This window comes from Archocentrus centrarchus, chromosome 21 (genome assembly GCF_007364275.1).
Source record: "Archocentrus centrarchus isolate MPI-CPG fArcCen1 chromosome 21, fArcCen1, whole genome shotgun sequence".
Classification (NCBI taxonomy): domain Eukaryota; kingdom Metazoa; phylum Chordata; class Actinopteri; order Cichliformes; family Cichlidae; genus Archocentrus; species Archocentrus centrarchus.
The window spans coordinates 29,972,099-30,112,574 of NC_044366.1; the positions used below are offsets into that span (position 1 = coordinate 29,972,099).

Consider the following 140,476-nt stretch of genomic DNA (forward strand, 5'->3'; position numbering starts at 1 on the left):
TCAGCTGTTTTGGTGTTAATGAACAACAGGTGCACTAGAGGGGAAACAATGAGACAACCCCATCCATCCATCCATCCATCCATCCATCCATCCATCCATCCATCCATTCTCTTCTGCTTATCCTTTTCAGGATTGGAGGGGGGGCTGGAGCCTATCCCAGCCGTCATAGGGTGAGAGGCAGGGTACACCCTGTGCAGTTCGCCAGCCTGTCGCAGGGCCAACATGAAGGGACCGATGACCATTCTCACTCACATTCGCACCTATTGTTTGAACATGGTGTTCTATATGGGCAAACTGTGGTTTGTAAAGAAGCCCAATAACAGAATACCACTCGGGTTCAGGTCAGACAGGCCATGCCTCCCAGCCGTGCCCCTCCAGGTCTCACTGTCATTGTCCACCTAAGCATTGAAATCTCTCAGTCACCAGATGGAGCACTCTTGAGCACCCCATCCAACTACTCCAAGAAGGCTAGGTACACTAAACTCAGTGACATGCAGTCCGGGGAGGCAGGTGAGGAAGTGATAAGAGAAAATACATTTGACCACTTTAATGTTCCATAAAACTGTTTTCTGAATTATTTCAATCATTTAATCGTCAAAATCTCTGAATTTACACATCGCCTGTTCAGACACATGGAAGAAATGCAGGGTGAGGCAGTGCAGTGCTGTGCCTCACCTCTGGTGGCGCTGTGTCACATACAATAAATGAAGCAGGCAGTTGGCCATGCCCGTTGCTGTCTCTCAACATATTGCCAATATACATGTTTGATTACACATGTGCTACACATGCTGATGTTCCACAGTCTGTCTAATAGATTGACTGAATGTGTGCGACATGTTTATTCTTTGTGATCATAAATGCATGGTGAAAATACACAGGGTGAGGCAGAGAGTACCATGCCACACCGATAGGGGGCAGTGCTGTTCCAGCAGCAGGATAGGCACATGGACTTCACCTTCACATGAAGGTAAGATAATAAATGTTGTTTTTTTTTTTATTTAATAATAGAAAGTGCACAGCACTCATAAACCTCATAGTGCCTTCCAGAAAATGGGACATTTGAAGACTACCAATAAAATGGCATCTAGATTACTCATGGCTGAACTCTACAGACTCCCGCAGAACCTTAAACTCTTTGTGGAGGATTTCCATTTGGGTCAGGCGTGGGTCAGGGCTGGACAGTTTTTATTTACAGACTCCAAAATGTCCACCACATTGCTGGTTTGTGGAGAGGCCAGTTCTGGGGAGTCTTCAGGGTGGCTTCTTTTAGTAGACGGAGCTCCTTTGCTGCTGGAGGGACTTGGTATCCTGTCTGTTTTACCCATGACAACTCACTCAAAACACTCATCGATATAAATCTGTAAACTGTCTAGATCTTCTTTGCTCATTCTAGAGATCAGATGTTATTGAAAAAATGCCTAGAAATGATTCATTACCTTTGGAGCTGTCTAAATGTAAGCTGGTGGACAATACTAATCACTGAAATTTTTGCAGTCGGTGGCACACCATACGTTCCTGCATCACTAAAGCATATCTCCTCTCACTACAGCAGCAAGGACAGGCTTGAGGACATCTGATGGGTGCTCAGCCTGAGCATGAGAGTTCAAAGTCAGTGAATCCTGCTCTGTCTGTACCTGAACCTGAGTGCGAGTGTCCCAAGCTGCCAGAGTGTCCGGAGTCAGGGCCAGAGCATCCCGCTCCTTCAGAGAGTCCAGAGTGTCTGGAGCCCGAGCTCCTCCAGCATCTGAAGTTGAGGCCAAGGGTCTCAAGCATCCAGCATCTGAACCTGAGCCCAAGGGTTCTGAGCCTCCCATGTCTGAACCTGATCCAGAAGGTCCGGAGCTGCCTGAGTCTGAACCCTAGTGTGAGGGTCCCAAGCCACCTGAGCATCCGGAGCCTGAGCCACCAGATCCCACTCCACCTGAGCATCTGAAGCCACCAGAATTGTATGTCAAATGTCGAGGCTTCAGAACTGATGCTACATTGTCCATGTATGCTTACAAAAAGTCTTAATTTTAAAGATTGTGTTTTGGATAAGATCAAATCAGTCTGAGGCTTGAACACAAATCATTTAGGAAATAATGTGAAAAAGTAATCAACAATACACTACAATTGCATATTATTTTAGCCTGCAAATGCATTACAAAATAGGTAAGGTAAAAATGTATGTTTCACAGTTAGGTTAAACTGAGATTATATTATACCATACCACTAAATATTCCCTTCAATAATTTCAATTTAGGCCATATGTCCTGTGGTGTGTAGCAAAGGTCCATTCTACATTTGCATCCCATGACCCAAACCATTAGTGGTTTGAGTCAAAACTACCACATCATTCAGGTTAAGGCACTTTGATCATCTTATTCATGCATGGAAACAGGAAAATAAAAGGCCTCTTTTGTTTCTTTAGCTTTTTTCATCCACTCTGATGAATTTTTGCTAAGCTTATAAGACCTCTATGGATAAAAAAAACGTATGGGGAAACACAATAAAGGACAAGATATAAATACGAAGTTTGCTGAAGTTGTTTACATGTTAGTGGAGACCTTAATGAGATCCATAGAGGATGGAGGATTTTCTGATAAAATGAAGCCACAGAGTCAGTCATTCACCTTTGTACTCCAGTGCAGGAAATATATAACAACAATATTCTAAGACTTATCTTTTCATTTGTTATTCATGAATACCTGTTATGTGATCTAATTCCATCACTGATAAAAATTTGGTTCATCCAATGGATGTTGAATTAAACGTAACATTAATAACTCTTGGTGGATTTGCAGAATTGCACAGATACAGATATCTTTATTTTGTTGTCATATTCACACTTTATATTCTGATACTCTGCTGTAATTCCACTATAGTGTGCATTATCTGGACTCACACAAGCCTTCGTGAGCCAATGTACATTTTCATTGCAGCTTTGTTAATCAACACCTGAATCGAATGGCTGAATTACCAAATTACAGTATCCAGTTAAGTTCTCCAGAGTCCTGCTAATGACTTCTATATTTGACTCAGGTGTGTTGAAACAGAAACAAATCTAAAAGTTGCAGGACACCATCCCTTGAGGCCTGGATTTGAGGATCCCTGTCTTAGATCAATAAACAAGAAAATCATATTTACTTTTCCTCAATTGTGATGACATAAGTATTATATCAAATCTAACACTAAGGTAAATTATGGAGTTCCACAGGGTTCTGTCCTGGGACCAGTTTTATTTACATTACATATGCTTCCCTTAGGCAGCATTATCAGAAAGCATTGCATACATTTTCATTGTTATGCAGATGATACTTAGCTTTATCTATCCATGAAGTCAGATGACACACATCAATTAGTTAAACTGCAGTCTTAAAGACACAAAGGACTGGATGACCTCTAATTTCTTGCTTCTTTGCTCTCAGACTGCTGGTTTACTTGTGGTTCCTGGGATACTTAGGAGTAGAATGGGAGGCAGAGCCTTCAGCTTTCAGGCCCCTCTTCTGTGGAACCAGCTCCCAGCTTGGATTCGGGAGACAGACACCCTCTGTATTTTTAAAATTAGGTTTAAACTTTCCTTTTTGATCAAGCTTATATATAAGCTTGATCAAAAAGCTTGATCAAATGACCCTGAACCATCCCTTAGTTATGCTGCTATAGGCTTAGGCTGCTGGCGGGTTCCCATAATGCACTGTTTCTTTTTTTTCCCCACCTTTTTTACTCTGTTTATACTTCACTCTGTATTTAATCATTAGTTATTATTAATCACTGTCTCTCTTCCACAGCATGTCTTTTGTCCTTTCTCTCTCCCCTCAGCCCCAGCTTTTCGCAGCATATGACTGCACCTCCGTGAGCCTGGTTCTGCTGGAGGTTTCTTCCTGTTAAAAGGGAGTTTCTCCTTCCCACTGTCACCAAGTGCTTGCTCATAGGGGGTTGTTTTGACTCTTGGGTTTTCTCTGTATTATTGTAGGGTCTTTACCTAAAATACAAAGTGCCTTGACGCAAGTGTTTGTTGTGATTTGGTGCTATACAAATAAAACTGAATTGAATTGAATTGAACTACATTGTTTATTTTTAATCATTTAGTGTACAACACTTTGTATCTACTGTGGCTCTTTTAACCTTATAACACCAAATGTGTGAAATGTGACACAGCGTACTACAAAAGTGCTGCTCTTCATGGACTTCCAGCAGCAATTACTATAAAGACCCTATATTGTGCATGAAGTGCAATTTCTAATTTGAATTTTTCTGACAGGGCAAATGGTTGTGGAATTACAGTAATTCAAAGTTCCTTTGATCAGCCGACTCAGCAGTGATCAAATGGCTTAATGGTTAGAGGTTTACTAAGATGTCCTTGGGGAAGTTTCTTAAATCTTTTCAGATGACTTTTGAAGTTCTGTTAAAATAAGTTCTTGGTCACCTCCCTGACAAAGGTCCCTACTGATGCCTTCCTCTGTTGGTTACAGTTTTTTTCATAACCTTTCACAGATCTAAAGCCAGTGTTATCCATTTAAAAAGAATTCTACTTCTAAAAGTGAAGGGATATTAATACTTTCTGAATTTTGGAATGGCTTTCTACAAGTTTTGGGAGTGTGTTTAAGGGATTTTTTTTATTTTTTGACCATTCTTCCAGAAGGACATTTTTGAGGTCAGACATTGGATGTTGGATGAGAAGGCCTGGCTTGGAGGGTTTGGTCTAATTTATCCAAAAGATGTTCTGTCAAGTTGAGGTCAGGACTCTGTGCAGGCATCCATGTCTTTATGGACCTTGCTTTTTGCACTGGTTCATAGTCATGTTGGAACAGGAAGGGGCCCTCAACAAACTATTCCCACAATGTTGGGAGCTTGAAATTCTCCAAAATGTTTTGGTATCCTCCCAATAGTCTTGTGTTTTATTTCAACACTGAAATTTGGCGCAGTGGTTAGCACTGTTGCCTCACAGATAGAATACCATCTGGAAGGCCTGGGTTCGATTCCACCTTGGCCCAGGCCTCTCCCTCTCTCTGTGTGGAGTTTGCATGTTCTCCCCGTGCTTGCGTGGGTTTCCTCCGGGTACTCCGGTTTCCTCCCACATTCCAAAGACATGCACTTACTGGGGTTAGGTTAATTGGCTAATCTAAATTGCCCATAGGTGTGAATGTGAGTGTGAAAGGTTGTTCGTCTCTCTGTGTTGGCCCTGTGACAGGCTGGCGACCTGTTCAGGGTGTACCCTGCCTCTCGCCCTATGACAGCTGGGATAGGCTCCAGCCCCCCCGCGACCCTGACCAGGATAAGCGGAAGTGAATGGATGGATGGATGGTTTTGGTATCCTGAAGCATTAAGAGTTCCTTTCACAACAGAGGGCCAAAAATGTTTACACTTGGCACAATGCATTCACACAAGTACTGTTATTCTGGCAACCACTAAACCCAGACTTGTCCATCAGATTGCCAGACAGAGAACTTGAATTGTCACTCCAGACAATCAGGCATTGCAAGCAAGTGAGGGACCTCTTGGCTGGTTGTAGTGATAATTCTGCCTTCACTTGGGGCAGAATGGGCTGATCCAGTAACCGAAGAACTGAAGAACACAATGGCTTTTGGATTAATTGGACACTCTTAAACAAGATGGACATTGGTTAAGTGGCCAACTCAGGAACAGGATGGATAGCGCCTTCAAAGCACAGCTGAGAAGAAGTTGAGCCAGTTAGCACCTTGTCAGGATCTAACTTGTTGCTGGCTGGAAGCCTACCACTGCAACAAACTGGACTCAGTATACAGTGGGGTATCAGCCACTGAAGAGTCAACTTGAGTGGGGTGTCATTTGGTAGATTCAGTTCAGGATCCATCAGGGTATTGACTGGATTCGTTGTGGAACAGCCATGGAGGTGAAATAGTTGTCAACAGGGCTGGTAGAGACAAGTTTCAGGTGAGACACGTGAAAATAGTAAATGGACGGGTTCTTAACCCTATAACCCTGAAAGCATTGGCTGTGGCACGACGTACTGGCAATAAATACTATAATATGCCTATATGGCTGTGAAGTACAGTTTATGGGCTTTCAGGAACCGTTCAAATTTTTCCAAAAAGACAAACAGTCGCAGAGTTACGGTAAAAACGTCTTAACCAGCTGTTCACGGCTTGTAAGGGCAGGAAACTGGTGCTTCAGTGCCCAGAGTTAAAGGGTTAAATAGCATTATTCTGCACTACTTGAGCACTCAAAGCACTTTATATAACATTGCCTCATTCACCTATTCACACAAGCACTTTTTCCTATGCCTAAGTGCTTTCTAACATTCAGTCTGGGCTACTGAAATTTCAGTGTTGAAATAAAACACAAGACTATTGGGAGTGTTCACACTAAACAGAGAGGACACATTAGTTATGGCTGCTGAATCCTCAAGTAAAAAGGCTGAACAAGGGTGTGACAGACCTTCACAGTTCAGCTCCCTGATGTATGAAGCAAACTGATAAAAACCTTCCACAGACTCAGATGATTCACTGTGTGCATTTGATTGATGAATGTACTCCAAGATTGATTTCAACTGCAGATATTTTGGTTTTGCTGTAAATAGGTTTTATAATTAAAAAAAAAATTTTTTTCAAAACAATAATGAATGAGGAGTTAAATGTTACCTATATAACTATGGATGGGTATGTTGAAGTCAACGAGTACAGATATGTTTGTTTTTTTATTTTGTTTCTATTATATATTCTAATAATCAGCAGTAATTCTAATATTGTGAATCTCATTTGGATTCATAAAAACCTTCATGAGCCTATGTACATTTTCATTGCAGCTTTACTACTGAACTGTGTTCTTTACAGAACAAGTATTTATCTCAAACTTCTGATTGACTTTTTATCTGAAAAACAAATCACATAATATTCAGCCTGTCTCTTTCAGTTTTTTTCATGTTTTACACTCAAGGCACGTCAGAGTTCTTTCTCTTAGCAGCCATGGCCTATGGCAGATATGTGGCTATATGCAAACCTCTGCAATATCCAACCATCATAAGAAAAAAGTATATTGTTGAGTATTTTCCTCATTGTATCTTGGCCTGCTCCTTCTTGCCATAATGTTGTCCTAGTAACAGTGAGTGCTGAAGCTTAACTGTGTGACTTTAATGTAAAAGGAATATTTTGTAACAATGCACTTTACACACTTCAGTGTGCAAGACTAAGATTAATTACTGCATTTGGAGTGGTTTGGTTATTAAATCTTGTAATACTTCCTATGCTCTTCATTTTCACATACATGAACATTTTTATAGTCTCTTATCAAAGTTGTAAAAAAAAATTAGGAAGAAAGCTGCAGAGACCTGTTTACCCCACCTGTTAGTTTTAATCAGCTTCTTCTGTTTAGGTATCTATGATGTCAGTATAGCTCGCGTGGAATCAGATTTTCCAAAAACTGCACGTTTAATAATGACTTTACAAATAGTGCTCTATCATCCTTTGTTTAATCCATTTATTGATGGGCTCAAAATGAAGGAAATTTCTAAACACCTAAAGAGATTGCTTTCTCAGGCCAAAATCATTTCATGCATTAACACTGAATGCTAAGGTGCAGTACATTGTTCTATAATCAGTTTGCTACACTCATTGAAAAATATTTCATTTAACATTCATGCAAGTATCCTTGATCTCTGCAAGTTTAAAGAAAGTAAAACATAAAAATGTAATCTTCATTTTTTTTTAAGCAAACTGTAACTTGATTTGTAAGAAAAATAAACTGATATATATTGCTGTGGGTTTATTAATAAACTGCATTTTGATAAGGCAAACATTCTAAGTTTATGTTGGAGTTAAACTGCTGTAAAATGAGAGTGGACTGAATTTTTCTGTTATTTACAATAATTCCAACTCTAATTGAGTAATTTGTCCTTTCAAAGAAAATATATTTCAGCAATATGTGATATTAAGGTAGTTAATGTTCATTCCTGTCTTCCATGCAATTTCTTTTTTTTTTTCTTTTTTTGCATGGAGCGCAGCTGTCTCCTCCTCCGACTGGGACTGCTTTGCAGGGCACACAGCCGACAGGTCAGATGACTGGGGTTGCTTGGCAGGCTGCTCAAAAGGCTGCAGACTGAAGAAGGGATGCTGAAGACTCTTGCGACTGACAAAGCTGGGACCCCCACCCTAAACTGTTTCACTTCCATGGTGACCCTCAGTCCCTGGGTCTGGTTCCTTGGCCTGGGCGGCCCCCTGAACTGTGTTGCCTCTTGTGTGGTTTCCCAGGGTAACCCCCTGTACTGCTTATTTTGGACTCTGTTGTTCTTTTGTTTTGTTTTTTTGGTTTTTCTCAAGTCTGTGTTTCTGTCTCCTCGTTTTCACACTTCCAGTTTTATTTTGCCAGTCTCCTGTTATGTGTGTGTTGTGTTTAGTTTTGTTTCCTTTGTTTCATCAGCGTAATTCTGTCCAGCTGTTCTCCACAGATGTTTCCAATTTCCTCACGTTAACTCCTGTGTATATATTGTCTGTGTCTTGTTCAGTTCTTTGTTGCGACATAATTCTAGGTATCTGTAAGCTGTGTGCATCCCTGTTTTGAGTTTCCCTTTTGAGATCCCAGGTTTTGTGTTATGAGCTTCATGCCTGCCCTGGAATTTGATATTTTGGATTTTGTGTTTTTGGCCTGTTTTTAAGATTCAGGATTAAAGCTTTTTTAAGTTCAGCTCTGTTCTCTCATGTCCTGCATTTGGGTCCAACTCTGCCTGCCACAAAGCCACACTGTGACACACGCAAAAAAAGAGGATGAGACAAACTGGCCTGAGTCTGAGACAAGCTACTCCCAACCCACCCATACTATCCCACAACTGTGGACAGCTACTCCCTCACCTGACAGCCCTGTCCCTGCAAGAGGCCAGTGGGCACCTGGAATCCCTGGAGCACATACTGGATGTCCCACAGTGGGCCAACCCACACCACCCAGGGGAGTGGCCAAGGGGGAACGGACCACTTCCACACAGGAAGGGACATAACCAGGAAATGGGTGACTCTGGACACCACGGCCCCAGAACCTGCACCCGGAGAACAGGCAGGCCACCCACCCCAGGGCCAGCACTTGCCACTGCAAGCACCCCAGGTCCACACCCCAAAATCGCAAGACAACACCCACCCAAGTCCCCCCACCACCAGCACCACCACCACCAACCAGGGCAAACCTACAGATACGACAAACCTACTCACACCCCCAGAGTCCACCTACCTATAAGACACACAGGGACCGAGACCACAGCTGACCACCCCCACTATGTAATGGAAATGATTAGTGGGAACCAGAGAGAACCAATTTCACCTAATTGTTTTTTTAAGGAGGCAGACATTCTCTCCACACTATTGTGATCTAGAAATACATCTCTATAATGTGTAACACATAAATCATTTGATGATTTCCAATTCATAAGGATAGTTTTCTTAGTGATGGATAAGGTGGTAAGAACAATATGTGATATATTTGCTTCTATATGTAATTCACTTACATTATCTAAAATACATAGCGTGGGTGAGGTTGGGATACAGCAACTAAACCATGTGGACAGGTCTTCACATTTTGTCTGACAGAACTTATGGACAGGTATACAAGACCATAAAGCATGCATATAGGTCTTAGCAGAGTTCCCTGTACAGTGGGTGAATATGTTTAAGTGTGTAAGGCCCATTTGGAACGTCTTTAGTCGTGTATACTGTGTTGAATGGAGAGTTTTGTGCTAGTTTTATATAACTTTTCTGATTTGCTTGCTTATGATATGGTTATGGTGAATGGAATCGGAGTTTCCAAAAACTGCATGTTTTTCGTGACATTGCAATTTGTAATATTCTGGGGAGGACGCACACCACTGGCCTCTGCCAGTGTGATCGCTGGCCAGTGGTAGCAGCCCCAACCTGCCACAGTTTGTCATGGTTGCTGTGGCAGGCAGGAAAGTCAGACCCCAAAAGCAGGACTCATAAAGGAAGTGAGAAAATGAACTTAAAGGTTTTTGTTGAGTACAAGGACTGTATGAACTAAATAAACTGGGCTGGTCTGAGGCCAGAACTAAAACTAGGGGGAACAAGGAACGGAGACGCACACAGCTGGAACATAGACAACGGCACGACAAAGGACAGATGAAAACTGAGGGCTTAGATACACAATAGGTAATCAGGGCAAGAGGAAAAAGCAGGGCATAGCAGGTGAAGTAAATGAAACTAATAACAGGGGAAGCAAAACTAAACACAAAGCACAGGGAACACAAGACTGGAAAAATAAAACAGGAAGCGACTAACCAAGGTACATGCAGACTAAATACGGGGGACTGGCACACAGACATGGGACAGAGGGACAGACTAGACTAGTCACAACACTAGGAATAAAACTCTATATGAAAACACAGGAGATCAGGGTCAAGACAAAATGACAAAACAGACAAGACCATGGATGCAGGGGAGACAGGGACAAAGGGAACAAGAACATCAAAACAAACTGGGAAATAACAAAACTCAGGGAAAATAAAGCTAAACACAAAACGCTGGGCAGACGGCCCAGGACCATGACACAGTTGTTGGTAGACCCTCCAAAAACTGCTCCAGCATGATCATCCCCCTCAGCTACTGCTCCCCCTCTAGCTGCCCTGGCTGCAATCACCTCACGGCCACTTTCCCATGCAAAGGCAAATGGCCAATTGTCTGGTCCAAGCCTCAAGCCACGGAAACAATGGAGATGGTCCCCTGGCGACAGCCCTAGCCAGTCCAACACTGCCTGACATGGTCAAAGTAGCTCTTCGACATCAGCAGAAGGAGGCTCAGAGCTGCCGTTTGGGCTTCCCCGGACAGCAGGGACAGCAGGGACATTACTCATTCATGCTCCAGGAATTGGCACACCTCTGCCTTCGCCTGGAACATGCCCAAAGATTTAAGGTCATCCCTCTCCCCCATCTTATAAAGCACTCTGTCCGGGGGGAGCAGATGGCAGTGGTCAGGTTGCGGGCTCACACTGAGCCACCAGGACTTCCATCACACACATCCTGCTTGGCCTGAGCCTGCAGCGACTCGAACTAAAATTAACAACAGGTGCACTAGAGGGGCAACAATGAGATTAGCCCTAAAACAGGAATGGTTTCACAGGTGAAGGCCATGGACATTTTCCCTCCTCAACTGTTTTTTGCATTTGGCTAGGGTCAGTGTCACTACTGGTAGCATGAGGCAATGCCTGGATCATACAGAGGTTGCACAAGTAGTCCAAGTCCTCCAGGACGGCACATCAATACGTGCCATTGCCAGAAGGTTTGCTGTGTCTCCTGGCACAGTCTCAAGAGCATGGAGGAAATTCAAGGAGACAGGCAGTTAATCTAGGAGACCTGGACAAGTCTGTAGAAGGTCCTTAACCCATTGGCCAGAACGTTATCTACTCCTTTGCGCAAGGAGGAATAGGATGAGAGAGCCTCACAAAATCTCCAGCAGGCCAACTGGTGAGAATGTCTCTGAACAAAAATTCAGAATCGGACTTCACGATGGTAGCCTGAGACCCCAACATCCTCTAATGGGTCCTGTGCACACTGCCTGGCACTGTGGAGCCGGACTGGCATTTGCCATAGAATAACAGAATTGGCAGGTCCACCACTGATGCCCTGTGCTTTTCACAGATGAGAGCAGGTTCACCCTGAGCACATGCAATGAACATGACAGGGTCTGAAGAAGCCATGCATAACATGCTGCCTGCAACATCATTCAGCATGACAGGTTTGGTGGTAGGTCAGTGATGGTCTGGGGAGACGGCAGAACACATAGACCTCTACAGGCTGGGTAACAGCACCCTGACTGCCATTAGGTATTGGGAATGAAATCCCTGGACCCGCCGTTGAACCCTATGCGTATGCAGTAGGTCCTGGGTTACTCCTGGTGCACAACAATGTCCGGCCTCATGTAGCGAGAGTATGCAGGCAGTTCCTGGAGGATGAAGGAATTGTTACTATTGACTGTGTCATGACTCACAGGTAGGACTCAGGTGCAGGACACTAAGAAATGCAGCAGAACAGATTTTATTTCAGGATGTGCGCAAAAGAGAACATAAAGAGCTGGGGGAGTCGGTGGCCGCTTAAACTTCGGGGTTCACGTGGCTTCGCATGTTTGCATAATCCAATGTATCCTATGGAAGTCAGTCTATGGCAAAAAGTCTGTGTAGGAAAAAAATGGTTAATCCAATTATTTAGGAGAGAAAAGTTGTCAAATGAGAGTCACTCTGGGTACCTTGCTGAGGCAACGACCTGGCGTCGACTGAGAGTCCTCCACCGGCTTATAACGCCACTCCATTAGGGAAATGAACAGGTGTGTCAGATCAGCCACAAGGTGAGCCTAGGAACTATGGGTGGAGTCCAAAGGACCCCCCCCCCCCCCCCCCCCCCCCCCTGCCGCCGGCACACCTCCCCACAAAACCCACAACCCGAAAAAAAAAACACAAGCAAAGAAAACAAAAACAAAGACTGGCCCCCATTGACATTGTCGGGCATGCTTACAAGCACATGAGGACTATACAAACTACTGAGTACCATTTTGAGTTGCTGCAGTGAAGTTTCAGCAAAATGGATTAGCATAGTTATGACTTTCTTGTATGGAGAAGATCTGTCTATTTGGTCAGGTTTTACTATTTTTGTACTGGTTGGCACCTTGAGTTTTCTTTGAGACTACTTTTAGCTAGAGGCTTTGATGACCACCCAGGCTTCTGGGCTGAGTATGATCTCATTTGAGAGCTAGTGCAGAACCTTACTCTGTTGCCTTATTCTACAACAAAGAGTTGACATAGGCTTAACTGAAATTACATGATACCATACCACTACATATTCCCTTCAACAATTCCAACTAAGGCTATAAATCCTGTGGTGTGTGGCATAGGTCCATTCTACATACTCATCCCATGACTCAAACCATTAGTGGTATAAATTGAAATCACCCAACATTGCTGAAGTTGTTTACATGATAGTGGAGACCTTAATGAGATCCATAGAGGATGGATGGTTTTCTGATAAGATGAAGCCACAAAGTCACTCACCCTTTGTACTCCAGTGCAGGAAATATATTATTACAATACTCTAAGTCTTGTCTATTCATTTGTTATTCATTAGTACCTCTTATGTGATCTGATTCTACAGCTGACAACATTTTGGTTCATTCAATGGATGTTGAATTAAATGTAACATTAATAACTCTTGGTGGGTTTGTAGAATTGCACAGATACAGATATCTTTATTTTGTCATCATATTCACACTTTATATTCTGATACTCTGCTGTAATTCCACTATAGTGTGCATTATCTGGACTCATACAAACCTTCATGAGCCAATGTACATTTTCATTGCAGCTTTATTAATTAACTCTGTTCTTTACAGCACAACTATTTATCCAAAGCTTTTATCTGATGTTTTGTCTGAAAAACAGGTTATATCATATCCACTCTGTCTCTTCCAAGCTTTTTCATATTACATCTTGGATGGTTCAGAGATTTTACTGTTGGCAGCCATGGCCTATGACAGGTATGTGTCTATATGCAAACCCCTGCAATATCCAGTTATCATGAATAAAATAACTGTACATGTCTGTCTGGTTTCAGCTTGGGTTATGCCTGCTTTTGAGATTGTGGTGTTAGCTGTGTTGTATTCTAATGTAAAACTCTGTACGTTTACCCTGACAGGAATTTTTTGTAACAATTCATGTTACAAGCTTCAGTGTGTGCCCTCAGTAGCAATATCTATATATGGTGTGGTCCTGTTAATAAATATTGCTTTTGTGCCTCTGCTTTTCATACTTTTTTCATACATCAGGATTCTTAGGATATCTTACCAAAGTTGTAGAGAAGTGAGGAAAAAAGCTGCAAAGACTTGTTTACCCCACTTGCTGGTGTTAATCAACTTTTCCTGTTTTATTGTTTTTGATGTAATTATAGTTAGACAGGAATCTGATCTATCAAAAACTCTTCGTTTGATATTAACTTTTCAGTCGATTTTATTTCATCCTCTTTTGAATCCAATTATATATGGACTCAAAATGAGTGAAATTTCTAAACATCTCAAGATATTGATGTGCCTAGTTAAAAAACAGTGATATTACTTCACTATTAGTCAAAGTATGATCATTTCATTTGTAATTGTACTGCAAATGAGACATGAAGTATCATCATCATCATATACTATGACATTTTTATAAGGTAATGTTAATGTCTGTTGTTCTACTGATCAAGTGTGTACTGGCCATGAAGGAAAAATAAACAACTTCTTAAACTGCTGCTGGTAATGTTTGAAGTCTAATCAGCTTGTATGCCTGCATTTAACATTTTTCTTTCTTTTTCCATTTGACACAGATTGGATTTTTAAACACATAAAATCAATTTAGTGAAATGAATCAAAAGCCACTGGACTGCTGTGTGTGTGTCTGTATGAAGCAAGTGACTTCTTTGATAGGGAACAATATTTTGCATTCTGTTACTAACAAATTCTAAACATGACATATTTTCTAATAATATGCATTGGTTTATATGAAAAGTGTAATCACTTCACTTCAAGTCAACTGAATTTTATTTAAACAGCACCAAATCACAACAAACAATTGCCTCAAGCTGCTTTATATTGTAAGTTGTTTCTGTTGTTATTGTTATTGTACCCTACAATGATACAGACAAAACCCCATCAATCGAGCAACCCCCCCTATGAGCAAGCATTTGGCAACAGTGGGAAGGAAAAGCTCTCTGAGAGGGAGTGCAGGGAGATAGGACAGAAGAGATGCTGTGGAAGAGAACCAGAGATTAATAATAACTAATGATTAAATGCAGAGTGGTGTATAAACACACAGTGAAAAGAGTTGAGTGAAGAAAAAAAACACACAGTGCATCATGGGAACCCCCCAGCAGTCTAGGCCTATTGCAACATAACTAAGGGAGGGTTCAGGGTCACCTGATCCAGCCCTAACTACGTATAAGCTTGATCAAAAAGGAAAGTTTTAAGACTAATCTTAAAAACAGAGAGGTTGTCTGTCTCCCAAATTTAAATTGGGAGCTGGTTCCACAAAAGAGGGGCCTGAAAGCTTCAGGCTCTGCTTCCCATTCTACATTAAATACCTTAGTAACCCCAAGTAAGCTTGCAGTCTGAGAGCGAAGTGCTCTGAGGTCTTTGAGATAAGATGGGGCCTGATTATTCAAGACTTTGTATGGGAGAAGGAGGATTTTAAATTCAATTATTTATTTAACAGGGAGCCAACTTCTTTGAGCAGTCTTGTAGGAACAGGGTCAAATAGACATGTTGATGGCTTGGAGGAAGTAACTAGTGACGTTAACTCAGAAAGATCAATTGGAGAGAACGAGTCTAAATAAATATCAGTAGAATTCAAAGTATTTGTACATAAAGATACGTCTCGGATGATGGTTGTGAATATTTTTTTCCATTATGGTTAAAATTTTCTTTGCGAAAAATGTCACAGCTGTGCATTTGTGAGTTATACCAGGGATTCAATCACTTCTGATTTAAGACTCTCTTTATCAGAGGAGCCACAGTATCCAGAGTCATATACAGTGAAGATGTAAAACTGCTGACAAGATAATTGACCTGGGAGTAGTGACAGTAGAGTAGCTGCTCTGGACTGTGGTGGCACCTGGTACTGAAGATAATGGAGGAATTATATCCTTAAACTTCAGAAAGACATCTACTGTAATGATGTGTATTCCCCACTGCTGTGAAATCCATTTTGTAAATTTAGACATTATTAAGAAATGATCAGACAGAAGAGTGTTTTCAGGGAATATAGATAATATCATAAAGTGGTGAAGCAGGCAGGGTTGGACCCAAATGCAGGACTCTAAACAGGACTCAGGAGACTCACGTGAACTCAGATAAACTCACATTTTTTGCTGGTTATACGTGCTGGACTTTATTGCTGGTTCAAGATGTAGTGCAGGGAATCAGGTAACTCACAGAATAGGAATCTCAGAAAAAACAAGAGAACTCACTGCAACTATAATTTAGAGGTAACAAGGAAAGAGTAGAAACAGCTTGGGGAGAACAGGTGAACAGATACACGCTAACGAGACCGTGGGAAGCAAAATTGAATACTGAACATATGATACAAGGACTGCCAAAGTAAACCTGGAAACAGAAACACAGACTAGACAACACAGGGAGGCAAGCACATGGAAAAAATAACAGACACATGAACAAAAAAATGGGGGAACAAGACACATACGAGGACACAGAGGGAGAAATTAAACTAAGCACTAGAAACTGAGAACATGATTAGATATACTTAAACATAAAATAGACAAGGAACCAAAACCAAACAGAACAAAGGAAGCCAGGAGCACCAGAGTCCAAACAAAAAACATTCAGGAGTCTTGCCAAGCCATGGATCCACACAGGGCAGAGAAAACAGTCCTGGAGACTTCCCAGGCCATGGGACAAGGCATAAGGGCAGAGGACAGTGGCAGACAAGACCAAGCAAATCCGGGAGTGGACCAGTTGGCCAGCTGCAGAGACAAAGACATTAAGGGGGGCCAGCCAGAGAACCCACTAAAGGGAAAACATACACTGCTCAAAAAAAATAATAAAGGGAACACTTAAACAACACATTATAACTCCAAGTAAATCAAACTTCTGTGAAATCAAACTGTCCACTTAGGAAGCAACACTGATTGACAATCAATTTCACATGCTGTTGTGCAAATGGAATAGACAACAGGTGGAAATTATTGGCAATTAGCAAGACACACTCAATAAAGGAATGGTTCTGCAGGTGGGGACCACAGACCACTTCCCAGTACCTATGCTTTCTGGCTGATGTTTTGATCACTTTTGAATGTTGGTGACGGACTCTACAACCCACACAAGTGGCTCAGGTAGTGCAGCTCATCCAGGATGGCACATCAATGCGAGCTGTGGCAAGAAGGTTTGCTGTGTCTGTCAGCGTAGTGTCCAGAGGCTGGAGGCGCTACCAGGAGACTGGCCAGTACACCAGGAGACGTGGAGGAGGCTGTAGGAGGGCAACAACCCAGCAGCAGGACCACTACCTCCGCCTTTGTGCAAGGAGGAACAGGAGGAGCACTGCCAGAGCCCTGCAAAATGACCTCCAGCAGGCCACCAATGTGCATGTGTCTGCACAAACGGTTAGAATCTGACTCCATGTGAATGGTGTGAGGGCCCGACGTTCACAGATGGGGGTTGTGCTCACAGCCCAACACTGTGCAGGATGTTTGGCATTTGCCAGAGAACACCAGGATTGGCAAATTCGCCACCGGCACCCTGTGCTCTTCACAGATGAAAGCAGGTTCACTCTGAGCACATGTAACAGACGTCTGGAGACACCGTGGAGAGCAATCTGCTGCCTGCAACATCCTTCAGCATGACCGGTTTGGCAGTGGGTCAGTAATGGTGTGGGGTGGCATTTCTCTGGGGGGCCGCACAGCCCTCCATGTGCTCGCCAGAGGTAGCATGACTGCCATTAGGTACAGAGATGAGATCCTCAGACCCCTTGTGAGACCATATGCTGGTCCGGTTCGCCCTGGGTTCCTCCTAATGCAGGACAATGCTAGACCTCATGTGGCTGGAGTGTGTCAGCAGTTCCTGCAAGATGAAGGCATTGAAGCTATGGACTGGCCCGCCCGTTCCCCAGACCTGAAGCCGACTGAGCACATCTGGGACATCATGTCTCGCTCCATCCACCAACGTCACGTTGCACCACAGACTGTCCAGGAGTTAGCAGATGCTTTAGTCCAGGTCTGGGAGGAGATCCCTCAGGAGACCATCCGCCACCTCATCAGGAGCATGCCCAGGCATTGTAGGGAGGTCATACAGGCATGTGGAGGCCACACACAATACTGAGCCTCATTTTGACTTGTTTTAAGGACATTACATCCAAGTTGGATCAGCCTGTAGTGTGTTTTTCCATTTTAAGTTTGTGTGTGACTCCAAATCCAGGCCTCCATGGGTTAATAAATTTGATTTCCATTGATGATTTTTGTGTGATTTTGTTGTCAGCACATTCAACTTTGTACAGAACAAAGTATTCAATGAGAATATTTCATTCATTCAGATCTAGGATGTGTTATTTGAATGTTCCCTTTATTTTTTTGAGCAGTGTATTTCAGGGTGCTGGTCGCCTATCCAGCTGCAGAAACAAAGAAATTCAAGGATACGGCCGGGACTATGACCACAGATACTAAGTACTGTAGTTTGTATGACCCCCATATGCTTGTATGCATGCCTGACAATTTTGGGGCATGTTCCTAATGAGACAACTGATGGCGTCCTGAGGGAACTCCTCCCAGATCTGGACCAGGGCCTCACTAAGCTCCTGGACAGTCTGAGGTGCAACCTGGTGGCTGAAACATGATGTCCCAGAGGTGTCTACTGGATTTAGGTCAGGCGAGTGTGGGGGCCTGTCATTGATATCAATTACTTGATCCTCCAGAAACTACCTTCATACTATCTACCTTAGGCCAGGCATTGTCATGCACGAGAAGGAACCCTGGACCCACTGCACCAGTGTAGAGTCTGAGAATGGGTCCAAGGATTACATCCTGATACGTAATGGCAGTCAGGGTGCCATTGCATAGCCTTTAGAGGTCTGTGTGCCCGTCCATGGATATGCCTCCCCAGACCATCACTGACCCACCACCAAACCGGTAATGCTGAATGATGTCACGGACATCATAATGTTCTCCATGGCTTCTCCTGACCCTTTCACATCTGTCACATGTGGTCAGGGGGAACCTGTGCAAAGCACAGGGCACCATTGGTGGACCTGCCAATTCTGGCAGCCTCACAGCTGACAATCACTCTATCTTCATTAACACAGAGATAGCTTGGGATTTAATAGTTAAACAATTTTGTATGTTCTTCTACACATAGTACAGATCAGCTGTTACACAGATTTCAGGTTCAGCCAGTGAAATAGCTTGTAATAATGCAGCTCTCCTCTGAATAAATCATGCGCTCCAGCTGAGATGCAGTCCACAAGACCACACACAGTCTCCCTCAATTTGTAACAGAACAGTTTGTCATAACAAAAACGTGTTCATTCAGTTTCAGTCTTCTTTCATTGATCTGAATTACCACTGTTTTTAGAGAGAAACACCCACATAAAACCATCATTTACACTATTTTTGTTTTAATAATTCAATTTATTAATGCTTTAATGATTGAAAGAATAAGACTGCAGACACAAGCAGCAGTAATGAGCTTCCTCTGAAGGGTGCCTGACCTCTCCCTTAGAAATGGGGTTAGGAGTGTAGTCATTTGGGAGGGGCTCAGAGTAGAGCCTCTGCTCCTCCACATCGAAAGGAGCCAATTGAGGTGGTTCGGGCATCTTACTAGGATGCCTCTTGGGCGCCTCTTGGGTGAAAAGTTCCGGGCATGTTCTATTGGGTGGAGGCCCCAGGGCAGACCCAGGACATGCTGGAGAGATTATACCTCTCAGCTGGCCTGGCAATGCTTTTGAGCTGGTGGAGGCTGCTGGGGAGAGAGAGAACTGGGCTTCTCTGCTTAGGCTGCTGCCCCCAAAGGCCAGCCCCAGAAAAGCAGAAGGAGATGGATGGATGGATGGATGGATGGGTGAATGCTTCAATTTAATTCAATTCACTTTTATTTATATAGCACCAAATCACAGCAATTGCCTCAAAGTGCTGTATGTTGAAAGGCAAATACCCTGCAATAATAAGAGAAAGCCCCAACAAACAAACTACTTGAAATGCTACTAAACGTACCTCACACTCTCACACTGAGCCAATTTTGACTCACTTATTTGCGCTGCTTTTGGAAAAATGCTGGTCTTTACCAAAATGAAATGAACTCATTATTAATAGATCCCATGCCAAATCTTCCTCTCCCATCTTCGCATTTTTGTAATTGTGGCATCTTCCTAATCTAGTGGTTAGCAAAACAGGTCCAAAGAATCCAAACATACAAAGTGAGGGATTAAGTGAATTTAATACACATAACATTACTCTTCACATTTAATGCTATAGAGGCATGCAGGTAAAATTGTGCTTTTTAATAAAAAGCAAAAAATTAGAAGTTACAGGTGAATATCTGATGGGATAAACACATTATCCAACTTTTATTTCAAGGATTACCACCAACTCATCACTTTTTTCCATATCACTTTACTTGGCAGAACAACCTCTTGACTTGTTTTGAAATTTCTTTCATTTTTAGTCCATATATGATTGGATTAAATAGTGGAGGATACAAAACGACTTGTAAAGTCAGTATTAAACGTACAGTCTTTGAAATATCAGATTCCAGTCGAAGTATAAAAACCTCACATGTACAGAACAATGAATAGTTGAATAAAACCAGCAGGTGAGGTAAACAGGTCTGTGCAGCTTTTTTCCTGACTTCTCCACACCTTTGATAGGATATTATAAGAATCTTTGTGTAAGTGAAAACTATGTAGAGCATAGGAAAAAATACAATATTGAGCAAAAGAATCACACCATAAACAGACAGAAGTCTTGAACTCACACAGTGAAGTTTGTAAACTGCATTATTGCAAAATATTCCTTGCAGAGTAAAGGTACACACTCTTGTAGTAGCACTTAGTACTGATGATCCTGCAACCTGACAAGCAGGCACAATCCAAGCTAAGACCAAAAACACACAAACTGTAGTTTTTCTCATGATAGCTGGATATTGCAAAGGTTTGCATATAGACACATATCTGTCATAGGCCATGGCTGCCAACAGTAAAAATTCTGACCCCCCTGAAGCATAAAATAAAAAAAACTGAAGGTGGCACATTGTGTGTGATATGATCTGTTTTTCAGATAAAACATCAAGCAAAAGCTTTGGGTAGATAGTTGTGCTGTAAAAAGTAGAATTAATCAGCAAAGCTGCAATGAAAATATACATGGGCTCATGAAGGCTTTGATGAATCACAATCAGACAAACAATGATGGCATTAAAGCAAATTATTAGAGTATATAGTGTAAAAATACTCACAAAATAAACATATCTGTACTTTTCCACCTCTACATACCCATCAAGAGTTATGTAAGTTAAATTAATTTTATCGTCCATTAAAATAGTCAGAAATGTGAGTTACGCAGCAGACATTCTACATACCTAAAATACTGAGTGAAGTCTTTTTGTATCAGCAATGTGTATTGTAATATTATCTATATTTGAAACGATCCAGTTACCTGGCTTTGAGTGGCATGTGTGAGATCTTGTTCACAGTTCTGAGTTTGTCATGTGTTTTTATAACACAGTTCCACCCTCCATGGATTTCATTTGAACTCTCTACCAAAAGAGGCATTTGCATCACCTTTGTCAACCTCTGGCGAGTTGTTTTGCAGGGCTGCAAGGCAATTTTGCAATTTTGCAGCCCAAACATCCAGTGCCTAAACAAGAGTTATGCAGTTCCCTACTTTTATTGCTGGACAGAATTTTGCTACATTGACTCTGTTATCAGGCCCAGCAATGAAAACTTTGAGAGCTGCATGAGAGCTTGGCCTTTACTATCCCATCTACTTTGTTAAGAGTTCTTAGTGTATTGCTTAAAACAATCTTAATGAATCTGACCTCTCTTGTATAAGCCAAAGTTGGGAGGCTCAGATCCACTAAAATGAAAATCATGTGGGGTAATGGGTAACGACAGGTGAACAACCTGGGAGAAAAGTCATGCGGAAAAAATGTTTAACATTGTAATAATTTTCAAAGCGGAACAAGAAATTTAGGAAAGGAAATTACCTCGCTTCCTCCCGGACCTCCCAAATGGGTAAATGTGTCAAAAACTTTTGACTTGTAGTCTACATTTTCATTGAAGCTTTGCTACTAAACTGTGTTCTTTACAGTATAATTATTTACCACAAACTTCTGATTGACTTTTTATCTGAAAAACAAGTCACGTCATATTCAGCCTGTCTCTTTCAGTTTTTATGTTTTATACTCTAGGCAGTTCAGAGTTCTTTCTCTTGGCAGGCATGGTCTATATCAGATATGTGGCTATATATAAACTATGCTACTATGTGTGTGTATGTGTGTATATATATATATATATATATATATATATATATATATATATATATATATATATACACACACACATATGTATGCATCTATGTATATGTAACTTTAACTTAAAAGGAATATTTTGTAATAATGCAATTTACACTTTTCAGTGTGTAAGGTCAAGATTAATTGCTATATTTGGAGTTGTTGCGTTATTCTATATTGTAATATATCCTGTGCTCTTCATCGTTCACATACAAAAACATCTTTATAGTCTCATCAAAGTTGTAAAGAAATTAGGAAGAAAGCTGCATAGACCTGTTTACCCCACCCGTTAGTCTTAATCAGCTTCTCCTGTTTAAGTATCGATGATGTCAGTATAGCTCGAGTGGATTCTCGAGTGCTCTATCATTCTTTGCTTAATCCAGTCACATTTCTAAACACCTAATGAAATTGTTTCTCAGGCCAAAATCATTTCATGCATTAACACTGAATGCTAAGGTGCAGTAATTTGTTCTGTATAAGCTTTCTGCAGTTACTGAAAACTCCTTTCATTTAACAAAATCAAGTCATTCCAAATATCATTCAGATCATTTTGATTTAAGTATCCTGGATCTGTAAGTGCATAAAAAGTCAAACAGTTATTTATTTATTTTAGCAAATTTTAACTTAATTTATAAGAAAATTAAACTGAAATATTTGGTGTGGGTTCATTAATAAAGTGCATATTGATAAGGCAAACATTCCAAGTTTATGTTCTAGTTAAACTGCTGTATAATGAGAGTGAATTGTTTTGCAATTTGTAATAATTCAAAATCTAAACCTTTTAAAAAAACACAATTCATTAATATAAATTATATTAATATGTTCTCATTCCTGTCTTCCACACAGTTTTGTCAGTTCACTTTTTGAAACTGTATGTTGTTATGCTCAGTAAAGCAAAAATTTATACCCGTCCCTTTCTCTTAACATAAACATATCAGTTGCACTTTAGGTAAAAGCATAGGTAATTGAACACATTCTCATATTAATGTTGTCAAGCTTTTTTGTTGTTGAATTTTCACATTTTTTGGTGATTTTTATTTACAGTATGCTAAGTATATGTATAAGTACAGCATAGAGCAGTGTTGGTCTTAAGTCTCAAGACCACTTTTTGATGGTCTCACTCTTGTCATGGTCTCGACTCCATTTGCACTCGGTCTTGCCATGGACTCGGACATTGAGGATTTTCAACACCAGTCGAGACCACAACTGTGGAAATATCACTAAATTGCTAGAATATTGTCCAATTTATTTGTTAACATCCTTGCTTTCATTGGCTGCAAAACATACTGATTTAAATCCAAAAAAGATGGCGCTCCTCTGCCCTCTCCCAGGAGCGCAACCCGCAGACTCCGCCTCAGCTAGGTCGCTGCTATGGTCGCTGCTTGTGCCTCTATCATTTCACTGCAATTTGCAATCTACCAAAGAGCACGGGCAGTTTCATTTACAATGTGCACATTTCATCTCGCTACGGTCAGGCCTTGTGATTGAATTCACGGGCTACAGAAATCGAAATGACAACCGGCATGAATGGGAGGAGAAGTAGGAAAAATGGAGATTGAATGAAAATTTCAGGCTTCCAATTCAACAAAAAAATCCTAGTGTGAAAGGCAAATACCAACCTTCATGTATTCTGATACACAAATTGAAATTTTAATGCAAATTTTAGGGCTGTGTGTGTTTGTGTGCACGTGTGTTGTGTTGTGTCAGCTGTTAATTTTTCTTTTCTTCAGCTGTAGCCACCAAAATTTGCTAGTGGGGGCTGCCATTAGCTCTAGCGATCGTTCAGTGCTGGAAGCCCCCCCCCCTTCAGTACCGAGAGGCTCCATCAAAATGTTTTTTATGCTTTAATCCCTGATTTTATCAACTAAAAGTAGACGTGCAGTAGAAAAGTTTGCTGTTCTATGCTTGTGAATAAAAAGCATTACAGCATTAAGCTCATGCAGCCCCCAGTTTTTCAACAAAAACACAACAGCAGCTGTTTTACGTGCAGTCTGTCTACACACGAGCAGCAAGAGCAAAGACTTTACTGAGACGGTGAGCTCAGGTGGAGTGAAAGGAGACGTTTTTCTAGCTTCCAAAGTAGCAGCGCTTAAAACTTTTACTGGGAAACAGCTGTAGGTCCTTCATCAACCACCTGATCAGCAACAATAGTAGCTCAGCGAGGAGGTGGCGGAGCGCCATTTTTTCACAGATTATCTGTCTCATACTGTCTCAACATGGTGACGGTTTTAACAAATATGTAAATCCAGACTTTTTATCAAAGTTACATACTGCAGCTTTAATCTGTATAAGAGAGAAACTTGTGGCTTTAATTCTTCGATGAGGGCTTGCCATTTTTTCAGTTTTACACATTTAGCTATGTGGTTTTGAAATAGGATATATTTTTGCAAAGATTGTTTTTGGTTTAAAAACAACATAACTTTATGTATTGTTTATGAAAGGCAGAGAAAAGTAAAGACTATTGTGATGAACTCTGAATAATTGTTTTACATTCTGTGATAAATGATGGAAGTCACCCAGGAGTATTAAATAAAGATGGTTAAATTTATTTCAGCGCTGACTGTTTAATATCTAGGTGTTTTTACGGGAATGTGGATCTTTCAGATCAAGTTGAGAAGTGATTTTGATCATGTTTCTCATTTTATTGTATCATGTAGCGTGGGGCACTGGTCTTGGTCTCGACTCGGTCTTGGACCCTAAAAGTCTTGGTCTTGTCTTGGGTTAGGTGGTCTTGACTACAGTACTGGCATAGAGTCTCCACTGAAAGAGTAAGTGGTAATACTTTATAAAAACATGGTTGGTATGACAGAGGAGGATGCTGAGGATAGGGTAAGTGGAGGCAGATGATCTGATGTGGCGACCCCTAAAGGGAGCAGCTGAAAGAAGAAAAAAAAGACAATTAAAGAAATTAATGTATTATCCCTAGAACACTAACGTTAAAATTAGTAAAACCATCACTAACGCTGGGTATATTTTACCCGGTATAAAATTCCAGATAAAATATAGTTTTCATGAATTTATTTTAACCCCTTAACTGGCAGCAAATAAAATCACCTGAAACAACTACATAACACCCTCTGGTTATTATTGGCTCTGAACAACCCATTTCATAGCCTATTAATCGGCTGCGTCTGGTCCGCGGGCCGAATGAAGTGCATTTATATGGCAGGCTAGACCCGCCCATTTTGACTGACACCTCATTCGGCCAATCATGTTAAGAAATGGGTTTCCCAGAGCCAATAATACTCAGAGGGCGTCACGTAGCTTTGTCAGGTGATTTGGTGCAGCCAGTTACATGATTGGCCGAATGACGTGTCAATAAAAATGGGAGGGTCTAGCCTGCCATATAAAAGGGACTACAAACGGCCCGTCACCGGGCCCTTGCCAGTTAAGGGGCTACAAGTACAACAATGTATGACAGGTTTTGGAACCCTTCTTTAATTTTACAACATAAAACATTACATAAAATTTTAAAAAGGTACCATGGATGACCCTATAAAAAAGCAGAAAAATTGTTGGAAAATCAGGTAATCCTCAACAGGTAATGTCCTAACAAAAAAAATAATGCTGCTGGGAACTTGGTCTTTGGTCCACCCATTCCTGGGACATGTGTCTGTCTGGTAAAGGCACAGTCTTCCTGCATCACTGATAACTGTGGGAGAGCTAGACAAAAAATTGCATTTTTTGAGAAGGGGAAAAATGACCAAATTCTTTTTATTATATGAACTTTCTTGGAAATTACCATTAAGTGATATTTATTCACTGCCATTATACTAATTAAGAATTATATGCAAATTCTGGGACCACTCTGACTTACTGTATGCCTTACATGCAGTCAGTACAGGCAGGGTAGTAATGGCGAGGGCACACTGGTCGACGGCAGACATGACACTTGTGTTGTGTCTTCCTGTCCGAACCTGTGGGGCAGTCAGCACACCTCACTGAGGGACCTCCGCTTTCTGCTGCCACTGGTCCAACCTTGCTAGCAGTAGTGTCAGGTTTAGGGATGTTGCACACACTGCAGATGAGGATTCTGAGTTAACGGGACAGACTTGAAGAGGGGAGCCTCTGCTCTGCCCATGGCTTGATGAGTGCCATTGCCAAAGCCTGCATATACTTCCTCCTCTTCATTGGTGTGTCACCTCTCTTCCATGAGTTTATCACACCAGCGTTCATCATGCCATATAGCACACACAGTGGCCACACAATGTGGCCAACCTGAATGTTGTTTCCCTTGAAAAGTGCAAAGAGCGCCTGATTTAAACACACAAACACTAACATTGGGTAAATTCCACCCATAAAATATGTTATTCTCTATCACTAACGCCGGGTGAAAATCACCCGAAAGCATGCCTATTGAAAAAACCATAGATGGGAGGAGGGAATCAACCATACCATTAATGACATCAATGAGCACCCTGAAGCTATCCAAAGTCCCATGCAACTCAGACAGCAGCAACACAATGAAAATCAGATGACAAAAATTGTGTGGCTGAAAATTACCCGGCGTTACCGTTCTAGGGTTAATCCAAATATGGAAACTGCCAGTAATACCAAATCTGTTTGGGCCAGATGCAGGGAGGGTGTTGGAGCACAGAACCCAATCAAGCCAGGCTTTGGATGGCTGGGGCCAATGGTGTAAGGGCATGTGATCCCCTGCTCACTGCCCAAAGAGACATATGCCGGGTTTCAATTAGTACCTACTCAGCACAGGTCGACTCAACTCAGCAGGACTCACCAAGTCTTGTTTTGTTTCCATTCCAATTCAGTACCACATCGATGTGGGTGGAGTCGATATAGCTTGACATAATTTGTATGCAGCTCAAAACACAGCACAACAATGGATGAGATAGAGGCAAGCTAAAATAGCTAATGGACTGAGTGTATTTGCGTACTTTAACAATCACCGTAATAACCCTATGTTGGTTGTGAAATGCAGTTTCTCAGTTTTCAAAAACCATTTGAATTTTTCCAATAGGACAAACTGTCACGTAATTCAAAATTCCTGTGATCAGCCATGTTAACCAGCTGTTCATGATTAGTAGGGACAGGTAAAGGGTGCTTCAGCGGCAATCGCCTGGCAGTACAGGGTTATAATATGTATGCTGTGTGCGCGTTTCAGATGGCTCTCATGTTGCAAAACTACCACCAGTCACCATGGGCCTCTTGGCTGCATCTCTGATCAGTGCTCTCCTTGTTGGGCCTCTAAGTTTAGGTGGACGGCCTTGTCTTGGTAGGTTTACAGTTGTGCCATACTCTTTCCATTTCTGGATAATGGATTGAACAGTGCTCCATGAGATGTTCAAAGCTTGGGAAATCTTTTTATAGCCTAAGCCTGCTTTAAACTTCTCCACAACCTTATTCCTGACCTGTCTGCTGTGTTCTTTGGACTTCACAAAGCTGTTTACTCCCCAATATTCTCTTAACCAACCTCTGAGGCCGTCACGGAGCAGCTGTATTTGTACTGAGATTAGATTAAAAAGACCATTACAATAAACCAAACAAGAAGAGATAAAACCATAAATAATCATCTAAAGTTTAATCTTTGACACAGTAATCTGAGTTTTGAAATATTCCTTAAATGATAAAAACAAATATTGTAGAGAGGTCCAGTGTTCCGCAACCAGGATGCAAACTGCATTGTTCCTCTTGGATTTGAGGTTTGACTAATGGATGGACCCTCCTTTCTAGCACCCTGGCATAACAAATTCAACTTAGGCTATAAATCTTGTGGTGTGTGGCATAGGTCCATTCTGTCATGAGTCGGGGCGGGCCATGTTGTTGGGAGTGTTTTCTGTCTTCCAGGTGGTTCATTGGGGAAGGCAGCTGTTCCCGGTTGCTCATCAAGGTTAGGAGTATATAGAAGGGGCTGAGACGCTGACTCATCGCCAGATTGTTGTTCTGCTCTTCGTGGTAGTAATCCGGCTACACAAGATAAAACTAGTTAAAGTTGTGTTCTTGTACTTACCAGCCTTGCCTTCTTCCCGTTTAGTGATCCTCCCGAGTGAACCAGCCCTCGCTTCCCGGCTCTGGATTCCTACCTGTGATCGGCGTTTTCACCACCACACCGGAACCCCTTCACCCGGTCCAGCTCCTCCTGTCTTCCCCTGCCTGCCTGCCCCTCGGACCCCCTCGCCCTGACTCACTCGCCAGCCTCATCCCCGACCTGACCGTTAAGGTTGAGAGCCCAATTCTCCGTACTTGCCAGAAAGCCCTCACTAACCCCTCTTGTCCCTGTCAGTATTATTTTCTATTAAAGACTCTGTACCGTTCACTGTTGCCTCTGCGTCTGAGTCCGTTTTCTGCCGGCCATCATGACAGAACAATCTGGCCAAACCGTGGACCCAGCAGACGTAACAGTCCTCCACACAGCGATCACGCGCCAGGGTGCGATCCTAGGTGAACATGATCAGGCTCTATCAGTTTTGGTACAACAGACCGGGCAAGTTTCTCGTCACCTACAGCAATTAGATATGTCTCTACAAAACATCCTGGCACGGCTTTCACTCACACCTGAAACCCCTTTAGCAGCCGGGGCTGCGCCACCGGTTGCTCCACCCCCATCTCCCGCATCTTCGGTAGCAGTGGCGGCTGAGGCGGTTCGCGACTTCTCCTCTCCCAACCCAGAGCCTTTCCGGGGAGAGTTAGGTCGCTGTCAGGATTTCCTTTTGCAATGTTCTCTTCTGTTTAAAGGCGCTCCGGGGCGGTTTGCCAATGACTACGGTAAGATTTTGCATCTTGTGAGTTTGTTGCGTGATCGCGCTTTAACCTGGGCACGTGCGTATCTCTCTGCTAATCCTGTTGAATCTATTTCATTTGATAACTTCATCAGTGCCTTTAAGGCAGTTTTTGATCATCCTCTTCGGGAGGATGAGATTGCTCGTCGGCTTTTTGCACTCCGCCAGGGAGATAAGTCTGTGGCGGAGTTTTCCATTGACTTCCGCGTTTTGGCCGCTGAGTCCGGGTGGGACACAAGACCCCTAAAGGGAGCGTTTTACCAAGCCTTGGCTAGTCCCATTAAGGATGAATTGGCTACTCGCGATGAGCCCGCCACATTAGAGGAGCTAATCGCACTTGCGATAAGAATAGACAACCGCTTGCGGGAACGCGCGCGGGAACGCGGCTACAAGACACGATCACCACGCTCCCGGGTTTCCCTGTCGGATTCGCCCCGCGTTACCGCCTCCTGTTCCGCGGTGGAGGGGATGCCACTCCTCCCGGAGGAACCGGCTGGGGAACCCATGCAGCTAGGCCGGGCTAAATTAACCCCAGAGGAACGGCAACGCAGGCTGTCAGCGCGGCTCTGTATTTATTGTGGTTCACCGGGTCATTTTGTGGCAACCTGTCCTGTGCGGCCAAAAGACAGGGCCCGCCAATAGTCACGGGGATATTGGCGGGTGGTGTGCAGTCCATGACGACGTTCCCCCGCATGCAGCTTAAGGCCACCCTTAGTTTCAACCATGCGGATCTGCCTTTGTTAGCGTTGTTAGACACCGGTGCTGAGCAAAATCTGTTGGACTCTCAAGTAGTTAAGCAGCTAGATATCCCCACAGTTCTCCTCGATCAGCCTGTATCGGTCATTGCTTTAAACGGTCTTAAGCTCTCCTCCATTGCTCGCCAAACTGTCCCCATTCCTCTCACGCTTTCTGGCAACCACAGAGAATCTATCCAGTTTTTTGTTTTTGACTCCCCCCAAAACCCTCTAATCTTAGGTTACCCCTGGTTCGCTTCCCACAATCCCCATATTGATTGGCAACAGCGAAGAGTCTTGAGTTGGAGCCCCTTTTGTTCCTCTCATTGTTTAGGGTCAGCCATTTTCCCCGACTCTCCCATTCAACCTACTCAGGAGACCACTGTACCAGATTTAGCCTCAGTGCCCCCGGTTTATCACGATCTCGCCCCTGTGTTTAGCAAGGCCCGTGCACTGTCGCTCCCCCCTCACCGTCCTTACGACTGTGCTATTGACCTTCTCCCTGGAGCACCTCTTCCTTCCAGTCGGCTTTATCAGCTCTCCGGGCCTGAGCGGCAGGCCATGGAAAGTTACATTAAAGACTCCCTAAGTGCTGGTATCAGCCGTCCCTCCTCGTCCCCTCTTGGGGCGGGGTTTTTCTTTGTGGACAAGAAGGATAAGACACTAAGACCTTGCATAGATTATAGGGGCCTGAATCTCATCACCATAAAGAACAAGTATCCTCTCCCACTATTGAACTCGGCCTTTGACCCTCTTCATCATGCTACAGTGTTTACTAAGTTGGACCTGCGTAATGCATACCATTTAGTCCGAATTAGGGAGGGGGATGAATGGAAGACCGCATTTAACACTCCACTAGGACACTTCGAATATTTAGTAATGCCTTTTGGACTGACAAATGCACCAGCAGTGTTCCAGGCGTTGGTTAATGATGTGCTGCGGGATTTCTTGAACAAGTTTGTTTTTGTTTATTTGGATGACATCCTGATTTTCTCCAGGAACCTCGAGGAACACCGCGGGCATGTGCGGCAGGTGCTTCAGCGCCTCCTTGAAAACAAACTATTCGTCAAGGCAGAGAAATGTGAGTTTGACACTAACAGCATAGCCTTTCTGGGCTACATCATTGAGGAGGGACAAATAAAGACAGATCCAACCAAGGTCAAAGCTGTAGTAGAGTGGCCTACACCCACCTCTAGAAAGGAGTTGCAACGCTTTCTGGGCTTTGCTAACTTCTATCGACGGTTCATCCGCAATTACAGCCAGACTGCGCTGCCTCTAACTTCTCTCACCTCTGTTTCCAGGCCCTTTGTGTGGACTCATGAGGCTGACCGGGCCTTTCAGTGTTTGAAGGAGAGATTTTGCTCTGCACCAGTGCTTGTTCACCCTGACCCCGACAAACAGTTCATCGTTGAGGTGGACGCATCTGAATCAGGAGTGGGTGCTGTCCTCTCTCAACGTGCAGACCCTGGGGGTAAGCTGCACCCTTGTGCCTTTTTCTCCAAATGCTTAACTCCAGCTGAGAGAAACTACGACGTTGGCAACCGTGAGTTACTGGCTATTAAGTTGGCACTGGAACAGTGGAGACACCTATTGGAAGGAGCTGTGCACCCTTTTATAATTTGGACGGATCACCAAAATCTAACTTACCTCCGAACTGCAAAAAGACTGAATGCTAGACAGGCCCGGTGGCAGTTGTTTTTAGGGAGGTTCAATTTCTTGCTCTCATACCGTCCTGGTTCTCGCAATGCTAAACCTGACGCTCTCTCCCGTCAATTTTCCACAGACTCCAGCCCTTCGGTGCCCGAGCCCATTCTACCCCCCTCATGTGTGGTCGGGACACTCACCTGGGAGATCGAGAACCTTATCCACCAGGCACAAGAAGGGGAACCGGATCCAGGAACTGGGCCTCCGGGCCGGCTCTATGTGCCACAGTCTGCCCGTTCTAAGGTAATACACTGGGTCCACACCGCCCGGTTTTCTTGCCATCCTGGTGTAAGTCGTACCATCTCTCAGCTTAGGAGACTGTTTTGGTGGCCCTCTCTTGAAAGAGATGCTCGGGCATATGTGTTGTCTTGCTCCATCTGTGCCAGCAGTAAGTCGAGAACTCAACCCTCGTCTGGTTACCTTCATCCTCTCCCCGTTCCGGGCCGGCCCTGGTCCCATATTGCACTAGACTTTGTCACCGGGCTTCCACCCTCAGCAGGCAACACAGTGATTCTCACTGTCATTGACCGGTTCTCAAAAGCGGCCCATTTTATTCCCTTGCCTAAACTACCTACAGCACTGGAGACAGCGCAGTTAGTTGTCAACCATGTTTTTCGTCTACACGGCATACCAGTAGATATTGTGTCAGACCGAGGGCCACAGTTCTCTTCCCAAGTGTGGAAGGCATTTTGTAAGGCACTAGGAGCTTCAGCCAGCCTTTCCTCCGGCCATCACCCACAGACAAATGGCCAAACTGAGCGCGTTAATCAGGAGCTGGAGACAGCGCTTCGTTGCGTCACTGCCTCTGAGCCTACATCCTGGAGCACTCATCTTCCCTGGATTGAATACGCACACAACACCCACACCTCCTCTGCCACGGGATTTTCTCCATTTGAGGCATCATTAGGCTACCAACCCCCTCTGTTCCCCTCACAGGAGAGCGAGCTCAGTGTGCCTTCTGTCCAACTCCACCTCCGCCGCTGTCATCGGGTGTGGCGGAAGGCTAGAACGGCCCTCCTCCGTACGGCTGACCAAAACCGCCGCATTGCGGACCGCCGGCGCGCCCCGGCGCCCAGGTATCAAGTGGGTCAGAAGGTTTGGCTGTCTTCGCGGGACATTCCTTTAAAGGCCGCTACTCGGAAACTGGCACCCCGATTTCTCGGCCCCTTTAAGGTGGACAGGGTCATCAACCGGTCTGCAGTTCGCCTCCAGCTGCCCCCCTCCTTGCGGGTGCACCCGACATTCCACGTGTCCCAAGTGCGGCCGGTGTCCTCTAGTCCTCTGTGCCCTCCTGCCGATCCCCCGCCTCCCGCCCGGTTTGTGGATGGGGACCCAGTCTTCACGGTCCGGCGGGTGCTGGATGTGCGTCGCCGGGGGCGGGGCTTCCAGTATTTGGTGGACTGGGCCGGTTATGGCCCGGAGGAGCGGTCCTGGATTCCCCGCTCGTTCATTCTGGATCCATCTCTCCTCGCTGACTTCTACCGGCGTCGTCCTGGGGGGCCCGGGCGGCCGCCGAGTGGCGTCCGTTGAGGGGGGGGTGCTGTCATGAGTCGGGGCAGGCCATGTTGTTGGGAGTGTTTTCTGTCTTCCAGGTGGTTCATTGGGGAAGGCAGCTGTTCCCGGTTGCTCATCAAGGTTAGGAGTATATAGGAGGGGCTGAGACGCTGACTCATCGCCAGATTGTTGTTCTGCTCTTCGTGGTAGTAATCCGGCTACACAAGATAAAACTAGTTAAAGTTGTGTTCTTGTACTTACCAGCCTTGCCTTCTTCCCGTTTAGTGATCCTCCCGAGTGAACCAGCCCTCGCTTCCCGGCTCTGGATTCCTACCTGTGATCGGCGTTTTCACCACCACACCGGAACCCCTTCACCCGGTCCAGCTCCTCCTGTCTTCCCCTGCCTGCCTGCCCCTCGGACCACCTCGCCCTGACTCACTCGCCAGCCTCATCCCCGACCTGACCGTTAAGGTTGAGAGCCCAATTCTCCGTACTTGCCAGAAAGCCCTCACTAACCCCTCTTGTCCCTGTCAGTATTATTTTCTATTAAAGACTCTGTACCGTTCACTGTTGCCTCTGCGTCTGGGTCCGTTTTCTGCCGGCCATCATGACACATTCTACATACTCATCCAGTGACCTAAACCATTAGTGTTTTGCATCAAAACAACCACATCATTCAGGTTAAGGCACTTTGATCATCCTTATTCACATATGGAAACAGGAAAGCAAAAGGCCTCCTTTGTTTAAAATATTTCTTTCACTTTCTTCATCCACCCTGATAAATTTTTGCCTATAGTACTAAGCTTATACTAACTTCATAGATTAAAAAGTATATGTGGAAAAACGATGAAGAACATAGGACTGTAAATGTCAACTGGTCAAGTTTGCTGAAGTTGTTTACATGTTAGTGGAGACCTTAATGAGATCCATAGAGGATGGAAGGCTTTCTGATAAGATGAAGCCACAGAGTCAGTCACTCACCTTTGTACTCCAGTGCAGGAAATATATTACTACAGTACTATAAGACTTGTCTATTATTTGTTATTCATTAGTACCTGTTACGTGATCTAATTCTACAGCTGATAACATTTTAGTTCATTCAATGGATGTTGAATTAAATGTAACATTATTAACTCTTGGTGGGTTTGTAGAATTGCACAGATACAGATATCTTTATTTTGTTGTCATATTCACACTTTATATTCTGATACTCTGCTGTAATTCCACTATAGTGTGCATTATCTGGACTCATACAAACCTTCATGAGCCAATGTACATTTTCATTGCAGCTTTGTTAATCAACTCTGTTCTTTACAGCACAACTATTTACCCAAAGCTTTTATCTGATGTTTTGTCTGAAAAACAGGTTATATCGTATCCACTCTGTGTCTTCCAAGCTTTTTTATATTACACTTTGGATGGTTCAGAGATTTTACTGTTGGCAGCCATGGCCTATGACAGGTATGTGTCTATATGCAAACCCCTACAATATCCAGTTATCATGAATAAAATAACTGTACATGTCTATCTGGTTTTAGCTTGGCTTATACCTGCTTTTGAAACTGCAGTGTTAGCTGTGTTGTATTCTAATGTAAAACTCTGTAGGTTTACTCTGACAGGAATTTTTTGTAACAATTCATTTTACAAGCTTCAGTGTGTTCCCTCAGTAGCAATATCTATATATGGTGTGGTCCTGTTGATAAATATTGCCCTTCTGCCTCTGCTTTTCATACTTTTTTCATACATCAGGATTCTTAGGATATCTTACCAAAGTTGTAGAGAAGTGAGGAAAAAAGCTGCAAAGACTTGTTTACCCCACTTGCTGGTGTTAATCAACTTTTCCTGTTTTATTGTTTTTGATGTAATTATAGTTAGACTGGAATCCGATTTATCAACATCTCTTTGTTTGATATTAACTTTTCAGTCGATTTTATTTCATCCTCTTTTAAATCCAATTATATATGGACTCAAAATGAGTGAAATTTCTAAACATCTCAAGATATTGATGTGCCTAGTTAAAAAACAGTGATATTACTGCACTATTAGTCAATGTATGATCATTTCATTTGTAATTGTACTGCAAATGAGACATGAAGTATCATCTGATATCATATACTATGACATTTATATAAGGTAATGTTAATGTCTGTTCTTCTATTGATCAAGTGTGTACTGGCCATAAAACAAAGATAAACAACTTTGTAAACTTTTTTCTTTAATTTTCCATTTGGCACAGATTATTTTTTACGACTGTAGATTTTTAAACACAAAAAATGAATTTAGTAAAATGAATCAAAAGCCACTGGCCTGTTGTGTGTGTATGAAGCAAGTGGCTTTGATGGGGAACAGTATTGTGTATTCTGTTACTGAAAAATTCTATACATTATTACATATTTTATAATAATAAAATATCCCCTACACTCAGAAAAGTTTGACCACCATCTACGTAAAAAAATTATGGCAACAAAGTGACACTTAATATAACTGAGTAGATTTTAAGAGCTCCAACTTTAAGTAAAAACTATTGATTTAATTAAGTAAATTTAAGTAAAACTATTAAATAGGAAATAATGAAATCATCAGTTAAAATATGTTGGATTTACTAATAGTTTCACAAATTTTGAGTAAATCCAAACCAATTTTATTGCAAAAACTGATAAATATTTACTAAATATCTAAAAGAATTTAATTTAGATATACCAAATATCTGTAAAAAATGATTTGGATTTACTAATTGATTAGGTTGAATTAATTTATATTTACTAATTATCTGTATTAAATTAATTCATATTTATTAATTTTGCTGGGTAAAATTGATGCTATATTTCTAACATTCTGAATAAGATTTATTTGAATTGAATAAATAAATCAAGTTTCATAAACTTATAACTTGTATCAGTGTCACTTAATTCAGCACATTTTAACTGCAACTGTTGGTTATGTTTACTTAATTGTTCAAATTCTCTTTGAACTAGTACCACGTCTTAAAATCTATTTATTCTTATATATCACTTTGCCAAAACCTTTCTCTGTTGAATCTAATATCATACCTTCTTTTTTGCAAGAATTCATTGAAAGTCAGTTAAGAAATTATCACATATACAAAACCAGCAAGTATACATTTATTTATGTAATTTTGCTAACATACAAATTTTTATCCTTTTCTTAAACCATTTTTGTGTAAAATTTAAAAGTACAAAGTGAATAATTTATTTGTGCCAATTCAAAATTCCTCTATTAAAAACATGCAACAATTATGTATCCCTGGTGTACACAGCAGAGTCACAAAAGCAAGCTCCTCAATAAATATGAAAAACTGACTTTTTACGAAATGCAGCACTGAAACAGACATGTGACAGTGAACAAAAAACACTACATCAGAAAAAAAGATTTGTTTTCAAATGGTTTTCAAGAATGGCAAGAACTTTGAGGCCCACAAGCAGAGTGATAAAGTATTTCTGTAGGCAAACAAAGACACTTGGTATTTGAGGCAGAACAATTGCACAGGTTGACTTCTTAGTGTCAGATCTGTACAGCAAGTGCTTACAATTAAGAGTTGCACAAAACAGATGAAGGTCAAACAATTTTGTCCATCTTCATATTGGAACTGTGAGGTGGTTTAAAGTGAAAGTGGACTGTATTCTGTCACTGATATCCATAGATCCTAAGCTGGTGGCAAAGTCCTCATAGTCAAATCAAGAAGCTCTGCATTTTCAAAACATTTCTCATTGTCAAAAGCATTACATCATATCCTTCAAATCAATGTCAATAACATTTCTTTTTCTGAACAAGTCTTGAAGACTTAAATGCAGCACAAAATTCTGTGCCCTCAAGTAGCCAGTAACTTGCTCTTGGGGTTGTGTACTTTTGGGGAAGGCTTTGACCCATCCAGCTCGAGGAAGAGTTTCTGAAAGGCTTCAAAAGTGTACCTGACCTCCTTGGGGTACACAAGAGTCAATGCATGAGTCACAACCTTGAGCATGGCACAAGCCCTTAGAAAGTTGCCCAGGTTAGCTAGGACCTTTGTTCCATCTATCGCAATACCAAAGTCCTCTTTATCCTCTGATGAATGAGTTTTGATGCTGTAGATCTTCATTGCTTGTCCAGAAAGGTTCTGTGCCACATGGTCTTCATCTGCATCCTACAATAGGAAAAAACATATATTTTAGACTCTAAAGCTAAAGATGATGGTCAAAAAACAGAGATAGAAGAATATATGCATTTTAACTTACACAATACTCTGTAAAGAGCAGAACAGCAGATTCCCCAAAGTACAACATCAAACACTGGATGGCAAGGTCTCAGGTCAAGCTGACAGTAGGATTGCTAGGAGCCTAAAATGACAAATTAATATTACTGAAGATCATAGTTCAGTTTTTAACAGGACACTTAGATTTAGAGAAACCACTGTTAATAATGCAGTGCAAAAGCAGCAAGTCTTTTGAATCACTTACTGTCTAAACTTCGGTTTCAGCAGACCAGCAATCACTCCAGAAAGTAACTAGTCCTTCCATAAAACCAATACATTTCTAATGTCATATTTATCACTGAACATATGATAGACTTGTAGTTGAGTTTTGTCACCTTTGGACAAACTACAAACTAGTCTCAATGTTTACAAGAGGTGCTGATGATTGTGCCTTCAAATTTAAAATAGAGGGGCTTCAAAAGAAGACCTACATTTGTAATGAAACTGGTATGAAAAGATCAGTGTAAAACACACTATACCCCCAAAGCTGTTATAGAAGGTTTAAGTAAGGACTCTGCAGGACAGTCAAGCTGGAAGTGAATGGAGTACTTAAAATCATTGATTTTGTGGTATCACCCAATACTTTTGGCAATATAGTGTATATAGGGCACAGTATTTAATTTCTGTATATAAAGATGAAAATATTTTGCATGAGCCAATTAAATGGTCACATTTTTGAAAAGGTGTGATGAACAATGTCTAATTTGGTGACTATTAAGTGCATACAAACTGCTGGAATTACAAAAGTATCCACTTATTTAACATTTTATAGACACCACAGGCTAACATTTTCTCTTACAGATTTGATGCAAACATAAATAAAACATTATATGGCCAAACTTATGGTTACCTTCAGTAGGACAGTCCACAACCTTAATCCGATGGCCCCACCCTTTGAGTGGAAAAGGTTCAGAAGCCTAGGAGAGTATTCGTCCAGCCTGGACATGAACTTTGATTCCAGATGCACTGTTGTAATGATGAACCTGTAAATATTTGTTATTCAAAACACCTGAAGCATGCTTTATGAGATGGCAGTAGGGATGCAAGTTATCGATTAATGTTACCGTACTTTCCAGACTATAAGTCGCGGTTGTTTTCATAGTTTGGCTAGTCCTGCGTCTTATAGTCCACAGCAACTTGCATATGTTTTTTTTCCTTTTAATGACACATTTTTTGACTCCAGAGCGACATACAGTCCAGAAAATACGGTAAAAGTTTACTGATCTTATCAATTGACTAACAATTAATTGATAAGTGGCCATTTTCTTAAAAATTATTATCTTGTATCAAGAGAGTCAGTCTTTTCATAACATGAAGAGAAAAATTTTCATAATATTTGGTTGTAGACTTTCCTTAGCTGCATTGTATCTGGATAAATGTGTGCGAAGTGCACTCTGCGTTCTGAATGTGCAAGGGCAATCACCATAGAGACACGGCTGATTCTGCCCATGACCAAGTGTTGCGTGCTGTAGTCTGTAATGCTTTAGGTGGTTTCCTTTTGTAGCAGACCAAGAGTTGCAGATCTTACATTTCCAAGACCTAAAGTATTGAGAAAAAAGGTCCTATGAATTTATATATACAGTATAACTGTATACACAGCAACATACCTCAGTAATTGTATAATGTACAGTGACAGAATTTGAGGAGCTTTAATTTTAGCCTTGGTTGTGTTTTAATATTGTATACTTAAATAGTTTTTGTCTGCTATCTAAAGACTGTACACAACAAATGGTACCAACCAAATGCCATCATAATTAACTGTATATCTATGAAAAACATGCTCTATATTTTATGCTGCTTTCATTTCAAATTCAGGTTAGTCAACAACACAACGCCATGCAGTTGCTACATGCTCGTCCAGGAGGAGTGAATGCTGCAAGTTAATTACTCAATGCTCTGCTGTGTTTCCTTAGAAACTTTTTTAACTACTTTGAATAATTAATTGAGCTTACTGTACTGTTTGATAACTAGGATCAGTTGGAATGTATGTATGATTGAACTGATTTTTTTTTTTTTTTGGAAAGTGCCTTGAGACAACATTTGTTGTGAATTGGCTCTATATAAACTGAATTGAATTGAAATGAACATAAGGTTAAACTGCATCAAATTACCTTAACCATTAAAAGGTGCATAAAAAATATTATAACATGGAGAAATAAATGCATAGTTTAAAGTCATTTGAAAAAGTAATGTTTTGAGCACAAACTCAGCAAATATGGTGGTCAACTGAATAAAATAAATAAAAGTTTACACATACCTTTGTATGTACAACGAGGTCCTTAATTATTTTAGAGGTTATGACGTTTGCTTTTTGTTCCTCAGGATCTGGAAAGAAACCAAAAATGTATTTATGTCTCCCTGTGATGAACTGTCACACAGTTATCACCTGCTTGAATAAACAACATGATAATGTATTACATGTGTAACAGGATAATCCTACAATGTTATCAAATTGTAACCAGAATTTTTTATGCCAAATAATTAAACACAAAAACGTAAAAACGTCTGATACAGGTTGAATTTGGACAAACAAGCAGATTTAGGTCGCATTTGCCTTCTGTGGTAGCCTAAAGCTAGGTTTATTTGACACATTGAACCGAGCGCTCCGTTCCCGCCCCTGCGCATTTGCCTTGCGCCTGGTCATGAACCTCGGGACCACAGGAAGAAGAGCTTGATTTATTCACAGATTGGCTATCTCATACTATACTGTCACGAAATAGTAACAGTTTTAACAAACATATTAAAAAAACATTTTTTTCTTTTAATAAAAGTGACATACTGCAGCCTTAAGGCTCCCACATACCTGAGTGTACGTGAATCTGGCAGCTACTTTACAAAAAGCTCAATTTTACCATGACAGAATAAACTGCTCAACAGGAAGGAGTCCTCATATCTAACTGTTTTATATGCAACACCGAGCTGATACAAAGCTGTCCGTGCGTCCTTGCGACTGTCCGCCATGCAACTTCCCCGCACTGACATGTGTGTGAGCTAGGTGCCCTGGTGGAGTAGAAAGGTACCAAGAGCCCAATTAGGGCGCCCTGGGCCCACTCTCCTTCTCCAAACTGACACAAAGTGTGGGAATTTGCTGGGGGAAAAGTAGACAATTCGACTATGATCTCTATATTTCAAATGACCGTGAACAGCAGAGTCTGCGCGGTTTATTATAATGCGCACAATTCGCCGGACTCAGTAGGAGCCTAGTTACTAACCTCTCACATTAACGGCGTTAGTGTGATAAAATTTCACCACAACCAATCATCAAGAGTTTGATAACATGGAATAAATAGGGATTGAGGACATTTCTTGCGTTCCTTCGCGCTCAATTTTTAGCTAGCTTGTTGAGGTGGGGAGGGATGGAAGCTACAACTTATTACTCTGAATTACGATAAACTGGATTAAATAGAACATACTGCCAGTAAACTTGTTAGGTTACTCACGGTAAAGTAATACAATATGTCTATGTTGTTCAAGCAGTTGGATAAAGTGTTACTTTTGAAGCCTCTTACCTTGAATAAAATTGCATTCCACGGGCAGTAACAATACTTCAACCAACGGTCGTGTGGAGCAGTTCCTGGCTGGGGCGGAAGTGTACGGCAGTTAAAAGCAAAGAGTTCCCATTGGGTAGAATTTACTAATTATTTGACGTTGTTGAACTTACTGATAAAATGTAATTAAATTCTACTCAATAATTTTGAGCTGAAAGTATTTTTTGAGGGCAGCACGGTGGTGTAGTGGTTAGCACTGCTGCCTCACAGTTAGAATACCATCTGGAAGGCCTGGGTTCGATTCCACCTTGGCCCAGGTCTCTCCCTCTCTCTGTGTGGAGTTTGCATGTTCTCCCCGTGCTTGCGTGGGTTTCCTCCGGGTACTCCGGTTTCCTCCCACATTCCAAAGACATGCACTTACTGGGGTTAGGTTAATTGGCTACTCTAAATTGCCCATAGGTGTGAATGAGAGCATGAATGTGAGTGTGAAAGGTCGTCTGTCCCTCTGTGTTGGCCCTGCAGCAGGCTGGCGACCTGTTCAGGGTGTACCCTGCCTCTCGCCCTATGACAGCTGGGATAGGCTCCAGCCCCCCCGCGACCCTTAACAGGGTGTGCGGAAGCGGATGGATGGATGGATGGATGGATGGATGGATGGATGGAAGTATTTTTTGAATAATAAGTAAAATGCAATTAATAAATAATTAAAAGATCATTAAATCAACATAATAATATACCAAACTACACACAGTCATTTTTTTATGAAAAAACTACTAATATTTATTTTGTAAATATTAATTTAGCCCAGTCACACTTTTTAGAGTGTATGAGCAAGCATTTGTGGGAAGCAAAAGCTCCCTTTTTACAGGAAGACACCCCCCACCCCTACCCCCCCGCAGAACCAACCTCAGGGAGGGGCAGTCATCTGTCGTGACCAGTTGGGGGTGAGGAGAGGGAGAAAAGACGAAAGACATGCTGTGGAAGAGAGCAAGAGATTAATAACAGCTAACACTTAAATGCAGAGTGGTTTATAAACACAAAGTGAAAAGAGGTGAGTGAAGAAGAGACACAGTGCATCATGGGAACCCCCCTAGTAACCTAGGCCTATCACAGCACAACTACAGTAAGGGAGTGTTCGGGGTCACCTGATCCAGCCCTAACTATAAGCTTTATCATAAAGGAAAGTTTTAAGCCTAATCTTAAAAATAGAGAGAGTGTCTGTCTCCTGAATCCAAGTTAGGAGCTGGTTCCACAGAAGAGGGGCCTGAAAGCTGAAGGCTCTGCCTCCCATTCTACTCTTAAGTATGCTAGGAACCACAAGTAAGCCAGCAGTCTGAGAGCAAAGTGCTCTATTGGGGTGATATGGGACTATAAGGTCTTTGAGATAAGATGGGGCCTGATTATTCAAGACCTTGTATGTGAGGAGAAGGAATTTAAATTCTATTCTAGATTTAACAGGGAGCCAATGAAGAGAAGCCAATATGGGAGAAATCTGCTCTCTCTTTCTAGTCCCTGTCAGTACTCTAGCTGCAGCATTTTGGATCAGCTGAAGGCTTTTCAGGGAGCTTTTAGGGTGGCCTGATAATAATGAATTAGCTTTTCAGCATCACTCTGCAAAAGGATGTTTCTAATTTTAGAAATATTGCGCATATGCAAAAAAAGCACTCCTACATATTTGTTTAACTTTGTTTTTTGGTGTGATTTTGAATCCAGCCCTTAGAAGGTCAATGAATTTGGTTTCCACTGACCATTTTCACATTTTTTTGTTCTCAACAGTGACATAATGTAAGTCAGTAAAGATTTCAATCTGAAGATTCATCAGTTTTCCATAACATAGTCTTGTAAACATTGCACAGTAAAACCCTTGTTGAGAAATATTAAATGGACTGGTGCTAGTATAGCACCCTTCTACTCAGTTGAGCACTTGAAGTGCTTCCTATTACAAGTCTCATTCACACGGTCACACATCATACAACACTATGCCTAAGTGCTATCTAACATTCACACACACACACACACACACACACACACACACACACACACACACACACACACACACACACCTATCTATCTATTTATCTATCTATGCATGCTCTTTCTTCGTCACCTGACGATTCAAGAGCCAGATTCATGAAGGTATAGCTAAGGTGGAGAGTCTGGAAAGAGAAAAGAAGATAAGATAAGATAAGATAAGATAAGATAAGATAAGATAAGATAAGATAAGATAAAACTTTAATGATCCCACGACGGGGAAATTTGCGTGTTACAGCAGCTCAGTACAGAAAACTAAAAATAGAATAGAATAAAATAAAATAGAAAAACACTATACACATATACATAAGCATATACAAAAAATATATAGTCAATACACACATGTACATATACACACATATACACACACACATCAAAACACTATATACAGATATCAAAATATTATATACATTTGTAGCCGGTAAGGTACACAGCATACACGGTATGCATTATATGGGTGAGTGTAATAAAGAAGGGCAAAGAACAGTGCGTGTGGTCTTCTGGAGGATCTCAGGGGGAAACAGCTGATAAATGAAGAGCTGAAAGAGAGGCTCCATTTATAAAACAAAAATATTTGAACCAAAGTGTGCAATGCTTTCCCATCTTTGTTGTTTCAAGAGTACTTGCTAATTAACCTGTTCTAATTGAATTTTCAGGTCTGTCAAAACAGAGGCATGAATACACTAATGACCACTCACATGGTCTGAAAGTCTACGCCTATCTAAGGGAGTCTCTCCATATTAACCTCCCACATCCACATCCATTGCAGTGGTATTGCTCAAAAGATTTGTAGTAATTTTTTCTATGAAAGCTGTGCATATTATTTTATCTGGTTATGACTGCTCAAAGTTAAAAGCAGACATTATGCCTATCATTATTATCATTACCATCAATAAATAATGATAAACAATAAATTAACAAATGTTTTCCACTCAGCTTGTTTTCCTCCTTTGATTTCCTTTGATCCTACAACTAGACCAAGGGAATCAAATTAAACAAACTAGACATAAACATTAAATGTATTCACTTTCTTCAGGCTTTACTGTGTGTGTGTGTGTGTGTGTGTGTGTGTGTGTGTGTGTGTGTGTGTGTGTGTGTGTGTGTGTGTGTGTGTGTGTGTGTGTGTGTGTGTGTGTGTGTTTAGTTTTTTTAGGGGGCTAGGAAAACAACATTTCAGCAGGCCAGTTGCGGTCTAACGGTGCGGTGTGGTGTGTTATCCATCACACTGGGAAAAGTGGCAGCACAGAATGACTCTGTGTCCCTTTCTCCAGCTGCAGAAAAAACGTAATAGTGTCCGTCACCTTTTGCCAGCATTCCTGTTGTACAGTATATGGACATGGCTACCTACAGTACAACCCACTTTTGTGGCCCTGTGGACAATGCGGTGTCATGGCCCTAACCTAATAGACCCACAAAACAACCAGGATCAGATGCTCAGGGTTTTTATTAATACAAATCTGGGAGCAGAAGAATTGCTGAGGGCGGAGGAAAACCGGTCTGATCAAGCACTGGGAACAGGAGCAATGTCTGTGAAGAGAAAGAATGACTGTAACTGCGGAGCCAGGTGAGATAACTGGGAACTAATAATGAAAACTTGGATCTTTACATTACGTGCAGATGAGCTATGAGCTATGAGCTGTGAGCTACAAGTCCAAAAACAGGAAACAGATCCAGGAAAATACTCATAGTGGTTTTTGTCATGATGGTGGGATATTGCAGAGGTTTGCATATAGCCATTTATGATATGTATGCTTGTTTATTTTATTAATTTTCTGATCCTTTTGTTGGCACATAATATGTAATTATTAATGTACATGTTCACTGTTTATTCATTGGTCAAAAAAAAGTATTTTAAAGTCACCACTGGTGGGTTAAAGATGAGTTCTTCCTAATTAGAATTGTTTTATTGAGGAATAGTTATGATATGATCATATTGCCATGCATTTTTTGTTTGTTATCTACATTTATATGTATTTTTAAGAATTTTAAAAAGTTATGAGATGTGTTACGATAGTACACACCTAACCAGTCGGGTGGAGGTGCTGCTGAGGAGAGGTGTGCATGTGGAAACTTGATGTCAAGAAGTCACTGTACTGTTTTTTTTGTTTATTCAAACAGAAATCTGGGAGAATACCCCCCCCCCTCAGTTGGCAAAGAAAAACTCGACTCCTCCAGTTCTTTTACACAACACAGCGCAGAGAGGTTGTTGCTGCCTAAAGTCGAGAGGCAGAGCGGGAACGGTTACACAGGACCCTTCAAACCTGAGACAGCTGGAGCACTTTTCACGCAAGGAGTGGGTCAAAATACATGTTGATAGTTGCAGAAGTCTCACTGAAAGTTACAGATATCACTGTCAAAGTAATAGAAGTCACTTGGACCCCCCCCCCCCCCCCAAAAAAAAAAAAAAGTGGGAGCTGGTGGTGAAACTGAAGCCTGTAACCCAGAGACATTTTTTGAATGGTCTCCCCAGTACTCAGGTTGCTGTTGTGAAAATCTACCCACCGATGGCTGAACACACTCAGTCTGCACCAAGAGGATGCTGGTTGAATCCCTGTGGTCCCTGGATATGACAGGGTGGAAGCTGTTCCCCTCTAGGATGACACCAACCTCCTCTTGCACCCTTTATCAGAATCAGAATCAGAATCAGAATCAGAAGGTTTTTATTGCCATATGGGTGAACAGGTTCACAGCATTAGGAAATTGCTGCGGTACTTCGTGCTTACAGAAAAAAACAAATAAGTATAAAAACTATAAGACAATATACAAGTATACAAATTGCAAATATACAGAGATATTAGAGCTATAACTATAGCACAATATTACAAAATTACAAAATATACAGTGCAGAGACTAATTAAAAGATAAAAGAATGTAGACTATATTCCACTAATATGTACATCAGTGCAATCAGACAGGTGCATAGACATAGGGTCATCAGCGTTTGTGGAGGGTGGTGGTAACAGTCTTAGGGTAATTGTTCATGAGTCCAACAGCAGAGGGGAAGAAACTGTTCTTATGGCGGGAGGTTCTGGTCCGTATGGAACGTAGCCTCCTGCCTGAGGGGAGAGGGTCAAAAAGTCTGTGCCCAGGGTGAGAGTGGTCGGCTGTGATCCGACCTGCACGCCCCAGTGTCCTGGAGGTGTACAGGTCCTGGAGAGATGGGAGGTTACAGCCAATCACCTTCTCAGCAGAGTGCACAACGCGCTTTAGTCTCTGTTTGTCCCTAGTGGTGGCTCCAGCGTACCACACAGTGATGGAGGAGGTAAGGATGGACTCAATGATGGCAGTATAGAACTGCACCATGGTCCTTGCTGGCAAGTTGAATTTCTTCAACTGCCGCAGGAAGTACATCCTCTGCTGGGCATTTTTGACGACAGAGGTGATGGTGGGCTCCCACTTGAGGTCCTGGGTGATGGTAGTTCCCAGGAAGCGAAAAGAGTCCACTGTGGTGATGGGGGTGTCAGTCAGGATGATGGAGGGTAGAGGGGCTGTGTGCTTCCTAAAGTCCACTATAATCTCCACTGTCTTCTGGGCGTTCAGTACCAGGTTATTGTGGCTGCACCAGGACACCAGACGTTTGACCTCCATCCTGTAGGCCGACTCGTCCCCGTCTGAGATGAGTCCGATGAGAGTCATGTCGTCTGCAAACTTAATAAGCTTGACAGACTGGTGGTCAGAGGTGCAGCAGTTGGTATACAGGGAGAAGAGCAGAGGAGAGAGGACACAGCCCTGAGGAGTGCCAGTGCTGATGGTCCGGGAGTCCGAGACATTCTTCCCCAGCCTCACGTGCTGCTTCCTGTTCATCAGGAAGTCAATGATCCACCTGCAGATGGGATCTGGCACGTTCATCTGGGACAGCTTGTCTTGGAGGAGATCAGGGATGATGGTGTTGAAGGCAGAGCTGAAGTCCACAAACAGGATCCTGGCGTAGGTTCCCTGGGAGTCCAGATGCTGTAGGATGAAGTGCAGAGTCAGGTTGATGGCGTCGTCCACAGACCTGTTGGCTCTGTAGGCAAACTGCAGGGGGTCCAGAAGGGGGGCTGTGAGGGACTTGAGGTGGGACAGCACCAGACGCTCAAATGACTTCATGACCACAGAAGTCAGTGCCACAGGTCTGTAGTCATTTAGTCCAGTGATCCTTGGCTTCTTGGGGACAGGAACAATGGTAGCGGTTTTAAAGCAGACAGGCACGTGGCAAGCCTCCAGTGAGGAGTTGAAGATGTTCGTGAACAATGGGGCAAGCTCGTTAGCACAGTGTCTCAGTGTGGCAGGTGAGACACCATCTGGACCTGGAGCTTTGCGAGCTTTGACACTCCTGAACTGCTTTAGCACCTGGTCCTCCTGAATACAAAAGACTGTGGGGGTGGGGGAGGAGGGGGACTCTGGGGTGGGAGTCCTTGATGATGTGGGCTTCTCTGAGGTGTGGGGAGTGGGGGAGGTTGGGGGGTGAATATTTGTGTTGGCTGTATTGTAGTTGGGACTGGTGGAGGTGTGAAGGCTGCTGAACTGACCATCAAAATGACAATAGAACTTGTTCAGTCTATTTGCAGTTTGTAGGTCGTCTGTGGAGTGGGGGGTTTTAGGCTTGTAGTTGGTAATCTGCCTAAAACTTTTCCATACAGAGGCCGCGTCGTTCTCTGAGATCTGCTGCTGTATATTCTCAGAGTGATGTGATCTAGCAGTGGCCACTTCCTTGCTAAACCTGTACTTGGCCTCTTTGTAGCAGTCTTTGTCCCCACTTTTAAAAGCCTCCCTCTTCTCTATCCACAGCTGCTTCAGTTTGGGAGTAAACCAGGGTTTGTCACTGTTATAACACACCCTGGTGCGTGATGGCACAATGCTGTCCTCGCAGAAGTGGATATACGAGGTTACAGTGTCCGTGTAGTCATCCAGACTGTCACAGGCAGCCCTCATTGAGTCCCAGTCTGTAGTTTCGAAGCATGTGCGGAGCTCCTCCACAGCCTCACGGGTCCACTGCTTTGTTGTCCTCACCACAGGTTTTGAGAGCTTCAGCCTCTGTCTGTACGCGGGGATCAGGTGGATCATGTCGTGGTCAGAGAGGCCGAGTGCAGCGCGGGGCACTGCGTGATAAGCCCCGCTTATCGTGCTGTAGCAGTGGTCTAGTGTCTTCTCCTCTCTGGTCGGACATGTGATATATTGTTTATATTTGGGAAGTTCCTGTCTCAGGCTGGCTTTATTAAAGTCCCCAAGTACGATGATAAGAGAGTCCGGGTATGTCCGCTCCATGCACAGAATCTGCTCTGTGAGCGCGCACTGGGCCTCGTGCACGTCCGCGTCCGGCGGGATGTAAACAGCAGCCAGTATGAATGAAGCGAACTCCCGCGGAGAGTAGAACGGTTTACAGTGAATGAAAAGATATTCCAGTGAGGGAGAGCAGTGCTTAGCAATCTCTGTCACATCCGTACACCAGCCACTGTTTATGTAGAAGCAGACTCCTCCACCTGTAGCCTTGCCGGAAAGCGCAGCTTGCCGGTCTGCGCGGAGGAGATGAAATCCCTCCAACTGGAGCGCGCAGTCCGGTATCTCCTCACACAGCCATGACTCCGTGAAGCATAACACACAGGATATGGAAAAGTCTCTATTCATGCTCCTCATCAGTGTCAGTTCGTCCATTTTGTTCCTAAGTGAACGCACGTTGGAGAGGAAAATCCCAGGTAAGGCTGTGCGTAATCCACGTCTCCTTAGCCTCACAAGGACGCCAGCGCGCTTCCCTCTCTTTCGGCGTCTCACTTTCTGGGCCAGAGTGTGTAATAAATCCGCCGCAGATGCGACAAAAACAGGAAATAAATCCGAAGGTGTTGTGGACCTAATGTTGAAAAGCTCTTCTCTGGTGTAAGAATACCCAGAAGAGTGTCCAGACACAGAAATAACGCACAAAAACAAACAAAACAGAGCGCACCGAAGTACCAGGGCATCCATTCGCGGCACCATCTTGGAAGTTTATCTATCTGAAACAGGCTCATCTGCACCTCCTCCCAGCAGAGCTGTCTTTGAGCAGTTTGAGCCTGTCAGACTCTCCACACTAAAGGAGGCGATTCAAAATATGAGACCTGTAAACTCTCCCACAGACTGTGTTCCCTCTAGCCTTTTTAGCGAGGCTTTTGATTCAGTGGGACCAACTATCCTCGCTCTGATTAACAGTTCTCTTGCATCTGGTTGTGTTCCAGCTGCCTTTAAACATGCAGTTGTACAGCCTCTAATCAAGAAGAAGAACCTTGACCCTGATGTTCTTTCGAACTACAGACCAATAAATTACCATTTTTTTATTCAAGGTTCTTGAAAAAGTTGTTTTTAAGCAACTTCAGGCATTTTTAAGTGGACATGGAATGTGGGAAAAGTTTCAGTCAGGTTTTAGAATGCGTCACAGCACAGAGGCGGCTCTTTTAAGAGTTTTTAACGATCTGCTTTTAACTGTGGACTCTGGTAGTCCTGCAGTTTTAGTACTTCTAGACCTGTCAGCTGCCTTTGACACTGTGGACCACGAGGTCCTTCAATCCCACCTAGAACATGAAATCGGCATTAAAGGCACGGTTCTGACTTGGTTCAGATCTTACCTTACTGATAGAAGTTTCTTTGTCAATCTAGGAGACTGTTTTTTCTACTGCAGCAAAGATTTCTTGTGGAGTACCTCAAGGGTCCATTCTGGGCCCAATTCTTTTCTCATTGTATATGTTGCCTCTAAGGTCGATTTTTAGGAAACACAGTATTTCTTTTCACTGTTTTGCTGATGACATCCAGGTGTATATGCCCATCAAACTGAACAGCAGAGATCCATGGGAATCCCTGCTGAACTGTCTAAGTGACATTAAGTCCTGGATGAGAAATAATTTCCTAAATGTTAATGAAAGCAAAACCGAGGTTATATGCTTTGGTAAATTTGACCCCTCAAGCAACTCCTCTGGCACTCCGAGTCATCTGGCTCCTCACTGTCATGATGCTGTGAAATATCTGGGTGTCATTTTAGATAGCAGTTTTAAAATGGAGAAGCAAATAAGTACTGTTACCAAAATCAGTTTTTATCAACTCAGAGTCATTGCCAAGGTAAAACCTTATCTCCCACAGCAGGACCTGGAAAAAGTTATTCATGCTTTTATTACTTCCCGCCTGGACTACTGTAATTCCCTGTACTTTGGCATAGATCAATCATCTGTGCGCCACCTGCAGGTAGTCCAGCAGCTCGTCTTTTAACTGGTATAAAAACCATGAACACATTAATCCAGTCCTGTCGTCCCTTCACTGGCTCCAGGTCCGTTTAAGAATCGATTTTAAGATTTTATTGCTTACTTTTAAAGCCTTAAATGTGCTGGCACCTTTCTATCTGTCTGAGCTGCTTCACAGTCACACCCCTGTAAGAGCTTTGAGGTCATCTAACCAGCTGCTCTTACAGAGGCCTAAAACTAGACTAAAACAGAGAGGTGATCAAGGTTTTGCAGCAGCAGCACCAAAGCTATGGAATGTTTTTATTTATTTATTTTTAATTTGAGTATAGTTCTTGGGGTTTTAGATCTTGTACAGCACTTTGGTCAATATCGTTGTTTTAAATGTGCTATATAAATAAACCTGACTTGACTTGACTGCATCTGGCCCAAACAGCTGTACTGGCAGCTTCCATGTATGGATTAATGGATTAATAGTAACACTTTATAATATGGTCAACGACTAAGGCCGTGAGTACAAGTATTTCATAGGGATGTACCCTGTATGTAAATTTAAGTTTGCATAATTTCTGGGACTAAGGTATTATTAAGTGTTACCAGATACCCTTTGATAATCTTCTTTTTCTTCTTTCAGCTGCTCCTTATAGGGGTCGCCACATTGGATCATCTGCTTCCATCTCACCCTATCCTTAGCATCCTCCTCTGTCACACCATCCAAGTTATTATAAAGTGTTTTCATGTATTTATTTAGTGGAGAATCAATGATGTACTTATTGCATATTGTAAGCAAGAATCACCAAAAATGTGAAAATGAAAGTACAATAAAGCTTGACAGCATTAATCTGAAAATGTATTCAATTGCCTGTGCTTTCACCTGAAGTGTAACTAAGCTGTCTAGGTTCAGAGAAAGGCATATGTATAAGTTATTCAATAAATGCTTCACTAATAATCATAATAATTAAACTCTGTAGTGCCAATATCATAGGTGTTACACTCTATTTACATGAATGCTTTACTGAGCAAAAGAAATACAACTTCAAAAGATAAGTTGAAAAACAATGTGCGGAAGACAGGAATGAGAACATCGCTACATTAATATTGATTATATTACTGAAATGTTTTCTATGAAATAACAACTTCTTCTATTGAATTTGGAATTATTGTAAATTACAGAACATTTCAGTCCACTCTCATCATACAGCAGATTAAGTACAAAATACATTTAGAATATCTGTCTTATCAAGCACTTTATTAATGAAACCACAGCAAATAAATTTACTTTCATCTTCTTATAAATGAAGTTGCAGTTTGCTTTAAAAAAGATGAAAGTTAATTTTTATGTTTTACTTTTTTTTAACTTGCACACTGTGGTTTTAGTAAGTGTAGTAAACTGATTACAGAACAAAGTACTGTACCTTAGCATTCAGTGTTAATGCATGAAATGATTTTGGCCTGAGAAAGCAATCTCTTTAGGTGTTTAGAAATTTCCTTCATTTTAAGCCCATAAATAAATGGATTAAACAAAGGATGATAGAGCACTATTTGTAAAGTCATTATTAAACGTGCAGTTTTTGGAAAATCTGATTCCACGCGAGCTATACTGACATCATAGATACTTAAACAGGAGAAGCTGATTAAAACTAACAGGTGGGGTAAACAGGTCTCTGTAGCTTTCTTCCTGACTTCTTTACAACTTTGATAAGAGACTATAAAAATGTTCATGTATGTGAAGACTATGAAGAGCATAGGAAGTATTACAAGATCTAATAAACAAACCACTCCAAATACAGTAATTAATCTTGACCTTACACACTGAAGAGTGTAAACTGCATTGTTACAAAATATTCCTTTTAAGTTAAAGTCACACAGTTTAGCTTCAGCACTCCCGATTGTTTGGACAGCAGAATGGCAAGAAGGAACCAGCCAAGCTATGACCAGGAAAATACTCACATTGGTTTTTGTCATGATGGTTGGATATTGCAGAGGTTTGCATATAGCCACATATCTGTCATAGGCCATGGCTGCTAAGAGAAAAAACTCTGAACTGCCTAGAGTGTAAAACATAAAAAACTGAAAGAGACAGGCTGAATATGATGTGACTTGTTTTTCAGATAAAAAGTCAATCAGAAGTTTTGGGTAAATATTTGTACTGTAAAGAACACAGTTCAATAGCAAAGCTGCAATGAAAATGTACATAGGCTCATGAAGGTTTTTATGAATCCAAATGAGATACACAATAATAGAATTACTGCAGATTATTAGAATATATAATGTAAACATAATAAAAAAATAAAGATATCTGTACTTGTTGACTTCAACATACCCATCCAGAGTTATATAGGTAACATTTAACTCCTCATTCACTGTTGTGAAAAAATTCATTTTTAATTTTAAAACTGATTTATAGCACAACCAAAATATCTGAGCTTCAAATTTATCTTGAGTACGTTCACCAATCAAATACATACAATGACTCTCTGAATGAGTCTGTGGAAGGTTTTTATGAGGTTACTTCATTCTTCAGGGAGGAGGAGATCTGAAACATTATTGTGCCGCCTCTTTTTCTTGATGCTTTAGCTACAACTAACGTGCCATCTCCGTTCAGTGTGAACAGCCACAATAGAATAGAATATAACTTTATTGTCATTGTACATACAATGAAATTAATCATTATACAACGAATTATATAACAACATTCCGTCATAATATAATGAAATTGCGGTCCGAACAATCATCCAGAGAAGAACAGACAAGACTAACATAGGGAGATGGGTGTCCACAGCTGCTGCCACACTGGCGTGGCCGCTACAATCAGTCCCCCGAAAAGGAAACAAACACACATCATGGGGTAGTTAGGTTTAAAAAAAGGTAAAAAAAACCCATCTTAGCAAAGCATATTTGCACATTTAAAGCCACGATAGCAATATGGTGGTGTGGGGTGGGGGGTGAGGGGGTGGGGGGATGCAGATGGAGATGAGAGGGGGGTTGGCATTGTGGAGCCAGAAGCCAGCTCCAAGCCAAAACCGTTATAGTTTAGTTATAGTGATGGAAGTTCATCAGCGGCCGTGGTACACCAGATCCAGCTCACACAAATCACAGAGAGGGCAGAGGGGAAGAGCGACCATCACACATTGTCCTGGAGAGATATGATTACCAGCCCAAGGCCGGCTAGGGAGCCGAATTCCTGATAATGCAGATGTTGTTTTGGAAAAGGCTGCTTGTTTTTTTCCAACAGCCTTCAGTTTCACTGGGGAACCCATTCAGTAAATCCAATATTCCAAATTCATTAGTTACCGTCCTCACCATGCAGGAACCGAACCTTATCTCCAGATCTAATCCCTCTTGCCTGTGAGCACGTTCTCAGCTGGACTACCCATCCCCTTTACGGCTCAGGTCCAACAGGCTTTGAGTCTGAGTCTGTACGGCTCTGCACAGCCCATCCACCTGGGTCTGCAGCCTCGACCGATGTCCAACTACTTCCCAGGTTTTCTTAATTTCCTGGTAAATCAGGTATCCTCCGAGCCCAAACAGAAGAGATACCGCTACCAAATAGCCGAATATGTAAACGTCTTCCACGTCCTCAACCTCCAGAGCACACGGGTCTCCACAAGCTCCAAGAATCAATGACGTATCCAACCGGGTCTGTTCCACTTGGACACGCAGGCTCCCCTTTTCCTGATCTCATAGTGGAGAAAATTCGATCAATGGTGTTTAGGGCCCAGTTTGCCAGATCCATGTTGCTTCTTAATCTTATTCTTATTTGGACAGTGTGTAAGAGACGCTCTTACAGCAAGCAGGATGGTCTTATGCCTAATTTCGACACTGAGATTTCAGCAGTCTAGGCAGATTATACTGTGTGAATCTGGTTTGATAACATCTTGAATGCATCACAGCTTTTGTACAATAAAATTTACACCATATTTCTAAAAAGAGCTGTCGTTTGGTGTCTGTTGCAGGTAGTGTGGTCTTATGCTGTGTGCACATCATTTTCGGCATACACAAGTGACAAAAGTGTAGTTAATACGCAGCTAAAAAGTATTACTGAATAACAATTATTAAATAATAAAAATTAAAGTCAGCTGAAGTTGGCTCTTCAGTGGATGATGCTCCACTGTAAACTGAGTCTGGCCAGTTCCAGGGAAGGATTCCAACCTACAACCAGTTGGATCCGGAAGAGGTGCTAACAGGCTCAACTTCTGCTCAGCAGCACAGCGCTTTGGAGGCTCTGCTATCCATCTTTTTCCTGAGTTGACACAGCGCAGAGACCCAAAAATGTGAACAATTGTCCTGCCTTCGATTTGGCCATGGTATTACAATATAGCTGCCACATGAACCTTCAGAGTTTAAGTGGCCCAGCCAGCTTCAAAGTAACACAGCATATCCTGCAATGGACAGACGACTAAGTCCAAACCCCTGCCCCTGCACCATGAAGAAAAAAATGACCGAATGTGATCTGTGATCCTAGTTTAAGGGGCCCTTACATTCTGCAAGGTATCACAAATCAAGATTCAAGGTCAGTCAAGAATAATTAATTCTCTTCAGTGGCCGTATCCAAAGGTGGAAAAGGCCTGGGGGATGAATGCCATACCTTCCCCTTCAGCTGGGACAAGAGGTTCAACCTCCTCAGAAGATACCATGGGTCACCATTCATCAGACTGAGGAGTGCGGAACCAGATACTCAGCAGCAACCTGGGTGCCACTGAGAGGTCCCTGTGGTCTGACTGCCTCACTTTTTGAAGCAGGGGCATTATTATTATTATTGCAGGGTCTTTAACTTACAATATAATGTGCCTTGAGTTGACTGTTGTGATTTGGTGCTATTTAAATAAAATTGAACTGAATTAATGGTATCCTATGAGTGCTATGAGTCCTGGTCCCATTGAACACCTGTGGAAGGAACCAAAGCATGCCACCTGGAGTGTCATGGTCCTGTGCCGGTGGCCCAGTGTTTTTTGTTATCTTTTTGTATTGGTCTTCAGTTGCTTTTTCTTGTTCCTTATGTTTTCCTGGTATCTAGTCTGCGTCTTTGTCTCCCTCTTCTGTCTTCCTGTTTTACTTTGATAGTTGTCTGGTCCATGTTTGTTGTTTTCAGTTTTGCTTCCCCAGTCTAGGTAATCAGCATCACCTGTGTCTCCCACCTGTTCCCACTCCCCTCATTATCCTCTGTATTTAAGTCCCGTGTTTTCGCTGCCTGTTGTCGCGTCGTCATCATTCGCACCGCTGCTGTGTCCCTTCCCTGTTTTCTCTGTGGTTCCCCTTATTCTTGGTTTCAGTTCTGGTTATGTTCCTGGTTCCATTCTGCATTCTCTCAAATAAAGACTGTTTATCCACCTACCTCATCTGCATTGGGGTCCTCTACCTGCCTGCCACACAGCTGATCCTTGACAATACGACGCGACCACAATGGACCCCGCAGATATGAATGAATGAATGAATGAATGAATGAAGGTTTTACTGCCATGTGGGTGAACAGGTTCACACATTGGAAATTGCAGTTAACAGAGCACCCATCCAAGAATACAACAAACACAAACACGGGGGGGACAGGTGTCTGAGGTCATGCAGCCGTCTTCCCGGCGCTACCTTTAGCAGAAGAACAGAAAGAGATACACTGGGATAGGTAGGTTCAAAAAAATCATCTCGTACTGTATTCATTATAAACACTGTATGAGGTTCCAAAAAACACCTCAGCAAAAGCATATTTGCACATTTAAAGCCAAGATAGCAATATGTTGGGTAAGGTCAGGGTCAGGAGGGGATGCAGATGGAGACGAGAGGGTGGGGGCATTATGGAGCCCAGATGCCAGCTCCTAGCCAAAACAGTTTGCTGATAGTGGTGGAAGTTCATCAGCGGCCGTGGTACACCAGATCCAGCTTCACAAATCACACAGAGGGCTGAGGGGGAGAGCAACGTCACACATAGGCCTGGAGAGATATGATTGCCAGTCCAAGGCCGGCTAGGGAGCCGAATTCCTGATAATGCAGATGTTGTTTTGGAAAAGGCTGCTTGTTTTTTTTTCCAACAACCTTCAGTCTCACTGGGGAACCCATTCAGTAATCCAATATTCCAAATTCATTAGTTACCGTCCTCACCGTGCAGAACCGAACCTTATCTCCAGATCGAACCCCTCTCACCTGCGAGCATGCTCTCAGCTGGAGTACCCATCCGCTTTACGGCTCAGGTCCAACAGGCTTTGAGTCTGAGTTTGTACGGCCCTGCACATCCCATCCACCTGGGTCGGCAGCCTCTGCAGATGTCAAACTGCTGCCCAGATTTTCTTAATTTCCCGGTAAATCAGGTGTCCTCCGAGCCCAAACAAAAGAGATACCGCTACCACATAGCCAAATATGTAGACGTCTTCCACCTCCTCGACCTCCAGGGCTGAGAAGCACACGGGTCTCCACAAGCTCCAAGAATCGATGAGGTATCCAACCGGGTCTGTTCCGCTCGGACACACAGGCTCCCCTTTCCCGGGTCTCATAGTGGAAAAAATTCGATCAGTGGTGTTTAGGGCCCAGCTTGCCAGATCCATGTTGCCAGCTCATCCCCAGGTGCCCCAGTTTCAGCCAGCTCCGGTGAAGCTCCCTGCACCCGTTCCTGTTCCGCGGGGGGGGGGCAGCCACGGACGGGCTGACCCCTGCACCTGTTCCTGTTCCGCGGGTGGGGGCAGCCACGGACAGGCTGACCCCTGCACCCGTTCCTGTTCCGCGGGTGGGGGCAGCCACGGACGGGCTGACCCCTGCACCCGTTCCTGTTCCGCGGGTGGGGTCAGCCACGGACAGGCTGACCTCTGCACCCATTCCTGTTCCGCGTGTGGGGTCAGCCAGGTCAAAGCCTTCACTCCAGTCTTCCATGCTGCCTGCAGCCGCAGCAGGCCCCAAGCCTCAGCTACGCTCCACCTTGTCTCCGTCACAGTTAGCTGTAGTTCCAGCCCCTGTAGCCCCTTGTTCAGGTCCCTCTGCTTTTGCTTCAGTTAGCTCCGTAATTCCCTTGCACCCTCCAGTCAGTTCGGTTTTGGTCTTCTCATCATCAGTCTTTCAATCTTTAGTCTCTGCTCCCTCAGTTCCTGTCATAGTCCCTTCTGTTTTGGTCCAAGTCCCCTCAGCGCCAGCTCCCTCTGTAGCTTCGGTCACCTTAGCTTCCCCGCAGTCAGCTTCCCCGCAGTCAGCTCTCCCCAGCTCTCAGTCAGCTTCCCCACAGTCAGCTCTCCCCAGCTCTCAGTCAGCTTCCCCGGTGTCAGCTCTCCCCAGCTCTCAGTCAGCTTCCCCAGCTTTTCTGTCTCAGCCCTGGTCTCTCCTGTCAGCTGCAGTAGTGCTCCTAGGTTCCTGGTCAGAGCCCTTGTCACCATCATCCTCACTACCACTATACACACCCAAACAATCCCCAAAGCAGCCCCAGCTGTCCCGGGAGACAGCTGTGCACCCTGCACCACAGCCTTGGCCCGCTCAGTCCAAGCTGCCAGGGGTTCCCGCTCAGTCCGAGCCGCCAGGGGTTCCCGCTCTGTCCGAGCCGCTAGGGAGTCCCACACAGTCCGAGCCACCAGGGGTTCCCGCTCAGTCCGAGCCGCTGGAGGGTCCCGCTCAGCCCGAGCGCCCTGTGCCAGAGGGTCCTGCGCCAGAGCCCGTGCGTCCTGCTCAGCCCGAGCGCCCCGAGCCAGAGGGTCCTGCTCCAGAGCCAGAGTGTCCTGAGCCTTCCGAGCGTCCCGAGCCTTCCGAGCGTCCCGAGCCTTCCGAGCGTCCCGAGCCTTCCGAGCGTCCCGAGCCTTCCGAGTGTCCCAAGCCTTCCACCTTCCTGGGCTCAGGTGAACCCAAGCCAGCTAGGGTTCAGGAGAGTCTCCGCCGCATGCCACGCGGCTGTCGCCGCCACCGCTGGGAGCGCAGTCAGCCTCCAGCTTCGTCCCCTTGTCGCCGCTGGGAGCGCAGTCGGCCTCCAGCTTCGTCCCCTCGTCGCTGCTGCCACTGGAAGCGCGGTTGGCCTCCAGCTTCATCTCCTTGTCGCCGCCGCTGGAGCTGCGGTCGGCCCCCTGAACTTTGTATTTTCTGTTTTGGACTTCCCAGCAGACCCCCATGAACGTTATGAACTGTTTTCCTGGGCCCTGTGTTTTTGTTTTTTGTTTTCTGGCCCTTGAACCCCCCTGGACTGTTTCACCCTTTTCATGTTCATCTCCTGACTTTTTGGACTGTCTGTTCCAGCTTTTGCCGCTGATTTTTGGTTCCGCTCTGTGGATTTGTTTTGTTTTTTGGACTCCTGTGTTTTCTTTCTGGTTCCCCTTATTCTTGGTTTCAAGTCTGGTTATGTTCCTGGTCCCATTCTGCATTCTCTCAAATAAAGACTGTTTATCCACCTACCTCGTCTGCATTGGGGTCCCCTTCTTGCCTGCCACACAGCTGATAGTTGCAGAAGTCTCACTGAGAGTTACAGATATCACTTGATTAAAGTCATTCCCTCCAAAAGTTGTGCAACAAAATATTAAGTTAGGGGTACTGTAATTTTTGATCAGGCCAGTTTCATTAGTTTGTTTTTTAAACCAAATTTACTGAAAAAAAATGTTAATTTCAATTTTAGTTGAGTAAAAAGTAATTTATTATTTGTTATGTTCACTTTTGTTATTTCAGTAGCCATTGTGGGTTTTTCTTTCTTTAATGGACGGGACCACCGATTTTGTCCATGTCTGTAAGTGGAATAAAACCCATTGTTCTATTTATCTGGTTGCACTACTGTAATGGCCCTTTTGTCCAGTAGTGCAGTTATTTTGTGTGACAAGCAAAAGTGTTTTACTTTGGCTTTGCAGAGGTCAAAGTAACAGAAGTCACTTGGACCCCACCCCCCCTAAAAAAAAAAAAAAGGTGTGTGCTGGTGATGAAACTGAAGCCTGTAACCCAGAGACATTTTTTGAATGGTCTCCCCAGTTTTCAGATTGTTGTTGTGAAAATCTGCCCACCGATGGCTGAACACACTCAGTCTGCACCAAGAGGCTTGTTATGTTGTTTGGAGATTGCTGGTTGAGTCCCTGTGGTCCGTGGATATGACAGGGTGGAAGTTGTTCCCCTCTAGGATGACACCAACCTCCTCCTGCACCCTTTATCTACTACCTGGGGTGCTGAGCCCAGTTAATGCGAGAACTGTGGTTCCCAAGCACCATGTCTCCTTGGGCACTGATCAGGGAATCACATTCCCCTACGTTAATGGCCCCAGCCTTCCAAAGCCTGGCTTGATTGGGTCCTGTGCTCTAACATCCACCCTGCATCTGACCCAAACAACTGTACTGGCAGCTTCCATGTTTGGATTGATGGATTAATAGTAACACATTATAATATGGTCAATGACTAAGGCCATGAGTACAAGTATTTTATAGGGCTGTACCCTTTATATAAATTTAAGTTTGCATAATTTCTGGGACTAGGGTATTATAAAGTGTTACCAGATACCCATTGATAATCTTCTTTTTCTTCTTTCAGCTGCTCCTTATAGGGGTCGCCACATTGGATCATCTGCTTCCATCTCACCCTATCCTTAGCATCCTCCTCTGTCACACCATCCAAGTTATTATAAAGTGTTATCACTTATTCCTTTAGTGGATAATCTATTATGTACTTATTGTATATTGTAAGCATGAATCACCAAAAATGTGAAAATGAAAGTACAATAAAGCTTGACAGCATTAATCTGAAAATGTATTCAATTGCCTGTGCTTTCACCTGAAGTGTAACTAAGCTGTCTATGTTCAGAGAAAGGCATATGTATAAGTTATTCAATAAATGCTTCACTAATAATCATAATAATTAAACTCTGTAGTGCCAATACCATAGGTGTTACACTCTATTTACATGAATGCTTTACTGAGCATAAGAAATACAACTTCAAAAGATAAGTTGAAAAACAATGTGCAGGAGACAGGAATGAGAACATCGCTACATTAATATTGATTATATTACTGAAATGTTTTCTATGAAATAACAGCTTCTTCTATTGAATTTGGAATTATTGTAAATTACAGAACATTTCAGTCCAATCTCATCATACAGCAGATTAAGTACAAAATACATTTAGAATATCTGTCTTATCAAGCACTTTATTAATGAACTCATGGCAAAGGAATTTACTTTCATCTTCTTATAAATGAAGTTGCAGTTTGCTTTAAAAATAAGATGAAAATTTAATTTTTATGTTTTACTTTTTTTTTTAACTTGCACACTGTGGTTTTAGTAAGTGTAGTAAACTGATTACAGAACAAAGTACTGCACCTTAGCATTCAGTGTTAATGCATGAAATGATTTTGGCCTGAGAAAGCAATCTCTTTAGGTGTTTAGAAATTTCCTTCATTTTGAGCCCATAAATAAATGGATTAAACAAAGGATGATAGAGCACTATTTGTAAAGTCATTATTAAACATGCAGTTTTTGGAAAATCAGATTCCACGCGAGCTATACTGACATCATAGATACTTAAACAGGAAATGCTGATTAAAACTAACAGGTGGGGTAAACAGGTCTCTGTAGCTTTCTTCCTGACTTCTTTACAACTTCGATAAGAGACTATAAAAATGTTCATGTATGTGAAAACTATGAAGAGCATAGGAAGTATTACAAGATCTAATAAACAAACCACTCCAAATACAGTAATTAATCTTGACCTTTCACACTGAAGAGTGTAAACTGCATTGTTACAAAATATTCCTTTTAAGTTAAAGTCACACAGTTTAGCTTCAGCACTCCCGATTGCTTGGACTGCAATATGGCAAGAAGGAACCAGCCAAGCTATGACCAGGAAAATACTCACAGTGGTTTTTGTCATGATAATTGGATATTGCAGAGGTTTGCATATAGCCACATATCTGTCATAGGCCATGGCTGCTAAGAGAAAAAACTCTGAACTGCCTAGAGTGTAAAACATAAAAAACTGAAAGAGACAGGCTGAATATGATGTGACTTGTTTTTCAGATAAAAAGTCAATCAGAAGTTTTGGGTAAATAATTGTACTGTAAAGAACACAGTTCAATAGCAAAGCTGCAATGAAAATGTACATAGGCTCATGAAGGTTTTTATGAATACAAATGAGATTCACAATAATAGAATTACTGCAGATTATTAGAATATATAACGTAAACATAATAAAAAAATAAAGATATCTGTACTTGTTGACTTCAACATACCCATCCAGAGTTATATAGGTAACATTTAACTCCTCATTCACTGTTGTGAAAAAATTCATTTTTCATTATAAAACTGATTTACAGCATAACCAAAATATCTGAGCTTCAAATTTATCTTGAGTACCTTCACCAAACAAATACATACACTGACTCTCTGAATGAGTCTGTGGAAGGTTTTTATGAGGTTACTTCATTTTCCGGGGAGGAGGAGATCTGAAACATTATTGTGCCGCCTCTTTTTCTTGATGCTTTAGCTACAACTAACGTGCCATCTCTGTTCAGTGTGAACAGTCACAATGGTCATATGCCTAATTTCAACACTGAGATTTCAGCAGTCTAGGCAGATTATACTGTGTGAATCTGGTTTGATAACATCTTGAATGCATCACAACTTTTGTACAATCACCTTTATATAATTTTTGACCTGTTTGACCTGCTGCCCTCTGGCAGGCGCTACAGGTGCATCAAAGCCAGAACAAACAGACTCAAGAACAGTTTCTTCGCCAGAGCAATCACCACCCTGAACTCACACACTCACCCACTGTAACTGTGCAATATTATATTATTCATACTGAACAATATCTGACATTCCTATATTGTGTAATATCCAGTATTCATTCACTAGTGCAATATTCATTCACCAAGTGCAATATTCATCATCTTCATTATTATATTTATACACATATTTACTTTTCTTACAATGTACAGATGCACCAATGTATGTATATATTTTTATACATTCTATTTTTTGTATATTTTACACATTGTTTATTTCTGTATATCTCTTGATTATATTGATCATACTAGATTATAATATTTTTATAATATTTTTATTTTAGAGAGTTTGATTTTCTGTTACATGGCACTGAACAGGAGTGGCCCTCCAATCTCATTGTACATCCTGTATAATGACAATAAAGGCATTCTATTCTATTCTATTCTATTAATATGCACTTTGGCTTGGTGGTTGGCACAGCTGCCTCACAGCTCGAACAACATCTAGAAGGCGTGGGTTCAATTCCAGCCTGGCCTGGGTCTCTCGCTCTGTGGAGTTTGCATGTTCTCCCCATGTCTGCGTGGGTTTTCTCAGGGTACTCTGGTTTCCTCCCACAGTCCAAAGACATGCAGTTACTGGGGTTAGGTTTATTGGTCACTCTTGCCTGTAGGTGTGAATAGTTGTCTGTCTCTTTCTGTGTCAGCTCTGCAACAGGCAGGCGACTTGTACAGGGTTTACCTTGCCTCTCGCCCCATGTCATCTGAGATAGGTCCCAGCACCCCTGTGACCCTAAAACGGATAAGAGGATGGATGAATGCTGTATCCCTCACCTGCTTCTTCTCTGTCTGCACAGATGTACCATTGCCTACATGTCTGTTTTTTTTTGTTTTTTGTTTTTTTTCCCTGAGCGAGGCGAGAGAGGAGTGACCTCGGAGAATCCTTTTTGGAAACCTGAACTCCCAGTGGATCTTGAGATTCCTGGTTCAGTCCCCCAAACCAGTATTGGACAATAAACTTTTGAACTTTTCATCAGAATCCTGCATTTTGAGTCTCACCCTTCACTGAACATTATGACAATATATCTGCTTGCACTACTGTAATGGTCCTTTTGTCCAGTAGTGCAGTTATTTTGTGTGACAAGCAAAAGCGTTTTACTTTGGCCTTTCAGCGGTCAAAGTGACAGAAATCACTTGGACCCCCCCAAATGGTCCCCCATCTTCTCATTGAAACACTGAAAATTTTTCCTCTCCCCCTCGGAAAATTTTTCAAACTGTTTCAATGAGGAGATGGGCAGGTCCCTGAAAACAGATGTTTCCCTCATCTCTCTCATGGGCTCGTTTTGTGGCGGGTTGGCCAAAACACCTCCTCCGACACTATTAGCAGAGGTGATTTCTACCTTAAATGCTATATGGAGCGACTTCCGGTGTCCGACTTGGAGCGTGCCCGTGCTGCGGGGGGAGGAGGCCGGGGACATTCCCCCGCTGACCTCTGGCTCCCCACTTCCATCTCAACCTCACAACGCAGACATCGTGCGCTCCGTTCCACTGCGCGCACCTCACTGATCGAACGGCAAACGTTGCCCGCCATCAGAGGGCAGCCGCCGGCCGTCATGCCGGTCGCTCTCGGGCGGTGGGCTCCTCCAGCCTGCGGGCTCGCCTCCAGCTTCACCTCCAACCTCCAGTTCTAATCCCCACATCTGGTGGGAATAACGCGGCATGCTGCGAGGTGTGCGGAGGCTCTGTCCTCTGCGCGCGCAATCTGTCTCCACGATGGTGCGCCCACCTGCTGCCAGGTTATAACCCCGCATGGGGATGAGGTGGAGCGACGCCTCGGAACCGAGACCGAGACGCCCTGTCCGACCCAGCCATCCTACGACGGATTTTCCCCACACCACCGCAGTGCGAGTCCCGGCTTCGACGCATGCAGCTAATGGGGAACTTCCGGCTGACGCTTTTTTCCCAAAACCTCCACACTGCTGACCCCGTGGTGGGTCGAGGAGGGTTGTGGGGATCGGATGGTCCTCCCAGCCATCCCGTCATCCCCTGCCTGTGCAGAAGCAGACGCCTCGCTGCTCCTCCTCCTCCGCGGAGCGAGAGGGTTGCTTGGCTGGTGTGTCTCGGCGAGGGCTCCGCAGACACATACACACGTGAGTGCTTCTCTCCTTCTCCTCCGTTCTCCTCCTTGCCTCCTCCGGGAGGGGGAGAGGAGAGATGGTGGGAGAGATGGAGCGAGATTGAGGGGGGCTGCGGCGAGCTGTTGGTGCCTCGGTTGTTGGGCTACCTGGTTGATCCTGCCAGTAGCATATGCTTGTCTCAAAGATTAAGCCATGCAGGTCTAAGTACACGCAGCCAGTACAGTGAAACTGCGAATGGCTCATTAAATCAGTTATGGTTCCTTTGATCGCTCATCCGTTACTTGGATAACTGTGGCAATTCTCCCCCTTTGCCCACAAGGCGGGGGGGCCGCCCGGGGGTATGCGTGCATTTATCAGACCCAAAACCCATGCGGGGCGTCCTCCCGCTCCCCGCGGCCTGGGTGCCCTGGCCGCTTTGGTGACTCTAGATTACCTCGAGCCGATCGCTGGGCCCCCGTGGCGGCGACGTCTCATTCGAATGTCTGCCCTATCAACTTTCGATGGTACTTTACGTGCCTACCATGGTGACCATGGGTAACGGGGAATCAGGGCTCGATTCTGGAGAGGGAGCCTGAGAAATGGATACCACATCCAAGGAAGGCAGCAGGCGCGCAAATTACCCACTCCCGACTCGGGAAGGTAGTGACGAAAAATAACGATACAGGACTCTTTCGAGGCCCTGTAATTGGAATGAGTACACTTTAAATCCTTTAACGAGGATCTATTGGAGGGCAAGTCTGCTGCCAGCAGCCGCGGTAATTCCAGCTCCAATAGCGTATCTTAAAGTTGCTGCAGTTAAAAAGCTCGTAGTTGGATCTCAGGATGGAGCTGATGGTCCGCCGCAAGGCGAGCCACCATGTGTCCCAGCCCCTGCCTCTCGGCACCCCCTTGATGCTCTTACCTGAGTGTCCCGCCGGGGTCCGAAGCGTTTACTTTAAAAAAATTAGTGTTCAAAGCAGGCCCGGTTCCTGAATACCGCAGCTAGGAATAATGTAATAGGATTCCGGTTTGTTGGAAATTTATTGCTACTTTTGTCCAGCATATATACTTTTCCCCTAAGGTAGTAGTGGGTGCTTGCTACTATACATATATTCCATTCATTGCCTGTATCATTCTGCCCTTAACAGCCCCCTATACTCTATACTTTCTTTCCCCTCTTTGAACTCTCTCCTCTTATACTGGTTGTACCTTTGACCCCTTACCTTTACCTCTTTACTTGTTAGTAGTGATTTATTCACATGTGGTAAAGTGTGATTTCAGAATGGGTCTTAACTCTATTAATCACTATTAACATTCATGGGGGGTTATATGGGGATATATTTACTTGTATTACTCATTACCGTATTTTTCGGACTATACGTCGCTCCGGAGTATAGGTCGCACCAGCCAAAAAATGCATAATAAAGAAGAAAAAACATATATAGGTCGCACTGGACTATAAGTCGCACTTTTTTTTGGGGGGGGGGGGGGGGGGGGGTTGATAGAATCCGAGACTCAGAGCACAAATTCCATCTTGAACAGCAATTTAAAATAATAATGGATTAAAGAACAGGACGAACACGGTTACACCTACGTTATGCTAACGTAGCACATTCAGCTACATGACGCACAACGAACACGTGTTCGGTATGTTAACGTTGTAAACACACTTCCAAAGTCGGCGATATTCACAACAAAGGTCGTCTTTATTAACAGAAAAACGGCTGCTGTAGGCCACAGCCACGCCAACCACAACTACAACAGCGGAACAGCAACACACACACAGGCAAGCTCTCGGTCTTTTTCTCTCTCTCCATGCTGCCTTCACGAACCTCCCGAACAGTCCGAAATCCCACAACATCAACACGCTCTCTAACTAAGAGAATCGCTACAGTATGTTAACGTAACATTAAATTATTCAGATAACCATAGCATAAAGAACATACTAACAAGTTAACCAAACCATCAATCCATTGAATTCTTCATCCTCGGTGTCACTTCTAAACAATTCCGTACACTCCGTAGACGAAGCGCCGCTTCCTCTTCTGTGTCGCGTTAGTCAGGCTCGTCGTCAGCTGCAGTTCCAATTATTCCAGCCTTTCTGAATCCCAACAGGATGGTTTGTCACTGAAGCCCATGTTTTCTTGATCCATCCAATGACTTCCAGGAAAGTTGGGTGGCACATTCTCCCAGTTGCCGTTAAGCTGTGCTCTCCATCCATCATCCACTGCGCCCACAGGTTACGCAAGACTGCCTTAAAGCTGCAGTTCACGGAGATGTCAAGTGGCTGGAGTATTTTGGTTCATGTGTTATAAATGTCACATATACGTCGCTCCGGAGTATAGGTCGCACCCCCAGCCAAACTATGAAAAAAAGTGCGACTTATACTCCGGAAAATACGGTACTTATATTGTTTTAGTGTTATTAGTTTTATTACATGTGCACATACTATTCTTACACTTTATATTATTTTCACATAAGTGCCTGGGGTTGCTAGTTGTTATTTGAAGTACCAGGCGCCACTTTTATGGCACGTGCAGATAGGACACACACACACCAGTGTGTTGAGAGTTTTATGTTTTTGGGTCACTGAGGTCAGGATAGGACCTGTGTGTGTGTCTGGAGCCTTTGAAGAGTTGCTGACTTAAGTACTGTCTTATTTGACATTTGTACCCTATTGTCATATATCAGTCATGTTTTATGGCAGGTGCACTTCCAAAAAAGGGAGTTCCGTGGGCCCCTTGCAGTTTTACAGATGAGAAGGGGGGAAGGAATAAAAATCTGGCTAAGTGGGGGGACTGGTGATCTTATCTTAATGGATGTTTGAGTAGAAAAGGTCATCATTGGTGACCTCTGTTTGAACTGTTGTGACCTGAGCGCTAGACCTGTGAGGTGCAGCCTTAATAATGTGTCCTAAAGTGGGTGACGAGTGCCCAAAAGTTGATGGGGTGAGGATCAAATATCAAAGGATGACAACTTATGCATATTAATTTGGGGTGGAGGAAAGTCCCGCGGACATGGTATAATTGCCCTGTTTTTCGCCGTTGGAGCAGCTTTTTTCTTTGGCTGTGCTGCTTCTCTTTTTGCTGGACTAACCGCTTAAGGCTGTACACTCCCAGGAGGCGCTTGCTTGCTTTCTTACTTTCTTGCTTTTTGTAACACTTTGTGGAAATAAAACTTTGAAACGAATCCTGCTCAATTCCAGTGGATTATTTCAGGAAAATGGATTATTTCAGGAAAATGGATTATTTCGATTTTTGTGGGTTATTTCAAAAAAGTGGATTTAATTGGGAAATTTTCCAGCCTGAGCCGGGGCCACCCTGAGGATAAAGGTAAAAAAGGGGAACATAAACCACGACCAACAGGTTCTATTTTGTGGGTTTTCTCTCTCTGAACTCAGGCCATGATTAAGAGGGACGGCCGGGGGCATTTGTATTGTGCCGCTAGAGGTGAAATTCTTGGACCTGCACAAGACGGACGAAAGCGAAAGCATTTGCCAAGAATGTTTTCATTAATCAAGAGCAGCCAAACTGGGCGGTGTGCGGAGCAGCGGGATCACCTGACCAACACACTGGTTCCCTTCCCGAATGTCGGCCTCGATGGAAGTGTGTTAATAACGAATGGATGAACAAGTTCGGTGATCCTGCTCGTTCTGACAACCCCTGGTTGCGAGTGAAGGTTCGGTGCGATGGTGCTGCCAGGTTGAGGTAGGTCTAGGGTTAAGACCAACTACCCTCCAAGTGATTGGTTCTGCAAGGAATGTTTTCACCACAGTTGCCACGAGATAAACGACCCCCGAGCCAGCTGGCTCGGAGTGCAAGTTGCTCCTCTGAGCTTCTGGCCAATGGTTGTCATAGGTCCGGACAGAAAAGGGGGCATGGCTCCTCACCGTCACCCCCTGCATCTCCTAGATGCAAACTAACCAAAACAGACACAAAGAGGACCCTGTTCGCTGGCTCCCCTGGGGCACTGACAAAGGCTGGTTACGGAAGAAGGAAATGGTCTCAGGGCATTTGCCAGCCTTTGTCTCGATAGGTATACGAATTCCGTGGGTTGCTCAGCCCTGCATTGTATGCAATGAGCAACTCACATCGATGATGAGGGCCAGGAATCAGTTTACGCGCAAGTGAGGACTATTTGGTGGATCTGCTCCAAATGTGCATGGCCTCTCCCTTCTCCCAAAAACGTGGCAACGCACGTGGGAAAATGTGGGGCATGACTCCGTGGGTAAATTCCCATGTGACGTCTGTCACACCTCATTTGCCACCAATGTGGGTTGTCCAGCCACCAGCGCCACAAACATCCCCAAAGGTACCTGGCCTGTTTGGGGCAGCGGAAAGCTGGGGGAGTAGGAGTAGATAAACCCGTTGGGAGAGTGGAGGCAGCTGGACCCCCTCCTCCTCGGCCCGATCTCTCCTTCTTAAGGGAAACCCCACCGGCAGTCATGTCGGTTGCCATACTCAAGGAGAGAATTGCTGACTCCATAAGGGCGGGGGGACAAGACCCAGTCCTGTTTCCCCTTGGGACCAGCCCTAAGGTTGTCAGCGAAAAGCTGTGGAAGGTTATCCGGTCGTTGTCTCGATTTCCCAAGATCCAGGCCTGGCGAGTGGTGTCCAGGGTTAAGTGGTCTAAGGTACAAGCGTACCGATGGCTGCAGAGACGGTATCGGAGGGACAGGCGTGGGGCGGCTCGTATGATTCTCGATGGAAGGGACCACGTGGCATGCAATATTGAACCTGAAGCGATCGTTATGGCGTACAAGGGCGTGTGGGAGAATGAAGAGAGGTTCATATCGCTGGGTGCCTTCGGCCAGTTGCCGTTGGATGATAATGATAACTTCGGTGGTCCCTTCACCCCAGCACAGGCAAAATGGGCAATAACTAAAATCCTGCCAGGGTCCTCCCCAGGCCCGGATGGGCTCACACGTGGATTGATTCTGGCATGGGACCCCGAAGGGGTCAAGCTTGCTGAGCTATTCAATGCTATCTTATACAACAGCAAGCTGCCCAAGTGTCTCAAGAAGAGCTGAACGACCCTGATCCCTAAGTCGTTTCTGTTAGCCAAGCTGCGTTACATCCATAATTGGCGGCCAATTGCCATTTGTTCCGCTCTCTTTTGAGCCTTCTCCAGTGTCCTCAACAGTCGGTTATCGGATATGTGTGAACTACACCTGGGGCAGAAGGGGTGTTTTTCAACCTTTTTTGAGCCGAGGTACATTTCTTTCATTGAAAAAATCACGAGGCACACCACCAGCCAACACACTAACACAGGAATACCCTATGTTGGTTGTGAAGTGCAGTTTCTCAGCTTTCAGAAACTGTTTGAATTTTTACGATAGGACAGTCATGTTATTACAGTAACTCAAAGTTCCTTTGATCAGCCGCCTCAGGCTCTGTGCTATCCAGCTATTCGGCTAGTAGCGGCGATCACCCAGCAGTATAGGGTTATAATATGTATGCTGTGTGTGTGTTTCAGATGGCTCTCATGTTGCAAAACTACCGCTGCAATCTGTCGGTCTGGGCATTCAACCAGTGCTTTGCGTGCCTCCAGTTTCTTGCTGTGGGGTTTTAAAAATGATTGTGGTGAAGGAGTCGCTTTCATGCCTCCGCTAGTGACCACACTCCCTGGCCAATCAGTGGCATGCTGTCCTCCGCGTCACATTTTTGTATCGCCTCGGATCACTTAGAACCTCGGGTGAGTGAGTACGGACAAAGGACCAGCAAAGTGTTCCTGATTCTAATGGAGATGCCGTCAAATCGCGGCGAGTTGAGTCGACCCGCGGCGAGTCGTTCCGTATGGCTTAATTCTCTTGTCTCAATGTACAATGCAATTCGCTACCTGCTGCTATCTAGTCTAGTGATATAGAAGAGTATTACATGTTTATGCTCCAGTCACTACTACAGCACAGACACTCGTGGCATATTAGGTGAAACTGGATAATTTCCCACGGCACACCTGACGATCTCTGAAAAACACTGGGTTACGCGTTCTCCTGGCTGTTCCCAGAACCTGGTGATCTTGGACTATCTGTTGCGGCGTAGTAGGAAACAGAAAAGCCGGACAGCCTCCTGTACTCCCAACACAGGGATGGAGGCCTTGGGATCAGTAAACTGTCAGCCCTAATCCCTATAACACAAGGGCGACGGCTAATTAAGCTTTTCCATTCAGAGAACAGTTGAAGGAGGAAAGTGATCCAGGCCCTGGTCCCCCACAGTGATATCCTGAAAGCCTGGAACAAGGCCAGGAGGATAGTGGGTGGCCTCCCCAAAGTCACTTTGATTCCTGCCCCTTCAGAGCTCAAAGAGGTCACCACCCCCCCGTGGCGACAGTGAGAGTTCGAGCGCTGGATGAGGTGCAGAGTGCAGGGAGTTGGTGTGGCTGCGTTCAAGGATGACAAGGCCAGTAACCACTGGCTGCATGATCCTGGAAGTGTCGGGTTCAGGGCAGGGTTATAATAGTTTTGAATTTTACATTATCGTTTAGTTTCAGTTAGTTTTTACTTTTTTTTTTCTAATTCAGTTAGTTTTAATTAGTTTTCAGAGTGGTTTTGCTCGTTTTTATTAGTTTTCATTTTTGGTTTATTGCTTAGTTTTAGTTTAGTTTCGTTAATTTCAGTATTAGTTTTAGTTTTTCATACTTTGTCATGTGGAAGGTTCAAGGTACAAGAGTGACTACTGTGTAATAAATACTCAACAAAAGATACCGTATAAATACATTTATTCAACAACCAACTGTTCACAGACAGCAGCATTGCGTGCTAAACGTGTGTAATATTAAGGACACACATGAACATCAACAGGGAGAAACAAAGAAAAACATGAACTCCCAAACTCAATAAATTCTACAATAAACTCTACAATAAAGTTCAGCGTCAGTGCAGCAGATTAACAACAGCTTCGTCTTTGGAGCTAGCTTGGTTAGCTGCTGGATATGTGGCCGACCTCATGTCACATTTCTGCTTGTGTAGCTGGATTGTGTGTGTTCATTACCTTACGGTCGTGTGCAGGTGTTTTATATGCGGTGCTGGCTGGGACTTCTTTTGGTCCTCGCTCTTTGTGCTCAGTTTTTTGGCTGCAAACATATTTGTCCCTGTTTGTTCACTTTCTTCATTCCGTCGCGTCCATTCCGACAGTTTCAGCAGTCTCCCTCCAGGAATTTGCTGACATTTGTGAGTCCTTATATTGATTGTTCCTGATTGTTATTCTCTCACTGATAAAGTGAGAAAACGCACAAGGACGGAACAGGTTCATCGTGGCAGCGACGAGTAGTCCTCACTGAGACGTGTTCCATACATTTTTCATCATTCACAACAAGACGCTCTTCTATCTGTATTATCGGACTCAAAGAAACTCCATATGGGACTCTGCCGCTTTCTCAGCAGACCGCTGCCATTACTTTGAGGACCAGCGCGGTGGGCGCACGTACGCACGCACACAGCTGCCCGACGGCGCTCCCAGCTTAAACTCGGAGAGCGGAAAATGATCAGTCCACAAGGCTTTTAAATAAAATGACAAACAAGAAAAGGAAGGTCATTTTATCTACAATTTTAGTTAGTTTTTAAACTCACAATACAGTTTTAGTTCATTATCGTTTTTTCCTTTTAATTTTAGTTTTTATTTATTTCAGTTAACGACAATGTTTTTTCAATTTCCTACAAATGCTCTCCAACTCCCTCCCCACCCGGATCTCGGAGGCCCGCAACTCCAGACCTGACCCAGCAGATGTAACTCTGCGAGTGAGAAGTTGAAAGCATGAGGCTCCTGATAGGACGGTGCGCGAGCCTGAAAGACAACTGAATAAAAGCTCACAACAAAATTTGTGACTTTTACAGCAGATTAAGTACAAAATACATTTAGAATATCTGTCTTATCAAGCACTTTATTAATGAATCCACAGCAAATAATATCTTTTATCCTTTCATCTTCTTATAAATGAAGTTGCAGTTTGCTTTAAAAAAGATGAAAGTTAATTTTTATGTTTTACTTTTTTTAACTTGCACGCTATTGTTTTTAGTAAGTGTAGCAAACAGATTACAGAACAAAGTACTGCACCTTAGCATTCAGTGTTAATGCATGAAATGATTTTGGCCTGAGAAAGCAATCTCTTTAGGTGTTTAGAAATTTCCTTCATGTTGAGCCCATAAATAAATGGATTAAACAAAGGATGATAGAGCACTATTTGTAAAGTCATTATTAAACGTGCAGTTTTTGGAAAATCAGATTCCACTCGAGCTATACTGACATCATAGATACTTAAACAGGAGAAGCTGATTAAAACTAACAGGTGGGGTAAACAGGTCTCTGCAGCTTTCTTCCTAATTTCTTTACAACTTTGATAAGAGACTATAAAAATGTTCATATATGTGAAAACTATGAAAAGCATAGGAAATATTACAAGATCTAATAAAGCAACAACTCCAAATACAGTAATTAATCTTGACCTTTCACACTGAAGAGTGTAAACTGCATTATTACAAAATATTCCTTTTAAGTTAAAGTCACACAGTTTAGCTTCAGCACTCCCAATTGCTTGGACTGCAATATGGCAAGAAGGAACCAGCCAAGCTATGACCAGGAAAATACTCACATTGGTTTTGCTCATGATGGTTGGATATTGCAGAGGTTTGCATATAGCCACATATCTGTCATAGGCCATGGCTGCTAAGAGAAAAAACTCTGAACTGCCTAGAGTGTAAAACATAAAAAACTGAAAGAGACAGGCTGAATATGATGTGACTTGTTTTTCAGATAAAAAGTCAATCAGAAGTTTTGGGTAAATAATTGTACTGTAAAGAACACAGTTCAATAGCAAAGCTGCAATGAAAATGTACATAGGCTCATGAAGGTTTTTATGAATACAAATGAGATACACAATAATAGAATTACTGCAGATTATTAGAATATATAACGTAAACATAATAAAAAAATAAAGATATCTGTACTTGATGACGTCAACATACCCATCAAGAGTTATATAGGTAACATTTAACTCCTCATTCACTGTTGTGAAAAAATACATTTTTAATTATAAAACTGATTAACAGCATAACCAAAATATCTGAGCTTCAAATTTATCTTGAGTACCTTCACCAATCAAATACATACACTGACTCTCTGAATGAGTCTGTGGAAGGTTTTTATGAGGTTCATCCTGCGGGGAGGAGGAGATCTGAAACAGGTTTGTGCCAATTAAAGTGATGTGAAAGAAAAAAAGGATGAGTTGGTGGTTAACCCTTGAAATCAGTGTTTTATGATATATTTATCCCATCCACTATTCACTAGCATTAAATGTTAAGAGTAATAACATATTATGTCTATTGAATTCACTTAATCCCTTACTTATTTTGTGTTTGTATTATTAGGGCCCATTTTGCTAATCCCTAGATTACCAAGAGCCCACAATTGCAAAAATGCAAAGATGGGAGAGGCAGGTTCTGCATGGGATCTATTAATAATGAATTAATTTAATTTCAGTAATGACCAGCATTTTGCCCAAAGCAGTGCAAATAAGTGATTCAAAAGTGTCGGAGTGTGAGGTATGTTTAGTAGTGTTTCAGTGTAGTTTGATTGTTCTGGCTTTCTCTTATTATAGCTGACCTGTATTATATGTAGACAAACATAAAACACTGTTTACCATTAAATCTCAAGCTATCTGTGTTAATGACGATAGTGTGACTGCACCACGTGCTGAAATGTATAGATCGCTCTTGTCTTTTCTGTCAGCTGTGTGAAGCTGTAGGTGATTATTTATTATAGGATTCAGAGAAACTCACACATCAACGGTTATATTTAAAGCTACTTATTGACAGAAATTTCAATATTGTACAAAATAGTTCTGACAGAAGTACAGATAAATAAATAAACACAAATGTCTCTGACCAAATAATTAGGAACAGAAACACACTTCATATGGGTGGTCTGAGGACCCCGCATTCTCAAGTGGTCACTGTGGAACCTGATTAACATTAACCATAGAATACCAGAGTTGGCAGGTCCACCGCTGACACCTTGTGCTTTTCACACATGAGAGCAGGTTCACATGTGACAGACATGAAAGGTCTTGAGAAGCTGTGGAGAACATTATGCTGAGAGGCATATCCAAGTTGAGATGCACAGACTTCTACATGCTAGATAACGGTACCCTGACTGACATTAGGTGTCAGGATAAAATCTTTGCCCCCATTGTCAGACCCTATGCTGATCCAGTCCTTGGTTTCTCCTGGTACGTGACAAAGGTGGCGAGAGTATGCAGGCAGTTGTGGCAGTCCTAGAGGATGAAAGAACTGGTACCATGGGCTGGTCCCCACATTCACCTGACCGAAATCCAATAGAAAACCTTAAAGCAGAAAAAGTGCTTGTATGAATGTGAGTCAATGGGTGAATGTAAACATGTTGTATAAAGTGCTTTGAGTGATCAAGTAGAAAAGCACTATGTAAGAACTTGTCTATTTACTGCCATTGTGATTGAAAGAATGAGATTGCAGTTACAAGCAGCCCAAATGCCCAGATGGATGGATGGATGGATGGATGGATGGAGCAAAAAATTCTGAAACAACTCAGAGGAGAGGAGGAGACAAAATGACTCTTGCCTGACCTAAATCCACCAGAAAACTTCTGGGACATGTTTAGGTCCATCTGACGTTTCCAGGTTGCACTTCATACTGTCCAGGAGGTCAGTACTGCCTTTGTCCAGATCTGTGAGGAGACAAGAACACCATCCTTCATCTCGTTAGGAGAATGTTCCAAGGTTCTCAGGCATGCATGCAAATACACAGGGGTTATGCAAGCTACTGAGTCCCTTTATTTGGCAAATCTATTAGTCTGTATCTTTTGAATTCATCTCTCTGTAAATTAATAATTTTCCTTTCCATCAAACAATGTGGCATTATTTCATTACTAACCAATTACCTAGTCATGTCAGTATAGATATCAAGCAGAGGCCGCTCTGCAGGGTGCGTTGGATTCAACCGACTGGGACATGTTTCGCAGCAGCGCGGGCGGAGACATCGAGGAGTTTACGGAAACTGTTGTGGGATTTATTGGGAAAGTTGTTGATGACACTTCACTTAGGAGGACCATCAGGACTTTTCCCAACCAGAAGCCGTGAGTGGATAAATCTGTCCGCGACGCCCTGAGGTCCCGCACCGTTGCCTACAACTCCAGCCTCGCCTCTGGAAACATGGAGGACTACAAGGTTGCATCATACAACGTCCGCAGAGCGGTGAAAGAGGCTAAACATCGCTACGGCCGCAGACTGGAACAGCAACTACAACAGTCTGACTCCAGGGGACTGTGGCAGGGACTACGCACCATCACGGACTACAAAGCACCACACACACACCCGGTGAGTGCCGACGCTTCTCTGGCTGATGAACTCAACATTCTTCTTTGCGCGCTTTGAGTCGGGAAGCCGACAGCCCGCTGCGCTCCCGGCCGGAGGGGCGGAGACACTCACTGTGACGGAGCGCGACGTGAGGAGGGCGTTTAGACGTGTAAACACCAGGAAAGCGGCTGGACCAGACGGTATTAGTGGACGTGTCCTTAAGACCTGCGCTGACCAGCTGGCACCTGTGTTTACACTGATATTCAACCTCTCACTGAAACTGTGTGTGATTCCCACCTGCTTTAAAAAGTCCATCATAGTCCCTGTCCCAAAGAAACCACACCCCAGCAGCCCCAATGACTTCAGGCCCATAGCACTCACCTCTGTGGTGATGAAGTGTTTTGAGAGACTCATCAAGACATTCATCACCTCCTCACTGCCCACCACCCTCGACCCACTACAGTTTGCATACCGGCCAGACAGATCCACAGATGACGCCATATCCTTCCTCCTCCACAAGACCCTTTCACACATAGACACTGGTAAGGGGAACTATGTGAGAGTGCTGTTTGTAGATTACAGCTCAGCATTCAACACCATAGTTCCCTCCAGGCTGGTCTCTAAGCTGCTAGACCTGGGCCTGGGCCCATCCCTGTGCAGGTGGGTTCACAGCTTCCTGACCAGCAGACCACAGGTGGTACGAGTGGGTCACCTCACCTCATCTTCCCTCACCCTCAACACTGGATCCCCCCAAGGCTGTGTGCTCAGCCCTCTGCTGTACTCACTGTACACCCATGACTGCGAGGCCACGTCAGAGTCCAACGTCATCATCAAGTTTGCTGACGACACTGCTGTTGTGGGACTAATCTCTCACAATGAGGAGACAGCCTACAGGAGAGAGGTCTCCCGCCTGGAGAACTGGTGCCAGGAGAACCACCTCCTGCTCAACGTCAGCAAAACGAAGGAACTGATCGTGGACTTCAGCAGGAAGCAGCAGAGGGACTACCATCCACTTGTCATCAGTGGTGCTGAGGTGGAAAGAGTGGACACCTTCAAATACCTGGGAGTGACCATCTCACAGGACCTGTCCTGGACTCATCACATAAACATCACTGTGAAGAAGGCCAGACAGCGTCTCTACCTCCTCAGGCGGCTGAGAGACTTCAAGCTCCCACTCAAGGTGCTCAGGAACTTTTACACCTGCACCATCGAGAGCATCATGCGTGGGAGCATCACCACCTGGATGGGAAACTGCACCAAGCAGGACTTCATGGCCCTAAAAAGGGTGGTTCGTTCAGCTGAACGGACCATCAGAACCACCCTCCCCAACCTGCAGGACATTTACACCAAGCAGTGCAGGCTGAGGGCCATGAAGATCCTAAAACAGCCCAGCCACCCCGGACACTCTCTCTTCTCCCTGCTCCCATCAGGCCGGCGTTACCGCTGCCTGAGGACTAAGACTGAAAGGTTGAAGAAGAGTTTTTACCCACAAGCCATCCGTCTGCTCAACTCTGAGCCCTAACTGGACCATTATTGCACAATGTAAATATTATAATTTATAAAAGTGTGTATAGTGTATAGTATATAGAGTATAGTGTATAGTGTGAATTACTTTTTTTTTTATTTTTATTCTTCTTATTTATATGTGTGTGTATATATGGTTGCAGGTACAAAATACATTTCACTGTGCATTGTACTGTGTATAACTGTGCATGTGACAAATAAACACTATCTTAATCTTAATCTTAATCTTAAGCACAGTTTTTGATCCTTCATTTTCTTGAGCAGTCTGTATACACCCCCACTAATATTTGGTTAAATGTTCCTTAGCAAGTTGCACATTGACAAGATACTTCTGGTAATAATTAGCTTTTGGCAAAATTCTGGCTAGATATATGACCACTTTTCTTGGCAGAATTGGTAGAGTTCAGAATTTGTAGAAGCTTTATGTTAGGCTACTTTATCCATCCCAAAACCAGGTCTGATGTGTGTTTTGGATCATTATCCTGTTGGAAGTGTGTGCAAATTTCAATCATCTAGCTGTTGAGTTGAGGTGAATTTGAAAAATTTGGAGGTAGTCCTACTTCTTTATATTTCCACTTTGTGCAGTGTACCAGTACCACTTCCAGCAAAACAGCTCTTCTACCACCACAGTGCTTCACAGTGGGTACAATTTTTTCTGAGGTTTGAAAGCCTCACCTTCACTCATCCAAACATACCCCTTTTCATTGAGGTAAAATAACTAAATATCAAAACAACTATAAATAAATATTTGTCTCATCTGACCCAAAACTTTTCTCCAGAAGGCATTTGCCTTGACCATATGGGCAGCCACAAATTTCAGTCATGTTTGAATGTGTTGATTTTTGACTAGGGCCCTCTTTCTTGGTCGGCACCTCCTAAGCCCATGGTGATGTAAAACTGGCTTCATTGTTAACAGTGATGCTGGTGTTCCAGCAGTTTTCAGTTCATGGCAAGATTGGGCCTTGGTGAGTCCTGGGTTGTTCTTGAACATCCTATCCAATTTCCTCTTATCTGTGGGTGACAGTTTAGATCTTCTTAAAGACCTTGGTAGAGTGGTGACACATTCCAGTAACTTGTTCTTAAGTACAATTGTTTGAACTGATGATCTTGTGTAGTGGTGTTTCTTCAGCTCTTTGCATGATGCCCTCTTGCAAACTAGGATCAAGCTTGTATAGTGGACTGGTTTTCCTGACGGGCAGATTACTACAAAGGGCCTTCATTTCTTCAAAGAACCATTGATGCTGGCTATACTGCATGATTTCTCTTTCTGCAGCCATCAGCTGTTCCAGGGTAAGTGTTCTCAGACCACGTATTTCCAGATCTGAGAAATACGTGGTCACCAAGTTCTTCTTGCCTCATTGTGCTCAACAAAATCTGTGTTGGCTTTCTTTTCCCATTCAGTTTCTTGCAAAGATCCTTGGTACAGATAGAAGAATATGTCTCTATAGCTCTTCCACCATTACAGGATCTCACCTTCACTGGCACAATAGATACAGACATTGTGCTTCTCCAGCGCCAGTCTACCCAACTATTTCCTGTAAAATAGATGCCTGTGCTACAGAGGGCTCTTCATTTAGTGTTGTCATTATTCATAGACGCAAATGTATCAGTTTCCATAGCCACAGGAAGGTTGTCTGGATGTCTCTGTGAGCACTGTTTGCACACCATTCTTTTTTTCAAGTCTTGCTAAGATGACCTTGTGTTAAGCAACCAAAGCACAGCCCATTTGTCTTTAAAAATTCAACATGCTTTTTGTGAGTTAGCTCTTTAAAATTGGTGAAAACGTGTGACTTTTTTGGCAGAAAAGACATGGTGTTTCAAAGTCATTAACTGTCTTCAGAAGGTTAACTGGCCTTGGTTTTACTTCTGCACTTTTCCTTTGCATTGACACGCATGTTGCAAAGCTGTTTCCTTTAATTCCACCTTTGCTGTATTTCCCCTTTTCTCCACTTTTCTCAGATAGAGAGCTGCAATTGTCTTGGAGTTCTCCATAGAGCGGATCTAAAGCTATTTTTGCTTGACGATCAGTGAACCTAACACGGTTAGCAAATCTTGTTCTGTGTCCTTTGTTTTCTTTGGTTTCAAATGCTACATTGCACCATCTTTCCCTCATTTTGTATGACAATTTGAACACCACTGTTTGTGGGGTTATCCATTTCCTCCATAAACTCCACATCTTCCATTGTGTTGCAACAGTCACTCTCTCTGATCTACGGCCACTTCAACATAGTGCATCTCCATAATGTTTCTGAAGCAGTCTTTTTGCTTTCTTTAATCTGTTCTAAAGTGAACTGCTGCAAGTATTAAAACTTGTCAGGATCATTATCAGTTCTCTGCTCAATGGCTTGCTCAAAGGCTCTCCTTAGGGACCTGTAGGTATTCCTCTTGAAAAGTGAAACATCTTTAATTGGCAGCTGAGTCTGCTTCTGTTGATTCATCAACATCTCTGTGATCATGTTTTGCTTCTGCATTACTTGCAAATGTCATTGCTGTTTCTATCACTCTGTTGCCTCTCAATTCTGTCTGTGTATCTTGGCCTTTCAACTTGTGTATCTGTCAAGTGCAGTGACCTAAAGGCACACTTAGCTCCATGCCCTGGTCTCTTGGAAATCAGATGAGGTCTCCGTTCTGACAAATATGAATGGATATTGCTGTTCATACATCATTTGATATTTCAAACTCCTTTCATATTTTTACTTGAGCTATGTTTTCTGCAACAGCAGCTTCTAAAGCCAGCCTTTTTAGTTTAGTTTTAATGCGTGCTTCTTCCATTTCAAGTTGCTGTTTCTTTTGTCAAACCACAGCACGTTCCATTAGTCCAGCAAACTTTGCTTCTTCAGTAACACAAACTGATGATCTGGTAGACATGACAGATAAATGTCCAATAGAACTCCCTTTTTTGCCTGCTTTGATAGTGCCAGTCCCTATCTGAGATGCACCTTCAGGGCCCACTTCATTATTTAGTACATCTGCTTCCCTCACACCACTATCATCAGCTGGTTTATCATCTTTGCTTATTTTGCTTTCATTCACAGAATCCATCCATTTTACTTCTTTACACTGTTTGATAGTCAACATCTTAGGCTCAACCCAAGTATTTCGATCAGCATCCTTTTCTTCTTCAGCTAGAAGCTCTCCTACTTGCCTAGTGAGGTCTTCAAACTTCATAACAAGAGGAAATAAATTCTCATCCATGAACTCCTGCACCTTCTGTTGATTGCCAGCATCACTCATCAAACTCTCTATTGCTCTCTTATTACCCGTTATTTGAGCTAATACTCCTCTTCTGACTCCAATAAGTCCGTGCAATTTTTCACAAAAGGCATGTGCATCACAACTTCCCAGTACACAGAGACTTCAGTGGCTCTTGGCAAGGCAAGGTAACATATGTGGAAAACTCGGAGCAGCTAGCAATCGAATCCAGTTAGTACTTAATTTCACTCACTTTAAAGCAGGGGTCTCAAACTCCAGGCCTCGAGGGCTGGTGTCCTGCAGGTTTTAGATGTGTCTCTGCTTCAACACACCTCAGTCAAATGGTTGAATTACCTCCTCTTTTAAATATATTTATTAATTTTCCATTTCTTTAAAAAAAAAAAAAATACAACCCAAAAGCTCAACAATGCATTCTATAGAAACATAAATAGATTTAAAAAAAAAAATAATAATAATAATTAATAAATAAATAAATAAAAACAAACAAACAAAAAAAAAAAAAAAAACGGCAGCTTGCATATTTCCCATCATTTTTAAATCCATGAGATCTTTCTCATCCTCTGATTTGAGTCCAAACCTTAAGAGGTAATAAATGCTCAAGACAAGATGGTAGATACATGTTCTTCAATATAGTCCAGAAAGGGTTTCCATACACACCCAAAGATATCAGTCTTGGAGTGAACAAGGCATGTTAAAAAGTCAAGTGGAATGTATTCCAAAATAAGCTTCCTCCACCCAAAAACAGTAGGCGACTTGTTCGAAATCCATTGCAGTAAAATATTCTTCCGAGCACAGTAAGTTAAAATGTTATACAACTTACTCTTATCTTTGTTCTTAATATATTTACTCGGTAGACCGAGGAGAAAAGACACTGGATCGAGACTGATGTTAATTTTAAAAATTTTCCTAATTTCGACCAGAATGGATTCCCAGTATTCTTGGATCTTTGGACATGACCAGAAACAGTGTATGAGACTACCTTCCTGTATTTTACATTTAGGGCACTGTGGAGAAGAACCTGGTTTAAACTTAGACACACGGTTTGGGGCCAAGTGCGCTCTATGCAGTAATTTAAGTTGTAAAGCCCAGGAACGATTACAAATAGAAATTTTCCTGGCAGAGTTCCAAATACTACTCCACATTTCTTCTGTAATCTCGGTATCCAGTTCCTTTCCCCAGGTCTGAGCCAGAGTTATTAATGAATCAGACTTATGACATTTTAATGTTTTGTAACACATACTTAGTGACACTTCCTGCGTTCCAAAGAACAGCTTTTCAATGACCGAGATCTCAGTGTCCTCAAGTAAAGTTGTTTCTTTTTTAACAAAATCTCTTATCTGAAAAAAGCGGAAAAGATTATTTTTTCCTATTCCAAAGGCTTCTACAATTTGATTAAATGACATGAGAGTCCCCTCTTTGAAGAGACAACCAAAAGAGGAAATACATTTAACCACCCATTCCCCAAAACCTGCATCCAGCATACCTGGAACAAGATCAGGGTTATGGACAAGGGGGGTAAAGGGAGATGTTTTCCCAGATCTCCCCTCAATATGTTGAGCTGCTCTCCAAGCCTGGACTGTATTAACAGTAATTGGATTATTACAGCATTTATTGATCATTTTCATAGTTTTAAGAAAAAGCAGATTTTTAAGAGGGCAGCAACATAGTGAGGCCTCTATATCCAGCCAGACTGTGGATGGATTTCCAGATAGCCACTCTCGAGTATATAAAAGGAGAGAGCACAGTTGATATTTTTTGAGATCTGGAAAGTACAAACCTCCCCTGTGTCTTGGAAGCTGTAGTGTTGACATTTTTATGAAGGCCCTTGTTTTGCTCCAAATAAAGGAACTAAACCAGCCTTTAAGTTTTTGAATCCACTTCTGAGTGAACAGGATAGGAATCATTTTAATTGGATAAAGCAAGCGCGGGAGAATAGTCATTTTAAGGAGTGAAATTCTACCTAACCAGGATATGGGGAGGCAGTTCCAACGTTCAAGATCTAACTTGATTTTGTCAAATAGTGGAATAAAGTTTGCTCTGAACATCTGACTGAAGCAGGGTGTAATAAATATACCAAGATATTTAAATTCTGTAGGAGACCACTTAAAGGGAAGGCTGGGAATATAAGGTTGTTTACCCAAGGGCATGGCCTCGGATTTCGAAAAGTTTATTTTATATCCAGAGAATGAGCCAAACTGATTAATAATTGTGATGACTCTGCAAACTGAAATAGCTGGTCTGGAAAGAAATAACAAAACATCATCAGCATATAAAGAAATTTTGTGGGCCTCCCGATCAGTATTAATTCCAAATACGGAAGGGTCCCCCCGAATTGCTTCAGCCAGCGGTTCAATTGCAAGGGTGAATAATAAGGGTGAAAGGGGACAGCCCTGCCTGTTTCCCCTTCCAACCTTAAAATTTTTAGACCTAAGCCCATTTGTAATAACTGCTGCTAAAGGGCAATTATAACGAACTTTAACCCATCTAATAAAATTAGGACCCAACCCAAATTGATGCAGAGTATAGAACAAGTACGGCCACTCGACACAGTCGAACGCCTTTTCTGCATCTAGAGAGACCACAATACCATCCACTCTCCACTGCTGACACAACTGAACTACATTTAAAAGACGTCTGAAATTATTACAGGAGTTGCGGCCCCTAATAAAGCCTCTTTGGTCCGCCTTTATTACAAAAGGTAAAATATTTTCCAAACGTGTTGCCAGAATTTTGGACAATATTTTCAAATCTACATTAAGTAATGAGATGGGTCTGTAAGAGCTACAATTTTCTGGGGGCTTGAATTACCTCCTCAGTATGCAGTAATTCAACCATTTGTTTCAGGTGTGCTGGATCAAGGACACATCCATGCCACTTCTGAGCTCCTTGCACAGTAACTCAATCCTGACATGTATGACAGTAGATATAGTTCAGTGTCCAAACATTTAGGATTTATCACAACATAATCACACGATAGAAAAACTGTATGCTCCCATGCCTATTGCAGCCCTCCATTCTTTTCCACCACCTGACGTCATTCGTTATATTAAAAGGAACAACATTAACAACTTGTCAGATACATATTCACAAATCTTTATACATTGTGCTTTAATTATACAACAGCTAGAAATGAGTAATAAAGTTTGTCCAAACTTTAGACTAAACTTCTTAAAAAGTGGGTCTTACAATGTGGACTCTGCAGTTGTTTAGAAATGGTTCAAACAGACCTTCCCAACCCTAATGTTTTTCATTGTTGTTTGTGCTTCTGGAGTGCTGTTTTCATTTTTGGATATTTGATTAATTAAGTTATTGAAAATTTTTTTAAGGCATTCAGCCTAAACTTAAAACTTCCCACAGCAGACTGCGAAAACAACATGAGTTTCTTGTGGCAAAGAAATGGTAAAGTGAGTCACCTGATCTTGACCTAACAAATTATCATGTTCAGGCACTGAAGACAAAAGACAGGATACTTAGAATATTTGAAGACAGAGAAAGACAAGCATCAACTGAAGGCAGCTGCAGAAAAGGCCCAGCAGAGCATATCAAGAAAGGAAATTCAGCATTTGGTGATGTCCATGGGTTCTACACTTTAGGCAGTCATTGACTGCAAAAAGTTCATCCATTTCATATATTTAAAATTATATTAGTTTTTTCAGAAACTTTAAAATGGGGGGACTGTATAAAACAAAATGCTTCTACTTCCTTGATAATCAATGCTTTAATTAAACCCATTGAAAGTCTGCACTTCGATCACATCTTTATACATCTTGTTTTTTTTTTTAAATCTACAGAGGTGGTGTACAGGGGGAAATGGCAAAACAAACAAACAAAAAACAAAGAAAACAAAGAAAAAATGGACAAAATGTAATTGGTTAAAAACTTATGGACCTAATTATAGGCCCACATCTATGTTATTAGTAAACTTAACAGTGTTATTGAAGCATGAAATGGTAGTTCCATAGCATAGCACTTAAACTGTGTAGCTTTAATGCTATTTTAAAAATTTGATCATGTTAATATTAATACATCTGAATGATCCTTGTGTGAAAACAAAGAAATTGTAGCACAAAGACCTTTGAATTCTACACTAACCAAATAATCTGATACAGATTTTGGCAAGATAATTGTTTAAAGTCTATATTTAACTTATAAGCCTTATTCTCATCTATTCTTGGTTGTTACATTAAGACCTGTGCATTATTATATTATCATTAGTACAACAAATGATAACTTGATTCATTAAACTTTTGATACACTTGTATCAGCACTAGTTTTAATGAGGCATGCAAACAGAAAAGCAACATCATGGACACTTTTTTTAATTGTTGTTGTTGAAAGGTACTCTCTAAAGGTCATGTTTGTGACAGTTAATACTAAGCTGAACTTTAATTGCTCTCTAAGGGCAAAGAACTTAATGACCTGTTGACCACCTTATCGCTGTCAACAGTTTCATCTCTTAAAGTAGCCATCAGATTAGTTTCATACCCCCTAATTACAGAGGTAAATGGAAGAACATCCCACGAGTCTTACTCATTGTAGCCACTGGGTAATAATTAGCTGTTTAGAGACTGCTGTAGTCAGGCCACTCCTCTGAGGCTTGGTCTGTTGCTTTAGCAGTGCAGGTGGCACACATGCAATGTAACACACACACACACACACACACACACACACACACACACACACACACACACGTTATGTTACAACATTATGACCTTTATGGTTTTATAATGTAAGAGCTATACAGGAATAACCCTGACAAGCTTTTCAGTTCATCAGTGGCAAAAAGGAAACATAAAAGTAGATGCAGATCAAATACATAAAAAGATTTAGAATCACCAAATAACCTAACCCCACAGACTGCATGTCTTTGGACTGTGGGAGAGAACCCATGCAGACATGGGAAGAACATGCAAACTCCACACAGAAAAGTCCCAGATCAAATCCAGAACCTTCTTCCTGTGAGGCAGCAATGCTAACATATTTCTATCAATTTAGCTCAAAATAAAACAGGGTCAGCATGCTCAAAAATTGATAGATTGTCAATAATATCAAGGGAGGGGTAGTGATTGAAGCTAGACATCAATCTACAGTATTTCTTGAAAAAGTAAAAAATTGTAAGAAGAAATCTAAAATTCATTTGCAGTATTTTGTATAGACTTGCCCAATGAATAGTTGTAGCAAGTTTCAAAAGATTCAGCCAATAAGCAAAGTAGTCATTGAAGTATTTATCTTCAAAAATGTGAAAAAAAAAGAATGTTTAAAATTTAAAAAACAAAAATTTAAAACAGTATTTGTGTCACATTTCAGAAGATTTCAAATATAAATGACTGCAGAGTAGTGAACTTAACAGAAAGACGGCTTGGTGTTGGTTGAGCTCCACTGACAGTCGACGGTCGTAGACAGCAGAGTTAAAGACATAGACTGACCAATTACAGACACTACACAGTAGCCTGTGAAGGTTTATATGGTTTAAATAAGCTGCTGATACAGAGACACTGCAATTGGCAGTGATCTCCTTCATTTTCTTTTAGCACTGAAACTGTACACTACAGTTTTATATCTTTGTTTCATTGTATAAATAATATTTCATGTTTTAAAAGGTAAAACAAGACAGCTATTTCCAACTTTTGCTCTGTAAATTTAAAGTGCTTTATAAATACATTATTATTATTAATTGATAAAAACAATGGGGGCAAGAAGCATAAATGTAAGACTAGACTAATGAGCAGACAATGGGCAAACAGAAGGTCTGGAAAATCAATAATTCAATCGATCTTTATTTGTATGGCACCCAATCGTGACAAGTCAACAGGAGAAAAGAAAGAGCTAAAAACCTGTTCAACTGAATAGTCTTGCACAACTTTTCTTTGTGTGTTGCCGCTCTTTAACTGAAGAGTCTTCAGTTTGACAATGTGGTGCAGCCTCAGTTTCTAAAAGACAGACACAACTAGTGAACATGCATAAAATGTGGATATAGATTCCAAACTGGGTTTCCTGAATTGAGAAAAAACATCCTCTGAACCAGTGTCAGGCTGGACAAACTGACTGGGCACTTTGAATAAAATGGTCAGGTGATCTGATCACCTTTTGTTTTTTAACGTAAACAAGTGATAGCACTTATCAAATGATGCAGGTACTGCATTAATCACCAAATTATCACAGCATACACCACAAAACAGCTTTTTTGAAATCTGATGAACAACATAACCTGAGATTTTTATGACAATGTGGCCCTCATATCATGCTGCCGGGCTGGCATAGGGGTTTTTCATCAGTCTGTTCACCTTCTTGGCAGCTGAAGTTCACACCTGTGAGTTATCTGCTCAGCGAGGTATTTAACTTAAAAGGAATATTTTGTAAAAATGCAGTTTACACTCTTCAGTGTGTAAGGGCAAGATTGATTACTGTATTTGGGGTGGTTGCTTTATTAGATCTTGTAATACTTCCTATGCTCTTCATAGTCTTCAAATACATGAACTTTTAGAACATCCCTGCAATGTATCCACCTCCAATGTGGTACCATTTATGCCAGGTAAAAGAAACTGCAATGTCAAAATGTGTAAACAACCATAAACAACAGTGCAAGCGGAAGTAAAATACTGCCTTCAGCAGGGGTGCTGAAGCACAGGAGAGGCCAGGCTTTGGAGGGCTGGGACCACTGACGTAGGGGCATGTGATCCCCTGCTCAATGCACAAGGAGACATGGTGCTTGGGAACAACAGTGCCCACATTAACTGGGCTTGCCACCCCATGTACTAAACATGGTGTAAGAGGAGGTTGGTGTCATCCTAGAGGGGAACAACTTTCACCCTGCCATACCCAGTGACCACAGGGCCACAACCAGCGCCCTCCAAACAACAAAACAAGCCTCTTGGTACATTAACTGGGCTCAACACCCCAGGTAGCAGGGACACAACCAACAACCTCCAAAAAACATAACAAGCTTCTTGGTGCAGACTGAGTGTGCACAGCCATCGGTGGGCAGATTTTCACAATAACAGCCTGAGTACTGGGGAGACCATTCAAAAAATGTCTCTGGGTTACAGGCTTCAGTTTCACCACCAGTACCCACCTTTTGGGGGGGTCCAAGTGACTTCTGTTACTTTGACCCCTGTAAGGCCAAAGTAAAACACTTTTGCTTGTCACACAAAATAACTGCACTACTGGACAAAAAGGCCATAGTGCAAGCAGATATATTGTCATATTTAGTGAACGGGTGGGACTCAAAACGCAGGACTCTGATGAAATGTTCCCAAGTTTATTTTCCAATACTGAATTGGGGGACTGAACCAGGAATCTCCAGATCCATTGTGGGTTCAGGTTTCCAAGAAGGATTCTCCGAGGTCACTCCTCTCTCGCCTAGCTCAGGAAAAAAAAGAAAATAAACAAAAACACGCAATCAGGTAGGCAATGGTACATCTGTGCAGACAGAGAAGAAGCAGGTGAATGATACTGTCATGGTCTTGGGCCTGGGACCCAGTGTTTTTTGTTCCTTTTTTATAGTTCTGTTTTGCTATGTTTCTGTGTGTAAGCGCCGGGTTACTTCCTGTCTTATTTTGGTAGTGTCTAGTTCTGTGTGGAGTGTGTTCAATTTTTCTTCCTTGTCTTTGTCAGTGTAATTTGGTTCACCTGTGTTCCCTCCTGTTTCCACTTCCCTCATTAGCCCTCCTGTGTATTTAAGTCCTGTGTTTTTTCTGCTTGTTGTTGCATCATTGATTAGGTTATGTTGGAATGCGTGTGTGTTCTGGTTTTGCCTCGCTTTGTTTTTGTTTGTGCTCCACTTCTGGCACCCACAAGGATTATTGTATTTTGGTTTTTGTTCGGCAATAAGCATCTTTTAAGTTATGCCTGTTTCCGGAGTCCTGCATCTGGGTCCATCTCTGCCTGTCACACTGTCCAGCATGACAGATACAGCATTCAACAGTGCAGGCAGTAATTCAGGAGCCGATTTACTAATGTGACTAGTGGACTGGACCTAGCCAGTCAAAGCTGAGAAACATGAAAAACGTCATGAACCCTCATGTTGCCAGGGAGCATGAGGTGGACAGAAACTGGGTTAATCAATGCCTCAAACAGGCTGATGTAACGAGGGGAGAGTTTCTCAGAGTCAATTTGTAAAGGCAAACTTCGTGTCAAGAGCCAAACTTTCTGACCTGGTATGTAGTTAGGAGAAGGAATCCATTGACGATCAGTGGAGCGTTTACACCCTTCCTTAGTCCCCAGCAAAGCCGACCGCATCCTCCTGACACGCTGGCACCTGTGTGCTGTTGAATGGATGGTACGGACAATTCCTTCTTCTCTGAAGGAAACGGAGGCAGGTGGTAGCCGAGAGAAGATTTGAAAGGTATCAAGCCTGTTGTGGACGAAGTCATAGGATTGTGCGCATACTCAACCCAGGAGAGATGCGAGCTCCAGGTGGATGGATCGGAGGAGGGCATGCATCGGAGTGCGGCTTCCATCTCTTGGTTGGTAACCTGGGCTCCCATGGAGGTGCAGAACTCCTTCCAAACATGCAATGTAAACTGCGGACCACAATCTGAGACTATGTCCTGGTGTATACCGTGTAGCCAAAAAACGTGTTCTGTTAACAGGCAGGAAGCTCATGCAAGGCAACAAAATGAGCTGATTTAGAAAAGCGATCAGCAATGGTTAGGATAACAGTGTTACCTGATGACGGAGGTAGGCTGGTCACAAACAGACTTGTTTTAGGCACAGATGGGACATGCAGAAACATAGTCACACATATCTTTGTCAAGGGTTGGCCACCAAAACAATCATTGCAGAAGGGTTATAGTACGGTTTATTCGAGGGTGGCAGGAAAACTTAGCTGAACGTGCCCAATGAATTACCTGAGACCTGACGCTGGAAGGGATGAACAGGCGGTTAGGCGGCCCTCCCCCAGGGTCTGGTTCATTCCGCTGTGCGTTATGGATGGCAGATTCAATCTCACACGTGAGAGAGCCGACGATGAACACAGGAGGCAAGATGGGAGTGTTTTCGGAAACTGATTCAGATGTAGCGTATTGCTGAGAGAGGGCATCTGGTTTAGTATTACGGGAGCATGGCCTGTAAGTCATTACAAAGTTAAAGCTAGAGTAAAATAAGGCCTACCTTGTCTGACATGCATTTAACCATTTATGAGATATGCAAGATTTTTATGATCTGTCCAGACAATAAACGGATGTTCTGCTCACTCCAGCCAGTGTCTCCATTCCTCCAGGACCAGTTTGACAGCCAAGAGCTCCCGATCCCCAATGTCATAATTCTTCTCTGTTGAAGAGAGACGACAAGAATAGTAATCAAAGTCATGCAGCTTACCTTCCTTCTTCTGAGACAGAATAGCACCCACTCCAGTGTCAGAGGCATCTACTTCCACAATAAACTGTTGAGAGGTGTCTGGCTGGATAAGGATGGGTACTGAAGCAAACAGTCTTTTGAGTGTTGTGAAAGCCTCCTGGGTAGCACTGTCCCACTTAAATGGAATCTTAGGAGAGTTTAGTTTAGTGAGTGGCAGGGTTATTATAGTTAACGAAAACGAACGAAATAACGAAAACTGAAATTGAAAAAACATTGTCGTTAACTGAAATAAATAAAAACTATAATTAAAAGGAAAAAAACGATAACTAATTAAAACTGAATTGCGAGTTTACAAAACTAACTAAAACTAACTGAAATTATCGATAAGCTGACTTTCATTTACTTGTTTTTTTTTTTTTTTAAGCCTTGTGGATTGATATGAAATCATTTTTTCCGCTCTCCGAGTTTAAGCTGGGAGCGCCACAGGACAACTGTGTGTGTGAGTGCGCATGTGCGTGCGCTCACCGCGCTGGTCCGCAAAGTAATAGCTGCGGTCTGCCGAGAAAGCGGCAGAGTCCCGTATGGAGGTTCTTTGAGTACAAACACCTGCACACGACCACAAGGTAATTAACACTCACAATCCAGCTACACAAGCATAAATGTGGACATGAGGTCGGCAAGTTCCGTAGGCTATGTACAGAGGCCGCAAAGACCCTGCAGGTTTAATTAGCAGCATCTAACCAAGCTAGCTCCAAAACAGAAGCAGCTTCAGGTGGTGAGAACATCAGGATGCAGCTGGATTTGAGCTTTGACTCCTTCAAAGAGTTTGTTTTTGTCACCACATGTAGCTGTTGTTAATCTACTGCACTGATGCTGAACTTTATTGTGGAGTTTATTGTAGAATTTATTGAGTTTGGGAGTTCATGTTTTTCTTTGTTTCTCCCTGTTGATGTCCATGTGTGTCCTTAATATTACACACATTTAGCATGTCTTGTGAACAGTTGGTTGTTGAATATATTTCTTTAAACTGTATCTTTTGTCAAGTTTTCATTACACAATAGTCACTTTTGCGCCTTGAATCTTGCACCTGATCAGGTATGAAAATACTAAAACTAATACTGAAACTAACTGAAACTAACTAAAACTAAGCATGAAACCAAAAATAAAAACTAATAAAAACGAGCAAAACCACTCTGAAAACTAATTAAAACTAACTGAATTAAAGAAAAAAAAGTAAAAACTAACTAAAACTAAACTATAATGTAAAATCCAAAACTATTATAACCCTGGTGAGTGGTAAGGTTACCTTGCTGAAATTGCGGATGAACCTGCGGTAGAAGTTGGAAAATCCTAAGAAGCGTTGGAGTTCTTTCCGGGTGGTGGGGACGGGCCAATCCAAAACTGCTTGCACCTTGGATGGATCTGCCTTAATCTGATCCTTTTGAATGATGTATCCTAGCAACAAAACAGAGTCCACATGGAAATCACATTTTTCACCTTTAAACAGTTTATTCACCAACAGTCTCTGAAGAACCTGCTGGACATAGAGCTTATGTTGCAAAATAGATTTGGAGAAGATCAGAATGTCATCCAAATAAACAAAGACAAAGACAAAGTCCCGAAGGACATCATCAACCAGGGCTTGGAAGACAGCGGGTGAGACCAAATGGCATTACCAGATGTTCAAAATGTCCTAGATGTCAGTTGAATGCTGTTTTCCATTCGTCTCCTTCTCTAATTTGGACCAGATGGTAGGCGTTGCGTAGGTCCAGTTTGCTTAAAATTGTAGCTCCCTGTAACAACTCAGATAACAGTGGCAGAGGGTATTTCTTCTTAAGAGTGATTGAGTTTAATCCTCGAAAGTCTATACATGGTCTGAGGGTTTTGTCTTCCTCCTCAACAAAGAAGAAGCCCACACCCAGGGGAGAGGAAAAAAGCCGAATTATGCATGCGTCCAGAGATTTTGTAATGTACCTTTCCACAGCATCACATTCTGGTTGGGTGAGGCTGTACAGTCGGCTGGTTGGAAGAGGTACGTCGGGTAAAAGGTTGAATGCACAATCATAGGGACAGTGTTGGGGGAGCGATGAGGCCAGATCCTTACTAAACACCTCAGAGAGACATTAATAAGCTTCAGGTATCCTGGATAGAACAGGGTTTTCCACTGTTTCAGGGTTTGACTTGAGCTTACAGACTGGTGAAGTTGCATTTAAACAATTTTGGTGGCAAAAAACACTCCAAAGAGTGATACAGTTCTGATTCCAATCAATGTCAGGATTGTGCTGACTGAGCTACCCAAGAACCAGAGAAGTGCTGGGAGTCATGAAAACATACAATTGTATTAATTCAGAGTTGTTACCAGATTGAGAGAGAGACGGGGAGTGTCTGGTGCAAAATATCCAGTAGCCGGGATCCATCCAAAGCAGACACCTGGAGTGGTTCTTGTAGCGGTTCTAGTTGGAGATGACAATCCTCTTCATGAAGCTCTGTTCAGCCCCCGAATCCACTAGGGCTTGAAGGGAGTGAGAAGTGGACTGGGTGGTTAATCTAGCTGAAAGTAATAGTCTGGGTACTCCCACTTTTACTGCCGGGCCTAATGCTTTGGCTTACAGCAGTTCTTGATAAAAATGTCCCTTGTGAAAACAATATAGACGCTCACCTGCCAAAAACCTCTTTTGTCTCTCTAAAGGGGTAAGGTCAGTCCGCCCCAGTTGCATTGGCTCCGCCGCCTTGACACTTGCTTCATAACTTGAAAATTGAATCCGGTGGCTCTGCCCACTTGCTCCGAAGATACCTGGAAATTGTAGTGCTGTGGATAGTCCTGAACATGTTTGTCCACTCTGACACACAGGAATGAGAGCATCAGGTAATTCTTTTGCAGCTACAGTGAGAGGCACGTACACCCTGTACAGGTTGCCAGCCTGTGGCAGGGCCAACACAGACAAGCATTCACATCTATGGGCAATTTAGAGTGACCAATTAATCCAACTCCAGTAACTGCATGTCTTTGGACTGTGGGAGGAAACACACGCAGACATGGGGAGAACATGCAAACTCCACACAGCAATGTCTGGGCCAAGGTGGAATTGAACGAAGGCCTTCTAGATGTTATTCTAGCTGTGAGGCAGCAGTGCTAACCACTGCACCACCATGCTGATTGTATAAATCTGATTATACAAAAGCTGTGATGCATTCAAGATGTTATCAAACCAGATTCACACAGTATAATCTGCCAAGGCCACTGAAATCTCAGTGTTGAAATTAGGCATACGACCATTGTCGACCATTGTGTTCACACTGAACAGAGATGGCACGTTAGTTGTAGCTAAAGCATCAAGAAAAAGAGGCGGCACAATAATGTTTCAGATTTCCTCCTCCCCGGAGGATGAAGCAACCTCATAAAAACCTTCCACAGACTCATTCAGAGAGTCATTGTATGTATTTGATTGGTGAAGGTACTCAAGATAAATTTGAATCTTAGATATTTTGGTTATGCTGTAAATCAGTTTTATAATTAAAAATGTATTTTTTCACAACAGTGAATGAGGAGTTAAATGTTACCTATATAACTCTGGATGGGTATGTTGAAGTCAACAAGTACAGATATCTTTATTTTTTCATTATGTTTACATTATATATTCTAATAATCAGCAGTAATTCTATTATTGTGAATCTCATTTGGATTCATAAAAACCTTCATGAGCCTATGTACATTTTCATTGCAGCTTTGCTACTGAACTGTGTTTTTTACAGTACAAATATTTACCTGAAACTTCTAATTGACTTTTTATCTGAAAAACAAGTCACATCATATTCAGCCTGTCTCTTTCAGTTTTTTATGTTTTACACTCTAGGCAGTTCAGAGTTTTTTCTCTTAGCAGCCATGGCTTATGACAGATATGTGGCTATATGCAAACCTCTGCAATATCCAACCATCATGACAAAAACCACTGTGAGTATTTTCCTGGTCATAGCTTGGCTGGTTCCTTCTTGCCATATTGCAGTCCAAGCAATCGGGAGTGCTGAAGCTAAACTGTGTGACTTTAACTTAAAAGGAATATTTTGTAACAATGCAGTTTACAGTCTTCTGTGTGTAAGGTCAAGATTAATTACTGTATTTGGAGTGGTTTGTTTATTAGATCTTGTAATACTTCCTATGCTCTTCATAGTCTTCACATACATGAACATTTTTATAGTCTCTTATCAAAGTTGTAAAGAAGTCAGGAAGAAAGCTACAGAGACTTGTTTACCCCACCTGTTAGTTTTAATCAGCATTTCCTGTTTAGGTATCTATGATGTCAGTATAGCTCGCGTGGAATCTGATTTTCCAAAAACTGCACATTTAATAATAACATTACAAATAGTGCTCTATCATCCTTTGTTTAATCCATTTATTTATGGGCTCAAAATGAAGGAAATTTCTAAACACCTAAAGAGATTGCTTTCTCAGGCCAAAATCATTTCATGCATTAACACTGAATGCTAAGGTGCAGTACTTTGTTCTGTAATCAGTTTACTACACTTACTAAAACCACAGTGTGCAAGTTCAAAGAAAGTAAAACATAGAAATTAAAATTTCATCTTATTTGTAAAGCAAACTGCAACTTCATTTATAAGAAGATAAAAGTAATATTATTTGCTGTGGTTTCATTAATAAAGTGCTTGATAAGACAGATATTCTAAATGTATTTTGTAGTTAATCTGCTGTATGATGAGAGTGGACTGAAATGTTCTGTAATTTACATTAATTCCAAATTGAGTAGAATAATTTGTCCTTTCATAGACAGCATTCCAGTAATATAATCAATATTAATGTAGCGATGTTCTCATTCCTGTCTTCTGCACATTGTTTTTCAACTTATCTTTTGAAGTTGTATTTCTTTTGCTCAGTAAAGCATTCATGTAAATAGAGTGTAACACCTATGGTTTTGGCACTACAGAGTTTAATTATTATGATTATTAGTGAAGCATTTATTGAATAACTTATACATATGCCTTTCTCTGAACATAGACAGCTAAGTTACACTTCAGGTGAAAGCACAGGCAATTTAATACATTTATTGTACTTTCGTTTTCACATTTTTGGTGATTCTTGCTTACAATATGCAATAAGTACATCATTGATTCTCCACTAAAGGAATACATGAAAACACTTTATAATAACTTGGATAGTGTGACAGAGGAGGATGCTAAGGATAGGGTGAGATGGAAGCAGATGATCCAATGTGGCGACCCCTATAAGGAGCAGCGTAAAAAGGAAAAAGAAGATTATCAAAGAAATTCTGGTAACACTTAATAATACCCTAGTCCCAGAAATTATGCAAACTTAAATTTACATAAAGGGTACAGCCCTATAAAATACTTGTACTCATGGCCTTAGTCATTGACCATATTATAATGTGTTACTATTAATCCATTAATCCAAATATGGAAGCTGACATTACAGTTGTTTGGGCCAGATGCAGGGTGGGTGTTAGAACACAGGACCCAATCAAGCCAGGCTTTGGAAGGCTGGGGCCATTAACGTAGGGGCATGTGAGCCCCTGCTCAGTGACCAAGGTGACATGGTGCTTGGGAACCACAGTTCTCGCATTAACTGGGCTCAGCACCCCAGGTGGTATATAAAGGGTGCAAGAGGAGGTTGATGTCATCCTAGTGGGAAACAACTTCCACCCTGTCATACCCAGTGACCACAGGGACTCAACCAGCAACCTCCAAGCAACATAACAAGCCTCTTGGTGCAGACTGAGTGTGTTCAGCCACCGGTGGGCAGATTTTCACAACAGCAACCTGAATACTGGGGAAACCATTCAAAAAATGTCTCTGGGTTACAGGCTTCAGTTTCACAACCAGCTCCCACTTTTTTTTTTGTCACACAAAATAACTGCACTACTGGACAAAAAGGCCATTACAGTAGTGCAACCAGATATAGAGAACAATGTGTTTTATTCCACTTGCGTATATTTAGTAAATTTAGTTTAAAAAACAAAATAATGAAACTGGCCTGAACAAAAATTACAGTACCCCTAACTTATAGGGCATGTGTCATCCTTATAAATCCTTCCTTTTCATATTTAAATCATTCACTTTTGGTCTATATAAGTAGAACTGCAATGCTTTTGTCTGAATTCCTCATTATTGTAGCTCCACAGACCCCTCTTTAGCCCCTTTTCTGAGGCGCATCTTAGAGCAGCTGTTTTTGGTGCAGTCTCTTTAAATGTGAATGAGACATTTCACGCCCCACCCCCTCCAGTTTGGGGAGCATTCCACTCCACCCCATTCAGCCATTTTTGCAGTTTGATAGCAGCGATTATCTACCGGCAGAGAAACAGGCACTTCGAAGAGCCTCTGATGCTTGGGGGTGATGTAAGGAATGGTGTGGGTTAATACTCCCAACAACTGAACATTTTCACTTGTCTACTTGCAACTTAAATTGAACTACAAAATCGCTGTGAGAAAAAAAATGTCAATAACAATAACAGCAATAACAATAATAATGGCCTTGCTTCACAAAGTGAGACAGTCAGACCATGGGGAGCTCTCAGGCCTCTTTCCCGCCAACAGGGTTCCGGAGCCTGTGCCGTAATTTGAACCGTTAGGTGGGTTTTCCACCGCCGAAACACTCGGTGCTCGGCCGAAAAACGGGTTCAATTCCAGCCCCGCAAACTAGCTGGTCTGGAACCAAGAACGCGTGATGAAAGCATTCATCCCCAGGCCTTTTCCACCTTTGGATATGGCCACTGAAGAGAATTAATTATTCTTGGCTGACCTTGAATCCTTGATTTGTGATACCTTGCAGAATGTAATGGTCCATTAAACTGGGATCACAGATCACATTGGGTTGTTTTTTTCTTCATGGTGCAGGGACAGGGGTTTGGACCTAGTCATCTGTCCATTGCAGGACATGCTGTGGTACTTTGAAGCTGGCTGGGCCACTTAAACTCTGAAGGTTCATGTGGCAGCTATATTGTAATACCATGGCCAAATCGAAGGCAGGCCAATTGTGCCCATTTTTGGGTTTCAAGTTTCTGGTCTGTGTCAGGAGGCTCTGGTCCCTCAAAGTGAAATGTGCTGTGTCCAGGTTCAGGGGCTCCATCCTTCAAAGTACCCGTCCTACATAGACTGGGTCCTTCGCAGCCCATGAAGACCGCAAAGGTCGGAAGTGAGGGGCTGTGAAATTGGACGGTCTAGCCTTCATATCAGTGTCACCTGCCCACACCTCAGCATAGCTCATGTCACCTAGCAACTGTGACAGTGCAAAACACAGCTGTGGAAAAGTGGCTGGTTAAATGGAAAACAAACTTTTACTACATTTTGTGGTTTAAATTTAAGTCTTTAACTCCAAATAAGCTGTTAAAACAAGCATAACGCATTTCAACATCAAGGAATACAGTTGGGCAAATGATTAATTTCCAACTATATTAAGTGAGACATTAATGTTGAATAAAACTATATAGTTATGATGCTTAACTTTATTCTTATCCAAACCGATTTGCTCAGGAACAAATTAAACACTGAAATAAACCAAACATCAGCCGTTAGAGATCATCTGAGTGAATTATAACTGTTTTTAACTTCCACTCAATGGCGAAAGCCAGCAAGGGTTTGAAAAGGATGTGCCGGCAGTCGTGCATTCTCACCGGCTAAAGCGAACCTTGATAGCCTGGTCAGCTGACAGCTAGCGAGGCAAGCTGCTGGTAGCGCAGCGGCAACGGACAGCTCCGAAAACGGCGGAGCACTTTTTGCAATTAAGCGTTATCTTGATAAAACGAGCTGATATTTGAGGTTTACACATTTACATTCTCGACTGAAAACATCTTAAAAGTTTCTGTTGTGTTGTGCTGTATTTTAGCCGCTATCCTCTGACATTTTTGTCTTTGAGTTTTGATGCGCAATGAATCATGGGTTATGGTAGGCCACGAAGGATCCCATCCTTCAAATTCGAGAACAGAAGGATGCAATCGCCAGAGGTGGCAAAAGTACTAACATTCTGTACTTAAGTAGAAGTACAAGTACTTGTGTTAAAAAATACTTTGGTAAAAGTCGAAGTACTGGTTCAACTTCTTTACTTAAGTAAAAGTAAAAAAGTACAGGCTCTGAAATTTACTCAAAGTAAGAAAATAAAAGTAGCTCTTTGGAGGACGTTTCTACCTGCTATTTTTGTGTAAAGCTAACTGAACCTTATTATATATTATTGTAATAATATAAAATAATACATGAGAACACAAACGTTATTCCAATCTAAATTTTAATTCTAATGAATGTACTCAGCTTGAATCACAAACTGTGAAAGGGAATTTAAACACAGCTCTATTCTCTGTGTCCTCCATAGTAGAGGGTGACTGTGCCTCCACCTAAACACCAACATGAGGATACTCAGGGGTTACAGTGGGATTCAGAAGGTGGAGGAACTCTAAGATCAGCTGTAGTGGTTCTGCATGGGGAGAAGAATCACAACTTTCTATTGTGAGCTCCAGTAAATGATGTTGGTGTGCAGGCTGTGATCAGCTGACCTGCTGCTGCTGCTCTGAGGTTTACTGCTCTGTGTGGATGAACTGAACTCACAAAGATGTAACCCAGTATTTCACAGCTATCTTAGCTGATCTCCATCCCCTACACTGACAGCATACAGGCTGTAGAAATGTTGGACTCAGTGAATGAATCTCAGCATCAGCAGCTTTGATTCAAACTCATCTCTGCTGCACTGATGTAACCTGTAACTCTGACCATCAACACAAAGTGCACCAACACAGAGCTTTACTGTAAATACAGTACAACAAGATAACCTGTTTATTACGTACTAAACTGCAGTATTTTCATCCAATCTTTGAATAACACAAAGTCAGCATACTTCAGTTTATTTTCCAGTCCTTACCTTTAATTCTAGCCTCTCTTCTTCCTCTCCTGTCCTCTTTCTCCATCTCTGAGTGAGCTTCTCTCTCTTTGCTCTCCCTGAAATGCAGCAGCTCTTCTTTTAGCTAGTAGACACACTGTGTGACAAACTGCACACACTTTGTGTGTTTGCTGATATTTGTTGAGCATTTAAAAACGTTGCATTTACCTGCCACACGTTACTCCCTTCATGCTCGCTCCTCTTCAGTAGCGCTAGCTAAGCTGTTTATGTCCTGCGAGCATAACTTACGGATTCGGTCCGGCCCGCTGTGACCCCTGATTATAGCGCTATAAATGAGACATTAATTACATGGGTTTGTGTATTTAATCCCTTTATACCCGATAAGCCCCGGTGATGGAGGATACGCCAGTACGATTGTCTCTTAAATGTTAATATTCCTCCGTTTAGGCTCAGATCGCTTGATGACTGACGGCGCACTGACCGGAAATGCAAACTTCTCCCTGACGTGTTAAAAAGTAACGAGGCTGTTTTGAAAATGTAAGAAGTAGAAAGTACCGATACTTGTGTAAAAATGTAGGGAGTAAAAGTAAAAAGTAGTCAGAAAAATAAATACTCAAGTAAAGTACAGATACCTAAAAAATCTACTTAAGTACAGTAACGAAGTATTTGTACTTCGTTACTTCCCACCTCTGGCAATCGCCGACTGTATTTGGAGGAGCCTTTGAATTTGGATAGCCTTCATCACCTCGCTGTGACATAATCAGACTACAAATGCAGACTTCGAAGGAATTTGGACACAGTCATGTATTGCAACATGGGACCTGCCACGGCCTTTCTACCCAAGGTCCTGTTAACTGGCCATACTAATGAAGCCACAGAACCATAGAACATGCCATAGAACAGGCATTCAACCCAGCCCTCTTTTGATTGGAGCAGGAGGATGACTTTCCCATTAGCTTGTTGACACAGTATAAAAGGTGTATAAAATAACAGGTGCACCTGTCCTGTTAGATGTTAGTTGTCTCTCTACCAGGGGTGTGGCAGCAATTACAGATATTCCACTAGGGGAAATCTGAACAACAGCATCCTGGGCACCAATTGCACATTTACTAGGTTCTACTGGCCTCCTCAGGGCCCATGCTAGCATCACCTGTTCTGCCATTGCCTGATCAGTTAGTTGTTAGAAGTCATCCATAATGTTTACTGCCACTGGCAGTCAGGAGGGAATAAAACAATATAGAAGTTACAAAGGTAACAAAGGTAGTTTTTAAAATTCCCCAATGACTGCCAATCATGCCGGTTCTCAGTGCAAGAAGATTCCTAGAGACTGGATGTAGGCCACCAGGTGATATTTATAGCATACACATGCATATAACTGACATGTCATGCACATGGCTTTGTTTACTTAAGATATCAACACATCCACATTGTTTAACACCACTGGCAGTCACCTGGGAATTCACAGAATCATATTTCATAGTTACCTTCATAACTTCCAACATCTGTGACAAAAGTTGAGCCAGTTGTAATTTTGAAGCATAGACCAGATGACAGAAGTGTTACATTTTTTTCTCTTCAGCTCTCAGCGGAGACGGTCGCACTTTTCTTCTCTCCCCAGCCCTTCCTTTTTCCCCTGCTTTGCTGCTTTAGAGCCTCAACTTCCGAACTGGAATTTATAATTATGGATCTGGTCAGCTGGTCTCTCAACGCCATTGTTTTGATCAAATTTTCACCATGAGGAGATTGGGGGAAGGAAAACCCTATTCCCTCTTATCAATTGACATTCCAACTGGCTACGTTATGGATTCCTGTGTGGTGTGGAAGATGACGTGCCTGGCCGTATTGTCAATGGAATACACACACATTTGGCTTATTGACACTGGGGTTTCGTCTGGCCTTGGTAAGGCTGCTTATGATGGGAACGCAGGAAGGGTACAGACTCAAACTCAGACTCTGTATATCTGGAGCTGATTCGGAGGGGTAAGATCTTGGAGATGTATGTATCTGTTTCTGCACGGTGAAGGAACGAACCAAGAAGATTTGGATGAATTGGATTTTTTCGCCACAGAGAGGTGCCAGAAAGACTGAAGGCTGTCAACAAATTAATCAGTACAGTCTGTACCAAAACAAGTCGTACAATCAGGAATTTGGCTCCCTGGCGGCCTTGGACTGCCGCTTATTAAATTGTCTCCGGGATGTTTGTAAACAGATGCTCTACGCCCCCGCTGTCCTGTCACTATTGTTTCTGTCTTTTTAATGGCAGCACCTCCAGAAGGGGGGGCAGCATGGCCACAGTTCACCTATCTCCCCATGTTTGTTCTGTTTGTCTTCTTGGATGGGTGTTCTGTCAACTGTAATTTCCCCATTGTGGGATCAATAAAGTATCATCATCATCATCATTATTTAGAGCCAAGACTTTTCTGTCAACTTGTCAAAATGTTCTGCTCTCTACAACAAATTGCTGCAATTGATGTGATATTCTTAAAGTGTATTAACAATGTTTTCTTCCCACATTGCAATGCAGTTTATATTATGACACTGTATAACTGTATCTGGGTACAGCATTGTCCCCAGTTCTGTGTTTGTGGTCCTTTGTGTTTGCCTCATTAAATCAGACTCTTCCCCATATTGTTTATCTTGTCACTGTGTCAAGTTTTCTTGTGTAAGTTCGTGTATCAGTGTTTGTTGCTTCCTGTTGTATTTTGATAATCCCTGGTCTCCTGTGTTTTTATTTAGTTTACTTCCTTTGTCTTGTTTGTTTACTACTTCCAGCTGTACTCCCATTTGTTACCTGTTTCCCCATTATCCCCCTGCATATTTATTGTCTGAGTCTCCCTGTGTCCTACGTCAGAGTCGCTGAGGTGGTGTCCATACCTGTCCGTGGACATAATATCCCAAGCTTCAGTATTCCTAGTTTGTACTGTGCCCAGTGTGGGTTCTGTAAGAGCCTTCCTTGCTCCTAGTTGATTGAGACCTGGTTCAGCCATAAATAAAGGTCTGTTTTTCATCTACTCAGTCAGTGTGCCACGTGTCCTGCATTTTGGGTTCACCCGTCCACACACAACATAGTCGTTCTACATCAAATTATTTTAGTGTGAAGCATTAAAGAAAAAATAACATATTCAAATGTAGCTCTATATTATCTGTGTTATTTTATTATAACTTCTCCCATCCCATGCATGAAACTGTTGCTGAGCTGGAGAGCTCCTTCAGTGACAGACTGCTGCATCCTAAATGCACAAAGGAGTGTTACCGTAGATCCTTCCTCCCAGCAGCTGTAAGACTTTATAACCATCACTGCTCCCAACAAAAACCACAATAACCTACACAATGTAGGATAATATATAATATACTGTAAATAGTCCGGCCTGTTAAGGTTCAACACACAGGCACATCATGTACATTGTATATAGTGTTATTATTAGTAGTATTAAGGTTAATCTTGTTTGTTGATTTTATATATATTTATATTCTTTTCTTAATAGTGTGAATTATTATATTTTTACTTATATTTATAATAACTGCGGCTGCTGTTACACCCAAATTTCCCCTCTGTGGGACAATAAAGGCTGTTTCTTCTTCTTCTTCTTCTTCTTCTGCCTTTCAACTAATTTTTGCTTCTTTTTCAAATTTTTATCCCTTTTAATGTAGGTATCGAACCATTATTTTGTAATACTATGTAACATAATCTTGGTTATGAAGAAGTGCAGGATTTCAGATTGCATTTTTTTTTAAGTTTTGTGATTAAATTTTTAATGGTTTAGTGTTTTTAGTGCAGCTCAAATCAACCCTGATTTTTTTTCTAAGTGCAAAGCATGGTTAAGGAAGAGCAAAAAAAATGTGCAGCCATGTAATTAAGGTCTAAAACTAGTTCAAGTCTCAAGAGGTTGTAGTAAAATGGTAATAGATCTTTGTGGAGGACTTAATGAGATCCATGAAGGTTCAAAGTTTCATTATATATTTGGTCTGACTTGAACAGTTCACTTTCTAACATGAAGACACATCGCATTTAGGTATTTATGAATAAGACAATCTTCATATCAAATCAATTTTATGTATGTTGCTTGTTACACATTCTGCCTGTTTTAAATATTAGTTTTTATTTTCTGATCTTTGTGAATACTGAAATGAATCTAACATATATAACTTTTGGTGGTCATGTGGAAGTAGAGAAATACAGATATCTTTATTTTGTGATCATGTTTACAGTATATATTCTGATAATCTGCAGCAATTCCACTATTGTGTGGATTATCATGATTCACAAAAACCTTCATGAGCCTATGTACATTTTCATTGCTGCTTTGTTACTGAACTCTGTTCTTTTGAGCACTGTGATCTACCCAAAGCTTTTGATTGACTTTTTATCTGAAAAACAGATCATTTTACATCAAGCCTGTCTCTTTCAAGTATTTCTGTTTTATGTTTTAAGCGGTTCAGAATTCTTACTGCTGACAGCAATGGCTTATGACAGATATGTGTCTATATGTAAACCTCTGCAATATCCAACTATCATGAGAAGAACAACAGTCAATATTTTCCTGGTTTTGGCCTGGTTTCTACCTGCTGTTCAGGTTGCAGTTCCAATAGTAAGAAATGCAATTACACCACTCTGTAACTTTATTTTGAAAGGTATTTTTTGTAACAATTCAGTCAACCATCTTTATTGTGTGACTTCAAGTGCACTATCTGTATATGGTTTGATTGTTCTATTTAATGGTGCAATTTTTCCTATGCTTTTCATACTTTTTACATACACAAAGATCATTATAGTTGCTTATCAGAGTTGCGGAAATGTAAAGAAAAAGGCTCTACAAACCTGTTTGCCTCATGTGCTAGTTCTAATTAACTATTCTTGTTTGCTTACATATGATATGGTCATGGTTAGACTGGAGTCAGAGTTTCCAAAAACTGCACGCTTTGTAATGACATTGCAGTTTGTAACATATAATCCTCTCTGCAATCCAATCATATATGGACTAAAAATGAAAGAAATTTCTAAAAAACTCAAATCATTGTTCTGTTGTTTGACATAAGTTTATTCAGTCATTTATAGCCTGTTTTAAAATGTTGCTTATTGTTTATTGGAGAAATGTTGAGAGGTCTCATTCTTAGTAAGTCTTTAATGTGAAATTTTATTTCTGACAATGAAGCACAACAAAGAGAAGTAACTTTTTTCAATGTAAACTTATGTAGCTATTCTACATGTTTTATTCTATTTAGTCATTCCACTTTCTAGAATAATAATATTAAATATTATCAATAGTCATATTCCTATTGTTTCTGAGTATAGAGTTTAGAGCAATTTGAAAATGTTGTCACAAAGATTTCGATTTCTCTCTTTATTGTTTCAAATGTAGCTAAGAGCAGGTTATTATTTAAAATCCCAAATGAAAAGTGAACAAATATTAAGACGTTAAATGCCTGATATCGCTTTCCTCATATATATTTCTGAATGATAAATTTGTTCATAGTTACATCTAATATGACTGCTCTAGCATTATTATTGATTTTTAAAATTAAATCCAATAGCAGAAGCAAACTCGCTGGGGAAAATTTAAAAGAGGGACAAATTGGAGTGCCACGAGAACCAGGCTTTAAGAAACTAGCACATTTATCACATTTATCACATTATCGCATCAATGCATGTCATTGCCACAAGGTTTGCTGTGTCTCCCAGCAGTCTCAAGAGAATGGACGATATTCCAGGAGACAGGCACTTACTCATTAGAAAGTCCTTAACCCATCAGCAGGACTGGTATATGCTCCTTTGTGCACGGATGAACAGGATGAGCACTGCCAAAGCCCCACAAAACTACATCCAGCAGGCTACTGGTGTGAATGTCTCTGACCAAACAATCAGAAACAGACTTCACGAGGGTGGCCTCGAGCCACATATCCTCACTGCTCAGCACTATGAAGAACATATTTGCCAATTTTGCATTTTCCAATTTACCAGAATTGGCAGGTCCAGAACTGGCACCATCTGCTTTTCACAGATGAGAGCAGGTTCACCCTGAGTACATGTGACAGATGGGAAAGATTCTGGAGAAGCATGACCAGTCTAATGGTAGGTCAGTGTTGGTCTGGGGAGGCATATTCATGGAAGAACATACAGACCTCTACAGGGGGGATGATGACCATAAATCTACTGCTGACTTCCTGTTCCCACTAAGTGGCTTTAAGAGTGTGACCCAATGTTGGTAGTATAGATCTGTCCAGACTCACACTCTCATCAAGCATGTAACACTGGCCACTGGTAACACACCATTTTCCATGGTGAATTAGCATGACTACAGAGGGTGCTATTAAATGAAAAATCACAGTTTTCACAATCATCAGCCAGGTCTGATGTGTATTCTGACCATTTTTGAGGTGGATAGGGTAAAACTGGGAGGAGCAATACATCAAAGTATAAAATCATGTCCCACTAGGTGATGCTCTAATGTCTCTCTATTGGCATATCAATTTGTTCAGGGCAGGACTTTTATCAAACCAGTGAAGTTTGGTGCAGAGTGGGGAATGTATGTTTGAGTTACAGGAATTTGTATCAAAATTTGCCATGCTGCCTGGGTCATACCCTTTGACCAAAACTCACAGTTTTCAAGATAATGTAAGACCAACTCCTTGAGGCTTTCCTGGGCAAACTTGAGATGATTCTCCTCGACCACCTTAAAGCTGTACCTTAAAGTGTAAAACATGACATTTCCTGTTCCCACTAGGTGGCACTGAGACACCTGTAAAATATATCCATATTGTTGCATTCAAGGGTAGAGCCTTATTACACTTGAGAAGTTGGGAGCAGACTGGATAATGTAGTGAATGATAGCCAATTAAAATTTTATGGTGAATGATGCACCACGACCATGCTCTTGAACAAAAACTAACCAGGTTTGCAATTTACATTCACCCAGGCCTGTAGTTTAGACTGGTCCTGTGAAAACCCTACAAGCAGTTTGAAACGGTCAGAGGGCTAGAACTGGGCCAAAATCACCTAATTAATTTAAAACGGCAGACTTCCTGTTTTGTGTACCATGTTGTTTCAAGAGGATTTTTTGTGTATCTTGACATGTTACATAGGCACACCAAATTTTATAAATCTACGTAAAACTCAGCAGTGGGGTTTTTTCTTTTGGAACATTATAGGTGGTGCTATCAAGCCAGTTTGGGAACGCCTGTGCCCAAAACCATTAAAGTACGTAAATTTTCACAAGACCAGATGCATGTGCAAAATTTCATGGGTTTTGACCATGTTAAGGCCCACCCGCCAATTCATTTGTTCAAAAATATTAATATAAGAAGAAATGGAGCAGATACAATAGGGCCTTGGCACATTTTGTGCTTGGGCCCTAACAAAGTGTGCACCTGACAGCATCAAATGTGTGAAAGCATCAAATCCAGTGCACATGTGGCCTTCCAAAGTTGCTGATAATTGAGAGAAGGAAAAACCACTTTGGTAACAAAGATCACAAGGATGAGGATGTTGTTTTCTAGCTCAGCTGGGTTATGTTATGAACATAACTGACTACTGTATAACATGGCAGTGACCACTGTGCTTTAAATCTGTAGTAATTGCTAACATTCATTTCAAACAGAGCAGGCAGGTTACATATTGTAAAATGCTACAACTGATATTGTGAGTTGGAAAGATTGAGTAACAGACTGTACTGTCAAGTAAAAGAGGTTGAACAAAGGTGTGACCTACCTCCAGAGTTCAGCTCCTTGCAGGCTTAAGCCACCTGATAAAAAACCTTCCAGAGACATTGAATGTTCACATTTACTGCTGAACATATTGAATGAGTGCATTACACATTCAGGTGTCTTTGAATGAAAACAACATACAACACAGGTTGCTTGTTGTTACAGTTTTGAGTATTTTGTTTGTTTGTTTTGTTTTTTGTTTGTTTTTCACTACTGGTCATGCAATTTGAAAACATTGCTTTTGAAGACATAAATGGATGAGTTGCTAAATGTTACCTATATAACAATCGATGGTTATGTGGAAATTAATAAATACAGATATGTTTATTTTTATTGTATGTTTATAGTATATATTCTAATAATCTGCAGTAATTCTACTATTGTGTATCTCATTTGTATTCATAAAAACCTTCATGAGCCTATGTACATTTTCATTGCAGCTTTGCTGGTTAATTGTGCTCTTTACACTACAAGTGTTTTCCCTAAATTTCTGATTGACTTTTTATCTGAAAAACAGATTATATCATATTCAGCATGTATTTTTCAGTATTTTGTATTTTACACTCTAGCTTGCTCAGAGTTCTTTCTCTTGGCAGTCATGGCCTTTGACAGATATGTGGCTATATGCAAACCTCTGCAATATCCAACCATCATGAGCAAAACCACTGTGAGTATTTTCCTAGTTATAGCTTGGGTTGTACCTGCTTCTCATATTGCAGTGCCAGCAGTACTAACTGCTGAAGCTAAACTGTGTGACTTTAATGTAAAAGCAATCTTTTGTAGCAATGCAATATACACTCTTCAGTGCTTAAAATCACAATTTTTTGTTGTATTTGGTTTGGTTGGTTTAGTAGATCTCGTAATGCTTCCTCTGATCTTCATAGTTTTCACATATACAAAAATATTTATAGTCTCTTATCAAAGTTGTAAAGAAATTAGGAAGAAAGCTACAGAGACTTGTTTACCTCACCTGTCAGTTTTAATCAGCTTTTCCTGTTTAGGTCTTTATGATGTAATCGGAGCTCGAGTGGAATCAGATTTTTCAAAAACTACACGCTTAATGATGACATTACAAGCAGTTTTATATCATCCTTTGTTTAACCCATTCATATATGGGCTCAAAATGAAGGAAATTTCCAAACATTTAAAAAGGTTGCTTTGTCAGGCCAAAATTGTTTCATATACTAATACTGAATGCTAAGGTGGACTCATCTCTTCTGCAGCCATTTCGTTGTAGTTGTTTAATAAGCTTATCATTTAATAATCAAATCCTCCCAACAATCATTCAAAATCTTTTTCATTTTACTATATTGTGGTGTTTGTACATGTACAAGAAAATGTACAGCATTAAAAAATGTCCCTTTTCTCCCATCAGAGTAATTAGCAGAATGTCACAGTGTGTTTAGCACTTGCTCTGGGGGTGTTAAGAAAATGAGCATTGATAATAAGATATACATTATAAGTTAAGGTTGTGTTGTTATTTCCCAACAAAGCTTATTTCAGGAATATAATGTCTAATAATGCACACAAGTTATTATGTGTGCCTTCCAGGTATGTTTCTTTTTGACTTATTTTCTGAACAAGGTTTAAAACACGAGTTCAGGCATCCAGCTTTTTTTTTTTTTTTAAGTTAAAAGCTGAGAGCTTTTGTAACAAAATGTACAAAATTCTCATACAGATACACTTCAAAAATATAAACACGCCCAGTGCACTCCTAGTTGAAGTATCTGAAGTATTTAGGGAGTCAGATACATATTTCACAATAATGTCAAATTGTTTCAGTTTATTCTTTTATCCTCTTTAAATCCTTAACGGCCTGGCTTACTCATTTGTGTTTACTTTGTGCTGATATATGATTATCAGCAAATGTAGTATGTATAAATTATGGTAGGTATCAGAAACATTATTCTAATAATATGCACAAACTACTATTTTTGGACTCACCAAAACCACCATGTTCTTAGGTTTGTTTTCACTGTTACTTTGACATTAGTTCAGATTATATTCTATTTACAGTAGGTGGTCTTTTTCAGTGGTTTATTTACTACTCTTTTTGTGCCCTGGCATCTAACAGGCATGTATCCATTTGTAACATCTGTAATGTGAAATTCCCTCATGTCTACCTTGTCTCACACTTCTGTGCTAATAAATAACTGTGGATGAAAGTAATTTTTGACTGCTTTTTGTTTCGGTTTGGTTTTTTGCATTTTTTAAAGAATGTACTGTTTTCTATTTGGCCACTTGGATCCTCTTTCCAGCAAGAGGATTTGGCAGGTTGGGGGACTCTAAGATCAGTACTGGCTCTGCATACGGAAAATTTCCTTCCCTTACACTGGCAGTATACTGTTTATACTATCTTTATACTAGACAGTATACAGTTAGTATAAAGGTGGAATTGAGTGAATGACTCAAATCATCATCTGCTTAAATTCAAATTCATCTCTGCTATACTTGATGAAACCACACCTTGACCATGAACAATGCAGCCACTGTGCACCAGTCCAACACAGACTTTACCATAACTTCACCACACTGGGGCCAGCTAACTTTTTATCCTATACTAACTGCAGTATTTTTATGCAGCCTTGAACTATCTCAAATTTAGTATACCTCAGTTTGTTTTGCAGGACATGTAACAGTATGAAAAAACAAAACTTCTGTGTGACACTGCCTAGAGCAGTGCTAGGAATCCACATAACCCCTCCCATCCAAAAACGTTCTGTTGATACGTACCATTACGTATATCTTTATTGTCACATATGCAAACAAAGTGTAACATCTTTAGGTTCACACCTCAAATGGTGGTAGTTTTGTGTTGAGAAATTAATGAAATCCATGGAGGGTGAAAAAGGTTATTAACTATGTCATGTCTGACTTTAACAGTTTATAAAAATCAAAGTTCAGGTATCTGCAATCATAATTAAACACATATTCTACATTAATGCAAGTCTCAGCATTAAACCTCTTAAATGTTTTCATTCATCTGTTTTATAATTTCTTTCTCCTTTGTCCATTAAATACTTTTTAATTTTTTAAATTTACTTTTTAATCCATTCGCTTCCACTCATCCTGTTCAGGGTCGCAGGGGGCAGCTATCCCAGCTGTCATAGGGCGAGAGGCAGGGTACACCCTGTACAGGTCGCCAGCCTGTCACAGGGCCAACGCAGAGAGACAAACAACCTTTCATACTCACATTCACACCTATGGGCAATTTAGTGTAGCCAATTAACCTAACCCCAGTAAGTGCATGTCTTTGGAATGTGGGAGGAAACCGGAGTACCCGGAAGAAACCCACTCAAGCATGGGGAGAACATGCAAACTCTACACAGGGAGAGGGAGAGGCCTGGACCAAGGTGGAATCGAACCTTCCAGATGTTATTCTAACTGTGAGGCAGCAGTGCTAACCACTGCGCCACCGTGCTGCCCTGTGTTCTACTAATTTGCAGAAATTGTACTACTCTATACCTCATTTGCACTAATCAAAATTGTTTTCATTGCAGCTTTGCTACTGAACATCCTAGATTTTTAATTACTTTTTAGGCCATGCATAATGGCATTGGCTGAATCATTGGCTGTGGGAGGAGACTGGTAAGACCACAGAGCAAGACTTGGCTGACCTCAAAGAGATTCTAGAAAACTGTTCATTGGATCAGAAAGAGGAGCAGTTTTCTGGCCACATTGTTACATTGGTGAAAGAGTGCTGATGACTGTTGTGAGATGATGCCTCTGGATTGATAAACCGGGGTCATTATCCCACTTTTTAAGAGAAGGTACTGGAGGGTGTGTTCCAACTTCAGGGGGACCACACTCATCAACTTCCCTGGGAAGGCCTTTATAAATCATTGGTTATTCGGATCAGTAGTTTCAGTTAAATAAATCATATAGCAGACAAAAACAGTGATCTTTGAGAAGTGAAATGAAGTTTATAGGATTTACAGAAAGTGTGTAATAACTATTTAAAGAAAATTAGGCAGGGGCATAAGTTTGGGTACCCCAACATAAAACAATATTTAGTAGATCCTCCTTTTGCAGAAATAACAGCCTCTAAATGCCTCCTATAGCTTCCAATGAGATTCTGGATTCTGGATTTCAGAAAGAAAAATAATGACCAGCATGGGAGAAGAAGATGAAAAACTGAGCTCAAATGACAATTTTGGGCTACTTATTAAATATAAAATCCCTGAAGCTGTGAGAGGCCTTGGGGGAAAAAAAAACTACAGTTCCCAGCAAAATTATGTGACTTACTAATAGTTAGTGACTAGTTAGTGACTTGCATTAAAAACAAGATTGTTCATGCTGATAATTCAGACTTAGGAAGTGTTATTAGCAGCTGATCAGATCAATAAAACAACTGGATTACTAAGTTTTTGTTGTGTATGCTTTTTACAAACCGCAAACCGATTATTGGAAGGAAACGGTGCTCTGGGACACGGTGAAGTGCAACTCTTCTGGTTTATATGGAAAAATGGATTAGTACTTATATAGCGCTTTTCTACTCTGTCTGAGCACTCAAAGCACTTACACAAGCACTTCCATATGAAGATAAGCGCTTTTAAAGTGTCTAACATTCACACTCCAAAACTTATGTCAAAGAGCAACTTAGGGTTAAGTATCTTGTCCAAGGATACTTTGGCATACACAGCCAAGAATTGAAGCTCCAACCTTCCAATTAGTAGGTGAACTGCTCTACCTCCTGAGCTACAAGAATTATTACTAGAATTTTCCCTAGAATTATTGCTCCTTCAATCTAATTGTTGGGACTTAGTTTTACTCTTTTTTTACTTTATGAACAAAAGTAAGTCAGTAAATCAGCTTGGGTCGGGGAACTGTTGCATCAAAAACTGATATTTACAGTTAGATCCATAGATCGCTTTCAAAATTATGAAAAAAAAGAAATTGATTCTATAACAAGCAATGGCACTATTAAAAAGCGGAAGTGTGTGCTGAATGGATACATGTACTTAAATTTTGCACTAGAATACGACTTGTAATGGCCAATAAAATGCATTCTGACATTCATTCTGACAATCAAAGAGAAGAGCTCCTTGTGGAAATAAAAGTATAAACCTGAATGCACTGAAGATATCAAACCACATATATTTTCCAAGGCTACTGAAATTTTAGTGTTGAAAAAAAAAAAACAGAACTTATAGCAAAACATGGTGAGGGTTCACAGTGAAATGAAAGGATGCATTAATTGTGGAGTCCTGAAACCTCAGTTACAAGAAGCTAAACAATCCCTAGAGGATGAAACAACCTGATAAAAACCTTCCACAGACTCAGATGATTCATGTGTGTATTTGATTGATGAATGTATTCCAAGATAGTTCAAATATCTTTATGAATAGGACACAACACAGGTTGTATGTTAGTATAATTCTGTATGCTTGTTTGTTGTTTTTATTTATACTTTTGTCTTTATACTTTGTCTTTAAAAACAATAATGGATGAAGAGTTAAATGTTACATATGTAACTCTAGCCTGGTATTTAGAAGTTAACAAGTACAGATATGTTTATTTTTTTATTATGTTTACAATATATATTCTAATAATCTGCAGTAATTCTGCTATTGTGTATCTAATCTGTATTCATAAAAACCTTCATGAGCCTATGTACATTTTCATTGCAGCTTTGCTCCTGAACTGTGTTCTTTACAGTACAATTATTTACCCCAAAATTCTGATTGACTTTTTATCTGAAAAACAAGTCATGTCATATTCATCCTGTCTCTTTCAGTTTTTTATGTTTTACACTGTAGGCATGTCAGAGTTCATTCTTTTGGCTGCCATGGCCTATGACAGATATGTGGCTATATGCAAACCTCTGCAATATCAAACTATCATGAGAAAAACCACTGTCATTATTTTCCTGGTTTTAGCTTGGGTCGCACCTGCTTGTCATATTGCAGTACAAGCAATAGCGAGTGCTGAAACTAAACTGTGTGACTTTAATATAAAAGGAATATTTTGTAACAATGCAGTTTACACTCTTCAGTGTGCAAGACCAAGATTAATTACTGTATTTGGTTTAGTTTTGTTACTAGATCTTGTAATACTTCCTATGCTCTTTATAGTTTTCACGTACACAAAAATATTTATAGTTTCTTATCGAAGTTGTAAAGAAATTAAGAAGAAAGCTGCAGAGACCTGTTTACCCCACCTGTTAGTTTTAATCAGTCTCACTTTGTTTTTTGTATATGATATAATCATAGCTCGAGTGGAATCAGATTTTCCAAAAACTGCACGTATAATAATGAATTTACAAATAGTGCTCTATCATCCTTTGTTTAATCCATTCATATATGGGCTCAAAATGAGGAAAATTTCTAAACACCTGAAAAGGCTTCTTTCTCAAGCCAAAAACCTTTCCTGTATTCAAAGTGAATGCTAAAGTGTAGTAATTTGTTCTGTAATCAGTTTGTTGAAATTATTCAAAACACTTCACTTCATTTCACATAACCAAATTTTCTTAGCTTCAGAACATTTTCATGTTAGTGCATTGTATCTCTGGAAGTACAAGAAAATATAAAATGTGTAAAATATATATATAACTTTCATTAATTTAACTCACAAACTGTAACCCTATTTTTAGGAGATTGAATTGATATTAATATTCATTTTAATTTACATTCTGGTTATTAATGAAGTGTTTTTGGGTGATAAAATAAACATTTTAAGTTCATGTTGTATTTATACTTCAGTTATTGTAGTTTAACTCTGGTTTAATAAATCAATCAATCTTTATTTCGAACATGTAAGTTAATATACATAAAAAACAAGCTGACATGCAATCAATGACTTTTTTGTTCTAAAAGGAGTAGGAGGAAAATGCTCCTTCTTATTATTAATTCCTACCCCTAACTTGCTCATCCTATATATCTGTTTTTGATTATACAGTCTGAAATATACATATGTGCATAATATGTACATAATACATTTTCCCTTGTGGTATTGTCTTTATGAATTAATTTATAATTTACTATACCTAGCCAGAAGTGATAATTTGATAGTATGTCATTATATATATATATATATATATATATATATATATATACTGCTCAAAAAATAAAGGGAACGCTCAAATAACACATCCTAGATCTGAATGAATAAAATATATTCTAATTGAATACTTTGCTCTGTACAAAGTTGAATGTGCTGACAGCAAAATCACAAAAATCATCAATGGAGGCCTGGATTTGGAGTCACACACAAAATTAAAGTGGAAAAACACACTACAGGCTGATCCAACTTTGATGTAATGTCCTTAAAACAAGTCAAAATCCATCCATCCATTTTCTTCCACTTATCCGGGGCCGGGTCGCGGGGGCAGGAGCCTAAGCAGAGAAGCCCAGGTTTCCCTCTACCCAGCCACCTCCTCAAGCTCATCCGGAGGGACCCCAAGGCGTTCCCAGGCCAGCCGAGAGATATAATCTCTCCAGCGTGTCCTGGGTCTACCACGGGGCCTCCTCCCGGTGGCACATGCCCAGAACACCTCACCTAAGAGGCGGCCAGGAGGCATCCTAATCAGATGCCCGAGCCACCTCAACTGGCTCCTTTCGATATGGAGGAGCAGCGGCTCTACTCTGAGCCCCTCCCGGATGGCTGCACTCCTCACCTTATCTCTAAGGGAGAGGCCAGCCACCCTTCGAAGGAAACTCATTTCTGCCGCTTGTATTTGCGATCTTATTCTTTCAGTCACTATCCAAAGCTCGTGACCATAGGTGAGGGTAGGAACGTAGATTGACCAGTAAATCGAGAGCTTCGCTTTTACACTAAGCTCCCTCTTCACCACGACAGACCGGTGCAGCGTCCAAATCACTGCAGAAGCAGCCCCAATCCGTCTGTCAATCTCCCGCTCCCTTCTTCCATCATTCGTGAACAAGACCCCGAGATACTTGAACTCCTCCACTTGGGGCAAGAACTCATTCCTGAGCCCGAGAGGGCACTCCACCCTTTTCCGGCTGAGGACCATGGCCTCAGACTTAGAGGTGCTGATTCTCAAGCCGGCCACTTCACACTCGGCTGTGAACCGTTCCACTGCAAGCTGCCACCCCCTGATGAAGCCAACAGGACCGCATCATCTGCAAACAGCAGAAATGAAACTCTGAGGCTACCAAGGAAGAAGCCTTCTGCCACCTGGCTATGCCTGTCCATAAAGTCAAGTCACAAGTCAAAATGAGGCTCAGTATTGTGTGTGGCCTCCACGTGCCTGTATGACCACCCTACAATGCCTGGGCATCCTCCTGATGAGGTGGCGGATGGTCTCCTGAGGGATCTCCTCCCAGACCTGGACTAAAGCATCCGCCAACTCCTGGACAGTCTATGGTGCAACGTGATGTTGATGGATGGAGCAAGACATGATGTCCCAGATGTGCTCAATCGAATTCAGGTCTGGGGAACGGGCAGGCCAGTCCATAGCTTCAATGCCTTCATCTTGCAGGAACTGCTGACACACTCCAGCCACATGAGGTCTAGCATTGTCCTGCATTAGGAGGAACCCAGGGCCAACCGCACCAGCATATGGTCTCACAAGGGGTCTGAGGATCTCATCTCTGTACCTAATGGCAGTCATGCTACCTCTGGCGAGCACATGGAGGGCTGTGCGGCCCTCCAATGAAATGCCACCCCACACCATTACTGACCCACTGCCAAACCGGTCATGCTGAAGGATGTTGCAGGCAGCAGATCGCTCTCCACGACGTCTCCAGACTCTGTCACATCTCTCACATGTGCTCAGTGCGAACCTGCTTTCATCTGTGAAGAGCACAGGGCGCCAGTGGCTAATTTGCCAATCCTGGTGTTCTCTGGCAAAGGCCAAGCATCCTGCACAGTGTTGGACTGTGAGCACAACCCCCATCTGTGGACGTCGGGCCCTCATACCATCCTCATGGAGTTGGTTTCTAACCGTTTGTGCAGACACATTTGTGGCCTGCTGGAGGTCATTTTGCAGGGCTCTGGCAGTGCTCCTCCTGTTCCTCCTTGCACAAAGGTGGAGGTAGTGGTCCTGCTGATGTGTTGTTGCCCTCCTACGGCCTCCTCCATGTCTCCTGGTGTACTGGCCTGTCTCCTGGTAGCGCCTCCAGCCTCTGAACACTACGCTGACAGACACAGCAAACCTTCTTGCCATAGCTCGCATTGATGTGCCATCCTGGATGAGCTGCACTACCTGAGCCACTTGTGTGGGTTGTAGAGTCCGTCTCATGCTACCACGAGTGTGAAAGCAAGAATCAAGAATCAAGAATGCCTTTATTAGTCCCACAATGGGGAAATTGCAGTTAACAGAGCACCCATCCAAACAAACACAACACAAACGGGGGGTCAGGTGTCTGAGGTCATGCAGCCGTTTTACAGGCACTACCTTTAGCAGAAGAACAGAAAAAGATACACTGGGATAGGTAGGTTCAAAAAAATCATCTCATAATGTATTCATTATGAACACCTTATGAGGTTCCAAAAAAACACCTCAGCAAAAGCATATTTGCACATTTAAAGCCAGGATAGCAATATGGTGGGTAAGGTCAGGGTCAGGAGGGGATGCAGACGGAGACAAGAGGGTGGGGGCATTGTGGAGCCCAGATGCCAGCTCCTAGCCAAAACAGTTTGCTGATAATGATGGAAGTTGATCAACGGCCGTGGTACACCAGATCCAGCTACACAAATCACAGAGAGGGCTGAGGGGAAGAGCGACCATCACACATTGTCCTGGAGAGATATGATTACCAGCCCAAGGCCGGCCAGGGAGCCGAATTCCTGATAATGCAGATGGTGTTTTGGAACAGGCTGCTTGTTTTTTCAACAGCCTTCAGTCTCACTGGGGAACCCATTCAGTAATCCAATATTCCACCACCAACATTCAAAATTGACCAAAATATCAGCCAGAAAGAACCACTCCTTTATTGAGTGTGTCTTGCTAATTGCCAGTAATTTCCACCTGTTGTCTATTCCATTTGCACAACAGCATGTGAAATTACTGTAATTGTCAATCAGTGTTGCTTCCTAAATGGAAAGTTTGATTTCACACAAGTTTGGTTTACTTGGAGTTATATTGTGAAGTGTTCCCTTTATTTTTTTGAGCAGTGTAGTACAGCCTAATTCAAAATAGTACAGCCTTAGTCAAAATAAATATGGCCTTATTCAAAATAGTACAGCCCTATTCAAAATAGTACAGCCTTGGTCAAAATAATTACAGCCTTGTTCAAAATACTATAGCCTAGTTACCCATAACTTAAATTTACTTATAGGGTAAATCCCTGTAAATTACGCATAGTTACAGCCTTAGTCAAAATAGTACAGCCTTATTCAAAATAGTATGGCCTTAGTCACAGTAATTAAGCCTTAATCAAAATAGTACAGCCTAATTCAAAATAGTACAGCCATAGTCAAAATAATTACGGCCTTGTTCAAAATAGTACAACCTAATTACACATAACTTAAATTGACTTATAGGGTAAATCCTTGTAAATTACGCGTAGTTACGGCCTTAGTCAAAATAGTACAGCCTTATTCAAAGTAGTACGACCTTATTAACCCTTTGATGCATAACATATGCACACCCCTTCTAATGCACAACATGGGTCAAAAATGACCCGTATTCATTTACCAGGTTATTTCATGCTGACTGAGTTTTTCTTTGCTCTATCTTTTGAAATCAATTTATTCTTTAAATATCTTGTTTTTAATTACCACAGATGTGTCACGTCCTGGGCCGTTTGCCCAGCGTTTTGTGTTTAGTTTATTTCCTGAGCTTCTCCTCCCAGTATGTTTGTCTTGTGTTTCCTAGTGTTGTGATATGTCTGCGTCTCTGTCCTGAGTCTGTGCCTGTTCCCCGTGTTTAGTCAGTATGTTCCTTGGTTTGTCACTTCCTGTTTATTTTGACAGTCTGGTTTTCCTGTGCTTTGTGTTCAGCTTTGCTTCCCCTGTGTAATTAGTTTCATTTGCCTCACCTGTTGTTCCCTGCTGTTTCCTCTTGCCCTGATTACCCAGTGTGTATTTAAGCCCTCAGTTTCCATGTGTTCCTTGTCGCGTCGTTGATGTTTTGTGCCCGCATGTTCCTGTGTTCCCTGTGCCTGCCCTTCGTCTCCCTGTGCCTCCCTTCCAAGGTTTTTGTATTTGTGTTTCCCCGTTGAAATAAATCCCCTTTTTAGTTATGTTTGCTTCTGGAGTCCTTCATGTGAGTCCTTCCTCGTCCGTTTCCTCCCCGGCCATGACAGAACGACGCGACCATTACAAAACCCCCTCCGGCTCCAATTTTTTCGACGGCACTCGTCTAGCGCTGGGGGGCCCGGCGTCTTTGAACAGTCCCCGTCATCGTCACTCACCTGCCTCCCCTTTCGCTGATCCCTCCCTTCCTCGGCAGCCGCGGAGGAGAGGGAGTTCCCGGCAGCAACGGCGGAAGGCACCCCGAGACCCGAGCGGTATAACGCCGCGGACCGCTTCACCACTTCACACCCAATCCTCCGTTTCCGTGAGTAACACTGGCTTCAACGCTACTATGCCTGCGGACAATTATTCCCGTCACCCCCCTGCCTTTCCCCTCCCTGAGGTGGCAAAGCAGACCATTATCTGTTGGGTGGATTCACTGGTTATGGACCTTCTGGCTGACCCATGTGAGCAGGAACAGCAACAGCTCACGGCCCAGCTGCAAGGGCTAGTCGATGATTACCCTTGGTTATTTGGCTCTCTGCATGGGTTAGTGCAGGATTTCTTAACCTCCACCCTTCACCTACAGCAGTCCCCAGTGTCAGCTCATTCTCAGTCCCCAGTGTCAGCGCATTCTCAGTGCCCGGTGTCAGCTGTGGCTCAGTCTCAGTCTCCCCAGTCAGCTGTGCCTCAGGCTGCTTCCTCGCAGTCAGTCTCCTCGCAGTCAGTCTCCTCGCAGTCAGTCTCCTCGCAGTCAGTCTCCTCGCAGTCAGTCTCCTCGCAGTCAGTCTCCCCTAGCTCGCAGTTAGCTCTAACGCCCTTAGCTCCTGCTCTCTCTAGCTCGCAGTCTGCTCTTTCTGTCTCCCGGCCTGCTTCCACGCGGCCAGTTTTGACGTACTCAGGCCCCTCTAGCCTTCAGTCGGTTTCCCTAATGTCTGTTCACCCTAGCACTCTGTCAGTTCCTCCAGTGTCAGTTCCTCCAGTGTCAGCTCCTCCTCAGTCGCAGTGTTCCCAGTCAGCTGTAGCTCCAGCTCCTCCTCAGTCGCAGTGTTCCCAGTCAGCTGTAGCTCCAGCTCCTCCTCAGTCGCAGTGTTCCCAGTCAGCTGTAGCTCCAGCTCCTCCTCAGTCGCAGTGTTCCCAGTCAGCTGTAGCTCCAGCTCCTCCTCAGTGGCAGTGTTCCCAGTCAGCTGTAGCTCCAGCTCCTCCTCAGTCGCAGTCTCAGACCCCTCAGTTAGCTCCAGCTCCCTCTGCTCACCCTGCTCCCGCTCCCTTGGCTCCAGCTCCCCCTGCACCCGTACCTGTTCCGCGGGTGGGGGCAGCCACGGACGGGCTGACCTCTGCACCCGTACCTGTTCCGCGGGTGGGGGCAGCCACGGACGGGCTGACCTCTGCACCCGTACCTGTTCCGCGGGTGGGGGCAGCCACGGACGGGCTGACCTCTGCACCCGTACCTGTTCCGCGGGTGGGGGCAGCCACGGACGGGCTGACCTCTGCACCCGTACCTGTTCCGCGGGTGGGGGCAGCCACGGCCGGGCTGACCGCTGCACCCGTACCTGTTCCGCGGGTGGGGGCAGCCACGGACGGGCTGACCTCTGCACCCGTACCTGTTCCGCGGGTGGGGGCAGCCACGGACGGGCTGACCTCTGCACCCGTACCTGTTCCGCGGGTGGGGGCAGCCACGGACGGGCTGACCTCTGCACCCGTTCCTGTTCCGCGGGGGGGGGCAACCAGGTCCAAGCCTTCGCATCGGTTTTCTGTGTTAGCTGCAGCAGCAGGGTCTCAGTCAGCTCTAGCTCCAGTCGCTCTCCCTCGCCTTCAGTCAGCTCCAGTAACTCTTCCTCGGTCCCCAGTGTCAGCTGTTTCAGTGCCCTCTCAGTCAGTTCCCTCAGCCCCTGTCTTAGTTCCTTCGGTTTTGGTCCCAGTTCCCTCAGCTCCTGCTCCTTCTGTAGCTCCAGTAGTGTCAGCTCCCTCTCAGGCCCCAGTGTCAGCTAGCTCTCGGTCTGTTTCCACGCAGCCAGATCTCCCTAGCTCTCGGTCTGTTTCCACGCAGCCAGATCTCCCTAGCTCTCGGTCTGTTTCCACGCAGCCAGATCTCCCTAGCTCTCGGTCTGTTTCCACGCAGCCAGATCTCCCTAGCTCTCGGTCTGTTTCCACGCAGTCTGCTCTCTCTCGCTCGCAGTCTGTTTCCACGCAGTCTGCTCTCTCTCGCTCGCAGTCTGTTTCCACGCAGTCTGCTCTCTCTCGCTCTCAGTCTGTTTCCACGCAGCCAGTCGTCTCCCGGCCTGCTTCCACGCAGCCAGTCGTCTCCCGGCCTGCTTCCACGCAGCCAGTCGTCTCCCGGCCTGCTTCCACGCAGCCAGTCGTCTCCCGGCCTGCTTCCACGCAGCCAGTCGTCTCCCGGCCTGCTTCCACGCAGCCAGTCGTCTCCCGGCCTGCTTCCACGCAGTCCCCTGCACCTCGGCTATTCCTCGAGCAGCCCCTGCTGCTCAATAAAGCAGCAGTGTGCCCTGTTCCGCGGTCCCAGCCTACGCATCCGGTGCCTCACTATGTAGGCCCCGTTCAGCCCATGGGCTCAGCTCACTCCAAGCCGATGGGGGTCTCCGCTCATTCCGAGCCGATGGGGGTCTCCGCTCAGTCCGAGCACTCCGCGCCAGAGGGCCCCGCTCAGTCCGAGCCGATGGGGGTCTCCGCGCAGTCCGAGCCAGGGGGTCCCGCTCAGTCCGAGCCGATGGGGGTCTCCGCTCAGTCCGAGCGCTCCGCGCCAGAGGGTCCCGCTCAGTCCGAGCGCTCCGCGCCAGAGGGTCCCGCTCAGTCCGAGCCGATGGGGGTCTCCGCTCAGTCCGAGCGCTCCGCGCCAGAGGGTCCCGCTCAGTCCGAGCGCGCCGCGCCAGAAGGTCCCGCTCAGTCCGAGCAGATGGGGGTCTCCGCTCAGTCCGAGCGCTCCGCGCCAGCGGGTCCCGCTCAGTCCGAGCCGATGGGGGTCTCCGCTCAGTCCGAGCCAGGGGGTCCCGCTCAGTCCGAGCACTCCGCGCCAGAGGGTCCCGCTCAGTCCGAGCCGATGGGGGTCTCCGCTCAGTCCGAGCGCTCCGCGCACGAGGGTCCCGCTCAGTCCGAGCCGATGGGGGTCTCCGCTCAGTCCGAGCGCTCCGAGCCAGGGGGTCCCGCTCAGTCCGAGCCGGTGGGGGTCTCTGCTCAGTCCGAGCGCTCCACGTCACCCGAGGGTTCCCCACCAGAGCCCGGGGTCGCCCTTCTCCGCCGCCGCATGCCCCGCGGTCGGCCTCCAGTGTCTGCTCCCCGTCGCCGCCGCCGCACGCCCCGCGGTCGGCCTCCAGTGACCCCTCCTCGTCGCCGCCACCGCTGGGAGCGCGGTCGGCCTCCAGTGACTCCTCCTCGTCGTCGCCGCCGCCGCTGGGAGCGCGGTCGGCCTCCAGTGACTCCTCCTCGTCGTCGCCGCCGCCGCTGGGAGCGCGGTCGGCCTCCAGTGACTCCCCCTCGTCGTCGCCGCCGCCGCTGGGAGCGCGGTCGGCCTCCAGTGATTCCTTCTCGTCCTCGTCGCCGCCGCCGCTGGGAGCGCGGTCGGCCTCCAGTGACTCCTTCTCGTCCTCGTCGCCGCCGCCGCTGGGAGCGCGGTCGGCCTCCCTCGTTGGGATTTTGCTTTGTGGCCCCTTGGCCTCTGCGGCCTCCTGAACTGTGTGTTTTTTGTTTTTGGATTTCCCACTGACTCCCCTGAACTGTGGACTGTTTTTTCCCCTGCTGTTTTTTGTTTTGTCATAGCTCCTGGACTGTTCCTTGTTTCGACCCCCTGTTTTGGACATTGGAGCTCTCCGGCCTTGTGCCGTCGCTTTTTGTTTCATCCGGTTGTTTTTTTTGCTTCTCGTCCCCGTGTTTTGTTCTTGTTTGGACTGTGTTGCCTCTGCTCTGCCTCATTTTGATGCCCCCTGTTGGACTGTCTCCGGCCTTGTGCCGTCGCCTTTTGTTCTGGTCCTGTGTTTTTGTTTTCTTCCTGTACGGGTTTGATTTGTTTTGTTCACGCCCTGTGATTTCTGTTTTGCTCCCTGTCTTTGTTTTTGTTTCGGGCCCTCCCTCCTGGTCCCCCGCCTCCCGCCCTTGTCTGGTTTTGTTTTCTGGTTTTGGCCGTCGGGAGCCGGCCTTTAAGGGGGGGGTACTGTCACGTCCTGGGCCGTTTGCCCAGCGTTTTGTGTTTAGTTTATTTCCTGAGCTTCTCCTCCCAGTATGTTTGTCTTGTGTTTCCTAGTGTTGTGATATGTCTGCGTCTCTGTCCTGAGTCTGTGCCTGTTCCCCGTGTTTAGTCAGTATGTTCCTTGGTTTGTCACTTCCTGTTTATTTTGACAGTCTGGTTTTCCTGTGCTTTGTGTTCAGCTTTGCTTCCCCTGTGTAATTAGTTTCATTTGCCTCACCTGTTGTTCCCTGCTGTTTCCTCTTGCCCTGATTACCCAGTGTGTATTTAAGCCCTCAGTTTCCATGTGTTCCTTGTCGCGTCGTTGATGTTTTGTGCCCGCATGTTCCTGTGTTCCCTGTGCCTGCCCTTCGTCTCCCTGTGCCTCCCTTCCAAGGTTTTTGTATTTGTGTTTCCCCGTTGAAATAAATCCCCTTTTTAGTTATGTTTGCTTCTGGAGTCCTTCATGTGAGTCCTTCCTCGTCCGTTTCCTCCCCGGCCATGACAAGATGAGTATTTTTTTTTGTTTCATTTACTACTTTATCAACAAAAATACTTTTTATATTACTACACATGGGTCATCCAAAATTGCACACCTCTTCCTCTTCCTTTGGCCCTCCTGTCTGATGTCCTTTTGTAGCTGGGTGGTGGCTGTGTTTTATTTTTTTAACCCACACCTTCCCATTGCCTCAATCATATGCTTCTGGAGTTTAGGTGTGCCCTCCATGCGCCTCTTCATATGTGGCATGACAAGCTCTTTGCCCAGCTCCTTGATAAGTAGCCAGCATGCATTACTCGCACCACTCATATGATCAGGGTGTTGTGCACTGAAGTTAGTGTAGGCATTGAGTGTGGCAACATCTAGCATATTGTACCAGAGAACCATGGGCCACCTCCTTGTTCTCCAAAAACATTTGTAGCTGCTAACCATGTGAACCATTGTGTCCACTCCTCATTTCGTTTTATTGTAGTACTGGATCTCTTCTGGTTTCTTCTTCTGACTGCTGTTATCCACTAATTTGTCATCATGCATGGTGCTCAGTAGGACAACAGCCTTTCCCTTCTTCTGCACATAGCTCACCATGGTCATTTTGCCATGGAATCCAAATTCCGAGCTATGAAGCTCCCATGAATCGAACTGAACAATTGAAAAACAATACTTAGATGTATTAGATGGGCAAAGGGTGCTGTGCTGAGCTGTGAAATATCTGACACAAGCACAATTCAGAGTTCCCACTAAATGCTGTAGTAAATGGATGCAGGTAATTTCTGACCCATGTGTGTAAACTTGATCTAGAATTAGAAAAGCTGTGCTTGTTCATAACTTAAAAAATGAAAAATAAAAGTGGTGATTTGTGCTAAACAAAAACAAGATATTTACTGCATAATTTTAAAAGTAAATGATAAAATTAATTTATTTCAAAACTATATCATAGAAACAGTCAGCCATACATGAAGTAACCTGGAAAATGAATGCGGGTCGTTTTTGACCCATATTGTGCATTAGAAGGGTAGTGATACAAAAAGGGTGTTTATTCAAAAAGTAAGAAAGGAAAAAATAAAATAAGGATATATGATGATGAAAAACAAGTTAATTGAGGAATACCTTGAATGCTGAATGATGAAATTAAATTATTGCAAAGATATAAAAGATAAAAACTCAGCCGGGTCACTTTTGACCCATGTTTTGCATCAAAGGGTTAAAAACAGTACAGCCTAATTCCATATAGCTTAAATTTACTTATAGGGTAAATCCCTGTAAATTATGCGTAGTTACAGCCTTAGTCAAAATAGTACAGCCTTTTTCAAAATAGTACGGCCTTAGTCACAGTAGTTACAGCCTTAATCAAAATAATACAGCCTATATCAAAATAGTATGGCCTTAGTCAAATAATTATGACCTTATTCAAAATAGTACAGCCTAATTACACATACCTTAAATTTACTTACAGGCTAAATCCCTGTAAATTACACATAGTTACAGCCTTAGTCAAAATAGTACGCCATTAGTCAAAATAATTATGGCCTTATAGAAAATTGTACAGCCTAATTACAAATAGCTTAAATTTACTTACATGGTTAATCCCTGTAAATTACGTGTAGTTACGGCCTTAGTCAAAATAGTACAGCCTTAGTCACAGTAATTACGGCCTTAATTAAAATAGTACAGCCTAATTCAAAATATTACGGCCTTAGTCTAAATAGTACGGCCGTAGTCACAGTAATTATGGCCTTAATCAAAATAGTACAGCCCTATTCAAAATAGTACAGCATTAGTCAAAATAATTACAGCCTTGTTCAAAATACTATAGCCTAGTTACCCATAACTTAAATTTACTTACAGGGTAAATCCCTGTAAATTACGCGTAGTTACAGCGTTAGTCAAAATAGTTCAGCCTTATTCAGAGTAGTACGACCTTAGTCACAGTAATGACGGCCTTAATCAAAATAGTACAGCCTAATTCAAAATAGTATGGCCTTAGTCAAAATAATTACGGCCTTGTTCAAAATAGCACAGCTTAATTACACATAGCTTAAATTTACTTACAGGGTAAATCCCTGTAAGTAAATCCCATACCACCCCGTCCCATGGCCGCTGATGAATTTCCATCACTATCAGTGAACTGTTTTGGCTAGGAGCTGGCATCTGGCTCCACAATGCCCTGACCCTCTCGTCTCCGTCTGCATCACCTCCCACCCTCCCTACCCCACCATATTGCTATCCTGGCTTTAAATGTGCAAATATGCTCGCTAAGGTGGGTTTTTTTGGACCCTGGTAAGGTGCTCAAGATGACTTTTTTTTAACCTAACTACCCCATGATGTGTGTTTGTTTCCTTTTCTGGGGGCTGATTGTACCGGCGGCACCAGTGTGGCATAGTACAACCTTATTAAAAATAGTACAGCCTAATTACACATACCTTAAATTTACTTACAGGGTAAATCCTTGTGAATTACGCGTAGTTACGGCCTAAGGGCAGGGCGTAAAATAAAGTGTTACCGTATTTTCTTGTTTTTTATTTTAGCTTGACTTCTAGATTGTTGCTTTAATTGTGACCATAAGCTTCAGAGAACACACTACGTCTGTGTGTTTCAGACACATTTATGGTGGGATGTGATTAATAGGTTGGCATGCAAGCACCAATTATGAGTCCAAATAAAGATGATGAGATTAATATTGTTTGCAAAGCAAGCTCTGTGTAATGCACTCAAAAATATATTTGTTTTTCACAAATCTTCAGTATTCCTGATGCAGTGTATTGAGTTTAGACACTGATCAAGTATGTACAGGAGCTGGTCATGAAAATAGAATATCATGAAAAAGTTCAGTAATTCCATTCAAGAAGTGAAACTTTCATTGATTACACACAGACTAATGTATTTCAAATGTTTGTTTCTTTTAATTTTGATGATTATAACTGACGACTAATGAAAACCCCAAATTCAGTGTCTCAGAAATTAGGATGTTACTTAAGACCAATACAAGAAGAGGATTTTTAGAAATGTTGGCCAACTGAAAAGTATGAGCGAGTACAGCACTCAATACTTAGTTGGGCCTCCTTTTGCCTGGATTACTGCAGCAATGCGTCGTGGCATGGAGTCGATCAGACTGTGGCGCTTCTCAGGTGTTATGAGAGCACAGGATGCTTGTTATTGTCCTTCAGTCCTTCTGAATTGTTGGGTGTGGCATATCGCATCTTCCTCTTCACAATAGCCCATAGATTTTCTATGGGTTTAAGGTCAGGTGGGTTTGTTGGCCAATTAAGAACAGGGATACCATGGTCCTTAAAGCAGGTACTGGTAGCTTTGGCACTGTGTGCAGGTGCCAGGTCCTGCTGGAAAATGAAATCTGCACCTCCATAAAGTTGGTCAGCAGCAGGAAGCATGAAGTGCTCTAAAACTTCCTGGTAGATGGCTGCGTTGACCTTGGACCTCAGAAAACACAGTGGACCAACACCAGCAGATGACATGGCACCCCAAACCATCACTGACTGTGGAAACTTTACACTAGACCTCAGCCAACGTGGATTCTGTGCCTCTCCTCTCTTCCTCCAGACTCTGGGACCTTGATTTCCAAAGAAAATGCAAAATTGACTTTGATCAGAGAACATAACTTTGGAGCACTCAGCAGCAGTCCAGTCCTTTTTGTCTTTAGCCCAGGCGAGACACTTCTGATGCCGTCTCTTGTTCAACAGTGGCTCGACAAAAGGACTACGACAGCTTAAACCCATGTCTGCATACGTCTGTGCGTGGTAGTTCTTGAAGCACTGACTCCAGCTGCAGTCCACTCTTTGTGAATCTCCCCACATTTTTGAATGGGTTTTGTTTCACAATCCTCTCCAGGGTGCAGTTATCCCTATTGCTTGGACACTTTTTTCTACCACATCTTTTCCTTCCCTTCGCCTCTCTATTAATGTGCTTGGACACAGAGCTCTTTGAACAGCCAGCCTCTTTAGCAATGACCTTTTGTGTCTTGCCCTCCTTTTGCAAGGTGTCAAAGGTCATCTTTTGGACAACTGTCAGGTCAGCAGTCTTCCCCATGATTGTGTAGCTTACAGAACTAGACTGAGAGACCATTTAAAGGCCTTTGCAGGGGTTTTGAGCTAATTAGCTGATTAGAGTGTGGCACCAGGTGTCTTCAATATTGAACCTTTTCACAATATTCTAATTTTCTGAGATACTGAATTTGGGGTTTTCATTAGTTGTCAGTTATAATCATCAAAATTAAAAGAAATAAACATTTGAAATATATCAGTCTGTGTGTAATGAATGAATATAATATACAAGTTTCACTTTTTGAATGGAATTACTGAAATAAATAAACTTTTTCACGATATTCTAAGTTTATGACCAGCACCTGTGTGTGTGTGTGTGTGTGTGTGTGTGTGTGTGTGTGTGTGTGTGTGTGTGTGTGTGTGTGTGTGTGTGTGTGTGTGTGTGTGTGTATCTTCATTCACAGCAGGCTGGCACATTTTTTATTTAAGAGAGTACAGCATCCAGCCTTAAAGATAAAATTATTTTATTGTCTCCCATATGGAGTTGAGTTAGGAATATCTGAGTAAGGTATATTTACAGTAGATTCATAAGTTATTTTCAAAATTATAAGAAATGGCAACTTGACTCCACAGCAAGCAATAACACTAGTAAAAAGCACAAAACATGTTCTGAATGGATACATATGCTTTGAGGATAAAATGTACCAGTGTAGTTCAAAAATAAGGTACACAAGGCACAAGGCCACACACAGAAACCTGAATGCACTGAAGACATTGTCAAACCACACAAAAACTATCTATCCTTTTTGAAAATTTCATTGTTGAAATAAAACAGTTATGGCTAAACATGGTGAATGGATGAATAATTGTAGAGTCCTGGAGCCTCAGTTACAGGAGGCTGAACAATGCTGTTTCAGACCTCCTCCTCCCTGATGGAAGATACAACCTGATAAAAACCTTCCAGACTCAGATTCACTGCCTGCATTTGGTTGATGAATGTCCTCCAAGATAGACTTCAAGTTCAGATATCTTTATGAATTGGACAAATACAGGTTATATATTGATATCAGTCTGTTTGTTTGTTGTTTTCAGTTATACTTGTTATGCAATTTGTTTCATGATTGAATGTTTTGTCTTTGACAACAATAATGGAGAAAGAGTTAAATGTTACTTATGTAACTCTAGCCTGGTATGTAGAAATTAAGTACAGATATGTTTATTTCTTTATTATGTGTATATTATATATTCTAATAATCTGCAGTAATTCTACTATTGTTTATCTCATCTGTATTCATAAAAACCTTCATGAGCCTATGTACATTTTCATTGCAGCTTTGCTCCTGAACTGTGTTCTTTACACTACAAATATTTACCCCAAACTTCTGATTGACTTTTTATCTGAAAAACAAGTCACATCATATTCAGCCTGTCTCTTTCAGTTTTTTATATTTTACACTTTAGGCTGTTCAGAGTTCCTTCTCTTGGCAGCCATGGCTTATGACAGATATGTGGCTATATGCAAACCTCTGCAATATCAAACTATAATGAGAAAAAACACTGTGTGCATTTTCCTGGTCATAGCTTGGGTCGCACCTGCTTGTCATATTGCAGTCCTTGCAATAGCGAGTGCTGAAGCTAAACTGTGTGACTTTAATGTAAAAGGAATATTTTGTAACAATGCAGTTTACACTCTTCAGTGTGTAAGATCAAGATTTATTACTGTATTTGGTGTGGTTTCTTTATTAGATCTTGCGATGCTTCCTATGCTCTTCGTAGTTTTCACATACACAAAAATATTTATAGTCTCTTATCAAAGTTGCAAAGAAATTAGAAAGAAAGCTGCAGAGACCTGTTTACCCCACCTGTTAGTTTTAATCAGCTACTCTGTTTTTTTTATATATGATGTCAGTATAGCTCGAGTGGAATCAAATTTTTCAAAAACTGCACGTATAATAATGAATTTACAAATAGTGCTCTATCATCCTTTGTTTAATCCATTCATATATGGGCTCAAGATGAAGGAAATTTCTAAACACCTAAAAAGGCTGCTTTCTCAGGGCAACATGAGCTCTTGTATTAAAACTGAATGCTAAGTTACATTAATTTCTTCTGTAATCAGATTGTTGAAGTTATTCAAAACACTTTTCATTTCACATAATCAAATCCCAACTCTCATTCAGAACATTTCTCATGTTGTACAAGAAAGTACAAGAAAATATGAAATGTAAAAAAAAGATGCTTCCAACAATGTAATTAGTAAACTGTAACACCGCTTTTAAGAGATTACATTGGTGTTATTTTCTTTGTGGTTATTAATAAAGTGTTTATGGATGATAAGATACACATTCTAAGTTCATGTTGTATTTATACTGCAAGAGCAGATCGAATGTTAATGAACTCCACTAGAGGAACTAGTCTTCTCTAAGATGTGATAGATTTTTTTACTCATGTTCAGACTGGATATATGTTAATCTACAGGAATTCTAATATTTACTCATTTGGTTTCACCAGAAGCTTCATGTACACTACATACAGTAGGTTTCTTTCAGTTGTTAGTTTGACTTGAGTGCTGCTTCCAGACACAGATCTGATGTAGCCTGTTTCATTCATTAGTTTAGTTATTGTCCTTAATGTGCCATGTTGAAAGTTATGTATCTATGCAGTACCAGTCAAAACTAATAATTTATGTAAACATTTGCAATGCCCAATGGAGAAAAGATAAATGTATTCATCCTAAGCCTGGCTTTGCTTGTGCCTTTTCTGATGCATTGGCCCCAGATGACACTTCACTTTGAAAGCAAATTTTAAAACAGTTTTTTTTTTTTTTTTAAACAGTGGAGGAATAATAATAAGGAAACTCTGCATGCCCCAGTCTTTTAACAACCTCCGAGGCAGCTTTGTGTGAGCAGGTACCTTTAAAATGTAGATTCATATTTCATTTTCAGTGCATTTGAAAGCATCACACATACATTCCTGCACTGAAAAAAATGTTTGCACTAGCTTCCATCAAAGGAAAAATGTGTGTTAAAATGTTTCTGAAAATGTATTTGAATGTATACTGCCCATGGTCTGAAGGAAATGCTCTCAGTTAAATTCTTGGTGGAAGTAAAGGGTTGCAGGGTTTCAAACATTCTTCCTTCTGCGTGTGACACAGCCTTCCATGTTCACCATCAAACTCCATATTTCAGCACCATGTATGTCTATATTGTGCACTCCAGGCAGAGTACTTGAGGACCCAATGGATTACCTATGATTCTAATAAATACACTTAAAATTTTCTACACTGGAAAGTGTAGAAACTACACTGATAGTTATTCATATCAAGAAAAAAGTATGAAAAATGTGGAATAATAAATGTATGTTGTACTAACAAGATTTTTTAAGTGTAGTTTACAGACACTCAAGTTTAACAAGAAAAAAACTGCACTGAGTAAAATTTCAAACTCGGATGTGCTCGTGTCTTAGAAAAGACTATTAAGAATTACTATTTTAAACAATTAATGTGAAAGTTCCTGCAACATATAATTCCTTAGTTGTATTTACTTGAACAGTCTTGTTAAAAACATCACAAACAAAAAAAAAGGTAGTGCTACTTGTGTTATTCAAGTGCTTCAGAAATCCATAAAGATTAATTTTTTTAAAAAAGGTCTACGCCCTTAAAAAAAATCCCCACTCACCCTGAGGACAGCCTTTTGTTTGCCCTCCAAGCTCAGGTCCTCTACCAGTGGCCTGGGAGTTTCAGTGTTTTGTGCAGTATTGCCAGTTTGTCCGACTGTATCTGTATCTCAAAGTCCCACAGGATCATAGCTCCGTCATTCTCAACCACCTTTGGGGGCGTGTCTAATTTCAACCCTGGGAATTCCAGGTCATACTCAACACAGATGTTCCTGCTGGCCACTTGCTTATGGCATTCAACGTATGTCCTGCTTGCTAGCATCTTGCACCCTGCTGTTGTGTGTTCGATTAGCTCAAGGCCATCTCTGCGCTGCCTGCACCTGGGGACTTGTCTGGTGTGGTAGACCCTAGCCTCTAATGATCTTGTCCTTAGACCTTGTTCCTGCACTGCCATGATTAGTGCATCTGTGCCATCTTTCAGTCCAGCTTTATCCAGCCATTGGATTTTTAATAACCACTTCTTCAGTCTGCTGGTGGCAAATACTGTGCAGGAACTTTTCTTCCCCTGATGGTCCCGTTCCTGCTCCTCTTCAGGTTTCTGCTGCCTGAGGTACTCACTAATCACATGATCATTTGTGGCTATCTTCCTGACATACTCATGGATCTTTGTTGTTTCATGTTGGCTAATGTTCTGACATTCACTAGTCTTCAGCCTCCTTCCTTCCACTTAGCATTCCATCTCAGGGTGTTGGACATAGAGTGAAACCCTCCGTGCATGGTAAGGAGATTTCCTGCCTTGATGTCAGTGGCTTCTATCTCCTTCTTTTGCCAACTTATTATCCCAGCTTGGTATCTGATGAACAACCGGCAAGGCAAAGGTGCCGAGATCATGTTCCAGCGATCTTCTGGTGGTGCTGAGGCTGAGATGATTGATGGGTGTGGTGGCTCTGCTTGGCACGCAGCCACCTCTTTATGTGACTGGGGCTTTGTTGGGCAAACTGTTGCTTCCTGAGGCTGAAATGGTAGTATAGACCTGATTGTCCCCACCCAGAGGACAGGTACGGGCGCTGGGTGCCTCGCAAGAGCATAGATCAGTCTTTTCTGTGGCCAATTTATTAGCAACGGTCTCATACAACACAGTCCCTGTTTTCACAGTCATTTCAGGAGCCCCAGAGGAAGAATCAGGTGCATCCAAATGGATTACTTCTATAATAAAGTCTTTAATGAATTAAGGCAGATAATCCAGAAGCCAGAGATAATGATCAGACACCAGCTGATGTCGTCTTTGTGCTAAAGCTTTCCTATAACCCTCACAGGGCTGTTTAAGCCATTGATCACACTTTTATCACAGTTACTAATGTCCTTTAATTTTTCTGAAGCAAAAAAAAAAATCATTTTGGGTGTTTTATGGAAGAAGTCAGACCTGCTCACAGGACAGGTGGGGGCTGAGGCTGCACAGGACACACATACTAAGTTTCCACTGATAAGGTGCCAGTTCCAAGTAACCATCAAACCCCCTAAGAACAGGCCTGCATTTCCATGGCTTTGTGAGCTGATCCTTTTTTATTTTTAGGTTGTTTTTTTATTTATTTTGCGAGCTTATCCTTTATGTATGAGTGTGAGCGGTTCCTCCTCTGGAAACAAAGGCCGAAGGCCACAAATGTGGGAAAACATGCTCCCATTTGTAAACTTTATTTCCTGTGCTGAGAACATATTTTACTGTCCATACAAAACTACTTCAACATCTGTGTGCAGCACAGTGGAATAGTTATAGACAGCAATTATGAGCAAGATGACAAGTATGTGCTTTGCTTCCTTTTATCTGTTATGAACTGACACTAAGAAGCATGTTCAGCCTTAGGGCCCAACCTAATTCACAGATGAGCTAGGCGCATTGCCTTTCTTGTGTAAAACACACTTTACAGTGAAAGGAGGGGTTAACTTTATGTCGAGATGGCAGTGGCACGCCCTTCTGCCATTTTTTTCACATGTTCCTTGGTTCCAGACCAGCTAGTTTATGGTGCCGGATTGGAACAGATTTGTTGGGTGAGAACTGAGTGAGTTTGCAGTGGGTAAAGCACCGAATGATTTGAGCACTTGGCACCAGCATCATGTCAGTGGAAAAGGGCTAATAGTATTGCCAAGCTGTGCAGAGCTCATACCAGTGGCAACGAGGGGCTGCTCATTTTGCTATTGGGGCTCAAGCTTCCTCCTCTCTGAAGCTAGCTGTGGTAGCGGCAACGTGAATGGGCTGATCAGCAGCCGCGTTGATGTGGCTGGTCTTATCTGCTGCGGAGCTGGACGGGAGCCAGCAGCGCAAAAGATAAAGCTCACTTAAACTGGGGAAATACAGAGGGAGAGCACACAGCTGGCAACAACAAGGATGTGACGAGGATTATTTGGGCAATAAAGGAAAGGAGACACATCAGGGAGACTAGCTGAACAAACTCTGATTAACAACACTAAGGCCCCATTTACACAGGAACGTTTTCAGTGGAAACTATGTCGTTTTGACAGTTTTGTTTTCGAAAAGTAGCGCATTCAGGCGAAAATGTTTCAGAAAGAATCTCCATTTACACAGAATCGTGAGACATTAAAAATGCTGTAGTTCCCACTGCCATGCCACAAGTAGCGTTTTAAATGGGCCCCAAGGAAACACAATTGAATACAAATATTCAAGCTAACAAAGTAAAACAGAAAATGACTAAACATGACAGACACCCAGGAGTAGCACATGTGAACTTGATACAGAAGCAGAACATAAACAATACACAAGACTGGGACTGAATATGGAAACATGGGGAAAACATGAACTAAATACAAAATAATGACCAAGAACAGAAAACCCAGAGACTAAGAAACAAACAGAGACCAAAAAAAAACAGAAAAAACAAAACACAAAACAAACAAACAAACAAAAAAACAAAAACTGGGTCCTAGACCCAGGATCAGGACACCTCTGTACCTACAATTTTATTTGTTTGAGTCTAGAGATGGAGTATTTATTTTAATAATATTTTTAATCTGTCTGCAGAAAACTAATGAGTGAAAACATGCACAAACACTAACAAGACCTACAGAGTTGGATGAATGTGTTTGCATGACAGCTGGTTATGCAAGTTACCCTAATAAGTTCCACAGAGATTACAAAAAGACTTATAAGGACATTCAACTGATTGCAACATTTCATTTTCTCAGATGTGCACTGAGAAAGTGGATCTCGCTGTCTGGTATCTCATGTTTGTGTAAAATCCTGATAATCTTCTCTTGTCTTTATAAGTCTGTTATATATTCTTCATGTTGTATTCATTATTGATGTCAAATTTTTTAATATTATTATGGATGATGAATCAAATCAAACATATATAACCCTTGATGGTTATATAGAAGTCTACAGATGCAGATATCTATATTTTTTAACTATGTTTGCACTTTATCTTTTAATAATTTGCAGTAATTCAACTATTGTGTTCCTGATCTGGAGTCACAGAAACCTTCATGAGCCTATGTACATTTTCATTGCAGCTTTGTCAGTGAACTCTCTTCTCTTCAGCACTGCAATCTACCCAAAACTTTTTGTTGATGTTTTGTCTGAAAAACAGATGATTTCTTTTTCAGCCTGTCGGTTTCAACATTTTATGTATTACTCATTAGGTTGTTCTGATTTCTTACTGTTATCAGCCATGGCATATGACAGATATGTGTCTATATGTAAGCCTTTGAAGTATACCATCATCATGAGACAAACAACCATCAATATTTTGCTGTTTTTATCTTGGTTTATGCCTGGCCTTCAAGTTGCAGTAACACATACATTAGCTCTTAACAATAAACTCTGTCATTTCACTTTGAAAGGAATTGTTTGCAACAATTCATTGTGGAATCTTTTCTGCGTAAACTCCAGAGTAATATCAATATATGGTGTAATAATGATGGTAAATAATGTTATTTTTCCTCTGCTTTTCATACTTTTTACCTACACAAAGATTTTTCTAGTATCCTACAGAAGCAGTAGAGATATCAAGAAAAAAGCAGCAGAGACCTGCTTACCTCACCTGTTTGTTTTAATCATCTTTACATCTTTGTGTGCATATGATGTCATTATAGCTCGATTGGAATCTGATTTTCCAAAAACTGCACGGTTAATAATGACTTTACAAGTAGTTTTGTGTAACCCTCTCTGTAATCCATTCATATATGGTCTCAAAATGAGAGAAATCTCTAAACACCTCAGAAGGTTATTCAGTCGTTTCAGGTGTAGCTAAATGTTAATAATGTCCCATGTAATAGAGAGATAGTAAAGATGTGACTTTTACAAACCCATGTATTCCATCAAGATTTGGTAGAACTCTGCTAACAGTGATTGTAATTAAAGTAGTCTTTTCATGTCTCAGTAAAGATAATTTCCACAATAGTAATCAATGGAGGGATTCAATATTTTAAGTCTGAAATATGTCTGTAATATGAGCTCCAAAACTGCTGACAACATTTAACAATTTCAGTAAGAAGTAAGGATGTATATGTTTAAACTGTTTGAAGCAAGAATGAGGATTTGTGCATCTGTATGTGTTATCTATTTCTTTGTGGAACATTTCTTTCAATTTATACAAAAAAATTATAAATTGGGATTTAAAAAAAAAACATTGTTGTTGGAGTTTAATTAAGAGTCTAAATATTATGTATGAAGGGAAGAATTATGTGTTTCTGTAGTACATGAACACAGTGGAATGAATATACACAGCCATGCAGTTCTGCTTTATATTACCAGCTTTCAGAGTTAGCACAGTTCACCTGACATGTTTCTGAATAGTAAAATGATGTTTGGAAAAGGACTGGGGAATAAGAAATTAAATCTTAATCATGTTTGTCTTTTAAAGCTTGAACTTAAGACATCGTAATATATACAGTAGCAAATAATGTGCAAGACACTTGTGAAAAGGTAACGATAATAATAATATTAAAGCAAACAGATGCATAAAAGTTGGGAATAGATAAGTAAAGTTATGCATAATAATAATCCTGAGCCATCCCCCATATTTCCGTTGTGTGTTCAATAAATTTTCCTTTTATCTTTTATGATGTTGCATACAGATGCAGCCACCTAAAGTTGCCTCATCCAGCCAGACGTTGGTCAGCTGAAGTCCAGCCCACAGCTGGCTGACGTCTGGCTGTCATCGGGCTGGAAGTCCCCCCCCTTCTCCTGGGCGTATCTACTTTCCAGCATGAACACACCCCTTTCCCTCAACTGTAGACTGTCACCAAAAGGTGGAGCCTTCTTAACAAAAACGTTGAGTTTTGTTTACATTTCTTGGTGAAGTAGCAAGTTTTGAAGACCTCAAATAGATGCATAAAATTTTTGTCAGTATGACCTTTCACACATTTCCATTGCGAATCACCAAAAGATTCCTTTGCTTCACTTAATCTTTTAACTAAATAAGTAAATAAATACAGCAGCTCAATTCACCACCTTCCCGAAACTCCCAGTGGCCCAACTCCTCCATGTTTTCCAGCTCCATAGAATACCCCAGAACAAGATGGCGCCGGTGAGGTCAGCAGCCGTCGTACCTGCTCCTACGCTTTGTTTGTATATATTAGGTTTAGCTCTAATTTTGGACTTTATAATTCCGCCTGCTCTGTGTCATATCACGTATGACAGACAGACTCTTTTTAATATCAGAATACAGCACTCTGGCTGTATTCTGACACCTTTTTCTCCCGACCCGACTTGGCCTCGGGAGATACTGCGTTTCCAGTGGGCCAGCTCAAACAAAGGACGGACCAGGTCACGGACAAGGCCCCGAGGGAAAAGAGCCGGCGTAAGAGAGAGGCTGAGGCGCAGAGCGCACCAAACGCCACTGCCGAGCATCCTGTTGGCTAATGTCCAGTCACTGGATAACAAGCTGGACGAACTCAGGGCCAGGATACAGTTTCAGAGGGACATAAGGGACTGCAACATCATCTGTCTCACGGAGACATGGCTGACTCCCCTCATACCGGACCACGCCGTACAGCCGTCGGAGTTCTTCAGTGTTCATCGCACGGACAGAACGAGTGAGTCTGGAAAATCAAGAGGAGGAGGTGTGTGCCTAATGATTAATAACAACTGGTGTGACAGTAGGAATGTTGTCCTTCTGAAACAATCATGTTCACCTAACCTGGAGCTCCTAACCCTGAAATGCCGCCCCCACTACCTGCCCCGCGAGTTCACTTCGGTCATCTTCAGCGCCGTCTATATTCCACCTCAGGCGGACACAAACACTGCACTATCCGAGCTACATGAGGCTATTTCCACCTATCAGGCTAACCAGCGTGATGCGGCTCTCATCGTAGCCGGGGACTTTAACAGTGCAAACTTGAAAAAGTAGATACCGGAGTTGATTCAACACATCGACTGCCCCACCAGAGGAGAGAGGACCCTAGACCACTGCTATTCTCCATTCAAAGATGGCTACAAAGCAAAGCCTCTTCCGCCTTTTGGGAAGTCTGACCACACCTCTGTTCTTCTCATGCCGAAATACAAACAACGGCTCAGGCAGGAACCCCCTGCTGTGAGAGAAGTGACACGGTGGTCTGATCAAACAGAGGCCGCTCTGCAGGGTGCGTTGGATTCAACCGACTGGGACATGTTTCGCAGCAGCGCGGGCGGAGACATCAAGGAGTTTACGGAAACTGTTGTGGGATTTATTGGGAAAGTTGTTGAAGACACTTCACTTAGGAGGACCATCAGGACTTTTCCCAACCAGAAGCCGTGGGTGGATAAATCTGTCCGCGACGCCCTGAGGTCCCGCACCGTTGCCTACAACTCCGGCCTCGCCTCTGGGAACATGGAGGACTACAAGGTTGCATCATACAACGTCCGCAGAGCGGTGAAAGAGGCTAAACATCGCTACGGCCGCAGACTGGAACAGCAACTACAACAGTCTGACCCCAGGGGACTGTGGCAGGGACTACGCACCATCACGGACTACAAAGCACCACACACACACCCGGTGAGTGCCGACGCTTCTCTGGCTGATGAACTCAACATCTTCTTTGCGCGCTTTGAGTCGGGAAGCCGACAGCCCGCTGCGCTCCCGGCCGGAGGGGCGGAGACACTCACTGTGACGGAGCGCGATGTGAGGAGGGCGTTTAGACGTGTAAACACCAGGAAAGCGGCTAGACCAGACGGTATTAGTGGACGTGTCCTTAAGACCTGCGCTGACCAGCTGGCACCTGTGTTTACGCTGATATTCAACCTCTCACTGAAACTGTGTGTGATTCCCACCTGCTTTAAAAAGTCCATCATAGTCCCTGTCCCAAAGAAACCACACCCCAGCAGCCCCAATGACTTCAGGCCCATAGCACTCACCTCTGTGGTGATGAAGTGGTTTGAGAGACTCATCAAGACATTCATCACCTCCTCACTGCCCACCACCCTCGACCCACTACAGTTTGCATACCGGCCAGACAGATCCACAGATGACGCCTTATCCTTCCTCCTCCACAAGACCCTTTCACACATAGACACTGGTAAGGGGAACTATGTGAGAGTGCTGTTTGTAGATTACAGCTCAGCATTCAACACCATAGTTCCCTCCAGGCTGGTCTCTAAGCTGCTGGACCTGGGCCTGGGCCCATCCCTGTGCAGGTGGGTTCACAGCTTCCTGACCAGCAGACCACAGGTGGTACGAGTGGGTCACCTCACCTCATCCTCCCTCACCCTCAATACTGGATCCCCCAAGGCTGTGTGCTCAGCCCTCTGCTGTACTCACTGTACACCCATGACTGCGAGGCCACGTCAGAGTCCAACGTCATCATCAAGTTTGCTGACGACACTGCTGTTGTGGGACTAATCTCTCACAATGAGGAGACAGCCTACAGGAGAGAGGTCTCCCGCCTGGAGAACTGGTGCCAGGAGAACCACCTTCTGCTCAACGTCAGCAAAACGAAGGAACTGATCGTGGACTTCAGCAGGAAGCAGCAGAGGGACTACCATCCACTTGTCATCAGTGGTGCTGAGGTGGAAAGAGTGGACACCTTCAAATACCTGGGAGTGACCATCTCACAGGACCTGTCCTGGACTCATCACATAAACATCACTGTGAAGAAGGCCAGACAGCGTCTCTACCTCCTCAGGCGGCTGAGAGACTTCAAGCTCCCACTCAAGGTGCTCAGGAACTTTTACACCTGCACCATCGAGAGCATCATGCGTGGGAGCATCACCACCTGGATGGAAACTGCACCAAGCAGGACTTCATGGCCCTAAAAAGGGTGGTTCGTTCAGCTGAACGGACCATCAGAACCACCCTCCCCAACCTGCAGGACATTTACACCAAGCAGTGCAGGCTGAGGGCCATGAAGATCCTAAAACAGCCCAGCCACCCCGGACACTCTCTCTTCTCCCTGCTCCCATCAGGCCGGCGTTACCGCTGCCTGAGGACTAAGACTGAAAGGTTGAAGAAGAGTTTTTACCCACAAGCCATCCGTCTGCTCAACTCTGAGCCCTAACTGGACCATTATTGCACAGTGTAAATATTATAATTTAAAAAGTGTGTATAGTGTATAGTATATAGAGTATAGTGTATAGTGTGAATTACTTTTTTTATTTTTATTCTTCTTATTTATATGTGTGTGTATATAAGGTTGCAGGTACAAAATACATTTCACTGTGCATTGTACTGTGTATAACTGTGCATGTGACAAATAACACTATCTTATCTACTATCTTATCTAACATAATAGATGACCAAGGCTCACAATTCTCATCAGAGGTCTGGAAAGAGTTGTGCTCCGCCATCAGCACTCAGGTCAGTTTGTCATCTGGTTTTCGTCTGCAAACCAACAGGCAAACAGAGCTGGCAAACTAAGAACTAGAGGCAGCTCTTTATTGTGTAGCACCCTCAAACCAAGCAACCTGGATCTCCCAAGTAGCCTGGGTGGAGTATGTCTATAACTCCCTGACATCTGCCACTACAGGTCTCTCTCCATTTGAGATCACCCTGGGCTATCAACCTCCACTGTTCCCATCTCAGGAAGGTCAGCATTCCTTCCATCTGTCAGCATTTCTGCAGCTGCCATTGTCTGTGGAGGACCAGTTGGGCAGCCTTGCTTAAAGACTATGGAACTAAACAAGCACCAAGGAGGCTGCCATTGAGTGCCGGCACTAACATACATCCCAGGTTAGAAAGTCTGGTTGTCTACCAAAAATATCCAGTTCAAATGGAATCAAAAATACTATCTCCCAGCCATGGCCCCACTGCCTCACATCCAATCTCATAGATTGGGAGGCCCTGAAAAAAGGTCCTGGGTTCCCAATCTGCCATCCTGGATTCCTCCATGGTCAAAGACCTCCACCACAGACACTCAAGAAACCTGTTGGAAAGCTGAGAGCATCCTGTTAAGGAGGGGTACTGTCATTGTCTCCTGGTCCACACATGCCTGCCTGTATTTTTTTCTTTCTCTCCTCTTTGCACTCTATTGCTCCCTCTCTTCTCAGCTTTACTTACTGAGCTCAGAGGTGGTTTCTTCTCCATGTGGCTCCACCTTCTGACCTGAGACAGCTGGGTTCTGGTTCCTTATTTTATTCCTTGCTTTGCCTTTGATCTGTTTCTGGCTCTACCAAATATCCTGTTCTCTGTGCAGACACTACCATGTTTTTTTTTTTGTGTGTGTTTTTGGCCACAGCGGCTTTTGTTGGCAGTGGAGAGAGACAGGAAATGGGGGGGGAAGATACAGGGGAAGACACATGGGCAAATTGGCGACAGGCCGGGACGCGAACCCGCGCCGCCTGCACCGCAACACGGCATATGCATGTGGTCGCCGGCTCACCACTAAGCCAACCAGGCGCCCGACCCCTACCATGTTAAGAATACCTCAAAGTTGGAGAAGGAAGGAGGAACCAGAAGAAAAAACAAAAACTAAAGCATTTCAGAGGACTGGCCTGACTGCTCGTGGGCAATGATGGCAACAATGCTCTCTATTGTCTTCGCTGGAGGCCAGCGCTGGCGACAGGACCTCTCAGGAGGTCCGGCTGGCATCTGTTGGCAACTGGTAAGGAGCTTTTCTGGGAGCCAGACAGGATGCCACCAGCAGTAAATACCCTCCAGAGGCTGGACATGTTGGAGACTGTGTGACTGAAGACAAGTCCTCTCTGGGGGTTGACTGTGGAGGAGACTCACTGACACCAGACACTCTGAATCAGGTGCCCCAGGAGCCTCCAGCTCAGGACTCACAGGCTCTGAGCTCCCGGGCTTTAGGCGGCAATGAAGACTCAGATACTTTGAAAATGTGAAGGATTCCTTCCTCGAAGAACTGGACGGGTGTAAGGGCAGGCTGAACCCTAGCCACCCCACCCTGGGAACAGAACAGGTGTGGGGACTGGCTGGTGCACTAGGAAAAAAGTCCACCACCAGTGTGAATATGGGTCCTCTGAGTCCTTTAACTAGCTGCTGTTAAGTACAAAAGGCAAGAGAGACAGCGGTGTAGGCAGATTTACTGAAAACACCCCTAACTCGGGTGATTCAACTCTATTGGGTGAATGAAGTGAATGACGGGACTCAACAGAAACACCCTGGAGTGACGTAATTTGGCTGAACTGGCTCACAGACTTAATCAGTCAGTCATTTTAGTAAGTAATAAGTTAAATATTTCAATTAAAAGGTACTTAAATACATTGGTGTTCATTATATGGCTGAATGTTTATACAAATGGCATTCTTCCTGCTTGCACATTGGATCAGTTGCAGCTGTCATCAGCTGGTGCCACCATTCATTCCCTATGCAGTACATCTCCTTTAATTTGGCGGGGGGCAGTGGCTGAAAGGGGACATCTCCCCGCGACCACGTGCAGCTGCCCTGATGAGGTGCTGAACCCCAAAAACTATCCCTCCACCGCAGCCAAAACCAGTAGCTTGCTTTCTCCTCTTGCTCTGCCAGCTCCTTGATAACCTTCTGCAGATTTACCCCTATTGTTCCAGCTGCACAAATAAGCTGGATTGCCAACTGCCCATGAAGCATCAGCATCCAATTTTCACTGGGTGGATGGTAATGGTCTAACCCAGGTCTCTGCACACTGCGACTAGTTCGGAATATGTGAGCTGCTTGACTTCATTGCTGTTGACATTCCTGCCTCCCAAGGGAACAATGAACTCAATGATGAGAACTCCATAGCTTTAAAATGTAGTAGACTGCCTGCCACAAACCACTTTGTCTTTTATTAAATTAAAATTGTGCACTCTGAAGAGAGCCCAGACTATCATTAGCATGACAGAGGTGTGTGAAATTTTAATAAAATAAAATGTAACCTAATTAGTCTTATGTTAGGAAGGGACTCGGGTAAACTGGATCCCATTACTGAGTGACACAAATTAACCATAAAATGAATTGAGTTTACCACCACTTCATACATCATACATGTTGTTTATGTTGAATGTTGTTTAGAAATGTTATTAAAATTTACATTACACAGATAGAAAACCAGCTGTTGTAAATACAAGCATCATGTCTCCTGTGTTTTTAGAGTTGTTCTCTCACATGTAGTGTTTAATGAGATCCATTGAGGGTGAGACAATAAGCAGCTCAGATAAATTAAAGATTCAGAGAGGCTGTATTTTTGAAGAGCGCTCACGAGTGACTTTTTTATCCAGCCTGCTTTAGTGAGCTTTAATTTTTATGGAGCAAATGAATGATGAATTTAATGTGACATATATAACTTTTGGTGGGCATGTTGACTTGCAAAAATACAGATTTCTGTATTTTGCCATCATGTTTATAGTATATTTCTAATACTTTGCAGCAATTCAACTATATTATGTCTCA

General features: G+C 42.6%; 11 protein-coding genes across 11 annotated transcripts; 7 read left to right on the plus strand and 4 right to left on the minus strand.

Moving 5' to 3' along the window:
- The first annotated feature begins 13,110 nt into the window (after positions 1 to 13,110).
- On the plus strand, positions 13,111 to 14,037 carry LOC115800177 (olfactory receptor 6N2-like). Its single transcript, XM_030757431.1, has one exon. It carries the CDS (start codon positions 13,111 to 13,113, stop codon positions 14,035 to 14,037), a length of 927 nt encoding a protein of 308 aa, XP_030613291.1.
- Positions 14,038 to 20,072: 6,035 nt separating this feature from the next.
- LOC115801226 (olfactory receptor 6N2-like) lies at positions 20,073 to 20,993 on the minus strand. The gene has a single exon (XM_030758980.1). The coding sequence runs from the start codon at positions 20,991 to 20,993 to the stop codon at positions 20,073 to 20,075; it is 921 nt and encodes a 306-aa protein (XP_030614840.1).
- A 12,749-nt stretch (positions 20,994 to 33,742) lies between these two features.
- On the plus strand, positions 33,743 to 34,669 carry LOC115800178 (olfactory receptor 6N2-like). Its single transcript, XM_030757432.1, has one exon. The coding sequence runs from the start codon at positions 33,743 to 33,745 to the stop codon at positions 34,667 to 34,669; it is 927 nt and encodes a 308-aa protein (XP_030613292.1).
- Positions 34,670 to 50,999: 16,330 nt separating this feature from the next.
- Positions 51,000 to 51,941, minus strand: LOC115800986 (olfactory receptor 6N2-like). Its single transcript, XM_030758659.1, has one exon. The coding sequence runs from the start codon at positions 51,861 to 51,863 to the stop codon at positions 51,000 to 51,002; it is 864 nt and encodes a 287-aa protein (XP_030614519.1). The 5' UTR covers positions 51,864 to 51,941.
- A 7,888-nt stretch (positions 51,942 to 59,829) lies between these two features.
- Positions 59,830 to 63,039, minus strand: LOC115800179 (olfactory receptor 6N2-like). Its single transcript, XM_030757433.1, has 2 exons — positions 62,808 to 63,039; positions 59,830 to 60,776 (listed from the first exon to the last, which is right to left on the minus strand). The coding sequence occupies exons 1-2, from the start codon at positions 63,037 to 63,039 to the stop codon at positions 59,830 to 59,832; spliced, it is 1,179 nt and encodes a 392-aa protein (XP_030613293.1).
- Positions 63,040 to 71,397: 8,358 nt separating this feature from the next.
- LOC115800983 (olfactory receptor 6N2-like) lies at positions 71,398 to 72,339 on the minus strand. Its single transcript, XM_030758653.1, has one exon. It carries the CDS (start codon positions 72,259 to 72,261, stop codon positions 71,398 to 71,400), a length of 864 nt encoding a protein of 287 aa, XP_030614513.1. The 5' UTR covers positions 72,262 to 72,339.
- A 19,882-nt stretch (positions 72,340 to 92,221) lies between these two features.
- On the plus strand, positions 92,222 to 93,187 carry LOC115801058 (olfactory receptor 6N2-like). The gene has a single exon (XM_030758759.1). The coding sequence runs from the start codon at positions 92,222 to 92,224 to the stop codon at positions 93,185 to 93,187; it is 966 nt and encodes a 321-aa protein (XP_030614619.1).
- An 8,483-nt stretch (positions 93,188 to 101,670) lies between these two features.
- LOC115800180 (olfactory receptor 10AG1-like) lies at positions 101,671 to 102,591 on the plus strand. Its single transcript, XM_030757434.1, has one exon. It carries the CDS (start codon positions 101,683 to 101,685, stop codon positions 102,589 to 102,591), a length of 909 nt encoding a protein of 302 aa, XP_030613294.1. The 5' UTR covers positions 101,671 to 101,682.
- Positions 102,592 to 105,509: 2,918 nt separating this feature from the next.
- LOC115800182 (olfactory receptor 13C2-like) lies at positions 105,510 to 106,457 on the plus strand. Its single transcript, XM_030757435.1, has one exon. It carries the CDS (start codon positions 105,510 to 105,512, stop codon positions 106,455 to 106,457), a length of 948 nt encoding a protein of 315 aa, XP_030613295.1.
- Positions 106,458 to 110,699: 4,242 nt separating this feature from the next.
- LOC115801071 (olfactory receptor 4D6-like) lies at positions 110,700 to 111,647 on the plus strand. The gene has a single exon (XM_030758774.1). The coding sequence runs from the start codon at positions 110,700 to 110,702 to the stop codon at positions 111,645 to 111,647; it is 948 nt and encodes a 315-aa protein (XP_030614634.1).
- A 14,567-nt stretch (positions 111,648 to 126,214) lies between these two features.
- LOC115801219 (olfactory receptor 13C2-like) lies at positions 126,215 to 127,159 on the plus strand. Its single transcript, XM_030758975.1, has one exon. It carries the CDS (start codon positions 126,215 to 126,217, stop codon positions 127,157 to 127,159), a length of 945 nt encoding a protein of 314 aa, XP_030614835.1.
- Positions 127,160 to 140,476: the final 13,317 nt, after the last annotated feature.

Coding starts and splice junctions, on each gene's coding strand:
- LOC115800177 (XM_030757431.1), top strand. CDS start 13,111: ATGGATGTTGAATTAAATGTAACATTAATAACTCTTGGTGGGTTTGTA.
- LOC115801226 (XM_030758980.1), bottom strand. CDS start 20,993: ATGGACGATAAAATTAATTTAACTTACATAACTCTTGATGGGTATGTA.
- LOC115800178 (XM_030757432.1), top strand. CDS start 33,743: ATGGATGTTGAATTAAATGTAACATTATTAACTCTTGGTGGGTTTGTA.
- LOC115800986 (XM_030758659.1), bottom strand. CDS start 51,863: ATGTTTACATTATATATTCTAATAATCTGCAGTAATTCTATTATTGTG.
- LOC115800179 (XM_030757433.1), bottom strand. CDS start 63,039: ATGCGGGGTTATAACCTGGCAGCAGGTGGGCGCACCATCGTGGAGACA. Junction 60,777..62,807: donor GCCCTCTGATGGCGGGCAAC/GTTTGCCGTTCG, acceptor TTTTCACAACAG/TGAATGAGGAGTTAAATGTT.
- LOC115800983 (XM_030758653.1), bottom strand. CDS start 72,261: ATGTTTACGTTATATATTCTAATAATCTGCAGTAATTCTATTATTGTG.
- LOC115801058 (XM_030758759.1), top strand. CDS start 92,222: ATGTATTTTTTCACAACAGTGAATGAGGAGTTAAATGTTACCTATATA.
- LOC115800180 (XM_030757434.1), top strand. CDS start 101,683: ATGAATCTAACATATATAACTTTTGGTGGTCATGTGGAAGTAGAGAAA.
- LOC115800182 (XM_030757435.1), top strand. CDS start 105,510: ATGGATGAGTTGCTAAATGTTACCTATATAACAATCGATGGTTATGTG.
- LOC115801071 (XM_030758774.1), top strand. CDS start 110,700: ATGGATGAAGAGTTAAATGTTACATATGTAACTCTAGCCTGGTATTTA.
- LOC115801219 (XM_030758975.1), top strand. CDS start 126,215: ATGGAGAAAGAGTTAAATGTTACTTATGTAACTCTAGCCTGGTATGTA.